Source organism: Scomber scombrus, chromosome 15 (assembly GCF_963691925.1).
Source record: "Scomber scombrus chromosome 15, fScoSco1.1, whole genome shotgun sequence".
Taxonomy (NCBI): Eukaryota; Metazoa; Chordata; class Actinopteri; order Scombriformes; family Scombridae; genus Scomber; species Scomber scombrus.
Genome location: NC_084984.1, coordinates 21,661,767 through 21,805,945, shown reverse-complemented (window position 1 = coordinate 21,805,945; position 144,179 = coordinate 21,661,767). Strand labels below are relative to the sequence as shown.

The 144,179-nt window shown below is 39.6% G+C and overlaps 5 protein-coding genes across 5 annotated transcripts in view; 3 read left to right on the top strand and 2 right to left on the bottom strand.

Moving 5' to 3' along the window:
- Positions 1-1,607, top strand: part of nefla (neurofilament light chain a) — a 2,860-nt gene extending 1,253 nt beyond the window's left edge. Inside the window, exons 2-4 of the mRNA XM_062434185.1 lie at positions 1-102; positions 705-1,153; positions 1,243-1,607. The exon at positions 1-102 is cut by the window's left edge and continues 23 nt beyond it. Coding sequence (XP_062290169.1) covers positions 1-102; positions 705-1,153; positions 1,243-1,607 — 916 coding nt within the window. The remainder of the gene's footprint in view (positions 103-704; positions 1,154-1,242) is intronic.
- Positions 1,608-8,545: 6,938 nt separating this feature from the next.
- On the bottom strand, positions 8,546-13,094 carry nefma (neurofilament medium chain a). The gene is made up of 4 exons (XM_062434596.1): positions 12,036-13,094; positions 11,002-11,126; positions 10,058-10,886; positions 8,546-9,307 (listed from the first exon to the last, which is right to left on the bottom strand). Exons 1-4 carry the CDS (start codon positions 13,092-13,094, stop codon positions 8,654-8,656), a joined length of 2,667 nt encoding a protein of 888 aa, XP_062290580.1. The 3' UTR covers positions 8,546-8,653.
- A 33,187-nt stretch (positions 13,095-46,281) lies between these two features.
- ank1b (ankyrin 1, erythrocytic b) lies at positions 46,282-115,431 on the top strand. The gene is made up of 43 exons (XM_062434909.1): positions 46,282-46,407; positions 76,174-76,269; positions 80,233-80,334; positions 83,180-83,278; positions 84,064-84,162; positions 84,513-84,611; positions 84,842-85,027; positions 85,331-85,429; positions 85,704-85,802; positions 86,059-86,157; positions 86,684-86,881; positions 87,031-87,129; positions 87,566-87,664; positions 88,184-88,282; positions 88,471-88,668; positions 88,867-88,965; positions 89,206-89,304; positions 89,593-89,790; positions 89,927-90,025; positions 90,398-90,496; positions 90,770-90,868; positions 91,658-91,750; positions 91,970-92,042; positions 92,236-92,256; positions 95,032-95,155; positions 95,382-95,445; positions 95,815-95,927; positions 96,906-97,130; positions 97,617-97,771; positions 98,099-98,310; positions 99,900-100,104; positions 100,312-100,408; positions 100,536-100,764; positions 101,288-101,416; positions 102,910-103,029; positions 104,199-104,283; positions 105,418-105,492; positions 105,582-105,713; positions 105,998-106,156; positions 113,351-114,005; positions 114,107-114,377; positions 114,728-114,799; positions 115,363-115,431. Exons 1-43 carry the CDS (start codon positions 46,282-46,284, stop codon positions 115,429-115,431), a joined length of 5,868 nt encoding a protein of 1,955 aa, XP_062290893.1.
- Positions 115,432-121,932: 6,501 nt separating this feature from the next.
- On the top strand, positions 121,933-128,180 carry LOC133995250 (eukaryotic translation initiation factor 4E-binding protein 1-like). Its single transcript, XM_062434586.1, has 3 exons — positions 121,933-122,190; positions 127,451-127,648; positions 127,743-128,180. The coding sequence occupies exons 1-3, from the start codon at positions 122,055-122,057 to the stop codon at positions 127,772-127,774; spliced, it is 366 nt and encodes a 121-aa protein (XP_062290570.1). The 5' UTR covers positions 121,933-122,054; the 3' UTR covers positions 127,775-128,180.
- A 1,151-nt stretch (positions 128,181-129,331) lies between these two features.
- Positions 129,332-131,009, bottom strand: LOC133994940 (nodal homolog 2-A-like). Its single transcript, XM_062434184.1, has 3 exons — positions 130,709-131,009; positions 129,615-130,393; positions 129,332-129,484 (listed from the first exon to the last, which is right to left on the bottom strand). Exons 1-3 carry the CDS (start codon positions 131,007-131,009, stop codon positions 129,332-129,334), a joined length of 1,233 nt encoding a protein of 410 aa, XP_062290168.1.
- Between the last annotated feature and the right edge of the window lie 13,170 nt (positions 131,010-144,179).

The following is a 144,179-nucleotide window of genomic DNA, read 5'->3' as shown; positions in this document are numbered from 1 at the left end:
TGAGCTGAGGGGCACCAAACAGGAAATGGCACGCTACCTGAAGGAGTACCAGGACCTTCTGAATGTCAAGATGGCTCTGGATATCGAGATTGCTGCATACAGGTGAGTGGCAACAAGAAGGAGTCTGAAAAATCCAAACCCAGTTCTGGTTAGTTGTGATTTTATTAGCATATTACAGTGCTGCATAAATCCTTAATTACTGAAAAAGTATAATATAATATAATTTTTAAAAAATAATATAATTAAAGAGTATCATAATAACAATTGTATCTAAAACAAATTAAAAGTCCTTCTATTTCTCATTTTTCTTGGAAATTTTGGATATATCTGCAAAATTTATGACAAAAATATGTGTAAGACTTTTTCATTTATTTGTAAATCATGACGTAGGTAAATTCCAAATTAAACTATGTTTAATTAAGTACTGTCAAATGTGGAAGATGCATGAGAAGGCTGTTATAATAATATAGGAATGTATTAAAAAGAGTGGGAGATAGCTTCAGTTAATCACTTTTATATTCACACATCAGGTAAGCCCATTCTGGCATAAAGAGCCTAATCAGAGCCTTATTCAAGGACATGAGCTTCACTTTTTTTGGGTGAAAATAAATGGACACTAATTGACCATTTTAAAAATTGTGCTGTCAAAAAGAGTTTCCATTTACTGCATGACTCACCACCTGCCTTCTGCCCAACCTGTTTAGGAAGCTCTTGGAAGGGGAGGAGTCTCGCTTCAGTGCGGGAGTGGGTGGAGGAGTGTCCTCTCTATACAGCCACAGTTTTTCAGCGCCCTCCTACACCCGGCCCTTCCTCTCCAGCCTGAGCTCCGGCACCTCCTACCTGGTGACATCACGACTGCTCAGCTCCAGTGTCAGCACCACAGAGGGGATCATCTCTGCGAGCCATGCCCAGCAAGCAGAGGCCAGCCTACCTGCGGAAGAGGAGGAGAAAGAGGAGGAGGAAGAGGAGGTGAAGGAGGAAGAGGAGGAGGAGAAGGAGGAAGAGGGAGGAGAGGAGACAGAGGAGAAAAAAGAGGAGGAGGAAGAAGAAGAAGTAGAGGGAGATAAAGAGAAAGAAGATGAAGAGGAGGCTAAGGAAGAAGATGAAGAGGCTAAAGAAGGAGATGAGGAGGCTAAGGAGGGAGAAGAAGAGGGTTAGTACATCTTTTTGATCATATTTCGTAAGTATTCAGGTCACGCCAACTGATAATAATAATGATAAAAATGTCATCTATTGATACAGGAGGTGATGAAGAGGTGACAGAAACAGCTGAAGAGGAGGGGGAGAAAGAGGAAAAAGGAGAAGGAGAGGAGACTGAAGTGAAAGAAGAAGAAGCACAAGAGGAGGAGAAAACAGAAGGTGCTGACGACAAAGACGAGGACACGAAAGAGGAAGAAAAAAAGGAAGAGGAGGAAGAAGAAAAGAGTGACGAGAAAGACGATAAAACCGATGCCAAGGTAGAAGACAAAGCTGACGATAAAGATGACAAAGCTGCTCCAAAAACAGATGACAAAGCTGACGCCAAAAAGGAGAAAGATGAAGGAAAAGCAGCCAAAGCTGAAGCTGCAGAAGAAAAGAGCAAAGAAGACACAAAGGGTAAGAAGTAAGCCGGTAGCTTCAGCAAACTCCAGCCAAGACTGTCCACATACAAACCTCAGCTCAATAACCAGTAGTGGCATCAGCGCAATTCTCTCGAATCTGCTTGTTAACATGGTGCTCAATGAAAACAGTCCAATAGGCAATTACAGCAACAAATCAAGGTTAACTGCTTGCTTACCAATATCCAGAGCAGTCCATAAAGGTCTGGTGCTTCCTTTATGAGTGTATTATGTGTAATTGCTTAATGCAAATGTGAGTGTGTGAGTGTTTGGTGGCTTAATAAACACTTCTTCAAGCCATGGTGGTCATTTGTTTTTTGAGTTTGTGAAGGTATAAACAAGTGATGAACTTTGACCCCTCAGATGAAAAACATAGATTTACAGCCTTTGTAGGACTTGCATGTATGATTAACAATTAACAATCTTCCATCTCAAATCATTAACATCCTGCCAGCTCAGTATTCATTGTGCAACCTATCATTTCAAGATTTATTTTATAGCATATAAAGTGAGGCTATTTAGGGCTTGGAAAAAATAAATTAAAACTGAATAAAGGGTTATTTACAAGTTTAATAGGCTGATTGTCCTTCATTTGTCTGGTTTTAATAGGTAATTAATTGGTCTGATTCATGTGGCTAATGTGAGTTAACTATTAAACTATTACATTATGTTTTAGCATGTCACAATGGTTTCATCACAAAACTGATAAACTCATTAAACACAATGAACCTCATCAGATGAGCTCTCAGATGACAGCTTAATAATAATTTGAGAATGAAGGGAAATCAAATATGCTATGATGTACTTTCCGCTAATGGCCACAGTGGCTGTTGCTCAGCAAATGCTTGGCCCTGCTTCAAACTATTATTTACCATATATTAAAGTTTGCACGTGTGGAATTAGCTAACACAGGTGATCATTGCAGGAAAAATTAAATGTAGTAAATGTACGAAGTCAGTGAAATGACTCAGTAACGTCAGATACATGACAAAATGTATGTAAAGCTGGCTAACATTATGACATATTATGCTTATGAATCTAAGAGGAAGAATGGGGTTTTATTCTGTCAAGAGTTAAAGTCTTACTTTGAGTAACATGGGTAACTGAAGGGTGAAGGAAAGGTGGAATAAACCAAATATGGGAATTCAAACTAGCCACCTTCTGGGTATCAGGAGGCCAAATAAAAAGTGGCTTTTGTCCAGGTTTTAATGTGCCCAAACAAAATGAGATAAAGGCACACATACTTGCACACAGTTGCTATTACGATGCCATTAGGAACTGTAGTTGCTTGCATGCACCTGTAATAGAAATTATGATGATCACTCCAATGTGAAAGTAATAATACATTTTATTTTATTTTTAAGGCGCCTTTCAGGGCACTCAAGGTTGCCTTACAATACAGATAAAAAACAATTAAAAGAGCCAAAAGGGACACATGTAAGTGCAATAAAAACAAATACAATCAGAAAACTGCAGGGTGGATGATAAATTAAAGTGAGTATGAAAGTTTGAAAAGGTGGGTTTTTAGACGGGATTTGAAAATGGATAGAGAGTTAATGTTCCTGATGTCGGGGGGGAGGGAGTTCCAGAGGCGGGGGGCAGAGCGGCTGAAGGCTCTGGACCCCATGGTGGACAGACGGGCAGAGGGAACAGCGAGGCTGATGGAGGAGGCTGATCTGAGTGCCCGGGAGGGAGTGTTGATGTGGAGGAGGTCAGAGAGGTATGGGGGGGCGAGGTTGTGGATGGCCTTGATAGTGTGAAGCAGGATCTTGAAGTCTATGCGAAATTTGACAGGAAGCCAGTGAAGTTGTTGAAGAACAGGAGTGATATGATTGATGGATGGAGTTCTGGAGAGCTGGACCAGTTGGAGCTTACGGAGGGACTTGTGGGGGAGACCGAAGAGGAGGGAGTTGCAATAGTCTAGGCGGGATGTAACTAGAGTGTGGACCAGGATGGCAGCGCTGTTGGAAGTGAGGGACGGACGGAGGCGGTTGATATTGCGAAGATGGAAGTAGGCTGACTGGGTAACCTTATTAATGTGAGTCTGGAATGACAAAGAGCTGTCAAGGACGACACCCAGGCTCTTAACCTGAGTGGAGGGGGAAACAGAGGAGTTGTCAATGGGGATGGTGAAACTGGAAGTGTTAGTGAGAGAGGATTTTGAACCAACAAGGAGGACTTCAGTTTTATCGCTGTTGAGTTTGAGAAAGTTGGAGGAGAACCAGGATTTGATTTCCTGTAAACAGACACAGAGGGAGGGGGGCGGGAAGGTGGAGGTGGGTTTAGAGGAGAGGTAGAGCTGGGTGTCGTCCGCGTAACAATGGAAATGGATGTTGTATTTTTGGAAAATATGACCAAGAGGAAGGAGATAGATGATAAATAGGATGGGACCGAGGACAGAGCCTTGAGGAACACCAGAGGAGAGGGGAGAAGGTTGGGATGTGAATGTCTTCAGCTGGATGAACTGAGTGCGGCCAGAGAGGTAGGAGATGAACCAGTCCAGAGGTGTGTCAGATAGTCCAATAGATGCTAGCCTGTCGAGGAGGATGGGGTGGGAGATGGTGTCGAAGGCCGCACTCAGATCAAGGAGGATGAGAATGGAAGATAGTCCGGAGTCAGCTGCCATCAGGAGGTCGTCGGTGATTTTAAGGAGAGCAGTCTCTGTGCTATGGCGTGGGCGGAAACCAGACTGGAACTGTTCATATAGGTTATTGTTATGGAGATGAGTATGAACCTGAGATGCCACTGCTTTTTCCAGGATTTTTGAAATAAATGGTAGGTTAGAAATCGGACGAAGGTTATTGAAGTTGTTGGGATCAGAACCGTTTCTTCAGAATAGGTGTTACAGACGCGGATTTGAGAGATGATGGAACAGAGCCAGAGGTTAGGGAGGAGTGAATGATGGCAGTTATCAGGGGCAACAGAGAGGGAAGGCATGCAGTGACTAAAGAGGTCGGCAGTGGGTCGAGCTGGCAGGTGGATGTTTTTGATTTCAGGATGAGGTCAGAAATGACAATGGGAGAGGGGAGTATGAAGCTTGAGAACGGTTGAAAGAGGGGGGCATGAGAAGCCAGAGGAGACGGATTGCAGGATGAGTGAGGGGTCAGTTGCTGGTGGATCTTGCTTATTTTTTCATAAAAAAATGTCATTAAGGAGGTACAGTGTTCTGTGGAGTAGAAATGAGGGGGAAAAGAGACCGGGGGCGTAGTGTTTTGTTCAGTACTGAGAATAAGGCCCTGGAATTCCCATCACCAGCACTGATCAGATCTTTATAATATTGGGATTTGACTGAGGAGAGGGTGTCTTTGTAGTAAGCAATGTGGGAGTGGTACATTTCCTTGTGAACAGATAGTCCAGTTTTTTTGTAGAGCCGTTCAAGTTGACGTCCTTTGGTTTTGAGTTGTCGTAGAAGAGGTGAAAACCAGGGTGCTGAGTGGGTGAATGATACGGTCTGAGTTTTTTTAGGGGCAAGTGAGTTCAACAGAGTGTGGAGATGATCATTGTAGAGGGTAACCAGTTGATCAGGAGGGGAGGAGTAGATGAAACTGGGGAGGCTGTCAATACCTGAGGAGAGAGCTGCTAGGTCAATGTTTTTGATATTACGGAAAGAGATAGAGTGTCTCCTTTTTTGTACCATTCCATATGTAACATAAAAACTACCACTATTTGAAACTAACTGGGCTATATCCTGATATTGGGTGATCTTTGACATAGTGACTTTACTAACGGCCTTCATTTTTAGAGGAAGAAAAACAAATTACTACTTTGACAAAGAAACCAGTAGCAAAGGTTTGCATTCTGTTTCCCAAACTGTAATCTCTGTAATCTCACATATGCACATTATCCTCTGACACCTGGCATGATGAATGAATGAATGAATGAATGAATAGCTTTATTTGTCACTGTACCGAAATACAACGAAATTACAGCAATCATCCCGTCCGTACATATACAACATACAATACATATAATGAGACAGACATAACCGGATGACTGAGCTTTTTTGAAAGAGGAAAAGGAAAGAAACAAGGGGAGAGGAGGAGGAAAAAGGCAGCTCCCAGACTGTGCTCTGTATGGGAGTACAGTTTGGGAACGGTAAAAAAAAAACCAGCAACATGAGCACATATAGGCACATTTTACAACATAGGAACACAAAACAACTTTTGCACGGGGGAGGGGTAAAGGGAGGAGGAGGTGATCCAGCGTCACCCAGCAGCTGCTCTATTATTTGACTCTCATGAGTAGACGTTAACTTTGAACAGTCTGCAGCAGCAGACTTTGTTCATCAGGTAAAACATACAGTCCTCATGGTGAGGGAAAATGTTTCTTTTGATTTTGGTTTGATTGCTGCACAGACTCTCTGCAATAACATCTGCTATCACTCTGCTGTTGATAGCAAACAAAAACATGCCACATATTTAATGTATCTATGCATTTCATTAACATGTCATAATCATCAGTCTATCCTTTTCACCATCAAACCTTATCACAATGGTTTGCCCAACATTAAATTTCCAATAAAAATGATTGATGGCATGAAATTAAAGGAAATTCTAGAGGTTTCTAAATTAGATTAAATCTATGTCACATCCAAGTTACATCCACAGTGGATAACTTCCTTTTTACAAATAACCTTATTGGCAAGACTGTACAATTCATGAGTTTTCAAAGGAGATTATCAGGGAGAGTCATCACACACTGGTGTCAGTAATTTCTTTGATGAGTTTAATTATGATAGTAGACAACATAAACCATGAAGGCCAATTCGACTCAAAAACTATGTTTTCTTTCTTGTTCATTTAGTTGGATGTTTGAGCTTCACTGTGCAAAATGATGTATGTGCAGAGTTTGACTCTAGAAGGCTGTTTTCACATTTATCTGGTGACAGTGAAAAGGTTTTCTGTCATCATTTAAAGTCTGATACACATTTTCCTTTGGGCCTATCAGGGACTTATGAGCTCACCTATGATTTGTGACCTCACAACTAGTCTAGAAGTCAATCTTGGTCCAATATTCAACTTACAAAGTGTGATGTGGATACACTGAGAATGGACTTTACAGTAAAGTAGGAGATATCTTGTGTGCAGCAGTTAAACATTTGAATAATTATAGCCACATAAGATAAATTATAGACTTTAAATATTGCAATCTGATATAATAGCCATGTTATAATGACCATATACTACAGTTATGAAGTTTAATAGACTTTTTACTGTTCTATTCTTAATGATTACTCACATAGCTATCATTAAAATGTGGCCTGCAATCTATAAGGAAGAAAGGGATGATGCTGAACTACACTGACCAATGTCTTTGCAGCACCATGGTGCAAAAGCTTTCAGGTGCAGACTTTGAAGCAAGAGAGATAATGTCTGTGAGGGGATACATATGTGAAAGCTCTCTCTAGAACTTTGGGTTAACAGAGCTCAGTGTCCAGAGAAGATGGAGCAGCATTCTCGCCATGCCAAGGAATGCATCTCCTAACAAAATTATTAAGCCTAAGGTTATTGCAATGTGACTCAAGTGACACTGGAGATTTTTTTCCATGGGTGTACTTAATGGGAACATTCAAATTAATGTGAAAAATGGTTAGATCGCTGACTAGCTTGAACATTAATTTAACAGTTTACCAATGCTGCATAGGAACTGCAGGCAGCAGTGAACTACTCTCTTTAAATGACTATTGTAATTGTTAGTTAAAAAATCCTACAATTCCTATACTGTAAAATTTGATAATCATTTTATATAAGCAATATGTCATGATTGGGTTTGGTATATGGTGATTATATTACAGGGGGTGTTGTTGGCACAATCTGCAAAGTCCCTTATACGGTCCCTTTATATCCAGTCAGGAGATATTGCTTATATATAGTATTTATAGATTCTGGAAGGTTTATTGATGGAGAATGAGTAGATGCCATTTTATGGGTAATAATGTGTTTTTTGTTGTAGTTGTTGTTGATGTTTTTTATGGAAAAACTGTATTGGACAAATGGTATTGTTCCAAGCAGAGTCTGTCTTAGTACATATCTGAAAAGGATATTTAATTAAAGTATATTGGAGGCTGTGTATAAACTTAACTGCAACTACTTTTTTAATAACTATAAATGCAACTGCAAAGCACACACCCTCATACAATAAAATTTTAAAAAAGACAAGAGACAATCTTTCTTTTTAACTTCATTATGACATTTATTGAGCAAATACTGCTGGGAAATTCATGATGATTAAAGTCATGGGATTGCAAACAGTAGCACCTCATTTATTACTGTATTTAAATTCAAGTCCATCCTATGCATACAAGAATGCATGTATGTGTGCGCATTTACAGTTTTTTTTTTATTTGCACTCAGGCAAACATAACAGACACTGATAAAAAGCATGTTTAAGGCTAAGTGTTTCTTCACGTTCATTAAGCTTTATCTGCTTCAGATACTGGATGTATATGTTCATGTGTTCATCATATCACTGCCCCGTCTCTTTCTTCCTGTATTTTGTGTATTTGTTGTGAGATTCTTTTTGGCTCAGTCGTATCTTCACATATCAAGTAAGGCTACTTCAGTAGAGCAGGCGTCTGTGTAGAGGACCCTCCTACCTGACCTGCCAGTCCCCATCCCCCCATCCTCCCACCCCACTTACTTAAACTTAAATAATCTGCTCTACCTGCTCTTTTTATAGTGAATTCCTACCTTACATACAGATAAGAGAGGGAAGTACTCCTCTCCCCTGAGCTAGCATGCAGAGACCCCCGCCCCCCTCCCTCCCTCCCACCCGTGAACTGCAGAAAGAAAGTAAAAGAGGATCAAATGTCTCGATCACTTGCTCCTGACCGCGTCTGCAGCGAAGCCCATTTAAAGCTTTCACTCAACATGCATTTTTGAAGGTTTTAGCATTTAAGTTTTGGCTTCGCTCTATGATGTGTTTTGTATGTTTGAAAGTGGTTATCTTTTTTTTTACATCGCTCTAGCTGTATGATATCTTATTATTTTAGTTCTGGGTTGATTGCTTGTCTTCATGTCCTCTTCTCTGGTCCTCTCCTTTTTCCTGGATCCTGCTCACTCACCCTCTGTCACTTGCTTGACGGACTGGGTGGAGTGCTTCTCCAACTTCTTGGTGGAGACCATCTTCTCCTCCATCGTCTCCTCTACCTCCTTCACCGTCTCGGTCACAGTGACAGACTTGGTGACATGCTTGGATCCGTCTTCTCCGGTGGTGATTGTCTCCACAGTTTTGGTGATCACCACTTTCTGGCTGCCATCCTCCTTGACGGGGCTCTCGTCTACGCCGTTGGCGATCACGTCTTTCTCCTCATCCTTCTCTTTCTCCTCTGGGCTGCTCTTGTCTATGTCGCCATTCATGGCAGCATCGATCTTCTCAGCCTTCTTGTCTTCTGTTGGGTCGCTCTTTTTCTCAGTTTTCTCCTCAGCAGCTTTAGGAGCCTCAGGCTTGGCGGTCTCAGTCTTTGGGGATTCAGCTCTTGGAGATTCGGGTTTCAGGGATTCTGACTTAGGGGACTCAGCTTTTGGGGAGCTAGGTTTTGGGGATCCAGCCTTTGGTGAGCCTTCCTTGGGGGACTCAGACTTGGGAGATGTGGGCTTGGGAGATTCAGATTTAGGAGACTCAGGTTTAGGAGATTCAGACTTGGGTGATGCGGGCCTGGGAGACTCAGGTTTAGGGGATTCAGGCTTGAGTGATGTGGGCCTGGGAGACTCAGATTTAGGAGATTCAGACTTGGGTGATGCGGGCCTGGGAGACTCAGGTTTAGGAGATTCAGACTTGGGTGATGCGGGCCTGGGAGACTCAGGTTTAGGGGATTCAGACTTGGGAGATGCGGGCCTGGGAGATTCAGACTTGGGAGATGCAGGCCTGGGAGACTCAGGTTTAGGAGATTCAGACTTGGGAGATGCGGGCCTGGGAGATTCAGGTTTAGGAGATTCAGACTTGGGAGATGCGGGCCTGGGAGACTCAGGTTTAGGAGATTCAGACTTGGGAGATGCGGGCCTGGGAGATTCAGGTTTAGGAGATTCAGACTTGGGAGATGCGGGCCTGGGAGATTCAGACTTGGGAGATGCGGGCCTTGGAGATTCAGACTTGGGAGATGCGGGCCTGGGAGACTCAGGTTTAGGAGATTCAGACTTGGGAGATGCAGGCCTGGGAGACTGAGGTTTAGGAGATTCAGACTTGGGAGATGCGGGCCTGGGAGATTCAGACTTGGGAGATGCGGGCCTTGGAGATTCAGACTTGGGAGATGCGGGCCTGGGAGACTCAGGTTTAGGAGATTCAGACTTGGGAGATGCAGGCCTGGGAGACAGAGGTTTGGGAGATTCAGACTTGGGGGAGCCAGGCTTTGGTGATTCAGACTTGGGAGATTCAGGTTTTGATGCCTCTGTTTTGGCAGCCTCTTCCTTCTTGTCCTCTGGCTTTGCAGCTTCTGTTTTCACAGCCTCTGTCTGAGCCACAGCTTTTTCTGATTTGTCGTCAGCCTTCTCATCTTTTACTGTCTTCTCATCTTCCTTCTTGCCTTGGTCTGCGTCCTCTTTGTCCTCTTTCTCATCTAAACTTTTGGATGCTTTGTCACTTCCTGCATCGTCATCCTGATCACCACCCTCCTCTTCAGCAGCAGCTTCCTCTGCAGCTTCCTCATCTCCGCTGCCCTCTTTGTCTCCGGCCTTCTCTTTGTCAGGAGAGGCTGTAGATTCTGGAGCTTTGGAGCACAATACAGTTTCCTCAACCTCCTCCTCCTCTCCTCCCTCTTCTCCCTCTCCTTCATCGCCACCCTCTGCATCATCCCCTTTTTCTCCCTCATCCTCTCCCTCACCGTCTTCTTCTTCCTTCTCTCCTTCCTCACCTGCTTCTCCCTCTCCTTCTTCCTCATCTTCACCCTCTTTTCCATCCTCTTCCTCTGCCTCCTTAGTGGGTGCGCTAGCGCTAACTTTGGCATCAGCGGCGACTACAACCTCCTCCACCTCCTCCTCCTCCTCTTCACCCTCGCCTTCTCCCTCATCTCCCTCGCCTTCTGCTGCTTCCTCTCCCTCTCCCTCTTCTCCCTCCTCTTCTTCTCCTCCCTGTTCAAGTTTGGCAGAGAGCTCTAGTGCTATCTCTGCCAGGGCCTCATCAATGTCGGTCTTCTCATCCTCCACCCTTGTCTCCTCGATGATCTCCTCCACAAACTTGTGTTGCACCTTCATCTTGGTACCTTCTGATTTAGGCTTAGAGATTTTGGAGGAGGGGACTGGCTGGCGATAAGGGTAAGTGCTGAAGTGGGTCTCCTCACCCTCTAGGAGTTTCCTGGTGGGACAAAAAATGTGTATATTGCACATTGAAAAAGTAACCATATGGAACGTTTCTGTAGAAATCTTGTAGAATGAATGTAAATGATCATTCTAAGTCATTAGTTTTGTACCTGTATGCAGCAATCTCGATGTCCAAGGCCATCTTGACATTGAGCAGGTCCTGGTACTCGCGTAGGTGACGTGCCATCTCCCACTTGGTGCTCTTGAGCTCATTATCCAGCTGGTGAATCGTCTCCTGGGGAAACACAGAGCAGACACAATGCAGGGCTGATAAGGAACAACAAAACTGTACAGGGCAAAGATATATTCTCTCTATGTTATGCAGTTTTCAAAATCCCTGTGAAGCCCTGTGAGAGGTACTTTCACTGTTTCTGTTGAATTAGTCACTTTCAAAACCTTTTTTTAGCTGCCCACACAGGGGTGAAAAAGAAAGCTTGTTAATTTGTCCCTCTTTTATTGTCTGTGCACATATGGTAAACTGTGTAGACTCTGCGCACCAAAGGCTGCTGCTCTAATATATTCTGACGCAATACAGTATTCTAGAGATGTTGAATGCCTCTTTTTCAAGGGCAGCCTCCACATTTGTTCAATACATCCCCACCCACCCCTCCCCCTCCTCCCAAAATCACTATGGTGTAATGCAAGGACAGCGCCAATGAAGGCATTGACCCATGCCTCTGACTCAGCAAGAGATGGAGAGAGAGAGAGAGTCTGCTGCAGTGTTTCCCTTTAACTGTTTCCTGACACCTGTAAATCTCTCGAGCTCGTAAAGAGAGTCATTGCTGAGTATTTGAAAGTGCAATGATCACGCATTATGCAGCAGAAAATGTTTTAACACAAGCCATGACTTAGACGAGGAAACATATAATCCCCTTTACTGTTTTTAAGAATTTTGACTTTTTTATGTCCTTCAAATAAAAACTGCGTCACAATGATATTAAAATATGAAATATGGACAACATAGAGGCAAAAACAAATGAATGTAATATATTTATCATTGTTATAGCAACATAAACCCCAGATATCGGATTTTAAACACATTTAAACATTTTTTTAAAAACTTAAAACACAAAATAAGTAGTCTGACTTAGGCTTAGCAGCTTTTTACGCATGACTGTGTGTCTGTCTGGAGCTGTTTTCCTACCTGCAGGCTGGACAGGTCGCTGTTGTGGCGGTCCTCGATGTCATTGAGCTGCCTTTCCAGTGAATCTCTCGTCCCGCGGACGGACTCCAACTCCACCGTCTTGGACTGCAGCTGGCGACGGTAGTCGGATATCTCATCACGGGCGGACTTTATGGCGTCTTTGTTCTGCTCCGCAGCCTCTGTGAGCTTGGCGTAGCGGCACATGAACCAGCTCTCCACCTGCTGCAGGTTTTGGTTAGAGTGGCCCTCCAGCTCGCAGCGGATCTCCCGGAGTGCCTCGGTGATGTCTGTCTTCTGGAGGTCTCTCCTCTCGACGGTCACCTGAGACTCTTGAATCTGGGCGATGAGGTCGCTCACCTCTTCCTCGTGGTTGTTGCGGATGAAGGCAATCTCATCCTGCAGTGACTGAACTTTCTTCTCCAACTCAGACTTCACCAACTCCGAGTCACCTGAGTTCTTCTTCAGGACACGGATTATGGCCTCTGTCTCCTCTCGGATGCGGGCTTCTTCGTCAAAGCGATCCCTCAGCCTCTGGATGTCCTCGTCGACGTGGTCGGTGTCGAGCTGAATTTGCGCCTTTTCATGGTGGATTTGCTCCAGCATAGAGCGCAGCTCCTGCAGCTCCTGGTCATAGAGATCGCCCAGCTGGGAGCGAGACACCTGCTTCTGCCGCAGTGCTTGGATCTCCGCCTCGATCTGTTTGTTTTGCTGCTCCAGGTAGTGCACCTTGTCAATGTAAACAACAAACCGGTCATTGAGCCCTTGAAGTTGCTCTTTCTCATTAGATCGCTTGTAGTCTCCGTTCAGGATGGAGTTTTGACTATAATCAACGCTGTCGGCGGAGCTGAGCACCGTAGAGCTGTATGCTCGGGATACAGGCACATTCACGCTCCTCTTGTAAGATGTGGTCATGGTGGAGCCAGGGCTTGCCCGGGACCAAGACTGGGAGCGAAAGCCGCTGGAGGGGGTGCCGACGGAGCGGCTGTAGCCGTAGTTGGTCGTCCTAGAATCCATAACTCTCCTGAAGGGACTCCCTATCGTGTCCACCGGGTAACTCATCCGGTTAGACCGGGGGATGTGTGCAGGAATGAAGTGGGACGGTGCAGGAGGTGGAGGAGTGTTTGTGGGTGTATGTGTGCTATGTGTGTGTGTGTGTGCAGGTGAGGAGTGTATGGCTCGCACAGCGTCAAACAACTGCTCGGTCTGCTCCTTTTATATCCGAGGCTCTGTCTAACAAGCCAAGTCCAAGCAGTTTTTTTCGTCCATTGATGGAAGGGAGGGGAGGGCGCATCACCCTCAGGCCGTCTGCTAATGGTCCGGAGTCCCGTTCAGTCTGAACCACGTGGGCTGGAGAAGCTGCATTCAATGTGGATAGATGGGTTGATAGATCCTTACATTTATGTTGAACTTAATGCACTCTTATACACATGTAACAAATTCTGACTTTAAAGTAAGAATCTGAAATCACAGTTTAAATTCACCTTAATGAATCATACAATCAAGATGATGTGAAGTTATTGGTTTTATGTAGCAATTAGTGCTGCAATGGTCTTTTCATTTCAGAACTATGGACAGCGACCAGCAAAACACTATCAGCCCTGTTTCCAATGTGATGCAATGAAAGCAGTTCTTTTTTTTATTACAGCTTATTGACATTAACTATGAATGCAAAAACTTGAGGCGAGACCAAACAATGACAGTGTCTCTGCTGAATATTATTGATATAAAGTCTTCCAGGGAATGCAACGACTGCTTTGTCTTGAACTTCTCAAACCTGTGTGAGTGTGTGAGTGGTAGTGGAGCCAAGAACCAGCATAATATTTCATAAATAATAGCTATATTTATCAATGATATTAATATTATTATTTTCTCTATTGTGTTGTGGCAGTACAAGTGACAGAACATCAATAAAAGTATTTATATTTATCTTAAATTCGAGTTTGAATTATCTCAAATGAGTTTTACTGTGATTCTGTATATCACATTGAGGCAGGATCATACAGCACTAAACTATTCAGATTAAGTTTTAAATTGGAACTGATTGGCATAACACATTGAACACAAAACTTGAATACAAATTTGAAGTGTAATGTATCGCTGTTAATTGGATCTCATTCATTGATTTCAAAGCTTTTAATCAAGTATGTGCCAATAGGAATAACCTGTGACTTTACTCAACAACAGACTACTAAGGAAAGATTCTTTGTGAAACTTAGCTAACATGTCTGGTGAATTTTCAACCTCATTGCACAGTGTGCTTCAATAATATCATGTCTTAGAAATTCATATGATTGTAATAATTTATTGATTTTAGATCATGTCAGTGCAACAAAAAGGGTAAAATATTTTCCAACAGCAATCAACAGGTATCTAGCTTATACATCCTGATAACTAAACTATTTAAAAAATCATTTGTATAGTATACATGTAGATGTCACCAATATTGTTATAATACTTGGACATTGTTGTCTGTTCCATCCTCTTGTTTGTGGGAACACATAAGCAGTTTGATACATGCATTTTTAAAAACACTTGTCCATTATATATGACTGTTGTATCAATGGTGTATGGTGTACACCACACAGACACGTTCTTTCTGGGAGTTATAAAAGATATAGGGATATAAGTATCCCTATATCTTTGGGTAGGATCCTCACTAGATGCAAAGCCACATGGGATTTTTGGGTTATTCATCCATTTGCTGAGGCATTTGCCCCAAACAGCGAAGCTTCAGGTTGGGCTGCAGGTCTGGTGTATGGACCTCATGGACAGGCTATTGATCTGCTATCAATCTTGATGCTTCACTCTAAGCTCAGGTCACTCCGGTCAATGCAGAACGGTTACTATTTGTTGGAGGTAATGCAGCAAAAACAGCTGCATCAGAGTTTTTTCTTGTGGATCCGTTATTTAATGTATTTAATTCTGTCAAAAGTATGATCACGCTCCTCTGCAAGTGCAGCTACACTATAGGTCCCGCTGACTGAATACACACAGCAACTGATCAAGACACAATTTCATATGTATTGATTATGGCTATTTTATGGCTAATATAAAACCCATAAGATAGTTTTGAATATTTAAGAATTTATTCCAACGTGACACCTTTGACATTTTGCTGGTTGTGTGTCTAGTATGTAAGTAGAAAACATTTGCTTTTTACGACACTGAATTAGGCACTTGCCATGAATCACCTGTCTAAATTTTTGTTGCCCCCCTCATTGGCTGCAAGCTGCAAGCTGCAAGCTTTAGTCAAGCAGAACTAATGCATCAAGCACAGCCAATTTTAGATTACTCCTGAGACAGAAAGGCAGACAGAGAGAGAAATAGAGTGAGAGCTAGACCAAGAGGGAGGAAGAGAGAGACAGTCACAATGACTTTCTCCTACTTTGTGTGCACGTCTGCCTATTTTAAGCACTAATATGTGCTGCAAATGATAATACTCCATGAGCCGCACCCACAATCTCCTTGCATGCTGACGTTACAGTGTCCTTGACCGCTGCTCCATGTGTCTCTCTGTCCAGGCCCTCCTGCTACTGGCAGGATATCAGACACATATATTTAATTGTTGGCCCGTTCAGTCGGAACCTTGATGTGATTTTAGATGTCCTACAAGGGCGGCGGTGGTATGATGTGCATGCTGGACTGAGGGTGTGTGGGCTGGGAAAAAACAGGGGAGTCAGTCAACATAAGTTCTGGGCTCCAGCGCACTGCAGAAGAGTTGGAGTGTTTTCAAATAGCACTGCAGCAGAAGCAGGCTCTAGCAGTCAGACAAGCCCATCCCAAGCAGCCCCAGTCTGTCCCAGCCTCCAGCCTGCAGAGACCAGTCCACACCATTAGAATGTATAAAGAGTGCATTCACCTTTGAATGAGGTCAACACACAAGCATCTTTAGGTGACGGAGTGCAGAGGCATGTTATTAGTGTACGTTGATACAGAGAATACAAGGACATCGTGACCTTTAATTCAGCTGATATACAGCTGAGTTGCACAGATAAGCAACATTCCAATCTTTGATAAAAAAGTATTATTATGACAAATGAAGCTTGCATTCCAAAAGAATTCTTTGATTATCAATCGACTAACAGACGCAAAGGCAGACAGTCAAAATTATCAGGGTCATAACCTGGATTTCAGAAATACAGAGGTTTTTGTTTGAGGTTTTCATAGCATTCTGATAGGAAAAAAAGTTAAATAAGTTCAACAGTCAAATTCAAATGTAATTCAGTAGACAAACTGGAATAAGTCTAATAAGTACCCATTATAAAATGTAAACTCCTGCCATGTTGATAAAACTTGGTTGTATTATTGTATTAATTATTTTATTCTATTATTACAACAAGTAATTAAAAGATAATTGTAAATATTTTATTAAAACAATTTACATGATACCACAAAACTTAGGGTGCATACATTTTGTTGCTAATTGTTAATTACTGACATAAGTAAGGTTTTGCTTGTTTTTTACATGTAAGTATGTATACATTGTGATGTTGCAACTTAAGTAAAAGACCTTAATACTTCCGTCACCACTGCTGTGATGTGTCATGCAAATAACGTAGCAGGTCATTTCTAATTCGTTCATGGGGATAAACGGAAAAAGGTCATGAGCCAGTGGAGAGGAAGAAGGACATTAAGATAGAGAGAGAAGCAAATGCTGGGACACTAATTAAGATTTACATTGAGAATGCTCGGCCCACCGCTGCAGCAGGACCTCACTGAACTACGACTTCTGTATGTGAGCATGTGGAGGTGTGTAAGGCCAGAAGATTAATGATCCATGTTATGGTGATGCCAGTACTGCGATTGTTACACATCGAATGTTGAAGTAGCTGAAATCAAAATAATGTTGTTTTCAATTACAGAATGTACACAAGTATTTGCATTTTCCACAAATCAGATTACTCACGAAGGGCACATGAACTGTAGGAGATAACATAGTCTGATACAAACCTGTTTTTGCACCTCTTTATAATTAACCACATGTCCAAAAATATGCAGACACCCATGATTGTTGGACATCTCATTCCAAAACACATAGGCATTAATATGCTGTTACCAACAGCTTCCAATCTCTACAAGATTTTGGAGTCTGGCTGCAGGAGTTTGCTCCCATTCAGACATGAAAGCATTAGTGAGGTTTGTCACTGACGTTGGGCAATAAGGTCTGGCTTGCAGTCTGCATTCCAATTCATCCCAAAGGTGTTGGATGGGGTTGAAGTCTGTCCAGACCAGTCAAGTTCTTCCATACCAAACTTGGGAAACCATTTATTTGGACTGTTTGGTGTTGAAGCAGCAGAGGGATTTTCTTAAACTGTTGCCTCAAAATCTGATTATATGCTGTAGCATTAACATTTCCCCTAGTTTGGTCTAAAAATATGAAAAACAAACCCAAAATAAAAAAACATAATCATAAAGACAGAAATGTCTATATATTTTCTGGCAATACAGCAGAGTGTATTTTATGAGACTGACTCCATATTAACACACTTTAGTATAGTTACAAGATTCCGCAATTGCACATATATTATCAGATTTAATACTGACAGTGTAGGCTGAAGAAGACATAGAGGACAGTTTTGCGCTAATGCAGGTGGTCCGATAGAGTGACTCGACACACACACACACACATGGCCATGAATACTGAGCTGTTCAGAAGACTGCTGCTGCTGTTGTCTTTCTCCCTGTCATCCAATTTACTATGTCACAATCAAACACTACTTCCCCCTCCATCTGCTCTCAGCTCCCCCCTGACCTCTTTCTTCCCTCCCCCTCAACCACCCACCTCCTCCTGCCTGTCTCTCCCTCCATCACCCTGTCTGGCTTGCACCCTCCCAGTCGCCATAACAGTTGTCTTCCCTTGTTCACCGTGATAATATTATTGCTTTTCCAGTCTGTGACAAAATCCATCTGCTACATGTAGCATCATTTAACTTCAGTTAACCACAAAGCACTTGTCACTGAGGTGTCCTTCACAGGATACAGTACATAAACATGTTGGGTACCAAGGTGGGAACTAATGGCCCCATGCAGTAGTAGACCTGAGGCAGCATAAGGTCCCATTGCTCATCAATTATTAAAGGCATAGTTTGCAATTTAAGTAATTTTAAGTCTTTAATTCATTTGATTTATTCATTCAGTCTCTATAGTCAGTGACACTATTCTAAATGATCTTTTTCTGTCTTTATTTTGGTTTAGACATTTTCATTACAATTAAAACACAACTTCTCTGCAGTACACCATGCTTTTACTTAATAACGGTTTTCACCATCCCACCTTTAACAGGTATATACACACCATTTATTAACATGTTTCATTGTAAAGAAAGTTAAAACATATTCCATGTCATGAAAATAACATCAAATAGTTTACTAAATCAAATACTTTGCCTCAGTGTGCACATGCATTTGAGCAGGTGTGTGCACTTCAGAGCTTTAACTCTGGAGGATTTGGGATTATTGCATTTTCAGCTCCCATTTAAGGTTTGTCGTATATTGAACTTTTTTTTCCCCCCAGAGGTTTTCAGAGCTGCACCGAAGCACATATTGACCAAGAAAAATCTATATGTGGGTTCTGTTTAAGATTGAGAAAAATATATTGTAACATGTAGCACTGAATCTATAGAGACTTTCATTGTGATTGTTGCAATTCATCCTAAAACTTCAGCTGAAACCTCAGTGGCCTGCTCATGGGTCAGTCGTGACAAACTTATGTTGTTCAGCAAATATTGCATACAAATTGCAGATGTTCATTCTAAATTCTAGTGGAATACCTAAAATTTGTGAAGATACCAAACGTGTAAGGCTGAGTCTTTGGAAAATGTGTATAGAGTTATGTTTGAGACATCTAAAATACTTGTAAGAAAGTGCAAACAATTCACATTTAAAAAGAAAAGACCAGGGTTACTGAAATTGTCAGCAGAAATGAGCAATTTGTTAAATGATCCTACATTTGTAACAGAGCTTAATACTTCCAATGTTCTGCAAAGGTCAAAGCCCTATTCATTCTTGAGATGGATGGGTGAGAGGTGTAAGGTTAAGAGCATCAGATGGTGAGCTAAGCAGGGTGTGACAGGCTGTAGATCGCTGTATGAGGTGATGTAAGTGGGAGGTCTGGAGGCAGTGATGATGTCATGTACTGTATGGTGGTAGGGTAAAAATGAGCAACAAGAGTTGGGGGTGGGGGGGATGCAAAGGAGTGTAGAAAGGGAGGGGTTACACTAGGATCTGCAGTTTATCTGCAATGCATCAGTAGCTCTCTCTCTCTCTCTCTCTCTCTCTCTCTCTCTCTCTCTCTTCTAGCATTGCATGTAAATCGGGCAGCAGATGCAGCGTCTTTTCTCAAAGGTGATCCTCTGTGGACAGCTAAGTAGCCACAGAAATAAAACTGATCCACATTCTCCTCAGACAGGGAAAACGCCTGGGAAAAATCCAAGAAAGCGTTGTGTCACCACACACACATTCACAAACATACAAACACACATCCATTATGAAACAATACACACACATATATCACACCATGGTCACTTTGGGATATTACATAGACTTAAATTAATTTCCTGGAGACTTACCCTAACCCAAACCACTACTTGCCTGAGCCTAACCCTTAACCTAACCTTAACCACTGACCCAAAAATCTGTTTTTTCCCAATTGGTGACACAGCTTTCGGTCCCATTTGGAAGCCTCATCTCTAATTAATCTTAACTCTGAAATGTGTCCCTAAAAGTAGCCTATGACAGACTACAAAAATCAACTACCAGTAGATCTGACTTGTTTGGAGCCTATGGATCATTTGTCTTTAGAGTTAGAAATGTGTACACTCACATATAATCAATTCATGCTTGTGAGTAATGGCAGAATAAACAAAATAAGACCTTGAGTGAAGACAGAAACACACCCTTGCTCATCTATTATGTTTTGAGAAGCCACTTGAAAAATAATGTTATATCTTTCACAGCAAGGAAGTCATCAAGCTTTCAATAAAAACATCTGTTTTACCTTTAGTCTGTACATTTTAATGAGGTTATGCATCCAAATATATGATTTCAAAAAAGTGTGGGGTTTGATATAAATCCCTGTGTGAACGCAATAACAATTTTAATCACACACACAAGTGCATGCACACATTTACAGTCCACTAAACTTGTTTCATGGTGTCCCAGTGATGAAAGATAGATAGATACTCATTTTGTGTTGATTAACCAGTGATCGATAATGTTGTTTGCATTTAATGCAGCATTTTCAACTACAGATAAATGATATAAAATCTAGCCTGATAATCAGACTGCTTATGCATAATATACATTATAATAATATCCTCTGACCTCCAATCACAACATCATCAGTTATCCTGAGAGCTTCAAACTACAATACATGCATTCCAGATACTCCACCTTCTACACCTGATCACATAGCAGCTAGCTGTACAGTTAGTATGAAATTGTTTTTAACCTTTGAGTGCTGTACCATCTAAGTGTAGTATATGTCAGCTTAAGAACTAGTTTTTTTCTTCATATTGTAAATGCCTCTATAAATATTTGTTGTCTTTATTATAACAGTTCTACGGAGCCCCCGAGGGGACATGGAGGTCAAGAAAAAAAATCTGTACTTATCTCAGGATCCCGACTTAGCTATCTCGGGATCCCGAGATAACTAAGTCGGGATCCTGACTTAGTTAACTCAGGATCCCGAGATAAGTACAGATTTTTTTTCCCTGCTCTCCGTGTCCCCTCAGGTGCTCCGTAGTGACGTCAATGTTCTTCCGGGTCAGTTTGGTATCATGGAAGACAAGAACAACAACAATGGAGCAGTTCATAGAGTTTTATTTCGAACTTGGCCTCAAATATAAAGATATTAAATCAGTGCTTGACAGAAGGCACGGGTTTCGTATCAGTGAACAACATTTTAAGAGAAAACTCAGCGCAAGGGATCCGGAAGTACATTGACCTCGAAAAGTTATCTCAGGATCCCGAGATAGGTAAGTCGGGATCCCGACCTAGTTATCTCAGGATCCTGAGATAACTGGCCTCTTTTTTTTCCACCTTGTTTTTTTTTTTTTGCCTCATGTCCCCTCAGGGGCTTCGTACAGTTCTCTACCAAGCTGCAATATTCTTACCCTTAGTTATAATGAAAAAAATATTAATGTTATCTACTAATTCTTTGGCTACCATTTTAGTTTTTAAGAACTGAGACTTAGCAGCAAGGAAACACTGATGAACTACAGTATGTTATCTGAAAAACATCTCCACAAGAAAAGTGAGTAAAAATGAACACTGTAGGGAAAAGTTACTTGAATATGGTCATGACCTAAGTTTCAGGTGCTTGAGCAAACTCTCTATGAGAGTTTTTAAAACAGGCTGCGCTCACACCTGCATCAATTACAAAACGGTCCTCATAGAAAGCAAGGAGTCCATTTTTTACTTTCAGGCACCATTTTTACATACATTCACCATTTACCTCATGTTTTGGACCATTTACTATATTTAACATAGACATCCGACATCATAAGTGTGCAAAAATAACAAAACAAAAAAAACAACTACACAAAAAGCATGATATGTCATCTTTATGGTTATTAATTTAGGAACTTTGCATAATGTGGAACATCTGCCTTGCAATCCAAGCACTTCTGCTAAAAATACTCATTCAAGGCACCTACAGTACAATGTCATTTCAATATCCAGTACCTTGAGTTACCTTGCTACCAAGCTACCTAGTTACCTAGCTACCAAGAGTTACCTTGGCAAGATAGTAATGTTTTAACAATGACAACAAAGCTTAAATATTCAGTCTGTACTGTATGGAAAGCTTTTTTCTACTGCCTTCAGCATGTTTGCAGTGTTTTGTTCCTCACAATGTAAGCCCTTGTTGTCCCTGAACCATACGTGTCAGCATGTATTTTGTGGTGGTGTAAGTTTTCCATATGCCCCCACGCCAATGTCATCGAGACAAATTCATTTACACATGTTGTACTTTGCAAATAAAGTGACCTGATGTTTGTCTGAGGGGGAAGATCCTGCTGCTGCTGCTGTTCTTGAGGGTCACTCAGAACAAAATGATCCTGTAGTGTATTGAACATGCAAAATGTTTCATAGCATGTGTCTGTCATACTGTACATGTACACACAACACAAACAGAGCAGAACATCAGAACAATGTCCTTTTCTGTCTTTGTGTCTCTCTCACATGCTGAAAAGGTCTTGCCTCACCATTAGTCTTAAAGTATTTAAAGCTGAAGTCAGCAGCTTTCCTTTTCTTGTTTGGAGGATGAAGTGAATGATCAGCGTAACCCTGGCAGATTTAACTGAATTACCCCACTGAGGGTGACCACTGTGGGACCCCTATTTAATTATTTCAATGGTGTCCTCCCAGTTATCTTCCTCTCCTTTCATAAAACCAGACTGTTCAGAGTGTACCATAGGAGGGTTACTTTTTGAAACAAGTCAAGAAAAACTAAATTCACTGACCTGACTTTTTTTTCAGTATTTTCATAAGAGAGCCGGTAATCATGTGGGTCAGCCCTTCATTCCTTAAGGTTCTGGTGCCCTAGAGAGTGCCAACTACCTGAGTTATGTATATAATCCTGAGATACGACTATATATGAAACCAACCTACTTCATGAGTCAGTTGTTCACTCTGAGATATGCTTCTGTGTGCAAAGATGCTGAAGTATGTCAGTGAATCTGTTTTTGTTTATGCCACTCTTTCAACCTATAATAAACTGACAAACGGACAATTATTGTGTGTTTGCCGGCCTATTAATCTATCCACTAATTCACCTTTCCTTCTTTACTCTTCAAGGCACTTAGCAAAGCAAACATATAACATTTTATTAAAACATATTGTGCATTTGAATCGTTGGTTTGCAGCGTCTTAAGAAACAAGCACCTGTGTTCATTTTCCAGACTTCTACAGTATCTCTCTATCTCCAATATCCTGGAGTATCATAGCGCTCTGGCATCATGTTTTTAATCTGCAGAGTCACTCGTCACCCTCCTTTTCTGCAACCCTCCTCCCTCCTCTGCTGTCTCCACCTACACAGAAGCAGATTGACTGTCCCTCTTTTTATGTCTCCATCCTCCATCATTTTTTAGACACTTTATTGCTATGCCCTCTGTGGATCGTATTTGGTACTCAGCGGCTGTGCTTCAGGAAATTACCTCATTGCGTATTTTCTGTTGCACCAGAGAACTTGTGAAGACATCAGACTAAGAATTAAAATAACTTAAATCACATCTGCAAAAAATCCTATAAATTATGTCTCACTGACAGCTGTGCAGCAACATGTCCGAGTAATCACATGACTTGGAAGACAGTACAAGTCAGTGGGGGCTGCGTCAAGTACTATTTAGAGGCCCAGTCATGAATGATATGCAATTGAAGTGTTTTTGAGAATGCTGTTAGGATAAAAGTGAATTGAACATAATACTACTGGGTTAATATAACTGTGTGAGAGAAAGTGATACTGTTGAAACAATTCAGGTTGTCTCTGTTGGACTTGGGTGACTCATCTGAACTGATATGAGTCATCGGTTGCTGTACATTACCTTTGTGTGTGTGTTACATTTGAATTGTAACACATTAATTACATTCAAAGAAATAGGAGAAATGAAAAAGAAAAGGAAAGAAGAAATGCAATCAGCCAACTCTGAAGAGAATATTATTTGTGTTGCAAGTTTTGAAATGTAATTACCTAGTGCTTTGCAGAATATAAGAACAATAACACATCAGAACAGTGTGACCAATCAACTGAACATACCATATGAAATGATAAATGGGAGATATATGTAAGGGAAACTGAGTTATTCATCTTTAACCAAAGTTGGATATTAATTAAAATCATTTTTAAAAGTTGAATGTAAAAAAAAGGAAATACTTGCTTGATGTTTCTTCTTGCTGGAACAACTCTGGTCTTGTTTATGAAAAATTCAACACTAAATCATAACTAAATCCTTACTTCCGAGAATGCTGAGCTTTGATGGGTGACGCATGCCATTGTTGAACTGAATAAGTATCAGAGATGTCAGGACAAACAGATTTTATGGCTGGATATCATCAGCATTGTGTCTGCAGTTTACTTAATTGATTGGGACCATAATGAGTAAAGAATATAGGAACAAGGATCGAACCTTGTGGTACTCCCATATAGAAGTACCCTGGTGAATGTTACAATTAACTTTCATGAACTGCAAAAACACAGGAACCGCAATGCTATGGCTATGTATATACTATGAATCAGTGCTTACGTGATGTTTACTTTAGTTTGCCTCACCTTGTCTTACCATGTCTCAGATCCTTGCCATTGGAGCCAACTCGTGGTAAAACATAAGCTTTACCTCTGCAGTTATAACATTATATAATACCTGTTACTGAACTGGCGCTGCTAGTCCTGGTTTGAGTTGTGGATCTGCGGGAACCGGACTGTTGATTTGTCTGTCTTTTATGTTTGTGAAACTGGATTGAATTTAACCAAATGGATTGAACCCTGAGATTTTGGAACAAATTACACAATTACACAAGTAACAGAAAATGTATTTTCCCTAGTAACAAATTACTTTTTATATGCAGTAATTCAATTACTTTTTGAAAGAAGTTACTGATAAATGTAACTAATTACTAACTTGCGCAACACTGGTTTACTGAGGTAATAAATCAAGTGGGAAGTAGGGCAATTTTCTTATAGACTTCTATACAATTGGATTTATTTTTGGAGCCAGTGGAGTCACCCCTTGCTGGCCATTAGAGAGAATGCAGGTTTAAGGCAATTCCACATTGTCTTCACTTTTCATAGCTGGAACTAACCACCTGGGCTGTACATTCTTATTTGTCATAATTTTTGGCTTTCTAAAACACAGAAAAAGTTGGGTTCCAGATGATGGCATTTAAACAGAAAATGTCTTCAAAAAATAAGTAGTTAAGAGAAGAGATAAGAGATAAGAAATCTGGTCAAAGAATCAAAGACTAACCTCCATAGGTAACTTAATGTATAAAGCATGTGTAGGGGATCCTGTATCTGAACAAAATTATCAGTATATAATTATCAGTCAGTAAAGCATAGATGTCCAGGGGTTGGTCTTCACTACAGAATTACTGTATTTCTTTTTGGCTAACATACTGCATGCCCATAAATCAGTGGAACACAGTTTTTACTTTGTTTTCTCTGAATCGTGACTTGTGCAGCTCTATGTGAAGAATAAAGACTTTTCCGACAAGAGCCTGAGGGATTACACAGGGACAATGTCTGCATTACACAGACATTGTCCCTGTTTAATGCAGACATTGTCCCTCATTTATGCAGTGCTACGGGATGTTTAGTGTCTTATTTCCTGAAAAGAAATCATGTTAAACAGCAATATGTTGTTTTGTTTAAGGTAGTTAACAGCTAATGACTTCATCAAATACAAATTCAACTCTGTCAGTGCTGTTAAAAGGTATAATATACGGTGTGCTGTCTATGCACGTGCCTAGAGAGGATTCTGAGGTAAAATAAACCTTATGATATAAGAGTGCTTGTGTGTATGAGTGAAAGAGAAGAAGAGGATGTGTGTGTGTGTGTGTGTGTGTGTGTGTGTGTGTGTGTGTGTGTGTGTGTGTGTGTGTGTGTGTGTGTGTGTGTGTGTGTGTGTGTGTGTGTGTGTGTGTGTGTGTGTGTGTGTGTGTGTGTGTGTGTGTGTGTGTGTGTGTGTGTGTGTGCTATATGTCTACCTATAGTTATTTTAAGCCATTCCAGTATTTCTCTTGGACATGTAAGTGAGCTACGGGAGAGGCTGGGGCGCAGAGGAAAGTGGAGTCATGCTGCAGAGGCTGAGCTGCAGAATCATGATACAGCTGAATAAAGGAGTGGAGGGGAGGGGGAGCATGGAAAAGAGAGACAGAGAGAGAGGGAGAGAAAGAGAGAGAGGGAAACAAAGTGATCAAGAACAGAAACATTGTAGTTCAGAAAGGCGGCTGTATTTGTGTGTGTGCTGTGGAGAAATAACCAACCATTCGAAACTCTTTACGTAACTGTATCTGTTGCTGCAGCATGAATAAAATATTGTTGCAGTGAAGGGGGTGGTCTCTGTCTTCACCGTTGAAATCAACAAGTCCTTAGACCACTACAGTACCCCCCAAAGAGACCATTACAAAAATGACTCATAGTAGCATTCTCTCTGCCACTGCCTTGGTTAATGTCTGGTTAGATTTAACAGTGACTTGAAAATCTCATGTCACTGCGGACTTCTTCAGTATTTAACCAAGACCATGATCTGTGCCTCAGCCAAGCACTGTTGGTGTCTTAAAATAGCCATAAAATACTTTTACCATGCTTTAGTTTCAATGTGTGGATATTGTAAGAGCAGATAATGAAGGGGGAAAAAATGAAAAAAGCTAATAGGTTCATCATTTTGCAACTCAGCAGATTCATTCATTAACAGTGTTTCATTATGTTGATGGAAACATCATCTGGGCGTGATTATATTTACATTACAAGATGTTTTTACTTTTGCAAATAAGTAGTATATCATTTATCTTGTTTGTAGCCACCAAACAAATGTAAGTCCAATATTCATGCTCCTTTTTAGCTCTGTATGACTTTCCACCAATCCCTGCATGTAATATCTGCCTCTCCAACCACTAAATGCTCCTGTTTGACTACCAGCTCGTTCCCAATTTTGGTGGTAAGCAGGTAGCGTATAGTTGGTTTTTAGAGGGTATTTGCTTAAAATCACCCTAAAGAGAGCACCTTTTACATTACACGTTGTCATTTGACACACTGCTAATATGACAATATCTTAGTGTAACTGTAGTTTTGCAAATCCTGATAATGTAATAATAATGTAAAAAAAAAAGTTACAAAAGAAGATAATCCATATACTGTGTGTATATGTACTTGTTACAGATGTAGTTATAGTTTATTTTAATACTTTCATAGTATAAAAGCAGAGCGTGTAAGAGGCTCTTATAATATTCAAGACACACGCTTTGAGTTGGCAGCATGTCGCTGCGGTGCAACCATCTTGACAATTTCGACTGCATTATGTGTATTTTGAAGTGACTGTGATTCTGAGAATAGCTGGGGTTGAATCAGGGTAGGTTTATTTACAGACAGTAATAGGTTCAGTAACACAGAACGCCTGTAGCCAATCCTACTAAGTACCACTTAGTATTCTGAGACAGTATGTAATCCCTCAAGTCAGTGTGACTGCCTGCAATAAGATGTATGTGTGTATGTGTGTGTGTGTGTGTTTGTGCAAGTGTGTCAGTTGTGTTGCATACTGTGTGTGAATCAAGTGTGTGTTCTTGTGCTGCTACAGGCAAATACATTCACTAAAAAGCTATTTTGCCTTGCACTTTGAGTCAGTGGACAGACACCAGAAGTGCATTAACATCACACTGCCGGTGCAGAAAATTCAGAAAGATCAAAAGAATCATATGATTTCATTTTTTCTCATTGACAGTTTCTCTGCCTATTCATATTTTAAATTAAATGTTTAGGGGTTAGATGTAGTTGTAATGGTTATAGTAAATGCATAGCAATGCCTTATGTCAGCACAAATCTTACAACATTACAACAATATATACAGTATATGTCTAAATTCTTGGTACCTTGTAAGTTGCTTTGCTCAGACTGCTTTGAGTTTTAGATTTGAGGGTGAGGACATTTTAAGTATTCCTTGCCTCCTCCGAGAGCTGTTTAAGGGCTAAGACCTGGCTTCAGTGGTTAGGGTTTAGGTTTAAATTACAGTGAGGGTTAGAGGTTAGATTTTAGGGTGGGGGGTGCAGTTGTGAAGGTTACCATTAGGGTCAAGTGCTTGGGACTGCATTATGACACTGAGCATCCTCACAAGTACAGATGAACAAGAAGATGTATGCATGTGTTTCATTTCAAGTGTTTTTTTAATGCCGGTGACTGACAGCTTTTCCCATGGTGACTGTGCTAAAAGACGGAGATGAAGGTTGAAGTGGAAAAGCATCTCTCAGTCTGTCTTCTTTTGTCTCCCTGTCTCTGTCTCGCTTTATTCATTATTTCCTACTCTCTCCTCCCCAAACTTCTATTTCTTTTTACCTCTTCCTTTTATGCCTCTCTCAAGGGGCCTCTCGCTTCATATTGTATATAAATGAATTTAGTCGCAACCCTATTTGTAACAGCTGCATCTGTACTATAAATACAGAGCTAAAATGTGTTTTGAAAAAGAAGTAAATAATGCTTCTTCAAAGGTCTTCAAACTCTATCAGTTTTCTGTTGCATTTTTTTCTTACACTTATTCTTTAAACCTGCAGCCCTGCAGAACAACTTTCTTGAGTCTGCTCTTTATATTATATGTGATAAGATATTATTAATGAAAATATGTTTGACTGTTAATGCATACATATCGCTGTCCAGCATGCTTGGTGGAAAAGCTATCATAAGATGCAGAGTAGAGATGTATTAAGGGAAAGGAGGGGTGGAGATGGATAGAAGATGGAGGGGATCAAGGGAGGGTGCTTTCCTAATGGAGATGACTCATAGTTGTTGGAGCCTTACATCAGCTTTGTGCTTCAGTTTTGCTCTCACATGAAAACCCTTCAAGTTAGTGCTTCATATTTTTTATTTGAACAAATTCTGCAGTTGCCCACCTTTTCCCGACAACACAAACATGCATTCCTCTTTCCACTGTGTTAGCTGAACATTGTCTATACTTTCTCCATAAATGGCTTATATAAACTACAGATTTTAATATAATTTATACAGCTCTGTGCGTTGTTGTTCCCTTCAGGCTCTAAATATGATTATGAACACTGTACTCTTGTATAATCCAAGCTGCTTACCGCACCAGCACCCTGACTTATAATGACTGAAAATTTAGAACATGGCTGATTAGTACCACTTGATTTGTGAGAAATAATAGGGATGAGTTTGTTTGCACTAATCTCACCTGAAAGGCAGATTGTTGTCACTTGTTTTCATAAAAAAAGAGATTTAGACGTTTTACTTTATCTTGTTAATGACTTATTAGGTACAGAAAGTTTTCCCCTAAGTCTTTGGCAGGTAAAAAAAGAGGAAAGTACATGACATTATATACTTAATATCTATACCTTATAATAAAAACCTATCCAAATGTTAATTGTTGTAACATACAGTAATTGGCACCATTTGGCACCATCAACATGAAATGATTCCTACAAACACATTCCTACTCACACAATGTCACTTACTGTACACATATATTCTACTGGTTAACAATGCCATGATTTTTTCAGTTTTTATTTTAATTTGAGCCGTTTAAGACTAGTGAATAATCTTTTTAAAATAGTATTAAATTAAGTGGAAACCACGACTGTGGATGTTATCAAAAACTGACGAATTATGTAATGTTTCAGAGTTATATAATTTCAAGGATCAAGTGATGGGTTAACAACTTACAGTTCTTCTGCAGCAATGGAGATAAATTAAGCCTTGAAAGGTGATGCAAACAATTTTGTTAGATGTCCCAACATTAGTTGATTACTTACAAATCATGGAGGATGAGACATGAAGGTCTGGGGCTCCTTTGCTGGATCCAGCATTGGCGACTTGCACAGGAGACACTGGACCAAAAGGGCTACCACAGCATTTTGCAGAGCCATGCAATGCCCTTTGGTCTATATCCAGGCTGTGTTAGAGTTACTTTGAAGAACCAAGACAGGACAATAGGCTTGAGATCATGGAATTGCCAGCACAGTCATAGAGCTGGTTTGGGCTGAAAGTAAAGTGAAACACATTTGCAGGTACCTCTGCAACAGTGTTGGGAAGAGCTTTCCAAACAACATTTGGTTTCCATTGCTAAAAGACTGTGATGAGTCTTTGAAATTTTGTTAAACAAAAAAATTCCATGATATTTTTTTTGTATTTTTTTTTTTTTGTATCCCTAATTGTACAATTCGGCATTAACTTTGCAAATTTCCATATAAACTGGAAATAATTTGGTGTTCTTAAACTTAAATAAAGACATAAACTGGAATATCAATGTAAAATGAAAAAAAATGCAAGGAATGACACTTATATTTCCGTTTTTTCTCTATAATCCACTATCCTCCATTTCCATTCAAACGTTCCTGTAAGTCTGTCACGCTGAACAGAGTTAGAGTAGTATCACAGTTGAATAAGCTGTCTCTTTGGTTTGGGTCAGGCAAAACACAAAGTCACGCAAACCTGCCTGACTGAGCATAATTCTGCATATTTCATGAGACAGACACATGGCTGCAGAAGAAAATTGCTGCACACTGGCAAAGTGTAAGTGTGTAAAACAAGTGTTACAGACCCCTATCCTGTTTATGAGACGATTGCACCTAAAGGGCCAGAAATATCTTCTGATAAAATGAAAAAAAAATCACATTTTCAATAAAAACTGAGCAAATAAAATGTTTGTAAGGTTATATTAACAAAGTTATTTGATTATAAACATATGAAGTGCTTTGAAGACCAACTGAATCCAATATTTAGTACTGTATTAAATTTCTGTTCAGTAACATTTGTATTATTGATCGTATCGCTTACACGCTGTTTGAGCCACTTCTGATCCATTTGTTTATTTATTTCCTACTATCCATTTATTGACTTTTTGTCATTTTTTGGCTTGTAGTAGAGCAGTGAGTGGCTTAGAAATAATTGGATATCAGTAATGTCTGAAGTCCAAAAATACTTCGACTGAAAGCAGCAGGAGAGTACATTGCTTGCAAAAGTTTTGAGGGGTGACTTATTAAAGTTCTACTAATTAAATCAAAAACACTCAACACCTTTCAAACCAAGGGGCACAAGTTCTCACACAAACACAAAAGTTGGAAATCTAAAATCTTAGAAAATAACGGATAAAGTATCAGAAAAAAACAGAACATTTGGACACATCACACTTTTTTTGAGAACATACTTGACAGCATGAAGGAAGACAAGCAAACTCAGGAAAACAACAAAGACTGACAAAGATGAAATATCACAGGCTTCCCCCCGGGTACCCTGACTCACTCTGATGTCTCAGAAAGAGCAGTGCCAAAATGCTGCGTCTTCAGCCATGAGAGACCAGTCAGCCTCATCAGCATATCTCATTTCCCCTGAAAAGAAAAGGGGGAGAAATAGGAGGTGGGGTGAGTGTGCAGGAGTGTTTTGCATTTTGGGTGTGGCAAATGTTCCCCTGTGTATGATGAGCATGAAGTTTCTTCTCTACAGCATCCCAAAAGCCTTTCTTCTTTTTGTAGTTTTTTTCTATTGTTTCTCCTACATATTTTCGCAAAATTAAGAAGTTTGACTACAATGTCTTCGAGGTCTTCATGTGAACTCAGCTTGAACATAAAAATTTAAAATAGTTGAAAATGTACCTTATCATGAATGTGGGTCAGTGTATATGAGTATATGAGTGCAGTCATACTGTATGCATTTGTTTATTTGTATCTGTGGATGTTCATACCTTCTTGTGTCACACTGTATATCCCTCTGTACCTATGTTAATGCTCTCCCCAAGCATATTATAGTAGTCACCTGTATAGCTTAGTGGGTCTGACATTTCATTATAATTCTAACCTGAAGCCACAGTGAGCCTGGGTTTAGCTGGTAGATCTCATCAATATTTGAGAGGCACATTCAGAAGTGAAGCAGGTCTGACGCAGTCAGGCACCAGTGCTGGAGACACTGAATTGTAAATGACTGCATCACAAACACAGAAAAAATGTAACCCTTTTTGTTAAAAATCATGTTTTATAGGAGCAAGTTGTGAGAATATGATAAGTTGTCTGACAAATACAAAGGTTGTTTTTATCCAAGATTAGAGTAACTTTCTTCTTGTCTCTTTGTTTGGCATCACTGACTACAGTGTTGCAGTTCTGCATCACTAAAGGTACAAGAAAACAATCTACACTGATTTGGTGCTACTTTGCATGACAGTGATATTCATTATAGGACTTCGAATCACCACATTGTCAGCCATCAAAAGCAACTCAAGTAAAAATGCGTATACTTTTCCACATTTTAAAAAAATCTGTTAAATTTAACTGCTAAAGTGGATGAACATTAACTTTAGCAAATGTTTACTTAATTGTGAGAAAATACTTAAGTGGGGCAAGCCACTAAGGAAGACATGAGATCAAATGCCAGAGTCCAGAGAGGAGTGTCTCACGCATGGAATCATTAAAAATGTCTAAAATGACACAAGCATCACCTAAAATGGAGGCTGGTCACAAATGCCAATATGACAAAGAAGCTGCTCTCAAATGAAAAAAAAGATGCTAAACAAATCATCTACATGCTAACATCAGAATGACAATATGTTCATAATGACAATATTGATATGTTGATGTTTTTCAGGTATAATATTGACAATGTTCACTATCTTAGCACTACACTAGAGATGTTCAGCACATGTGCATCCTGAAGTAGTCATAATCTGACATCTGTTATAAAGTTGGATGCATTGCTTTTACCAAACTGAGTGGAGTGATACAAATCAGCTAAATGATTTGTGATTGCCACACAGCTCTTTATATTGGAAATAAAGTATACACAAAGTAAAAGCTGAGGCTAATGGGACTGTCATTAGTTTGGTCATGAACCAAAATAGCTAATAGACATATGCAAATTTTAACATGATAATGGTGCAAGAGGGAAAGTAAGGGGATCACAAACGTTAATAATTATTTCACTCAAAACTATAATGTCAATGTCATAGTGGCGCTAGAGGAAAAGTCAGAGGACCACCAACATCTGTGGAATTAATCATCTAGCAACCATGACCGTTTGTACAAAATTTCGTAATAATTCATCCATCAATGTTTGATTTTTCAGTCTGAACCAAAGTGGCGGAACATGGCAAACTGACATTGCCATCCTTTGAGCCAGATCAAGCATGGTGGCTAAATAATGCCATAGGTCTGATATGGCTTTATCCTCTTAACTGTCTCCCTCTTCAGTTTTCTTCAATGAATATCTTCCTTATTATGTCTCTCAGTTAAAAAAAAAAAATGTTGATCCCCCTCTCATTTGCAATCCCCTGTTTCTGTCTAATTTCCTTTAAAAGCAAACACAGCTCTCCTGATAGCAAAAGCAGCACCATTATCAATTACTCCCCGTCTCCTGCACCAAATGACCTCGCTGCAGACACAGCACATTTTCCTGGCGCAGAGAAAGAAAGAAGGAGGGAGAAAGAAAAGTGGAAGGAATGTATATAGAAAGAAAGAAAGATGGGAGAGAGAGAGAGATAGAGAGAGAGAGAAAGAGAGAGAGAGAGGCAGAAGGAACAGGACGGCAGAGGATGGAGAGAAAGGCCAATATAGTGCAGAGGTAAAAAAAAAAAAAAAAGTGCTTACAGCACTAAACATTATACTGCCTTCTTTAAGGTGGGTTGGGTGATAAGGGAGGTACTTGCTAATTACACCTTCATATATTACAATATGACAGCTGGAAAGAAATTTCCTGCCGTATGTGTATGTGCTTGAGTTGCGTCCTCATTTGGCTCAGCCAATACACATACACAGTAGCCTATGAAGTAAGAACAGGAACTAAGGATACATTAGAAATTATCATTAGTGGAAAGAATATGAGCATATGATGAAGTCTATTATCTGATGTTGAGGGATCGTTACTTTATTGAACAAAGAAATAAAAATGGGGCAATAAACACATAATGTGAGCTATTTCAACAGGTGAACATGGATGACAGCACTGCTGAGACTGAGCAGTACATAAATGCAAGTCCTGGTTATTTATTATTGTAAATATTGGTAGTGTCCATACTGAAGTGAAACAGCATGGTAAGGACATAGAAAACCAAAATGTAAAAACTGTCAAATAAAGCTGACATCATGCAGAGATGAAACCTGTTAACTGAATGGCCCCACAAGGAAAATAGAAGGAAACAGTTGCCAACAACTGTCTTACCCTAAGGCTGTATTTCAGCACAGCAGTGCCTTGAGCTAAGTGATAAAGTCAGCATGCTAACATACTCACAATGACAACGATACCATGCTGATGTTTAGCAGGTATAACATTGCCATGGTACTATATAAAAGTACAACTAGGCTGATGGGAATGTCATTCGTTTTGCGACTATACAGTAATAATCCAATGTACTTGACACATTGAAATGATACCATATGAAAATCAGGGTGGCACGAAAGTAATTGTTCATGATCTGAAATTGAAAGCGCTACATTTCATGACAATTCATCAGATAGTTGTTGACATAATAGGCCTATTAGTCTGGACCAAAGAGGTGGAACAGTGACTGACCCCACATACAGATTGACACTTCCATCATCAGAGTTATGCCACCAGCATAGCTAAAAGGAATTTAAAACCAGAATTAATAAATCCCATAAATCCATCTATCTAATAAGCTATAAATATCAATTTGTTATTTAATTACTATAAGGACTGACGATTATTTTTTATTATCTATTTTACCAAAACTTAAGTGGCCATTTGTCAAGAATGGAAATCCAAACTTAGAATCAAAGTGCCACTGATGCATGTGGTTATCATGGGCATGTGATGAATGCAGGCAACATAAGTTCATTATACATGCAAAGACTTTAAGATGTATTCCTCAAAAGCAAACAAACAGAAGAACAAAGAGATCATGGTTCCTGTTGCCTCTCTTGCTCTGTTAAAAAATCCACAGGCCCACCCAGGTGCATGCTGGTCCTACACCTACCTACCTATATACATACCTATACAACCACGATCTAATCAAAATAAAGCAAATATCCAGAATAATCATTAATACTAATAATTTGTGATAGAAACAACAACCAAACTAATAAATAGCACCTACAATATTGTTAGTTTTAACCATGATGCTCCTCTGACAGTTTCCCTTAAGGCTTTAAAGTCAGAAAAATGCATTGTTTGTGCAACTATGATGCAAACATTGCATTTCTTTGCATTTCTTGTCTTTTTTTGTGACCAAACAATTTAAATAGAAATATTCCTGGTGTTTTCTGTTCCCCCCAGTTTATATATTTTATATCTTTTGAAAATCTGAATATCTTGCACATAATTTAATAAAAGTTTGCTGTAGGTTTTCAACAGATTTGAACCAAAATATTTACTCAAGATAAGCCTTAACTCTTCACCTAAACCTTCAGCATACTATCATTTTATAGCTGTAAATGTAACTGAAGCTTTAAACCTTAGTGCTAACCTATAATCCTGAATTAATTCTAGAGTGCTCAAATTGGAGGATATTTTGACCAATAGAGATTTTTTTGTCTAATTCTCCTCACAGCACGTCTAAATCTAATGCACTTCACTTGCCCCTCTCATTCTGTTTCCTTCTCTCCTCTGCCTTTTTCTGCCTCCTTGCTGAGCCAACGCCCAGTTGCTGCAGTGCAGCTTGCTTCCCTGTTTCCAAAATCACTGCCCCCTCCCTCTCCTGATCTCAACACCCTTGCCTCTCTGTCTCTCTCTGCCTCTTTACCTCCATGTCTCTGCAGTGAGGCAGCAAGGGGGCAAAAGGAGAATGGAGTGAGTTCTCGTGCCACTCTCCAACTCTAAACTGCACTGCCCTATAAACAGAAAGGGTGTGTATCTACAATTTATTGTCAGTGATCAGTCAATGTGATCAGTTGAAAGTTCACAGAATAGTTTGGGATTTTTCTTGGACGTTAATGACTTTAATAACTTTAATGGTCCTCTATTCAAGCACTTTGTATTTATTGTCCCAGAAGTGTCAATCTCATGAAAGCAATGTTATGTAAGTGAGTATACGGCATTTCAGAGTAATTTGAAAGTGAGGAAACACACATTTTAGATTGCATCTTCTGAGAAGGATGAGGCCATAAAAGAGTATGGAAGAGAAGTGAAAAGACCAAGGGCTTTAATTGTCTCACAGAGCAAGATAGGTAGCCCAGATAGCATTAGTGTTTCCCTGGCACACGCACCTGATGGTAGAAAGAGGGGAAAGACAGTTGTCTACAGTATTAGACAATTTTGCCTATTTAACTTTGACAAAACCGTCTAAAAGTTGCTACATATCTAAAGCTTCACTTTAGTGGCTCTATCTTGGTAATTCAGTCCCTATTCAGTGCGTTCTCAAGGATTCACGTGTATAGTTGAATGCATGAGGGTGGAGGAAATGCAATGTATTTACCTGGCATCAAGAAAATAATGTGTTTTATGTTGTTTTTTCTGTGTTTTTTGCACACAAAAAAGACTAAAAAAAGACTAGATTGACAATAAATTCCTCAAAATGTTTAAGTTGTCAAATTTTTCCAGATAAACTGTATGACATGTTTGCATTTAAGTTAAATCACTGACTACTTTTGAATTAAAACAAGAAGCAAAAGACAAAATAGTCAATAACTGAGTTTCACAAACCTAACTAGTTCCAAAATTTAAGATAATTTAAGAAACAAAACCTTACCTGACTAAAAACCCTAATTTTATAATTTTACTTAAACTATAAGACTAACTGAAAATGTCTTTATACTGGTTTTATGGCAACTTCCTTATTATTACAAAGTCAGTAGTCATATATAACTTTGACTGGTTTGTGAACTGTCCTTCTCTCAGCATATCACTTGAGGGTTAAGGGTCCCATTCATTTTGTACCCTATGGTGATGGGGTTGTGTCATGTGACTTCCTGTTAAATTATGTCATAATTTGTTCTATCCTATCATATCCAACATGTCTCATTACATCCCATCACATTCCCTTTCCCTTGCCCTTTCCCTTCACATCACATAATGTCATGTCATTTAGTTTCATGTCATGTCATATAATGCTGCAGCATGACGTGAAACTGAAGTTAACACTTACAAAAAACAAAAAGGCACCTGTTTCATCATTTGAACGGGATCAGACATCGATACCTCAGCTGTACCTCCTAATCTATGGAACAAGGTATTTGCCGTTGCAGTTTGTAGAACCGCTGCAAAGCAAACACATTTACTGTAATGTAACTCTTGTATTAAAAAAAATAAGAAGAAGAAGGCACAGTCGATGAGCATTGATCGAGAGCAGCGTGAGTCTTGTCCTCAAGTGCCTCTGAGCTGCTCTGTCAGGCCCTGCCAGGTAATCCAAGCCTCAGAGGTCAGCAAATTTCCCGGAACAAAGAGGGAGGCGAGAGGGAGGCGAGGCTGCAGCTACATGGAGAAAAGGGGATAAAGTGATCTGTGGCTCAATTCAACGAGAGTGGTGAATTTCAAGAGTTAATCAGCACCTCTAAAGATATCTAATAATTTTCCCCACAAACTAACGACAGAAACTTGGATGCTGCTCGGAGGTTGGATTTAAAGCAGAGGGAGAGATCCAATAACCATGTTTAAAAACTGATAAATATGCAAGTAGCACCACCATCAGCTGCTTGCTGAAAGGGCTTTGACAATGAAAAAGGAGACTGTATTATAAAGCAATGCAGAATTGCCTTGTGCGCTAGTCTCCTCATCAGCATTTCAGATGGAAAGACAGAAAGTTTGCATTATTCTTCTCCTTGACAGGAAGCTGGTCTGCAGTATTGTGGCGTCTTGGCTTCCACAGGGGTGACTCTGAGATAATTTCTGGGTGTCAGCCAAATCCTGTTTACCCCTAAGCACTCTGATTCTTATAGAGTGGGATAGCATGCCCAGATCTAGTGATCAATGGTTCACTTATGGAGAATCGGTCATGCACAGCATGAGTTTTAAAAATAACACTGAGATTCTGTGGGAATTCTGAAGACATTTTGTTTGTAGCAAGATAAATCAATTGCTCAAATCAAATTTTTATGATTCATTTAAATGTGCAGAAGTCACACTGAGAATATGTTATCAACTTTAAATGAATTGATCCCATTGACAATGACAGTTTTTCTTCACGTCAACAACAAAAATGAATCAAGGACTTGAACTTGCAGCGGTATCTGATGTTTCAAGAAAATTGCTCACTTAACACAAAAGATTCAGATCATCCCTCCATTTTTAACATCAACATCATGTCGCACAAAGCTAATCAATTGATTTAAAGTTGTCATGATTAACAAATGTAGTTAATGTACACCAGAATGGAAAACTCACCTTCCCATCAGCCTTTGGTGCAGTAGCTTACATTGGTGCATTGGTGCACTTACATAGCCATATGTTATTTCTACCCCACTGAGCACTGCTTAAAAGAGTTGGCAGTACATTTTTTTAAAGGGTTATATTGTGGCTTATTGTTATGCTCGAACTGTTCAATTAGTTCTTAGGTTTGACATTTTGTAATTCTCATAAGGAAATTGCACCACTGTGCACCAACCTTTCTTCTCATCATTTATAAGTAAATTTAGTTGTAATGATGTTGCCACAAAGTAAACATTTGTACACAGAGCACAACCTTTGCATGCACGCACGCACGCACGCACGCACACACACACACGTAATATGTCTGCATGGCTACAGTGTGGTTTTAAATAAATCTGACACAGCATAACATCCCAACAACACAAAAACAGGGGAAGACAGAAAAAGAATTGAGATGGGGGAAGAAAGTAGAGCTATTTATCATGATAAAGGCTAATTTTATATTTTTCTGACAATCTGGTGGTGACTAAAGTGTGAGAGTGTCAGATACTGCGTACTCCTGCATCTAAATGCTCTTTTCCTCCGTGCCCTGTAAGGCAGATTCATATGTTAAAACTTTACTGACACCTACAGCCTAAAGTGTGTAAGTGTGTTAAATTATGTGTGAATACTGGGACTACAACAATTGAACCAGTAGTAGTGATAGTAGAGGGTGTACTGTAGTAGTAGTCCTAGTAGAACCAGTATTGATGCTATTAATAATTTTTTTTATAATTTAGCAAATAAAAAGTAAGCAGAAAAACTCCCTGTTGGGAAACATTAATACATATTAATGTCAAGTGATATTGAACCACTAGAGGGTGCACTGTTCTTTGAATCTCTATGATGTACTTTAATTTACTGTACAGAGTGTATCATCTCATCTCATTACTATATATTGTTAAAATTCAAGTCCTTTATAGATTATTTATTTTTTCTATAGCTAGATTTAGGTCCAAAAACAGGCACAGGGGGATTAGATATGTCTATAACATACAGTACATCCATCTCTCCAAAACACAAACTGCAGATAAACTGTGATAACAGATATTCATTCTCTGAGGTGACCCCATCATTAAACCCTTTATAAATATGAGATGCATCATTTGATGTGCTGGAAAATGTAGTTGATGGTGTCTCTTCCAAGAGCAAGATGCATGGAAACATCACATCAAGGTGAAGTGAAAGCAATGTCCTCTGTTACAGCACTAACAACCTCTATTCTTCTTTCAGAGATGGTCATAGACTTTAGATTGGACGCAGCAGCATTGGCTGAGTCCCAGAACGTTTCTTTTTTTGCTGAGGGAAGTGCAAGTCATCGTCAAGGTCAAAGACCAGTGGATACAGAGTCTGTTTTTGGAGTTAGGCCAGATGGCATGTGACACAACTGGAAAGGCACTGTGAAACAGTACAGGGCATTTCACGGACATTAAAGTCACATACCCATAACATATATTAATAGGTGTACAACAACAACAAAAACAATAATAATAATAATAATAATAATAATAATAATAATAATAATAATAATAATAATAATAATAATAATAATAATAAATATGTACTTTTGTGCAAAGTGCATAAACAAAGAACAAAAGCTAACCGTATAAATAGATAAATATTAAAATAAATATTAAAAACCAAAACATAAATAAATATAAATATTAAAGGCCAACACACTGGATCTGACTATTTAAGGAAAAACAACCACTTTAGAGTTTATATTTAAAATGTATTACATTGTGAGAATTTTCTGTTTAGATACATTCAGAAAACATACAGAAAACTTTTGTTCATGCAGATAATTTATAATAACAATAACCATGATAATTGGTCGCTTTGCCGGGAACAGTTACATATACACAAGCACATACATGTATGTCTGTTTTTTAACATTGCATAAGAAGCATTTAAACTAATAGTATATTGCAACATTAATGTATATTGACTTAAAAATATTATATATTATAACATTTGATAGCTATTATATATAATTTGGTGATTAGCAAATGACAGCAGTTTCATAAATGATCATTTACATTGAAATAAAGACAATAAAGACAAAATGAGAGGTCAAGAATTGTTGCAAAGGCTAAAATATTTTTTTCCTTCATGCCAATTTCCACAATTCCATTAATTAATTCCTTTAATGAGACCAATAGGTTTATAAGGCAATGCTGTGACAAGGGGGGGGAAATGGCCAGTAGTAGCAATAAGAAGCAGCTGCCACCTGATGGCGCTCAGACACAGTGAGCATGAGATGGTCAGAGATGTTGCAGTGCAGCTGAGGCTTTAAATAGCAGTGATGTGCTTGTAAATCTAAGCACTTTAGAATCATGAATCACCATCCACAGGAAACAGTTTAATCTACTCAGGGATGTAGAGCGTGACATGCTGGCAATAAATATTTCACTTTCATACAACACCCTGTGTCGACTGATTAACCATGACTTTACTGTTGCAGCTAAAACTGAAGAGATTACCCATAATTCACTCCTGTTCCAGCCACACTGCACTACTTCCCAGTTTATTTTACATATCATGTTTACAACCCTTTCACTGATTAACTGTTGAACTGTTTAGTCATGGTCATGCATTGTCCTTGGGAATCCTCCACAGCAAGCTAAATATTCCCAAAAGCACTCGGGAGAAAATAGAAGTGGCTTTAATTTGCTTATAAAATATGTAACACCCTGCCCAAACATATAAGAGTGGTGGACACAGAAGTCATTTTAAATGCTGAAAAAATTACAATTTAACAACTCTTCCAGTTCCTAGGAGTCAGTGTATTGCTTTTTGTTTCTTTATTATTGTTTGGTGATTGACATGGAGTGCATATAGTTATACTGTGACACTTCATCACATCCTGGTCAATTCTGAGATGAGAAAATGCATAATGAAGTCCTATTTAAGACCAAGGCAGGCAGTAACAAACCATGAAGGCAGCCGCAGCCATTTACAAATTCAAAGACCAGGATGGAACACATAACCCTTTAATACTGTTCATATTCTGTCCACTCATAGTCTGGAGTGGGTTCAAGTACTACTTTATAATTATTCCCTATACCAAATTCTGAGCCACAAATGTATTTTACATCCATATTTATCTTATAAATCATTAATAAGTGGGTGATTAAGCCTTTATTCATGTTTCAGAGAGCAGATAGTTTTTACTTTAGGTTTGACATTATTCATTTATAGCAAAAATACATTCACAATCACACTATATTATGATCTTGTTTTCTAAAACAGAAGAACAAACCAGCTATAATTATTTCCATGAATTTGATCGAATGTGAAGTTGTGTAAGGGACATTTTTAAAAGGTAGGTTTCATTATAACTATTAAAACCTTTAATTGACACATAAACCACATGCTCTCTTTTTCTGTCAATTTTACATTATCAACACGTTATTCAAACTAACAAAACTGGGGGGAAAAAACTCCTCTTTTGTCGTCATTGGGTTCATTCACCACACAGACCCCTCAAAGTGTTGTTGATGACGTCAGACTTTTTGAGATAACACAGGAAATTTCATTTTTTTTCCTGCTTCATTTTCCATATTTAGCACACCACCTTTGTCTGAGGAGATAATGGAATCAGATCTGACCCAGCACTAGTAGTCTGATTGTTTTCATCAGTGACAGATCCCAGCACCATTTCCTCAAACTATATCCTGTTTATTCTGCATGTGACATCACCACAGATGTCTTCTTCATCACTGCTGTCAGCAAAAGTTCTGCTGTAATGGATTAATTTTGATTGTGACAGAATATTGATTCATATATTGTTGTTTTTCTTTGTGTTCTTGATTAATGTTTCCTGTTTTTCTCCTTTTCTGCCTTATGTGGACCATTAAACCTCCTCCATGTTAAAATTATATGAATTTGTGATGAGCAGTGGCTGCATGACTGTGTATTATCATTGCTAAACTTCACAAAGTGCAGCCTGAGACCACACCTTCACATTGACCTCACAAAAATTGACCTAAACACATAATATCATGTCCATGGTTTTGCTAGAAGATTATGGTAAGCAAGTTAAGAATTAACTTTATTTATCTTTATGTATTACCTCAGCTATTTATATGTTTTGAGGCGTGTATAAAAAAAAAACTTTGAATACTGGTTACATATAATTCTGGTTAAAATCCTTAAAATGACATCTATTCCTTCTCATTAAAACGGCAAAATCTATAAATATTGCAAATATACTTTTGAGAAGTTTAACTGCTGGACACAAGATGGCTCATACTTCACTGTAAAGTCCATTCTCATCTCATAATTACTGGAGGCTTCAAGTTTACAAATCACACTTTTAAAGTTGTGTACTGGCCTGTGATTGGCTTCCAAACTAGTTATGATGCTCGTAGGCTCACCTCTTAAAATCAGATGAGTTCAGAAAAACTTTCCACTTTCAGCAGATGAATGTGAAAACAGCTTTCCACTGTCAAACAGCTTTCAAGTGCACATACATTTTTCTGCACAGTGAACTTCAAGCATTTAACTGAAGTAACAAATATGCAACCTCACGGAAGCTACACAAAATATACAACCGATATCATCATCTTTTCTTAATTCGTTAAAAGCTGGGTAAAAGAAACTTTCTTCAATTTGTTAGTTATCAGATACCGATTAGGTATGGCTATGTTTCACACATTCCAGTATGATATCACATATGTGTCTTTTTGAAAAAGTCATCATATGGAATCATTATTACAGGGATGCAAAGAAGATGTTTTCACCAGTAGTGTGTATTGGAGTGAGATATGGTGAAAACTGATCATTAACTCTTTTTTGTTGCCTTAATAGCATACAGAACCACAACATCTTTGCTTAAGTTCCAGTTGGGATGTTGTATTGAACACTGGTATAGCTGCGTTCAGACCAAAAGCGTCTGACGCGAATTGAGCAGCAAGTCTACATAGAAAATGAATGTAAATGGCGCGATAACACGCGATTTTATATCAGGCGGCGCGAATGAAGCGTCTGGAGCATAGGCTGTGTGGTCTGAAGCGGCGCGAATAAAGTTGGAAAAATTGAACTTTTCAGGCGGCATCGCGCCGCGACATCCAATCAGCGGCGAGTTTCTCCCGACGTCACTATAGTTGGTGTCCAGGTGGGAGATCCTGGCACCGACCCGAGCTAACAGCTGGAACCGGCTGTCACCCAGACGAGCTCCTGGAGGAGACGGTGAAATTCCCCCAGCTCAGTGCGTCTCCGGAGGATGTCATGAACCCAGACACGACGGCGGGTGGTTTTCCGGCGCTTCTGGATCTTGTACAGTAGGTACAGTGCAGCAACGGTGGTTATGTCAGCCATGATGTGAAAAGACAGTGGGTTGAGAAATGAGCGGGCAAACGTTTTTCCACGCGCCGTTTTTTTTTTCGAGCGACAAGCCCAAATGAAGCGATGATCCAAAAATTGACATTTACAGTATGATCAAGTGGCTCGATAGAAGCGATTCAAGCGATTTTTTTTCGTGTCAGACGCTTTTGGTCTGAACATTTGACACACTACTAAATACATTTCGATGGGAAGCTTTCAATGCCCATAGACCAGGATGTAATAATACCCAACTTTACAACTGTACAGGTGTAACTTTTTACATAACTCCTGTTTAAATTTTATTAAGGCTTATGCATAATTAATGGTGTGGCTGCCTAAATTACTACCAAAGCTGCAACCTTCAACAGGTAACATAACCATTCAGGCGTGGCAGTACAAAAGCAGCTCAAGAAAGTAACATTTGGTCACCCTTGGCTGTACTAAAAGACTCTTTAAAGTGTCGGACGTTTAGTTTTTGCTGGTAAGTACATTTTCTTTTCTTTTAAACTTATGCAATGTTTTAAGTTTTTTGCTAGCGAAAATTAGCATTAGCATTAGCACAGTTAACCTTCAATCTAAATGTCCCATGCTAACCAAGTTAGCAGTTATGGTTAGGATCAGTTTCATCCTGTCGTCCAAAATATGGCTCCAAAATTCCAAGGTGGCGAGGGTAAAAATGCAAACTTAAAGGTTCAAAACGGGAGTCCACAAACTTATGGGTCACGTCACAGGCACGTCCATTATTTTTTTTATACATTATTTATTTAAAAAAATGTTTTTACAGGCTATTGTGTATACACATGCATCACCTTGAGGGTCATTTCTGTGTGGTATTTGGAATAAGTAGGCTAAATTTGGTTGTATTGGCAGCTATTCAACAGGGCCATCCAATTCCTCTGCCAAATACAGAGTGTAGTGGATGCTATGGCATTATTTTGTTTTGTTAACCTCCATCTTAATAGATAGACAGATTAGCATAATGCTCAATGAAAATACAAAGCTGTCACTCAAATGAATGACAAAGGAAACATTTAAGCCACACACACACACACACACACACACACACACACACACACACACACACACACACACACACACACACACACACACACAGGGAAAGAGACTGTGTAAGTTAGAGTTCAATAATCGGCAAAGCAAACACATCCTCAAACATATCATTAGAAATACTATCTAATTTTGAATATCCACATATGGCCATAGGATTTTTATGTCATGCCTTTTTGCTTGACAGGATGGGATGGATCTGCTGTTAATCTGTTTGAAGCGGGCATCCAAGAATATGCATCCTTAGTCTTGTCATGTGGTCTCTTTGTTGTAGGCTTTGCTGCACGTTACATTGCAACATTATCCTGCAGAAGGATGATGTTGCAGAGGAGGAATTTGGGGTGGGGGCAATGAATTAGATAGAGAGAAAGACAGTTTGATGTCAGCGCTTCTTCTCTCTGATGTTGAACAGTGGGCGACAGAGAGCACATATGATGTATTGCTCTCTGTAGCCCATGAATAAAGATACAGTGTGGTACAATGGTAAGTAACCTGTTGAGATGGCAACAAAGAGATGAAACTGATATTATTTTTCTTACTGATCACCTGAAGGGTGTGACTCATTACAGTTCCCTCTGACAATATTGACATTTTTTTCTCACGTTATAGTTGCAAGTAACATGCAGTAAAACTATATGTTATCAATAGATTTGGTTTCACAATGGTCTTTTGCATTAGACATTATTAAGAGTTTTTGGTTTTACAAAACTTGGTTCAGACATCAAAACAGAAACCAATCACTGTGTTTCAATCCTACTGTCTGTTCACTCATCTGTCACTGAGTTGCTGCATCAAACATCCATGCATGCCCTCCTGATGATGGAAAGAGGGAAAGTGGTGAAATGGAACAGGAGGAAGTGAACATGCAGTTTTTATGAAGCATTCATGTTGTTGATGTTTTTCTCCCTGTCTGCTCCTGACACTAAAGCATGAGGAAAGTAGGCTGGTGTATATGTTAATGTATTGCACCATGTTTCCATGCTGTCTTCACATCAGCCTTTGGTAGTCAAGAAATGACCAAGCTTTGCAAAGAATAACAGCACAGAAGAATGAGCACTCAGATATTGTATGTTAGATAAAATATGATGATGATCGTTTTCTCTTTTACTAGCTTTCATCTTTCTCATTACTGTTCTTTCTCTCCATCCTTCTCTAGGAGGGAGGTGCCATTGAAAAGCCATGGTCAGAATGAGGGAAGATGCAAGAATTTTTTATTTTTTTTTGGAAGGCATTCTGCAGCTTTGGCGTCCCCCTCTTTTGTACCTCACCCATGCAAGACGCAACAGCAGCTATTGTGAAAGAAAAGCACATGAAAACTGTGGAGAAAGAGGCAGAATGGCAGGAAGAGGAGGACATTTGACAGATAAAAAAGATCCGCAGCAGGATCCCCACCGTGCTGAACACACGACTGCGTGACTGGTCTGTGTAAGCAGAGAGATAGGAAGGGAGGAAGGTAGGAGAGAAAGAAGGGGGAGGGGAGGCAATTCAGCGCAGTGCAAGCTGACTGGATGAGTAGCAGTCGCGGCACAGGCAGCAGCAGCATCAGCACCACTAGCTGTAGCATCTTTCTCCCTGGCTGCTGGAGGCTGTCTTGTGGCTGCAGTAGCATCTACATCATACACACACACACACACACACACACACACACACAAATAATTGGACACAGACGTTCCCATTGCTTGCCTTAAACACACACATGCTGTGGTGGCCACCAAAGAAGACGTAGTAAGTGACGGGGCTTGGGGGACAGAGGGACACAGAAAGACGAATCGGGGACGACTGGTGGTAGTGCAAACGAGAGGAGGGCTGGAGCGACGGTGATAGGAGTAGCAGCAGCAGCAGTAGCAGCGGCACCATGGCGCAAGCCGCCAAGCAGCTCCGCAAAACCAAGGACCTCGCTGAGGCCGCCGCCCAGGAGCAGAGGGAGAAGGAGGAGGAAAAGATAAAAAAGAGGAATCGATCCAGGGACCGCAGGCGCAAGGTATGGCCGGCTGTCTCAGGAGACAGGGGAGGTGACGGTGTTTCTCACACCCATTCAACACCCCCTTCCCTTCCACCTCTCTGTCTTCATCTCTCGAGCATTCTGTCTTTCTCAGCATCTATTGTGCAAGATTGGTGAGGTTTCAGTTACACATGTATAATTACACAGTTGGTCTCGCGGCCTCAGCTGGTGTGTGCGTGCGTGCGTGCGTGCGTGTGTGTGTGTGTGTGTGTGTGTGTGTGTGTGTGTGTGCAGGCTAACCAGTCAAGCACATACGCTCTGGTACAGGTTGTGTTTGCCCGGTCAGATATGTGGCTAATGTGTGTGTGTGTATGTGTGTGTGTGGGGTGGGGGGGACGGGTGGAAAAGCAGGCTGATGATGATTGTTATGCCAGTGGATGTGTGATCATGACAGGCTGTTGACTAAACAGCCTAGCAGGCGATGTCATTTTTTTCTCTTTTCTCATGTAAAGCTTTTTTTGGGGATCTCAGGCTTTTGTTGGCACAGCTCATTCATATTAATACACAGTGTGCAGCCCATACATTTAGCCTACGCATTTTTATGCTGTTAATCACATCAGCATTAAGGTGAATTAACTCCATTCTTTAGTCTTTCCCACAAAGCTGTTGTTGGTCTTACATCTCTTGTCTTCCCCCATATTACTGTTTTTTTTCTTTTTATTGGGGGAGCTATAAAATGGAGGGGAAGATGGAGGTAGCTACACTCTAATAATAGATGCAATTTCAACCCTTCTGTGTACCCTTTTTTGTGACATGCTTGTGCTGCCTTTATTGTTCAATCCAGAAATATATGTTCATGATTGTAGAAAATTCACATTTAAACTAAACTAAACATACAAAACATCCTGTGGGCACGAGAGCTCTCATTCACCCCTCTTCTCACTTCTTCCCTGCACTCTCCAGCTCTGGCTGTGCCTTTAGGTGCAGATTTTATTAGGGTTGTACTACCCTTGCACTCAGACTTGCCAGCACTTAAATGATTTATGAGAATAGATTATAGTATGAATGATGCTTGTTGAATGGATTAAAGAAACTATTATGGATTTTATCTTTTAAAATTTAGAGTATTATGCCTTCTGCAGAGATTGAGTGCTCATTGCAATGCCAGCTCCCAATTGTTCTCTGTTCCTCCTGCAATATTTCTGTGGGCACATATTGATGTGGAGTAGCAGCAGAGGATAGACGGGTCTTTTTATATTAACTCTGGGAGATGTGTGTGTATGTGTGTGTGAGAGAGAGAGAGAGAGAGAGGGAGAGAGAGAATGAGTGTGTGTGAAAGAATGAGAGTGTGTCAGATAGAAAGAAAGAAACACAAAGGAAGAAAGCCAGTCCAAAAAAAATGCATCTGCAGAGAGAGCTGGGATGCTCATGGAGCGTAATCTCTTTTCTCCTCTAATTTATTTATCATTCCTTCGGCGTGTAGCAGATTTTTTTCTCCTTTTTGCAAAGCTGTTTGCCATACAGTTCGGTTTTAGGAGTATTCAGTCTGTTTTGCTGGTTACAAACTAAAAATGTAAAAAAGTGAACTTAGCTGTATAATTTCAGTAAGTTGTAGACTGTTATCCCTTCTTGCAGTCTGCAGTAGTATTTCTTCAAGTATTTTTTTCCAGTATTATTTAATTTTTATCATTATTGTAATATAATCAATTTTAGTTGGTTTTCAGTTTTCAAAATACATTATCAATTTAAGTGATATGGCCTTCACTATTGATTATCTACCACACTAAAAACTAACATAAAATATGGGCTGGCAGACATAAAGATGAAGATGGATATTGTGAGGCTACAGAGATTAGTATTAAGCTGTATACATTTTGCTAAACTGGTTATAGCGAGATAGCTAATAACTTTTAACTGACTGCATTACACTATTGTGGCCAATGTTGCAAAGAGCAGGACTACTTAATGGTGAAATTGTATTTCCAAGATTTTTGCATTATTGTATGTAATCTTGGTTTGTGAAGTACCTTGATCTGTCAGGTATGGAACTTACTGAAGAATAATCATGTATTCATCATGCATATTGACGTTGTATATACATTTAACACGTTATAAAATCATATATAACATAAGATGCTATATATTGAATGAAAGATCTACAAGAGAATACATTTAAATCTTATACATAAAATTGTGTATTAGCTACCCAGTTAATTTGATCATTTGGTGGTTTTAGGTAGTCCATAACTGTTAAAGTCCTTTCTGACAAGCTATTAATAAAATGGTACACATAAATGTCTAAACTTTAGAGTTAAGTGGAAGAGTTTGTCACTTTCACTGATCAAAATATAAAAAAGTGAGCTTAGTGAGCCCATAGTCACTGCAATGCAAACAAAATCTAGATATATTATAGCATTGTAAGTGTTTACTTCATGCTACTGCACTTAGCCATCCACTGATCTTTGTGCTGATAACATTCACTACTTAGCTTGCGTTCATTTTACTGTAAATCTATCAAGATTACATTAATGGTCTTTTGTGGTCAAAACCACTTTCGATGTCAGTTGGCTCAGTACAGTGTGTTTACTTTTGCACCTCAAAAAATATGCAAGCCCAAGTACGATTTATCAGCTCATCAAAAATAAGTATTTAACAGTTTCTCTTAGCTTGTTTGATCCTGTAAGGCAGAATACTTGGTCCAAAGGATTTGCTGTTGCTATGGATAGTTTAATTTTATTGACAAAATATTTCTACGTATATTATTTTTAACGTAATAAGAAATAATTATTCTTGTTAATTCTAAATAAGAAATCACTGAAAAACCTTGCAAGACAGCTGGATATGCAAGATCATGACATCATGAGATCACGACATCATGAGATCACACGAGAATCCATATTGTCAGGCTTCAAATTATGCGCTTGTGTCCAAACCACCAGCGGTTTAGACCAAACGTGGTCCTATGAGGATTCTCGCATGATCTCGTAAATCCAGCTGTCCTGTAAGGTAAGATGGTTGTAGACAGTGATTGACAGATGGTTCATCCAATCAGCTGTCAGATATCATTGAAAGTGTTTGCCTTTCTCCAAAGAGTTTCCAAGGACGACTTCTCAGATGATTCTGTTAAACAAACTATTTGATGCTTTAGGCTAAGATTTCAGTTTAAGGCCCATTTCAAGGAATAGTCAGTCCTCCACTTTCATGTAAAACATTTGGAAATGGTTTTGCTTGGTCTTTTAGAGTTATTTTCGTCAGCAAATGAGAAGCGGTTCGCTTTCTTCATAGTGTTTTTCACCTGAATGTGTGATATGGATACAATGACGTGTCATTTTGGTTATTTTGATCTATGGTTTTGATTAGACGGTCCAGGGAAGGGCGACGATCGGTAGCTTAATTCTCATTATAAAACCGCATTTCCCATAAATCTAGTCACTTTCTGTTTTCGGCACAGGGTTTGTTTTGAGGAGGAGAGGTTGATGAGCCTTGCTAACTGTGAATGAAGAGTTATTTTTGTTGATAAAACAAGTTTTGTGTGGAAATGTTTACTTTGTGCCTTAATACCATCAGCAGAACTCCTGTGAATCCAGTCACACACAATATCAATATAAAATAAAGGATATCGATTTATTGTTGTTATTATTGTTCTCATTACAATGTATAAGCATTACATTTACAATAATATTGATATTAAAAGCTTTCTAGTAATACTATTAACTATGGACAAATCATGTACATTTTGAATCTCTGGTTCACTACTTCTGTTTAAGTGGCCTTTGTCCCTCTTTTTCACCTCAATCTTCAACCTTGGCACTTTATCTCTCTGTCCACTGCGTATCTCTCTCTGAATGTGTCTTTCTTCCTCCAGTAGATTGTGGCTTTGCACGCAGAAGGAGTGAGGAAGCAAGTCAAAGAGACAGAGAGGGAAAGAGGAGGCAGAGGCAGGTCTTAATGTTCTGGAGATGTTAATTAGTTCCATTCGATGTAAATCAAACTCGGCAGCATGGCATCTCTCCTCTCTGCGCCTCCCCTTGCACAAAGGTCATCCACTACAGTGCCTGCAGAGATCCTATCATAACTCTGGATAGACTGGACAGTAATGTAGTTAGGAAATCTGCTAAGAAAGTGCGGGGGCATTCGGCTACCTCTGCGGGATGAGGTGGCTGCCATACAGCTACAAAATCCCAGGTTTAGAATAGATATGACCTTTGTCATACACGCTGACTCTCCTCTATGTCTTTCTTCACATAGCTGAAAATTGAGAAAACATCATCTTTGACAGGAGAACAAGAGCAGAGATGTCACAGAAGTGAACCAGAATATTAAATACTTTCATGTGCTAGGTTTTTAGTTTTATGCATGGGGGTGAGTGGTGCCATGTTGTGTAAAGGAGTCACTGTGATCAGACCTGACATCTTGTTTGCAAATGCATTGTGAGTCAACATTAATATTTTTCTTCTTAGCTTACAAAAAATAGTTACCTTAGTTGCTTATCGAGAAATAAAGTCAGCAGGCGGTCTTAAATGAAGCTAAATCTAATCAGACTCATGTTGACAACAGTGGCGACAGACTGCCCAACAACTCGTACTGTGTCACATGTGGAATTAACTGCAATACAAGGCTTAGCAGGATTATATTTTACTGTCTCTGCCTATAGCCCCAGACTATACCAAGGATCATGATCTATCTGACCATACTGTGGTCAGTACTGTATGTCTCACATTATTGACCACTGCTCTCTGTTTACTGGTCACTAGTCACAACAACCTTATGACTGCCATTGATTTGTGCTACAATTACTAAAACGTCAATTAAAGTAGAATACAATTTCGAAAGACTCAGAAGTAGATTTGGTCTTTTGAATTGCAGCAACAAGTGTGCAAGTTTTTTAATTTCAACTATCAATAATCAATTATTTATGAACAGTTTTACACATAATTATAAGGCTGTGATCAAATAAAAATGGTCACGACATGTGCTAAACCTGGAATAATGCAAATGAGGAAGTTACATGAAAATGCTTGGTCATGTTCAAGTTGTGCTAGTGATTGTTTGGGTGCCTTCTCAGTTCCTTGTAGCCAATGGGATCAAGTAATCCGGGACCTTTTTTTATTGTAGTAGCTCAGCCTGCGAGTCCTCAGGCTTGTACATTTTTCTGTTTCCTCCAGGCGTGCACTTAATACAATGGATCCAAAGATCTACTAATGGATAGTGTGTGCTCTACTCGCTATGAGCTGTGTGTGTGTGTGTATGTGTGTGTGTGTGTGTGTCAAATAGCAAGGCTTCAGGGTATCTCATTCCACTTTTATGTAACCTTATGGATACCCACCCCTATTTAGCCAAAACTCTCCTCTGTTTCTCTGCCTCTTTCTGTTCCTCTGTGTCCAATTTTGTCCTAAATAAAACAGCTCACAGGACGACGGCATCAGAAATCATTTTCTAACTTTGGTAATTAAAAGTTTTATCATCTCCATGAATGAATAATTACAAATATTTTTAGACAGGAGGGAAATTAATCCCCATTTGGTTATTTGAATATTCCAGAGCATTGGATGCAAACTAATTGATCATTTAGGTAATTCATGACATTGCACAGAACAGCTGAAAAACTCTCAACTATGCTTTAGAATAACCATCTTATCATAAGCTGCTTCTCTGAACATTGTGAAATCCACAAACATTTGAACTGATTGACCTCAGTTATAAGAGTATTGTACCGCCTGAGTCACATGACAAATCTCTATGTATTTGGCACGTGACCGCTCTTTAGGATACACATGGCAGCACTGATTAAAGGCATGTATCACTTTTTATTTAGCTGCTGCCTCTTTGTAAACTAGTTGTCAAATCATTGCTGTTCTCCTTGCACTCAGCGAGTCTTACAGTTTAAATACAGCATTGTGTGCTCCAGATTTTGACAAAATAGGTGGCTTGAAAAGAAAAGATACTTTGATTCACTGTATTAGTGCTGGCAAAAAATGTATCAGCAATTCTTCTTTTACTGATACTTTTACGAGTTCGTTTTGTAGTGGGTTTGCTCTGGTATACACTACTTCCAGGAAATTGCCGTATGACATTACAAAAGCTCTGGCCTTCTTCTGCCAACTCTGCTTTTATATGCTACCAAACTAACTACCAGCGATGTACACCAAAGATATGGCTTGGGGGCTTCAGGGCTTGTCAGATTCATTCAATCATGTACCAGAATCAGACAGCAGGCTCAGCGCCTTTTAGCCTGTTAGCATATGAATGCTATTTCTGTGGACAGTGGAGTTTGGTGAGGCTAGCTGCCATTTGGTTGATAGTTAGAACGCTTTTATTGCTTGTTCGTGTTAAAAGTGGTTTAGATGCATTGTCTCCTGTTTCTTTCCTATTTCTGCTACTGTCATAATATAACGTACACATTATTTATTTATGGCTATATGAGAAGTGTAATTTCCATAAGCAACCCTTTCAACACACTTAGTGGATTCAATATTGAAATAAAAAACTAACTAAAATTAGATTTGCATTGCTGTCTGTATTGCTGCTATAAGATAAACACTCACTGAGCACTTTATTAGGAACACCTGTGTAATCTAATGTAATCCATTACAACAGCTCTGCCATACTGTTATGAAGCTTGTAGATTTTCAGTTTAGTTTGCACAGGTTTCCTAATAAATGACTTGGTGAATGTATATATCTCAACATACCTTCATGTTGGATATTTTAAAATGTACTATTGAATAAGATTTCAGGTGGTATACAGGATACAGTGAAAGCCTTTTACAATGGATCTTACAATGGTTCTTGAAAATCTTGCTGTTTAGAGACATGGTATGCATTATTTTTGTAAGGCAACAGTAATAAGCGTAATAGAGTAGACCGGTGCCTATTCAAGCACTTTGAGTAAAGGGAGAGTCGGATGAGCCAAGGTCGAGCAGAGCAAAGCAGCACTCAGCCGAGGCCGAAGCAGCCACAGGCTATATTTACCTGCAAGCCTAGGATTACACTGCATCTGAGACCAGAGCTACCCATCTATCTACACACCACTACTGTGTACTAGCTGAGCACCTGCTCCGATACTGTATCTGATGTTGCCCCGGATCTGTACCTGCTCCCGACAACACAGGAAGATTCCAGAATAGAAGTATGAGGGTCGATATCTATCAGGCCTCTTTGACAGCATATCTTAACTATCTTAACTGTCACATATTTTGATGTGGAGATCAAAGTGATTTTAGTATGCCTCTTCAGACACCATTGATGAATATCAGCAAAGTCATTTTTCTTTATTAATGCAAAACTTTGGTACTCACTGCAGCTGTGTTATTGGAATTATGGTACATTAAAGGTGCAATATACAAAATCCAGCCCCACTAGACGTCAGCAAACAACTTTAGTAATGTAATGGCCTCCTGAGCAGAGAATGAAGTCACACTCCAATCGTGTTTGTTATAATCCGAACTTCTCTCTTTTTTGTTTTGATAGCTGGTCCAGCCTCTCATGCATGCTAGTACATGTGAGTTCCTTTCTGTGCTCTTTGCGTCTGTTTTCAAGATGGCGGTTGGGTCACAAACAATCTCACATTAGAGCTAAACATTTTAGCTAAGAAACAGGTATTGCAGTAACAGAATATTGACCTACAGTATATTTGATTAGCACTGCCTAGTTTGATCTGAGTTTGTGAGCAGTGTGTTCAGATCTCGGATGTATTATAAGAGCTGGATACTGGACCAAAAATTTCCCCCATTCAGTCTATTGGCCTATGGCGCACAGTTTGTGTGTCGTGTTCGCCCACTGAATATACGCAGCCCCACCTGCAAGTTCGGCACAACGAAAGTTTTATAAACACAAAATCTTCATAGATCAAAAATCCATAATAGAAAGAGTCATAATGACCTCGTCTGCTCTTCGAGATGTCCTGTCAAATGTTTTACAGATGTATCTTTTACAGTGATCGTATATAGGGGATATGCTTTTTGGGCTGAAATACTGCAAGTGGCCACTGGGACAAATTGGCTGATGGCTGATGGCTGTGTGGCGACTAACCAGCTCTTATAATACATCGATGGCTCAGATGCCACTTTCTTTTTGTGTGGAACTAGTGGGGCTGAATGATGTTTTATTTTGTGAATTTAAAATGTGTTGACATGTATTAATTATTTTCATATTCTGGAAAAAGTAAAGTGTTGGTACTTTTCAGAGCAATATCGATACATAAGTTCCTTAAATACAGTATACAGTGTAGAAATTGGTCAGTGCTTTTCATATTCTAGGTATGTCATCTTATGGACAGATGAAGTATTGGTGGATACTTTTCAGAGCCATGCCTATAAGTCATTTAAACTCAAAGTCAGTCATACAATGTTATACAATAAAGTAAAACAAAATCTATTAATCTTATATTTTAGTTCTAACAAGACTGTATCAAGGTATTCTAGAAACTCTGAAAAGTCACAAATCTCTTTATTTAGCCCCACTCCATGATCTTACACCTTTTCCCTAGAAAAGCGGACGATTAATTAACTGGGTAAAAATAACTACATTTTGGGAGCACCCTCTTAGTTTAAGATGATGAACTGCAACATCCCCTGTCGTATTCTGGCTAGGGACTTTTTCTCTCCCTTTCTGTCATCTCTGTACTATCTGTGATAAAGGCAGAACCCCCCCCACCCCCCAAATACTGTATTAAATGCTACAGCTTAAATGGTTTGATTTAATAATTTAGTGTTTAATATAATTATGGTTTTGGAGAGTGTTTTTCCTTTTAAGAATCAGTAGCTTGAGTTTGATATCTTTGTTTCACTATCCTGCATAGTTTATATGTGTTATGTTTAGAGTTTCCAAGAATGGCACTGAAATTACTACCTTTTGAACTCAAACCATGAGCCAGCTGTGAAGCAAAAAAAGTCGTAAATGTATTATATTGTAACTTTAGCACTGATTACATTTTTAGTTTTTGCATTGTTTTGCAACACTAGCAACAGTTGTTGAATGTTGATTGGATCAGAGAGTCACTTACCAATGACCCATTAGATTAACACGCAGTCGTCAATATCTTCAAGTTGCAGCTCATCTGCCTGCATCACCATCGTTAGCAAGGCAGACCAGTGTGAATCCCCGGTATGTAGAGGGAGGGGAAAATAACTGTAAATCTTTTTGGAAAAGTTCATCGTGACCCTGGGGTCAGGTGGCAGGTGGTCTGACGTGACTGATGTTACCGTGGTGATAACTGTGTGTCACCTCACGCGTCAGGGTGATGGAGGGATGAGGAGATGGATGAGGACATGCCGTAGTCGGCGATGATGTCTAAGTCGCTGCACAGACCTACAGCTACACACGAAATGCTGCAGGAAAAATTGCTTGTTGCCTAAGCGACACTCTCAAATTGCTTTGTGCTGCTGACTTTCATTTCAACTCAACCTGCTTTACATCAATAAGAGAACATGAGTTTTTTTCTGAGATTTGTATTGCATCCCAAACCAGAACAATTTCACATCAAAAGGGATGTCTAAAATACACAACACTTAAAAAAGCACACATATAATTTCCACAGTTGACCTACATACAGTATATACCTAGATAGTACTAATGATTCATTTGACTCATCACAGGTCATTAGCAAAGTCAGTATGAGTGAGCGCTGTTAATTCCAAAGAATCATTAGAGGGAGAGTGAAAGTGATAGAGACTGGCACCATGCCACACACACTGATAGGCACACAAAGTGCACACCCACACACACACTTAGAGCTGGATCTTGGCATTATGTAATGGAATTAGTGCTCCTCAAGGTCTACATGGATCGTGTGGCCTGCAGGAGCCCACTAATGCACTGAAGCAGCAGCTCTGAGGCACACCCTGACTCCATCACTTTCCTCTGCTGGCCTAAACAGATTTTAGGGTATGTGTGCCGGCTAATGGATGCAGTGTGTGATCAAAAATCAAGGATTTTATGTAGCTACTGGTGGTGCTGTGAGATATTTCCATTATAGTTATGATTCTAGACATATTGAATTACAAACTGAATAATGTGTCACATACAAACTGACTTGAATTTGATTTTGCAGCTTGAACAAAGATTGATTGATAGATATGCATGGACATAGCCACACAATGCAATGCAACTTATTTTCTTTGAAGCTATATAGTTCAGTGTGAGTTAAGACTGGATCTACTGCCTACAATATTATCATTATTATTACTCTTTCAAAAACATTACCCCCCCCCCCCCCCCCCCCCATTGATATTAACCAGGTGAATGCTTTATTAATAGATTTAATTACAGATAGGGATTCTATATTTTATTTAGTTAATCAATATTACAATTGTAAGTGTATCTTACTGGTTGTCTGTGTTGATGGATGGCAACAGTAATGAGTGTATATTCAACTTATAAGCGCATCATTTTCAGATATCCTATATGAATAAAATTATCTCTCTTATTCTCTCCATATGATGAAATTAATTAGTAATCAGTGTGGTTCCTCTCAGACTGCAAACTTAGAAACTCTTTGTCAGGCTCCTCTTAAACTTTTTACCTTGCTGACCAATGCTGCTGCTTCTATGTTCATTTCGGCCCTGCAGTTCGGATGGCCTGGCATTTCGGACGTTGTTTTTTGTTTGTTTGTTTGTTTGTTTGTTTGTTTATTTGTGTTTTTAATGACTGAAAGACTTTTCCAAGGACTGTTCTGATTATTCTAGAGCTCTGGGTCTAGAGACTGGGACTCCTCTCTGCTGTGTGTCCACTACAGCAGCCTCAACTAAGTCTGAGACTGGATTCACGCTCCTGGGAAGCAGTGAACCAAAGCATTTCACTGAACCTGCTGCTCCCATCTCATTCTGGCTGACACTCTGGTGACCTGAGGATCACTGCATCTGCTTTGCCTTGCTCTGCACTTTCGAGAAATGTGTTCATCATTGGCTGTTTATCAGCCCTTCATCTGCCCTTCATCACCACAAAAACTGTAGGAAAAAAACATCTACCATGCTTCAACCTCAGAGTTGATGCAAGACCTAATAAAAATTAGATTTTTATTGACTGTAAACAGAGCCTTGGTCCCTATTTTCTCGATATAATCAATTAATCATTTAGTCACAAAATGTCAGATCATAATGGAAAATGGCTATTAGAATTTTCCACAGCCCAAGATGACATGTTCAGGTGTATTGTTTTGTCTGACTAACAGTCCAAAACCCCAAAATATTAAATGGTCAGTCATTTAAAAACGCAAATATTCACATTTGAGAAGCTGGAACCAGCAAATGTTGGCATTTTTACTGAAAGAATGACTCAAACAATTAATCAGGGAGGCATTCATTCAGTTCACTTACTCTATTCCTTTTTGAAACAACATTTTTCTACTGACTTTAACTTATAAAATTTTAATCATACATATTATTAAAACAGCAGGCTTCAACCCAAACCTAACCTTAACATTCTTTGCCTGTAGACGACATTATACGCTTTCTGTGGAGGGCAATGAGTACTTTGCAAGGCAGAAATGTTTGAGGGAATGCCCAAAACATATATTATTGATCGTGGGGTTAGACTGTTTGTTTGTGGAGTCACCCGCCTAGCAGCAAGTATAGTTTTCTTTTTTGTTAAAAATGATAAATTCTTGATGGACTGAAAATGTCTTCTGATGTATGACCTTTATTTCATCCATTGAAGCATGCACAGGTGTGGATTTAATTGGTTGTGTGTGTGTGTGTGTGTGTGTGTGTGTGTGTGTGTGTGTGTGTGTGTGTGTGTGTGTGTGTGTGCGTGTGCGCTGTCCACCAACATAGATTAGTTATTGAGTGATGAGCTGGAAGCGAGAGGAGTCGTTCCATCTGCAATCAAGCAGCCATCCCTGTGACACATCACACCCCTTCTCATCACGCAGACACACACACACACACACAGGAACAAACACATCCAAATAGAAGAGAGTCAGGTTAAAAAGGAGCATTTATTGTAAACAGTATTGGCTTTCCGGTTGTGAAACTACTGAAAATGACAGAATAAAACATGAGCACTTTCCAAACAATCCTGCCGGTACCAGCTGCCGTTCATTCAGTGATATCACTTTGCACTCTCAGCTTGCATCAGCACTCATTGATGGCACCTTGGGCCGGAAACACAGCAAGAAGAGACGGCGAAAGCAAACTGAAACTGAGTGTTTCTCCTCAGTCGACTCTCAATTGTCGTCCTCCCTCAGCTACTTTTTTTTATTTTTGCATTTCTACTTTTTCCTCCCCCCCGTGTGAGTATGATCGTGTGTTTGCAGCTATGAACCTCTTGTTGCATCCATGACATGTATGTAGCACAAAGACACCAATCGACATCGACAAATATTTCCCTGCACTATCCTCCTCTGTTGTCTAATGTACAGAGGCATCGAGCTGGAAAATCCACACTGCACTTGTATAAATACTTAATTGCTAATTCAATTTTTAAACTCTAGATTGAAGTGGGGGGCGGGAGTGAAACTGTTTCTTCTTCTACTGTGCCCTTAGTGCTTTTCTCCATCAGCTATCTGTCTGTGTCTCTCTGCTTAACCACACTGCTCGGTCTCTCTGCATCCTTCCATCGTCCTCTCCTTTTCCCTTCTCTATGCCCCTCTATCTCTCCTTCTACCAGCCTTTCCTATTAACTGTTTATTTGGGTTCATTGCTCTTCATCCTGCCTATGTGTTCATTGGTAAAAGCAAATGCCTGTTGTGTAGTTTTTGTTGACATGTTTATGATATCTCCAATGCTACATGAAAAAATGGAAGTGTCTCTTAACTCTCGACTACTTAGACTGTAGAGGTCACTGTAGAAAATGATAGTATTGGTATTGATGCTGTACTGTCCATAGTTCATCCTTTGACCAATCAATTTGAAGGACTAAGTCAGGCTTGTTATCTACTATTTTACTCATTTAACTCTGCTGATGAAGGACATGAGATTCAGCTGACAGCCCCACAAAATTTCCAGGAAGCTGACCTCATGTAAAGATTTTTCTACAAAGATCAAGCCCAGATAAGTCAGTAAATATACATAACATACTATATAAATTTAGTTTTTCAGTAGGTGCAGAGCACCATTTTCAAGAACCCTATGTCTGTCCACTCTCTATAGTCCTCCTCCCGGAAGCCTGTCAAATGTCTATATACTCAGGATTCAGAAATGATTAAAAGGCTTTCTGTGTGGAGTCCTCTACATGTTGCTGTCGGCCAAACTGACTCACGTCATGTCAGCGCCACTGTCTACATCATTCAGACAATGTAGTTGAAGTACCAGAGCTAACAGCCAATTCCCCAACAGAGAATCACTGTTAAATCAAAAGCTGGGAAATGAATACACGCAGATGTTTGCCCTCATTCTAAACTCTAAATGTCACACATCATCAAACATATGACACTTAAAAAGTTTGCTAATGTATATGTAACTCCAAACTCTGCATCGGGATTTATTTTCAAATATGGGCAGCATCTGAGCATGTCCCCCCTAAAATAATCAAGTGTGTATGTGTTTGCATGCAAGTGTGTGCATGAGTCTGTGCATGCGGCTGCTGTCTGTGCTGTTATTGACCGGTCGGGATGTGTTGCCTGTGCACCACACCATGGCCAATGTTAATTTACTGCATGGTGTGCAGATTCGGCCTCATTAACTGACATGGAGATTTTCTCTCACCGGAAAACACTGTTGCGCACTGTTTGCCCTTTTCCCCTCTCTTTCCACTTCCCTTCCTCCATCCATTCCTCTATCCACCACTGAGCCTTTCCCCTAATGCCATGATAATATCGACCGCTGCCCATTGATCCAACATTGATACCTGTTATTTGACAAACTAAAAGCGAGCGACAGTAGATAGGGAATAGGTTAAACACATTAAAACATTACACAACATGCAGGTGAATAGTCAGTCTATTTATTTCTCTGTCCCCGTTTGACAGCGATGTGCTCTATCAGCTGTAAGCCATTTGCAAGCTTTAATATGTCTTGTCTATTACAGCAACTCCAGCAATCAAATCATCCATAGGACAAGCATCCATTACCAGCCTAAACACAGTTGGAGGCTGAGTATAATAATAAATGTACCAGTTTTTTTTTCAGGACAACCGGTGAGTCATAAAATGTGATTTTTCTAGCATTTAGATGATGCAGAGTTAGCAGGAACAGATGGGAATGTAATAGTGCTCTGAAGGCAGAGTGGAGAATGTTATCGTGATTTCAACCCTTAAGCTGTTTTCTGAAATAAGTGCCTAACAGAAGAACAAAACAGCAAAAAAAAGGATAATACAAAGTTTAGTGTCCTCCCTAGGGAAATGTCTTGGGCTTGGCATCCTCTGCTCTGTTTTATTCACTTCCTGTTTGTCACAAGTCACAAGAGCACAAAGCACAGCAAGAAATTCTCTCATCAGCACAGTCATTCACAGCAGATTGTATAACAAATCTTATTACTTTAACAAAAACACTAGTTTAATCCAGCTGTAGAGCAGGAGCATGATGATGCAGATGCTGACAGTCTGAAGGCAGGGTTACTGGCTGATTACATCACCAGCAATCACGCTTCAGTTTTGCTTGAAGGACACACATGCATCACTTCAATGCCTGATTTGATTGATTGGTTTAGTGATAGATCGCACGTATGTCTCGAGAATTCCTACACCGCCCCCCCTCTTGTATCAAACACACACACACACACACACACACACACTCTTTGAGTTTTTACACTGTTGTTCTCTCACTGTCGCACATCTATGACTCACAGGAACACACACAAGCTCAAATATTTCCGGAATGTGGCCTGGTTGTAATGAACCAGAGTGACTGACTCAGCTGTTTTTAAGGCGGTGTGACCGACTGACAGGGTGACAGGATGTGTGCTGCTGGCTCTGCACCAGCGGTCCCATGGGGATGGCCAAGGTGAGAGGAAAAACACCCAGACACACGGCCTCTCAAATATGCACACAGCATACATATTACACTTCCCCCCCACCCCCTCATCCTTTAATCCTATAGGTTAACACGCTGAGGCTTCTCCTCCTTCATCACAATTCAAGAGGCCGAGCTCACTGAACCAGCAAAAAGGTGATTGATTACACTATAATTTGCAGCACCCACTAGAAATAGAGATAGAGAGAGCAGCTCTTGCCATTGTGAACACGGCATCTTTATCTCAGTTTACTAATCTGTCTCTGGTTGCTGTATGTTTGAATCCGGCACTAGATAGACACACAGCCTCTGTCATAGAAGATCTGAAATCTCTCTCATGCCAGTTTAACTGCTGAAATAATAAATGAGGTCAGGTGCAGGCATTGGAGCTAGTAATGACCCAGTAAGATGGGAAGTCTTTTCTCTCTCTTGCTACAGATATTACCTCTATCTGATATTTTTACTGTATACAGTATGTATTTCAAAACTATATCCTAGATTAAATATTTGGCACAGCTGATTAATACAGTAACAATGTGCTAATGAGGCGTTTCCCCTTATAGTTCTAACATGGTTTCAGGGGCCTTTTCACTCTGACATATAATATTAATCAGAAGATGAATACTTAATGCATAGATTGTCCTCATTGCCAGGTGGCAGTGTGATATGAAAAGTGTTTGAAATGAAAGGTCGATCTTTTTTAAAGGTGTTATACTGTTCAGTCTTGCAGAAAAAAACAATTAACACCATTACGGATGAGGCTGTCAAAACTTTTTGCGTTTAATTAATGTTCTATTTCCTGTCCGGTTAAGGTGTATGCGGACATTTCTTAGCCTGCAGGTGTACAGCTGTGTGTGTACGAACATCACATGCTTGATACACAGGACAGACAAGAAGCATCAGCAACTGGTGAACGACGAGGATGATTGATGGCGCTCCGAACCAAGTGCAGCTTTCTGCAAAATGCGGCGTGTCAGCTTGTCTGGCCCATATTTTTAGCTCTCCCTGATGCATAAGGTTTATTATAGCATGAGCTTTAGAAAGGGCTCAGTGACTTTTCGCTGTGACATCATGTGACATGTGTCATAGTCATCGTTCACCAGCTCATCTGTTTTCGACTCGATAATGTATTTTAGTGACCTTGTGCATCTCAATCAGTCTGATTTTTACACATTTTTCTACTTGACAAGCATCAGTGTGGTTTATGGTTGGAGAATGGATGCCATGATGCTGTCTTGTTGACTTGTGTTGAGAGATGGATTAATGCAGGCATTTCGGTATGATTCAATGCCCTCGCATCTTTTGAGCGACTCTGTTTGTGTCACTGTAATCATCATAATGCCTGCTTTGGCCCACAGCCCTTTTCCAGTATGTTAATGAGTTTAAATCATTTTTCATGTAGTATTTCATTTTTTCCTCATTTCCCCCCCTCTCTCTCTGTCTGTGACTCATTTCTCTAATCTTGACTTCATGGGAAAATGTATTAGGCAGGCCACTTGCTGCAGCTGTAAATTGATGGGCTGTGTGTTAACCCCTACTGGAGCTCAGGCCTGACCCTGGTATGAGGAGCATGTCCCGCTGATGAATAGCTCCTCGTGGGCTGAAACGCCCCTTGTGAACCCGAGCAGAGTGCTGAATCATAAGGAGCCGGCACTATCGACCAAGCCTCAGGGAGTGGTCACCATCCCCGAGAAATCCATCAGACCAGCGATGGCAATTTGTGGCTGAGGATAATACAGTACCATTATTCTCTAATGATGGCACGTGAGGGGGCTTTGCTATTTTTGTAGCTCTAGTTTTATAAGTGGTTATTATGTTTCTTAATACATGAATGCCAGATTTAATAGCTTGTTTTAAAACATAATGAAAAGGCTTGGGCTCACTGCATTAAGCAGAGCAAGACAGAGCTTGACACCGTTATTGTTCTTGCTATCACTGTTTCATTGTTATGCTTAGAAGCGGCATTGCTTCTGATACTATTAGGTGTGAACTCAGAGTAACAGCTGGATCTAGCCGTGCCCTCTTGCGATCTTTGTCTTCTAGTTCATCTTGCCTTTGTCCTCAGTGACTTTTCCCTCCTTCATCCTCCATCAGCCCCTCTGTGCCCCATCCCTCTCTCAACATGTCGCTTAGTGGTATGACTCAACACCCACTGTGTGATTAGTGATGACCCGCTGTCACCAACACAGACACGCACACTAGGGCGGGCTCACTGCGCACATGTCAGCACACACAGCTGCCTAGTATATGCACAGGCACACACGCGCACACACACACACACACACACACACACACACACACACACACACACACACACCTGCAAACACATTTCATATTCCTAGAGATATTAATAGTTCCTGTTATCTGTGATTAAAAATCTTATAGCAATCATCTAAATGAGTGGTAATATAATAGAGGACAAAGGTTCACACCTCTCTTCAACCCTTTCTTTCATACAGTATGTTATCCAGTCTTGTGAGGCCTACAAGCTTTTCAGATTTTGGGGTCTTTACAGAGCTCCAATTAACAGTGATTTTCATTGTAGACTAATTAGCTGATTGTTTTCTCAATTAATCGATTAAAGTTTTAGCCTACAAGATGTAAAAAACATCGATAAAAATGCAGTGAACTATATCTACCAACAGTCCAAAACTGAAATTTGACATGTTTCCTTGAAAAATAACTGAAATGATTAATCAAATAGTCCAAATAGTTTTACAAATTATTTTTCATCTAACTGTTGCAGCTCTAGTTAGTTTTTCTCTCTCCATTTTCCATGTATTTTTTAATTTAAAGAATTTAAATTTAGTTTTCTGACTGAGTTTTACGTGTTTAACACCACCTGACAAATGAAGACAGAAATAAATGGGCAGATGATCCAACACTTTTATGTGTTAGTCAAATGGTTTGTGATATATGAGTGATATATTTTCACACGTCACGTATATTTGATAGACTCTTTCTTTCTTTTGTGGCATCCTGCTCTGGTTTGCAGCCCATTACTCTCTCATTGTGTATTTGTCCTTCACATGGTCAGAGAAGCGCAGTGAATAATATTGAAGGGATTTCTCATCCAGCGTTGTTGCAAAGGCTTCCAGGAGATTAGATATTAGGGCTTGATGCAGTGTATGTGTGAGTATTAGTTTACATAAACACTGGCGTTTTGAGTAGAAAGGAAGAAGTCATTGCTTATGAACTGAACTCCTTTTAACCATCATTCGGAGGCCCAATGACGTGATTGTGTGTGTTGTGTTCGCCTCACACTGTGAGCTGCGAGCTGACACGTGCATTCTCGGGTGCGTTGGAGTGTTTACATCCTGCAATGAGGAGCATATGTCATCTTCTGTGACCGCCTGTTGGCAGCAGGGCTGAAGATGATGCAACACGTTACGGCATTTGTCCATGCCGACATGTCTGCACATGAACTGAGCCCACAGATACATGTTCATATGTGCATAAAAGTGCATTTATTCAATGTTTAAATCTGTACATCTGGATTTTTTTGGGTGTGTGCACATTCACAGTGCGTCCTGTGTGTGTCAGCGTGCTCGTGTGAGTTAGTATGTGTCATTACCAGATCTCTCCACACTCCTGATTCATGACACGGCTGATTTGATAGCCAGTCAGTCAACGTCAGGATAGAGCAGCAGCTCCTGCCCCCCACACTGAGCCCCCTACGCCTCCCAGCCCATCTATCTCTCCTTCCCAGGCCACGAGCACAGATACTCTGACATCTAACATCCAACTCTGCTTTCAACTACTGAGTCATACTGCAGTAACCTTATAGACACTTCCATGTAGAGTTGTGTGGTTCATTTACAAGCTGGTGTCCAACCCAGTTCTGGTTTTGTTTGTCATATTGAGGCTTTGTTTGTGTATATATTAAATATCTTTCTTTTTATTAAATCCCATGCACACGTTATTTTTTTTTCTCTGGGTTTTTTGTTTTCATTATAAAATTCTCTATTTTATTGTTTAACCTTTTATTATTACTCAGGATTTATTAGCATATTAAAATAAGAGAACATCAATCAAATCCTAAAAATGTCTCAAAGTCTAATTTTTAATCTCGTTGTTTAAATGTTTAAATATCATTAAGTAATCAGAAACAAGCCACACATGCTATAAACAAGTACACATATAATTGTGTGAATAATGAATCAGAGAGCATCATGTTCTGTGTAATTTCTTCGACTTTCACATAGCAATGTTTGCAGAAGTATGTCTGAACAACCATGCTTCTACAAGCATAGTTTTTGCTACCCTCACTCAATTGACACAGTAAAATTTTGGACAAGATTTTGGTATTTGAAGCATCCTAGTTTCCATTTGTTGTCCAAGTAGTATTGGCCAATTGTGTTTGAGAAGAGATGACATTAGAAATGTAGGTGGCAATTTCTGCAGGAACATGCTTTGGTTGCATCCAGGTAAGCAGTCTGTGTGAAGAGTGAAAAGAGGCGGAAGGCATCAGCGTTTGTGCATGTTGTGAAGAAACATTACACTCTTGTAATAAAAGAAAAATAATTGCTGATAAATTACACAGTTGCCTTGAAAAAATGACAGGAGTTAGCATCTCAAGTTGCTAATTGGACTGTAAACAATGACCGGCGCACTGAAGAGGAAGTCTTGGCCCGGATGTCTGGTATAGCCAGCTGCTACACCGGAAACCCCATCCCTCAATCACTGACCGCTGCCCCCAAGAGGCTAAAACTTCATCAGACGATAGCTGACGGGTTCTGAGATTGTTCACATAGTAACACAAGAACATAAATAATAAACACTGTATGAAAAACTAAACACTGAACTCTTTATAAACGTCATACCAAAATTTTACATGCATATTTGTGTTACTATGCTCCATACATTTTTGCCTTGAATCTATTTAAATACAAAAAATTAAATGCAGTAACGTAGTACAAGTTTTTATATGCATAAAATGACCAAATACATTTAGATTCAGCCAACGTATGTCTGTGAAAATGCGTGCTGAAGATTTTGCAGACCTACAGTAAAATATCGTCAGACTGTATGCAGCAAAGCCCCGGGGTGATGGCAGCGACCTCAGACTTGGCCTGAGATCACCTCAGAATGAACAGATGACAGATGGGTGGGGGAGGATGGAGTGATAAACTGACAGTGCTGAAAGGAGAAGTGTTACAACAGTTTGTCATCTACTGGGACAGCAACGCAGCTTTTGTTTCCCATTGATGTGTACATGTGTGTGTTGTGAGAGAAGAAGTTGTTAAGGTGAGCTTTTAATTTTGATTTTATTGATGGCCTTGTTTCTAAATTCCCACCATTTCACCATTTTCAACCCATCGTATCAGAAGTCACTAACCTCGCTCCAGTGCCTTTGAGCTAGACTCTGCATCCCCTCTGCCCTCTCCCTCTGGAAGGAGCACAAGTAAAAAGAAAATCTCCCAGTGGGGATTCCTTTCTCTAATATCTATTTCTCCCATTGCACACATACATATAGGTTGTTTGACACGTGACTTCTTCCCTCACAGCTCACTTTCACCCCTCCTCTTTTCCATCTTCCTCACTTGCACCTGACCTCTACTTCTCTATATCACTGTAAAAGTCATTTCTGCACTAATGCTTTCATTCCTGCTTTGGCCCTCTGGCCATCTTCATCCTCCAAACACAGATCTTTGGTGTTGGAAGTTGAGAGGTTGGAAAACCCTATGAGGATATGAAATAGAGCTTATGTAAAATGCCATGTAGGATGACTCTCTATTTTAAAAATTGTATAGAAGGAGAAACTTGGGAAAAACACATGAAAATGCTTATTTGGACAGAAAGCTGTTGGCATGTTAAAACATTTTCCCTTCCCTCTTCTTCTGTTCTCCTCTCAGCTCCTCATCACTTTCACCATATTGCTTTTTTCCATCTCATTCATCCTCTCATTACCCTTTTATGTCCTTTATCTCTTCCTTTATTTAGTTTCACACTATCAGACCCCACCCCACCTTCTCTTCTGTATGTCCTTGCCGTCGTCTTCTTCCTTTTTTCCTATCCATCACTCACGCTCCTCCCTCTGCTGACTGCTCCCTCCTGTCATGGTGATTGTATATTGGCCTTATGGGAGGTAGTGCAGCCATTGACCATGTGCAGCTGAGTGCCTTACATTAGTTATGCACACCTGACTTTCAGACACAGTGGCTCCGAGCTTCAATGTGTCTCCCCTTCTTCCTTTTTTACCCCATGCAGTTTTTCTCTCTTTGCAGTTTTTTGTATGGCTTTTCATTTATGAGTTGATGGGTTTGCCACAGTCTGCTCCTTTAATAAAAGGGGGCTTAATCTTTACATTTGAAAACCAGTGTCTGTGCAACATTTATTCCCAGTCTAATCTTTATTTTAGCATTGTTCTGATGTTCACCATGATGATGTCCTTCACTTTATGTTTTCAGACAAAATAAAATTACCTACATGAGAGATTTAGGTGTTAGGGTAGTGATGTAATTATCACCAGCAAACCTGTTTTTATAAAAAAAAAAAAACTAAAAAAAAAAACACAAAAAACAACCAGTGAAAACAACAGAAGATATCTGTGAAGAAGATTTCCAAATCCTGGCGCCTGCTTCTTTGTGCCAGCAAGTATTTTGAGGCCAGTCGCATCAGTGCCAGGTGATCAGATGCATCTAAAATAAGCTTCTACATCATGTGGCCTTTCTCTCAAATCTGATTGAGCAATCACAAACGGATTTTCTCCAAGCAAATTTTATTGTTGCTTTGGCCAATCAGCCTCAAGCCTCACACTTACTTCACAGCAAAATTACAAGAAGGACTTCACAAGCGCCTGAAAAATAATCCTCCATCTAATAATGTTCTAGATTACATGCTGTGGTTCATTTAAATATGCTTCTTCAACAAAGATTGATGCAGTGGTGCTGTTAGTGAATTGATTTGGCATAGAACAGCAAGTCTTTTGTGTGCTTTAAAAAACAAAGTCATCAATCTCCCGCTACAAAAGCATGTTTTTGCATTTCAGTTGTCTGTTTTTCATAGCAGACATCTTGGCATGTCGTATAAGCACAGATGTAATCATTGACCGTAATAATAATTATATTCCAATAATGCAATTCAGGTGAGACATTGTTAAAGTTATTAATTATAGACTCAGAGCATAAAAAACAACTGATGCTGCTTGGCCTGAGAAGCGTTGAGTTGCTCCGACCCATTGTGTTTACATGCGCTTTTAAAGTGCCAGTGCTGTGAATGTACACTGGATTTGTTTTAACGCACATACAGAAGGAAGCTAGCGGGACCGTCAGGAGGTATTCACTAAATTTAACAGAAAGTGGATTAGAAAATCTGACTCTACCTTTAAGGCCTGTAATATAAATTAAGCCCAGTCTCTAACAGTCGAACAGTGAACTTTGACAAATAATACAACTCTTCTTCTCCTTGCATGGTCCTCTGCTATGTTGCCACTATGTAATTTTCACAGTAGAAGATCTAGATTATGTCCAATCTCCCTGGTGACCATTGAAATATTGAAAGCAGTGTTATTTTAGGAGCTTTGGATGCAATGACCAACACCTTACATTCATCTACCAAACTCTTAACAATAAAATCTATTATAGGATTTGAATTGAGTCATTTTGTGCACTCAAAACTCACTGAAATAATCACTGAATTCTTAAGTGGCACTTTCTGTGATATTAAAATGATTTTTCAGATGTCAGTTGTGCTGGTGGGGAACTTGACTTTTGTTGGGATAATGAGGCAGGGCAGCATGCCCAGAATGTCAGCACAGAGTGATGACGTCAGGACCAGACTCTGAGCTTTAGCTCTTCCCAGCATGCTTTGCTAGTAGCATTTGTGCAGTACTCATGAATATTGAAAGGTTATGAGAAGAGAGAGAGAGAGGTCGCACAAAGCTGCTAGAGATGAGAGGATGAAGGAGTGAGAGAGAGAGAGGTTGCAGGAGTAATGACAAGGAATGAGTGGATATGATGTGGGGCTGAGCAAATGACAAAGTGCTTGTGAATTCAGGAGTTCAGGGCAGCCTCACCCTGTGTCACATTTCTTTATTGTCCCTCGCTGGCTTTCTCTCTCTCTCTCTCTCTCTTGTGTCTCCCTTCGTTTCTGTGCTGTAGGCTGAAATGCTTAAAGGAGAAATTGCGTTGTAAAGAAGAGGCAGCACCAAGCAGAAAGGCTAGTTAAAAGGGAAAATGTCCAAGCCAAACTCACCTGGTCAGACCTTGTAAAGGCAATGAAATGTTTGGTAGAAACACAAAAAGGGGTCTTTCTTTCTTTGTGCGTGTGTGCTGTGGGATTATATTCAAGAGATAGTAGATTATAAAGATAGGGTTTAGACTGAGAAAGTTAAAAGGGAGAATAATAAATTATAACAGTGCTTCTTTTAGGCTGATTCACAGCTAACCAGCAGAGGTGAGGATTGTCTAAAAGTACTGACTTCAATTTCCTTTTTAGTTGTCCTAATTTAGCAAGTTTTGTAACACATTTCCTATCAGTATGAAAACACACCTCACAGTGATCTGTCAGAGTGTGTGTGTTTCTGTGTCGTGTGAAAAGTAGGACAATTTCAATTTCTTTAGCTTGTGGAATCAATATTGGTGCCAGTAGGTGTCACAATTTTATATGTAACCCTGAATGCCTTCAACATGCAGAAGGCAAGTGGTGCAATATTAATCACGTGCAAATGCTTAGTTTGTGGGTGTGGGCGTGTGCGTGCGCGCGTGTGTGTGTGTGCAGTAGCTGTGTAAGTGCCTCTGTTGCCACCTTCTCTCTTGCTATTTCTTTGTGTGTGTTCTTGTGTGTTATGCATTATGTGTGTGTGTGTGTGTGTGTGTAGGTTGCATTGTCTCAGCAGAATCTGAACCGACATATTACACACAGTAGAGAATGCCCAAATATGAGTGTACATGTGTGTGTGTGTGTGTGTGTGTGTGTGTGTGTGTGTGTGTGTGTGTGTGTGTGTGTGTGTGTGTGTGTGTGTGTGTGTGTGTGGGATGTGCATGCGGTTAGACATGAAGATATATATATATATATAAAGAAAATAAGGAAAAGCATGCTTTGATTGTAATGGGTTGCAGAAGCAGTGGCCTGACATGGGCTATAAATATTTCAGATGCTCTGTTTTAGCACAGGCATAGAGAAGACAACAGGAACATCCTCTTTTTGATGTGTCTCATCATTGTTTCACAAGGAAAAAGGAATTTGGTGCACAGTGAAATATATTCATCTCAACAAATCATTTAATCTTTTATTCAGTCAGTCGTCAACTCTTCTTTTATTATAAGATAAAGTGCAGCAGAGCTTCAGAGTAGCAGCCTTTTGAAGACATGCAGCTGGTCGCACAAGCAGATGTTAGCCTGGTGTGCTGGGAGTGGACCCAGTTATATGTGCTCATACACTACTCTGCTCCCAGCATGTTGGTCATCACAATTAGCCTATATGTCACACATCAGCACTGAACTCAGCGAGAGCAGATAGCATCAATCAAAATGACTTGAACATTAGCTGTTAGCAGTAGCTGTGTAGCTTGTGATCTATATGCACTCACTGTCATTGCTGCTGTGCACTCACCAAAGTCTGGATTATTTCTTGATTGGGAGTGTTTTTGAATGAGCATGATTGACTGATACCTGTGAATACTAGGTTATGTCTCTGTATGATGAGGATTTTGCAGCTTCAATCATCTCTAGATCAATAATATGATGTGTACAGTTTATTAACTTGCATACAAGCTCATTTGACATCTCATTATGTGTCAAACCTAAGTCATAGACAAACAGTCTTTATTTGTGCCATCTGGAGAGCCTTGACACCAAGACAGTTGTCTTAAATACAGAAACAGTTGAGCAGTTCATTTTCAAGATTTTTAAATGGCTGTCTCGGGTTTATGCAGTGTAGCTTTTTGATGCTGCCACTGCATGTTTGGGTGCACATGTGTCTGCATTTGAATGCATTTCCACATCACTTGAATGTGTGTCTATTGTATGAGTGTGTACAGGCTTGTACTCACTGGATTTGTAGGACTGGAGCACCATCTCACTCTCACACACTTCTGCCGTCCATCCATCAATATTGGATCAACTCCCACTCTGTAGAGCCTGTAGGACTCTATTGATTTTTCATTCCCAGTGCTATGACTTCATCTTGCCGGGCACAGACGTGCTCTTGACTTGATCACCACTTTGCTGTGTAGAAATGTACAATTTTGGCACCTCATTCATGAACTGATGCTGCTGATGTAATTTGCGTGTCACATCTCTTTAACACTTGGTTTAGACACTTCAAAGTGTTATAAGTCTGGAAATTTAATGCAATAGCAGCAATGACAATTTGCCCAGCACTTAAAATGACAGCAAAAACCTTCATCAATTATTGAAGACGTTGTTACAACAATACATAACAAACAAGATCATTTATTAACTGGATTCAGCTGTCAAATGCTTCCTGCTTTTATTTATTTATAATCATGTCTGTCACGTGTTTCATTTTACATACCAATTATCAGATTTGAATGAAACTATGGAAAATAACGATTTTTTAACGAAGTTATGAAAGTGATTTGTCATACAAGCGTTTAGCAATCACAGGTCAGAATCAGACGACTTCTATCATAATGACTGCAGTGAGTTTGATTTTGTGGAGGACGACACCCTTCCAGTTCTCATCAGAATTGAGGGTCTCAGGATGCGTTGTGATATCAAAGCAACTGAGAAATAAACTCCAGAATGTCACTTTTAGTCTAGTCCACATGCTTCATTGTGATTATACTGATCAATAGCATTTTTCATTAACTCTGGCAGGTCTTTCTGCCAAGGTAATGTTTAACAGATAGGTTGAAGTTGAGAGAATTGGGGAATGGGCTTGAAAAGTGGATGTGAAAAAGGAGAAACAGTGGCAGTAATAGTAGAAGTGATGAATTGGGTGATTAGGGTGTTTTATTGTGCTGCTCTCGGGACTGACTGTGCCAGGTGTAGAAGTTCCTTCTCTGTGTATTTTGAGTTTGTGAGTTGATGTTTGGCTAGAACATCCTAACATAAAAAATATGAACTCTCCTGGTACTGGAAGATGCTTTGTAAAAAACCCACATGTCATTGTATTGCTTTATGCCTACTTGATTTTGATTGAGAGAATTTTGACACTACTCTATCTCCTGCTGTCAAAGTCTACAAATTATGTGTGTCATAGCTTTGTGTGTAAATCTGCCCTATGTGGATCTCTGCATTGTTAGATTTTCTATCAGCCCCTATTTTTGTTTGTGTGTATGTGTGTGTTTGAGTGTACTTGGTAATATAGCTGTCCTTTGTGGTAGAAATGGGTATTTGTTTAAACCCATGAGGGTTCATTACTGTGATCCATCTCCCTCCCTGTTGGTGCCAACGCTAACATACTGTGGCGTCTATGCAGTTATTTATAGTGCTGGTTTTGCATGCGTGTGTGTGTGTGTGTGTGTGTGTGTGTGTGTGTGTGTGTGTACGTGTGTGTTTTATAGGTAATTTGTCTTCATATACATTTTTTATTTTTATATGAATACGTTTTTTTTTCTTTGTTTATGCTTACAATGACAAACAGACACAATTTTCACATCTTGTAATCTGTGCTTGTCCACCAGTATTGATCATAACACACTTAAAATATGCTGTGTGATTTCATACACTTCATGAGACAGTCATCACTAGTTTGAATCTTTTCCTTGACTGTCTATTCATTCATATCTGATCTAGCTGCATCTGTTTTAAGGAATGGATTAGTGCCTGACAAAAAGATGTTTGTCAAGATGTCTCTATACAATTTCTTTTTTTTCTTGTGTCTGTTTCTGTTCGTCCTAATGCTGTCAAACAATGAAAGAAAAATGTTCCATCCACGTCATTTCCCCTGTTAGCAGTGGTAAAGATTACACTTACTTTTAAACAGATACTCAGGAAAAGGTTTATTAGTTTCAGGTTTCAGTTTACGTATTATAAGTTGATCATGATTTGGTGAAAAAGTCATATTGCGATTATTGTGGAAAATATTGTGATTGCGATATGATAAACAAAATGGTATCATAAGTGTATAATTATTGATGATTTTGAGAATCTAACTTACCAATAACAAAGTGAAGTTTATGTCCTTTGATTAAGGTCCACCGCTTTCACAATGTTAATGCAGTTATCTGTTATGATAGCGACCTGACACTCCTCACACATGCAGCCAATGCCTCTTTCAAGCCCAAGGCTAGGTTGTTGCCGGTGTGATCCTCAGGTCCGCATCATTTTCTTAAATCCCTCTCTGCTAACCGAGTACAGGGGCATCATGTCTTTTGCCAAGCAGTATGTTAAGGAGTAGGTTTGTGTTTTGTTTTGTTTTGTTTACAGGCTGATCATAAGTTGTCTCTTGATTAGCGTTTCACTGCGATGCATTCATATTTTCCTTAGTGCTGTTTAAGCTGCTGGTATAAATTTTTTGTATTGCCACGTGATATAGAGACTTTCATTTGAGATGTTTTACAGAGTACCTCTTTCTGCTCGATGTCACTGAGCTTGAATCCAAAACATCTCGATGTAACAGAGGTCGTGTTGTTTTTGTTTTTTTTTAATTATTGGCCACCAGTTTAGTGTTGTCCTGCTCATTAGCACCCATTAGCACCTGGTCTGTGGTCTGCACATAGGCAAGTCATGTGACCATGCACTGCAAACTTCACTGACTACACAGAGGATGAGTGCAGTCTGTGAAGTATCTCCGCTCATGGTGCATAGACAACCCAATATTTTCACACGCACATTTAAATTGAATTAAATTTAAGGCTGATATCACCATTGCGATTAGATCAATCGTCCAGCACTAATTATATGGTAAATATATATATTTTTTTACTCGAGGTTTGGGATACAAATCTTGTTATATGTGTATTATCCTCATTGTCTGGAGTTATTCAGGTGTAATAGAAGCTAATGTTAGTGAACAACAGTAGTAGTGCTGCACATGTAGTATAATAGTAGAAGGTATTCTACCAGCACCTACCGAGGAACAGTGCAGAGGAGATGAGATGCGTGTTGAACTCAGAAGTCTCAACTTAGTGACACAAGGACTCATTTCCAAATGTGAAGTGACAGGGGCTGTCACTACAATAAGTACACGTGTCCAATGTACTGCCAATGACTTCTGTCAGAGAATAGTACAGAAAACCATCAAATGCTTGCAGGACAAAGAGTTTGTGGTGTTCAGAGATTGAAAATCTTTTCTTTCTGCATGTGTATGGAGTTATGACAATTTTTCTGCAGTATTAACATCTGAAATATCTGCCTCTTCTTTCTTTTGCCATAGCTACAGGTTCAAAAAGGATTCTATTTTAGGCTTAAAACATAAAGTATGAGTCTTTGTTTCACTGTGAGAATATTTAATGAGATCATTTGTATCATTTGTGTGTCTCAGACACACCAGCACATTTAGAGGAAAAGACATTGTTTTTGCTGATGGTCTTCTAAGTGTGATAGATGTACACAACCTTGTGGTATGTCACCTACATTCAATATAGTTCCTTCATATGTGACAGCATGTGAGCTTACAGATGTGAATACAGCTGCCATATGCAGACTGGAATATGAAGTGGTTATTTTTTCATTACATTTATCATATTCACAAATTGGCCGTGCAAGGAAGTAAAGAAGGAAGCCAGAAAGGAAGTGAGGAAATAAGGGAGAAAAGCAGGAAATTAAAGAAGGAAGTAAGTAAGTAATGAAATAAGGAAGAAAGTAAAGCTTGATTTATACTTCTGCGTCACGTCGAAGGCGTAGCTACGTGTAGCCCTCTGCGTCGACGCGGACCCCTACGCCGTAGCCTGAAGTGCACTTCGAAAAAATCCTAACTACGCGTCATGGCAACGCGGACCACAAGGGCTGTGATTGGTCCGCTCAAAACGTCAGTTACGCCCGGCAGTTGCTTTTTCCGTTTTTTTTCTACAGACCACCTCCGCAAAAGTTTTTTCTGTCGCCTGCGCCTCAACATTTGCAATAAAATCATTTGTGCTTCAATATCGATGAGCAACCCCAAACACACCCGCTCTACCTCGGTCGCCATTGTCTACTGTGACCGGAAGATGAACAAGAATACGGATACCACACACACACACACACACACACACAGTCACACCCTTTAGCTGCATGGCGGTGAATTGCAGAGCAACGCGTTCCCTCGACGCAGAACTTTGAAAGGTGCACAACGGCGTCGGGGCACCGGCGTAGCTACGCCGTCTTTCCGACGCAGAAACATACATCAGGCTTACAGAAAGGTAAAGAACAAGGAAGGAAGGAAGAAAAGCAGGAAACAAAAGAAGGAAGTAAAGAAGTAATCAGGGAAGTAAAGCAGGAAGTAACAAAAGAAGGAAGTAAGAAAACATTAAGTAAGAAAGGAATGAAGTAAAGCAGGGAATAAAAGAAGGAAGGAAGGAAAGAAGGAATGAAAGAAGTAAAAAAGGAATTTAAGCAGGAAGTAGGTAATGAAAGAAGGAAGAAAGTAAGTAAGGGGAAATAAAGAAAAGAAGGAATTAGAGATGGAAGTAAGGAACAAAGTTAAAAGGAAATATACTTTTACCCCAACTGAAAATATGACCTGCAAGCAATAAGTAATCACTGATAAAATAGCAGCTTTTAAGGTGAGAGAGTGTGTTTGTGTGTGTGTGTGTGTGTGTGTGTGTGTGTGCACGCTTTTCATGCTTATAAGTCTTTAAAAAATGTTGCTAAATAAACTCAATAAACTTTGAGTACTGACCTGTGAATCAAAATCAGGATGAATTCTGAATCAGTGTTAAATCTGTGAACAATCTGTGAATAATTTCAACAATGACAGCATGTTGGTTCATTTTAACCAGCGTTGCTCTTGTTTTATTTCTGTTTGTTTGCCATTAACTGTCTGGTCTTGTCTTGGTGTTGTCTCGGCTGGTGTGTGTTGTCTTCTAGGCTCATATGGTTCAGCGCGGCCTTGTCCATCAGGTCAGTATTGTGGCTTCTGAGAGGTTGGTGGAAGCCTCAGAAACATGGCTCTTAAATAACAGAGTAAATATGATGTTTGTATACATCCTTGTGAACACTGCATTTATTTCCTCCACTTCACGAGCTGCAGTGGGGTTTCCTAGCTGCAAACAACATCCAACCCTTCTTTGTTAGGAAACCTTCCAGCTACAACATCTAACATCCAGCTTTGACTACTTGTGTCACAGCTGTGTGGGATCTTAATAACTACAATCACAATTTCATCATTCCATGTTCCTACAAGTGAAAAATACATTCATGAATCAGCAAAATTCTTAAATATTTCAGTTTTGATAGGATCAAATGAAATAATAATAATCACATGATAATGATAAAATTACCCCACTGGCAGATTTTCTCCTTTTTGGATAAAGGTCTGACTTTAAAACTTTATATAAAACTAAATATGCCGTTTTTGCACTGTGGTGGTAGTTGTGTGTTGCTTTTGCTTCTTTTCTTGTAACTGTGGTCACCCTGTTGAGGGAAAGTGCTGTGTCGTTGTCGTGTCAAGTTTCTAGTCACGCTCATTCGTGCTTTTCCAGTGCTGTTGTGTGTCTCCTTTCGACTTCCTCTTGTCTGTGTGTTGTCCTGTAGTTCAGACTGGTGGGATGTGCTGTCGGCTGTGAGTCACTTAGGCTTTGTGTGACCTTAGTTTTTCTTCGTGACCAATTTTCATATGAGAGGATCATTAAAAATACTGCATATGGAAGAACCACAAAGTGTTGCTTCTGGTTGATAGGTTTGACTGCTTTGTTTTAAAATGGAAAAGCCAAGCAATAAAAGATGTACCCCCCCCCCCCCCCCCCCCCCCCCTTGAATAAAATCATGAAGTCTGAAGCTGAGATTAAAATGTACTTTAAGACACACATTTGTCCTTTATGAGAATGTAAAATCAGCACAATATCAGCTCATATAGGATCAATGGCTGTGAGCATGATGATGATCAATCAGTGTATCTCCTGTCGTACCAAACATTATTAACACATTATTCTTAATTGTCACCTTAGGCGATACATTACATGAAATACAATGTGCCGGACTCTTCATGTCCATCTAAGAACCCACGTACACAGAATAGCACTTGTGTAATGTTCAAAGCATTCCCTCTGGACACATCTTGTGTTATTGAATTATGTTATTGATTTAGTATTGATCTGTTTGAGTATAGCTAGGAAGAGCAAATCAAGATTCAACTGTGTGCAGTCTCTAAATAGGGTTATTATTACTGATATTTCTGAATTAGAGTGATATGTAACTAAAATGTATTTTAACAATCCTTTCTTTTCTTTTTTACATAGATTAATAAGAAAAGCTGTGAAAAGCAGTAAAGAAACAATCAACAAACTAAGTCGAAAGAATGGTTAAAAAAGAGGAAATACAATACATAATAAAATATTTTTTTTTGTGACAGTAATAACAGTTACTGCCAAACATGTTAGTTCATTAACCATTTCAAATAACCCAAAAAAGCTTGATAGTAATGGAATAAATAATTTGCGGTGATAAAGTAGAATGTATGAGACTGAGAAGGAAGGAAAATGGCAGCAGGACAAAGAAAATCTGATTTATGTTCAGGCCAGGCAGAGAGCATTTGTATAGCAGTGTGATACATAGTGAGAGGTTTCAGTAATCTGATTATTAGGTGTAACTGGAACAGCGATTACATATAAAGTGGACATACAGCTCTCGTCTCACCATACATGAAAGAGGGAGCAAGAGAACAGCAAAAAAGAGAGAGAAGAAACCGCAGAGATGGTAGCGGAGTGAGGAAGAAAATGGATTCCTGTCTGACAGCAAAATGAGCATAAACCAGGCGTAGGAGTTTTTTTGAAGGTGTTGCAAGATTGTTCATTTTCTGCTAAATGTGATTAGTTCATGGCTAATGCAGCGTTACACACACACACACACACAGAAACACACAAAAAATGACCAGCAGACATTAAAAACACACCGGTTCATGAAGTGGTAGAGTCATGGAGTCACAAGGAGGAGGAGGGTGGATGCAGGTGGTGGGTGTAATGAGTAATACAGTACACGTCGTTGCGCAAGAGACGAGACACATAAAAGGAGTAAACTTCTTTTTTAAGTTTTGAAATGGCTTCAGGGTGCAGAATGAAAGTCATAACGTAACTACTTGCAGCTGAACACTCGGCGAATGAAGTGTCACACCAGCTTCAAAAGCCGCTATATGAGGTTGAAAAAAAAACAATAGTGTTGTTCGCCTAGTACTGGAAAAAAACAAGTGAATGGTATCTTCTAAAGCTATCAGTATCTCAGCAAAGTTCTTAAATGTACAGTATAAAAAGTTAGACAACTAACAAGCCGCTGCAGGTTGACTCTTCTTTTCATATGCCAGTTTTTAAATGAGAGAATATTCATAAGGAGCTCTGCATACAACAAACAACTAAAACAAACAGAGTAGCAACACACCAGCTCCTGTCAGTTACATTTACTCCTTGAAGTCAGGCTGAGTGATGTCAGAACTGCCAGCTAACTTTCATGTTGTTGAAAGTAAGAGATGGAGAATGGATCATATTGTTGTTCAGACGCAAGACAAAGAAAAAAAATCATCTCTCTCTTGCATCCAACACACCAAACTATTACACACACTGCATGGTATTTACAATATATTTAAATGTAGGTCAGTTTACTACAAATATCACTTAATTTAAATATCAGCCACAAAGCTTTATGTTTCACTCCAACAGATTTACATCTAAACTGGTTAAACTAGTGGAAGGACAGCTATTTGTGATAGTTAAGTATTAAGTGACTCCAAAAACTACTCCAAGAGTAGACAGACCTACTTTAGTTTCTACAAAAAAATAATATATTAGTATACGTGGCTCACTGTAAAGTCTATTCAAAGTAAGATAATTCACTATATTCTACTTGGTTTGGTTTAAAAGTGCTTCATCACATGCTTGACCCTAATTTCTTTTTTTTTAAAAAGTCAATTTGATATATCAAATAAAAGGTAAGGGAAATGATTACTTAATAGATTCTAACATTGACATTTAATTACGCATATAATGGGAATAAATAGGGTGTTGATTTAGCAAAAATCAAAGGAAAGGGAAAACTGGACTGGAAAGTGGTGAGGGAGGCTGTCAAAAGAGCAAATAATACTATTTGTTTGGGAGATAAAATCTAATCGAGTGCATGGTTCGTAGAAACAAAGAACATTGGCTCCTGATGCGTCAGCACAGATAAGACATACAAGGAGAGAGAGAGAGAGAGCAGTCCAGTATAATTAAACCACTTGAGAACAACGGCTCAAACAGATATATCATTTTGCCGTTGACAGGAGTGGAGAGGAGGGTCAAGAGTACGGCACGTTGGGCAGTATTTCCTCTTCGGGGCGTTGGAAACATCTCATTGTGCAGGTCAGCCGTACTACACTATTGCCTGATGAATGAATTCAGAGGTGGGCGTACAAACACTGGCACGCTCCGAGACACAAACCACAGGAGTCTTCCTCTAAGATCAGACAGGCAGTCGGCAGAGCTCGTGGCGGAGTGCATGTGCTGGGCTATGAACGCCTACCAAACTCGCACTGTGGGCGAAGCTCGACAGTAAGAAGTCTGACATTTTAGCCTCTTATAAAGGGCAGGAGAGCTGATGAGTGTAGTATCACTTTTCCCTCATATAACCTTGTGTCATGCCTTAAAGTGATGGTTTTATTATTATAATGAATTCAGATATATAGCAGACTGGGGCTTTTAGTGTAACTCCATCCTGATATCAAGGACTAGTGGATGACGCTGGAGGAACAGTTGATGCTGAGCATTTATCTTTGTGTATTTATAGCATCTGTGTGTATGTCTTACCTGTGTACGCTGATGTGTGTGTTGTTTTCTTTAGCTTGTAACTTTTGGTGGTGGGTTACATGTGTTGATCTGTATTTACCTACATGCTCTCCCCCTTTCCTCTGCTCATCTCTTCTTCTCCTCTTTTTTTAACAGTACTCCTCTTTATTCATTGCAGGCCGATGCATCCACCAGCTTCCTGCGTGCAGCTCGTTCAGGGAACCTGGACAAAGCTCTGGACCACATGAAGCATGGAATTGACATCAACACATCTAATCAAGTAAGACAGTTTCACTGAAGTTATGAGAGCAGCTGTGTGTGTGTATGCGCGTGTATGCACGTATTGTGTGTCAGTGGGAAAAACTACCACCCACAGATTCCAATTAACAAAACAGTAAATTAAATCATGGCCCATATGAAAATCAATTACAACATTCAGTTAGTGTTCACAGTGATTAACACAAATAGTAGCATGCAAAGGAGTACCTTCTCTAAGCATTTAACTAAATTAAAGTTTTTGTTGCTACATTGCTATATTTGTGTTGGCATTTTAACTTTCATTTGAACTTGCATGGAAACACAGATCAGACTAGATGAGAGGAAAAATCAATTTTGCAGTGAAAGTGAAATAAAAAGTGAAATGTAGATGTAATAGTCTTGAATATTAACAGAGATAAATATCACTCTGCATTAATAGTAATGAGATAGGGCTAGTCTAATAACTATACATCATACAAGGTCTGAGATGAAGTTATCCATCAAAGCAATGACTCCTCAGTGTGTGGGGAAACATGAAAAAGCTAAGCATTTTACGCAATGGCAGCAGACCGAAGCTAGAGAACTTTATTGAATTGAGTTAATGATTCGCAGGAGAAATTTCCACTGGATCATATTTTTTATGTACTGTAGGAGAGTGAAATTCATTACACACCACTTTTCCTCGAAACCACCCTCAAATGCAGTCATTACACGGCCAGGAGTAGCATATTGGAAAAAGTAGTAGAGTTTTGTCTGTTTGCACTAGTCCCCTTGCTCAGTGCCTTCTAGCTATCATTTTCTCAGAGCATAAAATATCACAACATGGCAGTAACCACAGTCTTTGAGATAATATAGTACATGTGGAGACTACCCCATGGTAGCCACACCTTTTGTAAGACCAAGATAAGCACAAAGTCTTGGCTAAAATGCTAAGAGGACCTTTTGAATGCACCACATAACGTCACCATATTATCATTGGACTGCCTTTCTGCAGTATCAGCAGAGGGTGTAAAATAAAGGAACCAAAAAGAAAATTAAAAATTCACGACTCCTAGACCTTCTGATTCTCTATCTTTGTGTAAAGTGGTGTACATCAATAATTAACTACATTAGATTATAGTCCCCTCAATCTTAAATCCCGCTGTCTGCTCTCTTACACCTTGTTGCATCATGATTATAACACAGCAAATACAGGCAATATCAGCAGATGTGCATATGTGAATGTGTTTGGTTTGGACACATACAGTTACTAGCAACACACACACACACACACACACACACACACACACACATACACACACACACCAGAGAGAGAGATGGGGCAAGAAAAAGGGAAGATAGACTATTGAAAGAGGAAAACATGAAATGTACATTTTCAAGGGTCTTTAATATCTACACTTTAAGATTGTGATCAATAAATAATTACCATTGATACAATCTACAATAATTACGTGCCCTGAACACAACAATCAGTTCTCTCATTCAAGACCCTAAATTTTGTGTTTTTATACGATTCATTTTTTCATCCGCCGCTCTGTTTACCATCATATTGATGGCTTTTTACTGAGGACTGAGGCAAGGGCAGAGATGGTATTTTTATAGGTGATTTATGTGATTCTGCAGCAATAACCGTCCTTGCTATAGCTGCAACTCGGCAGGCTCTCGTGCTCTCTCTCGGCCTCTACCACCCTCTCTTTCTCTTTATCTAAATTTACCTAACTACCAACTATTGTCCTGCAATTATCCCTGTGACTCTCTGTGCATAAATGTGCATAATTTGTTTGTGGAATGAGTGTAAACTCGACAGTAGATTTTCACATACTACATTTTAAATATGACAGCAAGTGCATTCAGCACTGATACACTGTCTCCCATCACTGAGCGCATGCTCACATAGAGCGTGTTACCCATTTGAATTGAGTGACACTGCAGTATGGTGGCAAGCCCGAGAACAGTGTGGACCACTGAGACTCCTAGTGGCCAGGTTGGTTATAGCAGGCTGGTTTTGAGCTCAGACTTTTCAGAGACAATGCATTGCCAGCCATCCACAGCTCAGAGACACAATGCTGCTTACTCATCAGACTCACCAGGCTGTGCTTTTTGTCAGAACTGAGTCCCCCTGCTGTCGCTGTGGGTTCTTCGGTTATTTTTAGAGATACAGTAACTAGACGAGTGATACCCTGCACAGCTGGAGAAAATTGGGCATATGTCGCAGAGCTCACAAAGGCACAAGACTGAAGCACAAAGTGTGTTTCCTTTGCTCTTCGTTCCTCCATTTTCATCAGTAAAGAGGGTGTATTTAAAACAGACGGAGTATGAACTTGGGAGTTTGATGATGGTCAAAAGAAGAGGTCATACACACTCTGGTTCCTCAGACCTCAACACCAATAGCAAAGTTTGTCAGTTCTGAAAGGTCATGAGATACTTTGTCAACGGTTGCAGCCAAGATCATAACAGTCAAGCCCAAGGAGAGGACAAGGCCGAAGGTGGTCAACAATGGCCTTGGCATGAATATATAAAGATGTATTAAATAAATCTCGATTCTATCCAGCAAATTCTTTTAGGATGATGCATTGCTCTACATGGGTGTGTATTATTATACAGTACTAACTTGTCAGAGGACAGTCTAATTCATTAAGTTTCCCTGAGAGATGTGGTATTATTTTCCAGTTAATTTGGACTGTGATTATAATAATCCTAATCATTATACTAGAATTACTGTAGCTTTAATATCCAGATAATCCTACATTTAATCAAAGGTTCAACAGTTTCTTACAACAAATCTTTAATGTGGGTTGGTGACAACTCCTTTATGTGTATTCATGTGTGTCTAGTGTGTGACTAAATCCCTCTGTTTTCTCACTAAGAATGGTCTCAACGGGTTACACCTGGCCTCTAAAGAAGGTCATGTCAAAATGGTCCTGGAGCTACTACACTCTGGCATTGAGCTGGAAACTACCACTAAAGTATGTACTTCTCTCTATATGCATGCTGTCTTAAGTATCATTTCATAATGAAATCAATAAAGCATTTAAACTGTCACACCTTCCTAATACCTTTCCTAGCTTTGGCTAAGCCATTTGTAGTTAAGATGAACTGCAGCTGTAGAGACTACAGCAACTAGCAGCCGTAAGTTAAATTAACATTCCTGTATCCACAGCAACCTCAACAGGTAACTAAGATTACCGATAAGCCTCTCAGCAACAATAGCACAATCTTTTAAGTATGTAATATATAAAAGATTGCCTTTACAGTAGCTTTAACTATCTGCAGGTTTTCTGCATTGAATAGGAAGTCAGACCTTGATGGACTGAATTTTCAATCAAGCTTGATGGTACAGTTTAATCTTTAGGAATGTATTTTACTAAATTTCTTTTTTTTCTTAAATGCACTGTATGTGCAGTGTTCGTGCAAAGCCAGTTTGTACCTGGCTTGTGTTACTTAAGTCCCTAAAATGAGCATTTGGACAACACGGTGCTGCCTTCATCATCAAAGTTTTTTATCTCATTTACTTGATGAAAAAATACACAGTTATTATTATTTCAGTTGCATTTTCAGTGTATAGACATAGGTCATTAGGTCACAAATGTGCTCTTATTCACTCTCATTTGCATCTCTCTTCTTCTGTGTGCTTTTGTGTGTGTGTGTGTGTGTGTGTGTGTGTGTGTGTGTGTGTGTGTGTGTGTGTGTGTGTGTGTGTGTGTGTGTGTGTGTGTGTGTGTATGTGTGTGTTTGCGTGTGTGACCTCCAGAAAGGGAACACTGCTCTCCATATTGCAGCGCTGGCGGGGCAGGAGAAAGTGGTGGCCGAGCTCGCCAACTATGGTGCCAACGTTAATGCCCAGTCACTTGTGAGTCACTGCTAGCTGTGAAAAAGGGAAGAGTGTATGAGCTAGTGTGCGAATTCTGTTTGTATGTATTTATTTGTGTGTTTGTCTGTTTGTAATGTACATGTGACACATGTATATATTTATCCACAGCATATTTACAGTTATGTGTACATATGTGTCTTTGTTAAAAAAAAAAACACCTGCTAATTATTTACAGTAATAATCGTAATTATTCATGATTAGCAGAGTCTTAAAGTCTTTTATATATCCAGATAATTGATGATGTCACATCTTGTTAAACGGCTCGAGGCCCAGGTGGGTGTGTTTGTGTGTTGTATCTATGTAACTGTATATAATCTGTACCCAAACAGAAAGGGTTCAGTCCTCTCTACATGGCAGCACAGGAGAATCATTTAGAAGTGGTAAAGTTCCTACTTGAGAACGGTGCCAATCAGAGTCTCCCAACTGAGGTATGTGTCTAAATATCCATCATATGCTCTATATACCACAAATTGAGAAACTAGGTTTCCATGTTAAAATTCACTTCCTCCCTTTTCCTTCCTTCTTCTCCATTCATTTCTCGTTCTTTCCCTTTCCTCCTTTTGTACCATATTCTTAACCACTGCTCAATCCCTCCCTGAACTCTCTTCCTCCTCTCCTTTATCTCTCTATCTCTTTAACTCACTGTCCTCCCCCTCAGGATGGCTTCACTCCTCTGGCAGTGGCCCTCCAGCAGGGCCATGAAAACGTTGTGGCACTGCTCATCAACTATGGCACGAAGGGCAAGGTCCGCCTTCCTGCGCTGCACATTGCTGCACGAAACGATGACACGCGCACCGCTGCAGTGCTTTTACAGAATGACCCAAACGCTGATGTTCTCAGCAAGGTATACACTCACTGAGATTGTGTGTAATGGTTTAGTTAGTGTACTAAAACAATATACAGTAAGCAGCTAAAATGAAAGAAAAAACAACTTTACTATACTCTATCAGTGAAGCGAAAAGGCTGTTCATTACAAAATAATCTTCAAAGCACTCTACAATAAAATCTTTTGTGCTACTCATTTGTCTTTTAGCTTTATATCTCAAACTGTTGATTAATCTGTTTCATGCACTTTGTCCATTTTATATGAGTATAAATAGATAGTTATTATCATAATGTTAACTCTATTCTCACGCTTTCTCTGCAGACTGGTTTCACACCCCTCCATATTGCAGCACACTATGAGAACATGAGTGTTGCACAGCTGCTGCTTAATAGAGGAGCCAATGTAAACTTCACCCCCAAGGTCAGTGTATCTCAGCTGCAATGTCACAAATGGTACCTGAAAGGAATAATGATTGTGGTTGAAACATTGTGTGCTGAGGAAGAATGTTGAGAAATATTAGCTTTTACACTTTTTTATTTTTTTTAATTTTTTTTTTTACACATTTTGTTGTTTTTAACAGAACAGCTTACATTATACTTTTGTCTTGTCATATATAAGTAATATGGAGACTTCATGCAACAATTACAAACTGTGTGTGATAAAACTGACTTATAGTTTGCCTCTCCTTCACTAGAATGGCATCACGCCTCTTCATATAGCCTCCAGGAGAGGCAATGTGATGATGGTCAGACTACTGCTGGACAGAGGGGCACAAATTGATGCCAAAACTAAGGTGCTATACGGTTCTTCTCCACTCTGATGTGTGCTATTTGCTGCTGTGTTCTTGTATGTTTTGTACTGAGCGTTGTTCTGTCTACACTCAAAGACAGCCTGGCGTTTTGTCACTTATATATGCTTAATGCCATCCCAATATTTGCTTCGCCCATCTGTTCTCTTCCCTGCTGATTCGTTCATTTCTGTTTGTTATGCTGTTCTAAACGTTTCTAATGACTCTCCTGATGTCTCTTACGTCACTCATGTCTTTGTAGGATGAGCTGACTCCTCTCCACTGTGCGGCCAGGAATGGTCATGTCCGCATCCTTGAGATCCTGCTTGAACACGGTGCTCCCATCCAGGCTAAAACCAAGGTAGATGAATTTAATGAAACACTGCAGTCACATTGATTGTTTTTAGCCATTATGACCTGTAATCATAACTGATCATCAGATTAACTATCAATTTTGACTTTGTGACTCTGTTATATAACTAATGTTGCTCCCAAGGACATCATAAAATTGGCATTTAGGCCAGATTCATTGAAACTTTGGCACTTGCATCCAACTTGTGCAAATGAGTTACTGTAGAATCAAAACATCTGACTCATGTGTTTGTTAATTGAGCATCTGAGATCTGAGCTTCATACAAGTGCATACTTAGCGGATATTATAGCCACAATATTCCTTGCCAGTTATATAATCTGCAAGTAATTTAACCACAGCGTGTTATGTCTCCTCTGTGAACTCTGCTTTCCCGAACATCCGAAACCGAATGTTATTGACTGACTGCTACGTATAACATTATACATACGCATGACTTCATTTTGGCAGCATCTTCTCTCCTCTGTCTCCTCTTTTCCTTCATCTGTCTATGTCCCCTTTTTCACGTCTCTTGCAGAATGGTCTCTCCCCCATCCACATGTCAGCCCAAGGGGATCACATGGACTGTGTCAGGCAGCTACTGCAATACAATGCCGAGATTGATGATATCACGCTGGACCATTTAACCCCACTTCATGTAGCAGCCCACTGTGGTCACCATCGCATGGCCAAAGTCCTACTGGACAAGGGGGCCAAAGCCAATGCACGTGCTCTGGTGAGTAACTTTTTAACATTTTTTTGATGGAGTTTAAGATCATCGAGTTCAGGACTTAAACACTTGCCAACTTTACAACCTTACTTACAAAAGGTAGGACCACACATTTTGTCTCATCCTGAACTTTTCATCCTGAACTTTGTCTCCAGAATGGCTTCACACCTCTCCATATTGCTTGCAAGAAGAACCACATGCGGTCCATGGACCTGCTGCTTAAGCACTCTGCTTCCTTAGAAGCTGTCACAGAGGTGAGACAATGTGACCACGAGGGAAAGTCTAAAAGTTTACACATTTTCCACTTTTCCGGTGTAAACAGAATTCTCACACAAGAGGCATTCATAAATTGTTCTTTAGCTTTTGTGACAAGCATATGTTTGCATTTTGAGTCTTCATTTACTGCTTCCTACATTCAGATTTAAGGTCAAGTAATGGCAGGATGAGTAGAATTTATGGTTTTGAAATTATGAAAAAGGTTCTACATTTTTGAATTCATTTATATTCTGTCTGATGTCAGTGGCATTTATCTTAAACATTCAAAAAACTGTCATTAGGGGATATCCACTGTCCAAACAACTAGAGCCATTGACACTAATTCACATATGTCTGTCAGTCAGATGTGGATAATGTAGTAGAATGTCTGGCATTGAGCCCTGATGACCTTCTTTATCTTGCTTGTGTGTACAGTCTGGTCTCACTCCTCTTCATGTAGCAGCATTCATGGGCCATCTGAACATAGTGAAGAATCTGCTCCAGAGAGGAGCTTCACCCAATGCTTCCAATGTGGTGAGAACTCCTTTTTCTACACTACAAACCAAATCAAGTCAATTCCTAATTTAATTCTGTTAAATCACTTTCCAGCATTGTTAGATGAATGACATGACACATAGGTCAATAATAAGAGTTACTTGAATAGTTTCATTTTTCAAGATTCATAGTCACTACACTAATTAGGTTTCTATTCCACCAGCAAACAGTAAGTGCTGTCAAGGGTGATATTTCAAAATAAGAATGAATTGTGTTACTAAATTACAAGACTGGTCTGAATCATAGGCCCTGACATACACAAGGTGAATTTAAATGGATTTTTTTTTATGGTCCAGAGGTTCTAAAACTGATCATAAATTAAAATATCAAATCATGTTTCTTTATAGCTAAGAATATGCCCAGGTATACTTGTTTTACCAATATAACAGGTGTGTTTCGTAATTGATGAATGGTTTGAAAACCTTATTTACAAACGTATACAAGTGGTGTACTATTATGTAATTTGAGTGACTGGTTGTCTGTATTTACCCACACCAGAAAGTGGAGACTCCCCTCCACATGGCCTCCAGAGCAGGACACTGTGAAGTTGCTCAGTTCCTGCTGCAGAACGCAGCACAAGTGGACACCAAGGCGAAGGTATGAGCTGTGCAGTCTGGCTTTAGTCATCAGGACCCTCAACATATTGTGTTTGTATGTGTTAACTGTATCTGCCAATCAGTAATAGTTGAGGAGGTACTGTCAGTTTATTTCTCACTACTTCATGGTAACTGATTCTGTGTTTAAGACATGAATTAAACCTTTTTCTTCTTGTTCTCTCTGTTCAGGATGACCAGACACCCCTACACTGTGCGGCCCGTATGGGCCACAAGGAGCTCGTCAAGCTGCTTCTTGAGCACAATGCTAACCCCGACTCATTTACAACTGCAGGCCACACACCCTTACACATCGCTGCACGGGAAGGACACATCCACACAATTCGAATCTTGTTAGATGCTGGAGCACAGCAAGTCAAGATGACAAAGGTAGAGTAGAAGCCATTGCAAAGGAAAACATTTTGTATTATTAGACCCTAGATATGTTAGCAAAGGAAAACATGGGTTATATTATGTTTGTGACCTAACTTGCTTATTTTCCTCCTTCTCCTTGTTCGTTCACACATTTTGACTTTGACTTTGTCTTAAATTGATATTGGTTCTGCTCATTTTGTTTATTTTGAGCAGAAAGGCTTCACTCCCCTCCATGTGGCCTCTAAATATGGAAAGGTGGACGTAGCTGAGCTCCTTCTGGAGCGAGGAGCAAACCCTAACGCAGCTGGGAAGGTGAGACAATATGTGCTCTCTGTAGTTTAGGTCCTTGAAGTACACAAAAACAGTGAAGCACTCTTTGCAAGGCTGTGAAGAACACAGCAACCGCAGAACAGCCTGAAAGCTTGACCTTGATTGATAGATTGATAGATTATCATGGTATGTGTTTCATATGTACATGTTTCTATGTGTTTTTGTGTATGTATTTCTCTGTGGGTTTATATATGTGTACATGTGAATGTGTGTGTTTAACAGAACGGTCTGACACCCCTTCATGTGGCCGTCCATCACAACAACCTGGATGTTGTTAAACTCCTGGTCAGCAAGGGAGGATCTGCACACAGCACTGCTCGAGTAAGATGCTTGTGTGTGTGTGTGCGTGTGTGTGTGTGTGTGCGGCACGCTCATAATCACACAGGCAGGGCCAACACAGCATGCCAACCCGTCGCTGACACACAAACCGAAACAGGTCAAATGAGTGTGTGATGCTTACACATGCAGTAATTCACATGACAGTCTTTGTCTTCTGAAGAACTCTCACAAAAGCATTTTTGATCTAAAATTAGTCCTGAACAGCGTTAAGAAAATCTGAGCCCACTCTATGTCTGTTTCTGTACTGTATGTTCTTGTTTCCCTCCATAGAATGGTTACACTCCCCTGCACATAGCGGCAAAGCAGAACCAGATGGAGGTGGCCAGTTGTCTGCTGCAGAATGGGGCATCTCCCAATTCTGAGTCCCTCCAAGGCATCACGCCCCTGCACCTGGCTTCACAGGAGGGACGGCCTGACATTGTGGCTCTGCTCATCTCTAAACAGGCCAACGTAAATCTGGGAAACAAGGTATTATTAGAGTACATCAAACTTCATCATTTCCAATGTGAAAATTGATTTACGCATCTTCAGAAATTAACATGAAACTATTTGTTAACTACTTTTAAATAAAAATATATTGTTTGCCATTCTTTTTGTCTTTTAGAGTGGATTGACCCCTCTGCATCTTGTGGCTCAGGAGGGTCATGTTGGCATTGCTGACACATTGGTTAAACAGGGAGCCTCTGTTTATGCTGCTTCACGGGTAAGACCTCAGCCTCCACTGGTACAAGAATGTTAAAGTAGGTATTATTGGGTGAGTTTAAAAGATGACACTGGTTGCAGATATACGTCTTAAGCTTTGACTGCAGGTCAGTCAAAAATGAGTCTTTGGGTTCTACAGTATGTTTTCATAGTTTTTGGTCTTCATAATCACTTTGATAGAGGAGTCAAATACTAACAGAAGTGCGGCAGTGAATTAAGAAGTTGATAACGAGCTTATTTTTGCTTCCTTTTTACAATTTTGCATGTTTATGTTTGTAAGAGTTTGCACGTTTAGACAATATCCCAGCCTGTAAATAGGGATTCATGAAGCTACTGAACAACAACCATCTGTCTCTCTCTCCCCATGTCTCAGATGGGCTACACACCCCTTCATGTGGCCTGTCACTATGGCAACATCAAGATGGTGAAGTTCCTTCTGCAGCAACAGGCTCATGTGAATAGCAAGACGAGGGTAAATTATCCATATGGCTTTAGATTACATGTACTGAATATGGGTTTGATTAACTTCATGTTTTTGTGTTTACTTGTTTGATGCTTGCTTTTAGTACTATGAAGCTTTGTCAACACACTTTAACCATCAGCAATTAGCTAACCAGTATGAGCAGATTGGCTGGAGCAACACTGGTATTACCATTAGCTGCCAAAATCTTGGATGGAATCACTGCTTTCTATGTTTATCCATTTATCTGTCTCAGCCATTCTCCCTCTTTTGTGTTTTTTACAGATGGGCTACACCCCTCTGCACCAGGCCGCTCAGCAGGGCCATACTGATATAGTCACCCTGTTGTTGAAACACGGAGCCCAGCCCAATGAGATTACATCGGTGAGACACTTTGTGGAATATCTTATCCTGATATCACCTTTTAGATGATTCCTACTCTCTGGCTTTCCATCTGTTTCAGGAAATGATTAAAATAGTTTAACGGGCATCATTTTTATAAAATCAGTAAAAGACAGAATTCCCAATTAAAGTTACTGGTTAACTGTCAATTCTATCAGAAATGTAACATTTCATAAAGGTAATGGAAAGATGCATAGAGTGTCATTTCAGTTTTTTCAGTTCATTTAAATGTTTTCTATGACATAATTTAAAAGGTGGTTAATCTACTTTTCATTGTAATATTAGTGTAATACTGTATTATCATCCCCTTTGGAAGGTCTTGGAGAACTAAGATTCACCCAGCAGTGGTGATAGTAAAGATAATTAACAGCTAAGAACATCCCCTTGCCTCCATTCACCATTCACCCCATATGCTGATGATACCGTATTATACATTCACAATCATTTTGACCTGTTGGTAACAGATTTATTTTCTGATTAAAGCAACATATTGCTAATTTCACATGGAAAGGAATCACCTTTCCATAACTTTACACTGAACACAAAATAATATGTACTATTTTTTGTTGTTGTTGTTGTATTGCAATATTTACGTCTTTAATTAATTTGTCTATTAGTCCACAGGGGGGCGGAAAAACCCTGGATCATATGAAAATTGAAAGCTATCTGTCATTATTGCATGTCTTGACAATTATCTGGTTTTAATTGTATACTTTTCTACAAAATGAAAAATCTGGACATGTTTTGCATGATTGCGATTTTTCTGTATAGAATGGGACATCTCCCCTTGGCATTGCTAAGCGGCTGGGTTACATCTCTGTCATTGATGTGCTGAAACTGGTCACCGAGGAGTCTGTCTCTGCGGTGAGCAACACATCACACATGGCTCACATGGTTACATCAAAGAAGTAGCCTTGACACACCATGGCTCAGGTGTTCAATAAAATAATTGTCTTGGATAAGTTCAGCTCCCTCATCTGCTTGCAAAATAATGAAACTATTTTCCCCTCTTTCTTTTCCATTTGGCTCCTTCCTCTGTCTCTGCCACATGTCACTTTTACAATCTCTTTCTGCTCCTCACAGATAACTACAGAGAAACATCGGATGAGTTTTCCTGAGACAGTGGATGAGATTTTGGATGTCTCAGAGGATGAAGGTAGGCCATCTGAGATAATTATAGAAAAAGCATCAACTGTACAGTTATGATTATTAATTTTCAGGTCTGATGCGCTATTTTGGTATAAGAAGACTGTATGGGAGGTACACTGACGTATCGAAGTAGCCTACCACCATGATTTATATAAACTGTTTATGACTGTTTATAACACACTTTTCCATTTGTTTTGTAGGGGTTGCCCAGCTAACGTTAGGTAGGATTGTGTCTATATCTGCCTTGTCCGGCCCAGTAACTAGTGAACATGTGCCTTCATTGCAATTGCACTGTCTCATTTTCTATGTGCGTCACTAATTGTCTTTCTAATCAGTTCCTGTGACTCTGCCCTCAACTCCAGCCCTGTTTGTTAGTCTCCATCTCTATCGTATCTGTCCTTATTCTCTCCTCCTTTATCTCTTCTACAGAGATTTATTTGAAAAAAATGTGTCTGTTATTCATCAGCATGTAGTCACGGCATTTTTCCTTTTACCAGCCTTCAATGCACATCTGTCCGTTGACTCATTACTGACAGAACTACAGTATTTCTACATTAAATAGACAAACAGCTCCCTCCAATTCAGAATTGCTGTTACTCCAACCATATTAAAGATGAGTGCTCGTGCCTTTTACAGCCTAATTGATCAATACGCTGATTAGACACACGCTGTTCCACAGCTGTGACACTCTCCTGCAGACAACACACATAGTTACTGTTTATGCAGTCATCTCTTTGATTAGAAGAATCTCAGAATGAAATCAAATCAGTAATTTTTACATCAAATTTTGAAAACATTTTTACACACAAGCTTCATTTTTAATCTATTGTGTTGATGTTGTTGTACGTGTGTAATTGTGTTACTTTTTTCTTCTTTAATGTTCTTTTGTTTTTCTGAACAGCTTGTAATTTTGTGTTTAACCCTCATCCTACCAACATATTTAATATACCACCAACTGGGGTCCCTGGGAGGCCCAAGAACAAACTACTTTAACAACCACATAGCAAAATTTTAACTTATTTCTTCCCAAAACATTATTAGTTATTAAATAAATGTCAATTGATGAAAAAAATATATATTTTAGGAGATTTTCAGATAATTTGCATAAATATAAGTTTATACCTCTCTTTAACCTCTTCCACTCCCTGAGGACAACAGCTGTCTTTCAGAGGCTGTAGCACCCTCACTTTTAAAGCTACAGTGAAGATGCTGATATCATATGAAACTAGAAGGCTTAAGGCATCCATTGTTAGCCTAGCTTGTCAGTAAAAGGGATAAATAACACTAAAAAGCTACGCTACATTTTGGTGAGGGAAAAACTGCCATTGGATCATATGATCTTTCAAATTAAGATATCAGCATGGGAATGGGTTCTATGGATGCATTCAGTTTAAGCTATTTAATTGTTGTGACCCTTTCTTGAAACATGACTGCACTCTATTAAATGACATATTGTGACCTCCAGGATAATCACAACCTCATGAAACTTTACATCCACAAACTAGAGATCTGTGGCATTCAGAGGATGTATGGCGTTCCTATGTATATTGACAATGTGGGTGTCTCTGACTAATTTCCAAAATCAGAAATGCTTGCCATGCAATTGCCAAAAAATGCAATTCTTACAGAAATCTCTAAACGTCAAAAGTTTTTGATATCAAATCACAGCATGATGTCTTTCTATGGTGTTTCTCAAGGTCTTAGTGTTGTTATGTGGTGTTTTGGATGGATTTAGACCATTTTTATCAAATGTTGAGTGGTCAGAAATGTTAAATTTTTCACTAAATCTGTGTAACAAATAGTATCAACCCAAAAAATGCTGCAACAAGTTAAGAGACATAATTGAACATGGGAATGGCCATTAAATCTATAATAATGTTCTAAGCCCTTATACATTCTAAACCCATGAATAGGTGCCCAACCAAAACACATTGTTTATTACAGATTTATGACTAGAAAAACATGACACACAGCCCTGAGCTGCACCTCCAAAAAATGGGTGTATTGGTAAGGGGGCGGGAGTGGAAGAGGTTAATACAAATCATAGCTTTTTTCCAAGTACAGTGCTGACAGAGTTGCCCCACTCTCCCAAAAGTGTGTGATACTTTAAATTATTACTATTTTTAAAAAGCACTAATTAAAACAGAAAACAATGATATCAAGTCATTAGGAGCATTGAAAATTGGAATAATAGAATAAAGCACCTGAGAGATATGACAAAAAATATACCTCTTGGGTCTGCAGGTACCCTAGTCGGTAGGATCAGGTTAATTGTCTTTAAATTTTGAAGTGGTTCGTTGTTTACTGTTGTTGTTCTGATTATTATTTCAATATCATTCCTCCTTAATAATTGAGGTATTTTCTCCTACACAGAAACAACCATCACACATGTGATTTCATCTTTAATGGGCATGCTCACTAAAAAAGCTGTCACAAGGTGCCTTGCAGTCTGCCGTCCATGCAGTGTCCTAAACTGTGTTAATATTCACTGTCTTACCAGTCTTCTTCTTTTACTCCTTTGGTTTCCATTGGCTCTGGTTGTCGGTTTCCATTGCTTCGACTAAAATATCTGAGATTGTTTTGTGGCCATTTTTTTCTGTGGTTTCATGAAGGTGAAGGGACGGGAAGGATGGTGGTGTAACGATTACTACTTACAAACAATTGAATCAAGTGATAAGTATTTTGTTTCAAGTGGAGAGGTCAACCACAGCTCAAGATACTGTCACTCATAAAAATCATAAAAACAAGTCCAAATGCATAGGTGAAAACTGAATACCATTGGCATATTTTTGCCTTGATTAAAGAAAGCTTAACTTAAGACTGAGTGGAAGAACTCAAAAGATGACATCAGCATCATTATGCCCTGTACTCTCCTGGTCTTGTCCATTTCTCTCTTAATTCTGTATGTGCTCTTTGTAACATGTTCTTTACCAGTGTTCATGTTTGTCCTCTTTGCTCCTTTTCCATATTCCTGACTTCTCCGTTTTTGCCAATAGGAGACGAGTTGCTCGGGATGGATGGGGCACGCTATTTGAAGCTGGATGACTTCAAGGACCAGGACGATGACTTCCTCTCCCCAAAGAAGACCCTCAGAGACTTTGAGGGTGGCATTGGTACCACGTAAGTCATTGTATTCTCATGTTTTGCATTTGTGTTGTCTGGTTTGGATTTATTTTCAATACCTTACATAATAAATGTTGTGAGTTACCATCATAGATCTTTGTCTTAAATTATGAGAAGCAACAGCATGAGATAAAATGATTTTTATTAGGATTTCAATTGCAGAATAATAATCATTATTACCATGTTCTCTTGTCTGACATTATTCTCACTTCCTCTCCCACAGGCCATATTCTCCTGCTATTCCCAGGATCCCTTGTGTGTCCCCAGAGACTGTTCTGCTGGATCAGGTAGGCTTAACTCATAATGTTTAGAGGATGCATTACAATTTGCAAGCATTTGTTTCTTTATCCATTTTAAGACAGAGCTTGCCTACACTAGTAATGCATAATGTGACATTTATTTCTTCCTTTCTTTTAGAATTTCTTAGCTTTTTCTGGTTTACTCTCTGCCTGTTTCCACCTGTCATTTGCTCTCTTTTCTCTCACTCCTTTCATTGGGCTGTTTTTGTTTTATCGCCTTCTCCTCTCTCACCTTTTTCTCTATCTATTGTCTGTCATTCCCTCCTACTATGCTCTGTCTTAATCGCTTCTGTCATGGTTATTTTACTGCTGCTCAGTTATTCACTGCCTTTCATTTTTCTCCCTGCATGACCTCAGCACACTCCCATCCCCCTGCCAAAGGAATATGATGAAGACTCTCTTATCCCAAGCAGTCCGGCTACAGAAACCTCAGACAATGTCAGCCCTGTGGCGAGTCCTATTCACACTGGGTGAGATAATGAAACATTTTGCTGCATGTTAATCCTCATTTTCAGTGATGTTCCTTATCAATCTTATTATAAAGACCAGTTTATGAGATTTACAAAGGTGTTTGAAAAGTACACATACAAGGACATCACAACTATCAGTTTCCATAAATGATAATTTAGTAAAAAAAATACAGATATATAAGCCAGGAAGGCATATTCACAATGTCCGTAATCCAAAAATATGGCTCCACAGTTAATGCTGCAGACTCTTCCTTCATTTTTTATGACCACTGATGTTATAATATATTAAATTATACATGTTTGTTACTTAAGGATCATAAACTACTTTGACTGTTTCCATGTTTACACTTCGTTCATATTGCTCATTCATAAATAATGTAATACATTTATTTCCAACAAAGCTCCATAAGGTTAATGCAGCATAATATTAATTTATGAAGTCTGCCTAGTCATAATTTATGCACAGAACTATGAGTCAGGATCTGAAGAGCCGAGTATTAAGTGAGGGTGGTAGGAGGAAAAGATTGACTCCTGAGATCAGAAGAGTCACCCTGCCTGACACACACACACACACACACACACACACCTGTCTGAGCTGCATGTCTAATTTCAGCATCAAACAGCAGGAGGTTCTTTCTGAATATTTTCTGTGTTATTCTCGCTGCACTCACTGGCCACTCCAGATGGCCTGTCCTACCCTGCAATATTGGGACAATGAAATGAAAAGGGCACTCACACAGTGAATTGGTGTCAGAGGTACATGTAACTCTGTATGAAACATAAACAGACAGTTCCCACTACAGAATCATCCATGTCTGTTTTATTAAATTGATCGTTTTCCCCTCACCAATAGGTTGTGGAGTTTCTGACCTATTTGCTGCTCTTTGTCATTACTGATTACAGTGATATAGTTGAAAATGAGTGAAATGCAGTGATCTGAACGTCTCCATTTAATCCATATATTGCTTCGACTCTCAGCTTCCTGGTTAGTTTCATGGTGGATGCTCGAGGAGGCTCCATGCGAGGGAGCAGACACCACGGCCTGCGAGTGATCATCCCTCCTCGAACCTGCGCCGCACCAACACGCATCACCTGCCGCCTGGTCAAACCTCAGAAACTAACCACACCTCCTCCACTGGTGGAGGGGGAGGGGCTTGCTAGCCGCATCATTTCACTGGGGCCTTCCAGTATGCAGTTCCTTGGGTGAGCCAATTAGAACAATTTATTTGTCCAGCTATAAATGTTATAAGTTCTAAGTACATATAGCATGTAACTTAAAGAAAGAAGCCCCAGTTTATAGGGTTTCTGTGTATGCTGTGTGCGTGCGTGCGGGTGTTCTTATTTTCATGAAATAAAAACTGTCTTCCAATTTCAAACAAAAATTAGAAAAAAATTTACTTTGGATTGGTTTTGTTTGTAGCATCTAGTGTAATGTGCAAATAAATCACAAACAATTGATTATTCTGCCATCTAGTGGTTATTGATACTGCAGATCTGGACATCTCAGGGAGGTTATTTCTGGAGTAATCTCAGTTTGAATTTAAGGCAGTAAAATCAATCTTTTGTACCCAATTCATATTATTTCTCACTTATAACTAATTCATGATCCTCTGTGTGCTGAAGAAAAGTAATACACCTAAAAAATGATCCAGACCCAGATTTTTATTCAGCTTTTTGTTTCTTTCACAGGCCAGTAATAGTGGAAATCCCACACTTTGCCTCACTGGGCCGAGGGGACAGAGAGCTTGTGGTCCTCCGCAGTGAAAATGGCTCAGTCTGGAAGGAGCATCGCAATCGCTATGGCGATGAAGTGCTGGAAACTATCTTGAATGGCATGGATGAAGGTCAGTGTGATAGGTATTGGATGTAACCGTCCATGAGACCCTGCATGGTTGCAGATAAGCCTGTCTTAATCTTGATGTATGACCCTGGAGTTAGAAAACAAGAGCACAGGGAGGGGATATTGTTTTTTTAATGGGAAAGTCGTTTCAGTAGCATCACACAAGCGCATTTTCTCTCACCTCACATGTAATTGTAAAGTGGGGTTTGTGAACTAAGTTGTGACTGTGTTTAATTTAACTAGACTTGTGTTAGTGTTCTCTCTGTGTCTCTTGTTACCATTCATGTCCTCTCTTTCCTTTTTCTCCCTCTTCACATCTTCATGTCTGCAGAGCTGGAGAGTCAAGAGGAGCTGGAAAAGAAGAGAATCCGTCGGATCATCTCCACTGACTTCCCCCTCTACTTCGCTGTGGTCTCCCGCATTCAGCAGGAGAGCGATCTGATTGGCCCGGAGGGTGGCCGACTGACCACTAAGCTTGTACCCCACGTTGAGGCCATCTTCCCTGAGACAGCTGTAACCAAGAGAGTGAGACTGGGACTGCAGGTAAGATGAGGATTTGGAATTAGAGAAGAAATAAAGCAGAGGGAACATATTTGTAAAACATGAGATAGATTCTATGCATATCCATACCTTTCATAATTGCTCGGGGTGTTTGATATTTCACTTGTACAACTAATACAATCCGGTGCTCAGAAATGACTAAATGCAGATTTTTTAATTATGACACAGACTTAACTCTCTATACCAGCGTGTTTACCTGTGGACTAAGTAATTGTGCTACATTCAGTGTCTTTTAGTTGAAATTTGACACATTTTACATTGCCAAACTGATGCTCTGTCCATTTGACAAATGAGGCTCGATATGTAAAAGTTGTTGATGCTATCAGTCAGCCAGACTGAATGTGTTTACTTTACTGTTGACTGTAGACAGATGATTCATTTAAGGAAGTTCATGAATTGTCCTGTGACATTTATGAAAAGCAAATCTGTTTTTGATCCAGTATTTTCTATCCAGCATAAGTCCGTATTTTATTGAACTATAGAAAGTTCATGCATGTTTTTTTCAGTTGACTGTCTTTTATCTACGTTATTTTTACACCTGTACGCTTTTATTTACACTTGACATATATATCTTTTACGATTTTTGAAATGTAATTTTCCTGCCTTACATTTCTAATAGTCATTGATTTGCATTTATTTAATTGTGATATAATTTTGCTCATATTTATTCGTGACAGTAGTAAAGGCTTGAAAAAACTCTGATGTGGTCATTTACAATATGAAACTGTAACCTCTTCCTATAACATACTGATTATTTCTTGCTTCTCGTTCATTAAAATACTACATGGTATACAGTTTTAATATACAATGTACAGGATCACCTTGCATATGCTGTTGCCAACTAGGTGGCTTAACACAAGAAACACAAGAAAACCATCTCAGCCATTCTGCCGTTTCAAAATTAGCATTTTGTGTCTGTCCTTACAAACATGAGCTTTTGGCAAGTGTGTGGCTGACTGTCACTCATCCAGACCTCCACAGACACACATATGGGATTTTGGCAAACACTTGTGCTGACTCTCTTTTCACCCAACACCTCAACTTGGCCTTGTTTTCCATGACAGGAAGATTACGGGTTCTACATTTCTGTTGTGTTTCGGTCACTTCACTGTACATTATTTACATTGTCTGTCACAGCACTGATGCTATTTGCGGAAGCTGCATGGGTCTGAGTTTTGCTTTGCCTTATGCTGCTCTGTTTATGTTTTCCTTTTATCCAGCCATTCATCACTCCTCAGTTCCCTGATTTAAATTGTGAGCCACACTGACCGAGCTGATGCACTGATCTGAGTTGGGTCAGGTGTGAAATATGAATTGGTTGCATGCGTGAGTATGGCTGTGAGTTTGACCTTTCAGTCTATTGCACGTGCTGTTCTGCTCCCCGTTTTGTATTGTCGCTATATCTTTCCTACTTTGCCCTATTATCACTTTCCCTTATGTCATCATATTAACTGTTTTTTATCTTTCATGTATCTATACACCCACCCTTCTGTTTAACACCTAATTCTTTATTCTCCCTTTCCTGGCATGTTGTATCTCTATAACCTTTTCCCTTACCACTTCTACCTTAGGCTCAGCCAATTCCTGATGAACTACTGACTCGACAGCTTGGTAACCAGGCAACCTTCAGCCCAGTGATTACCATCGAACCACGCAGACGCAAATTTCACCGTCCAATTGGACTGCGCATCCCATTGCCACCATCCTGGAGGGAGAGTCCCCGGGATGCTGGGGAGGGTGATACCACCAGTTTACGCCTGCTCTGCAGTGTCATTGGTAGGATCCTGTTGGAATTCGATTTTCTTTTTTTAAACAAGATGTTTGCCAAATTTGGTGACATTGCATTGTTTGAGGCTTTTTCAACTGACATGAATTTTTTGGATGTAAAAATCACATAAAATGTTCTGTAAAAGTGAGAATATAGACATCTGTTACCTTGTTTATCGGGGCATGAATGACACAGTGGGGGTTGTTGTGTCTCAGGTGGGACAGCACCAGCTCAGTGGGAGGACATAACAGGAACCACTAAGCTGATGTACGCCCACAACTGTGCCAACTTTACCACCAATGTTTCTGCAAGGTGAGCTCCTTTCAATAACGAAGTTAAATGTATTTCCTGTCAGTGATGCATCCAGAATCTACAGCTGCAATTAAGTGTCTCTTTGTCCCTTGTGTCCTTCCCCTTGTTGTTCTTTTACCTCATCAAGGTTTTGGCTGGCGGACTGTCCACGCACAGCAGAGGCAGTGACCTTTGCCAACTTGCTGTACCGGGAGCTAATGGCCGTTCCATATATGGCCAAGTTTGTTATATTTGCAAAGATGAATGAAGCGCGCGAGGGACGCTTGCGTTGTTATTGCATGACAGATGACAAGATGGACAAAACTTTGGAGCTGCATGAAAACTTCACTGAAGTGGCTCGGAGTCGAGACATTGAGGTCAGCACAGGGGGCAAAGGGAAATGGTTGCCAAGGTCACCAAAAAGTAAAGCTGTTATGGGGAGAAATAGGTGTTGGTACACTCATACGTAACTCCCAGACAATGGAAATCATTTTCATAACATCTGATGTTATTTTAAAGTGCCTATTTTATGCATTTGGTTCTTGTTTTCTAGAGAATGATTATAACAATAAATATTAAATGCTGCTAGTAGCAATGCCAGTTGTCTTTCTTTTCATCATGAAAAGATGCGATTCCTGTCGTTTTTCTCTTCGTAATGAAACGTAAGAAGGCTAATATCGCTGCTGGCATTGTTGGTATTGCTCCCAATGCCTCCTTATCCTGGAGGCGTCGAGCGAGTGCAGCGTTTTCTGCAGCACAGATGAGTAGGAGATTGTGTCAAAGATGTTATGATATCGATCTGCACTCTGGCTGTTTTTACAAGGGTCAAATCCTTCTCACATTCTCTTGGTGCTTTGATTTATCTTGTCACCCTTTAAAATGTTATGGCATTTTCCACAGTTGATGGAGGGCATGCCGCTGCACCTGGAGTGTTCTGGGAACCTGGTGCCCATCAGGAAGGCCACCCAGCAGCCTCGTAGCTTCAGCTTCCAGGCCTTCAAAGATAACAGACTGCCTGTCTCTGTCAAGGTGTGTCTCTACCTAGCTGTTTATATGCCTGCATTTTTATCACCAGCTACATATTCATACAGTATTGGAGTTTCGTTTGTTCAGTTGTTGGGTTCAGTATGTTCACTCGCCAGTTAGTCAGTCTCCGTCCTGTACACCAGCTGACTACCATAACAACCTGTTCATATGGTGTTTTTTGTGTGTGTGTGTGTGTGTGTGTCTGTTTGCTTTTCAGTGTCATATCTGTCAGTGTGTTCACTATTAGCATGTAAAAGTTCAGATAGTAGTGCAGCACCATGTTTCCTTCATTCAGCACCACAGCAACGACAAACCAAGAAAGTTAAACCTGCAGCTGAGAAATAGTTAAATTAGAATTGTAGAATGATAACATTATTACATTCAAACCGTAATATTAACCATCCAATCGTAAGGTTAAAACTATGAATGTCACAAGTCACAAAGTCAGTAAATATTGATAGTTTTTTTAATATATTGATACATTATTTGATCTCTGCAGTCAATTCTTCTTCATGGTTGTCAAATCATTCTTATTTCTAAACTGTTTTTTTACTGTTCTATTTTACTCTCAAATGTATTTATATGAATGTTTATTAATAGACACCTCTCTAATATGTAATGGTATTTTTGTGTATAGATGCGTCACTGTAAACTTGTGGCAATAATTGTCAGTCGTTTGTCTTTTTTTTTTCTTTTGCATTTTTTGTTGTTATAAGTCCTTCTCTTACACAGATGACATGTCTCTGTCGCTGTTTTTACCTGTTTTCATACTCTGCAACTATCTGTACATGCCTATCTTGTGATCATATTTGTCATTTTATATTTTTTATTTCATTTAATTTTTATAATCTATTCGTCTGTCTGAGTTCATATGTGTCTCTGAGCATGACACGCTATTGTACAACCATCAGCCAGATGAAAACTTTGATAAATATCTTTTCATTACGATGTAGCCAAGCAACAAACAACTTACCTATTTACCTTTCGACTCTTCTGGGTAATTGTTTGCATGTCCTGTGACTCCCACACTTTCTTTGCCTGCCTTCCTATCTTGCCGCCTTGCCTGTCTGTATGTGTCTGTCTCACTGTCTCTCTTTCTCTCTCTCACGGTCACTCTGTAACTGTCTGGTCTGACAGACGTCCAGGTAAAATGTGCAGGTAAATCTCTCCCTCTCGCCTGCCTGTGGACTGCTTTCATCCCTGTTTCCCCCTGCTTCTCGTCCCATGTTACTGCGCCACATGCTTGTGACATTATGGAGGGATTTAATACTAGTTTCAATCTGTTTTTCCTTCCTCCTCCTACTCCTCCTCTGTTGCTCTGTTTCATTCTTCTTTTTTCTTGCGCGTTCTATTTCCGCTTTCTGTCTTCACTTACTCCTATTGCTCACTCTTCTCTTTCATTCCTCTGTCTGGTATCTCTTTTTTCCACTATTTTTTCTCTCTCCATATTCTATTTCTTCTCCTCTTGTTCTCCGTCTATCTTATATGTATGTTAGGTCAGAGATAGTAACAAGGATGCCGCTGGGTTTTTGTCCTTTCTGCGGAAGTGTACCAAGTACGAGGACACACAGCATGTACTGTGTAACCTCAACATAACCATGCCACCCTGTGTCAAGGTAAGGACTTGCTTCCAAGCACCGGCACAAGCACACATTGTTTTCTGGCTGACATTCTAGGAAGAAGAAGAAATCAGTTTTTCTACAAAGTATAATATTTACTGAGTTTGATTAGGTGGGATTTAGTTTTTCATTACTTTGTCAGAACTGATTATATTTTATATATATATATATTCCGCTTATAATTTATGGAGAACCTCTTTTAATAATGTGGGTTTGTAAAATGTATTTGAAATAGGGAAAATTTGTCACAGCCTGAAAATTAGCCTGGTACCTATTTTCCTATTTTTTTAAGTGTTTTTTTCCCCCAGTTATGTATACATATATTTTCTGTTAAACGCGCACGTAAATCAAATTTTGCTGGCACAATAGTAAAAAATCAGTAAGCCTATTTAAGTCTTTTAACACCCATCATCCTTTTGCCATTGGTCAACCTAAGTGAAAATATATTGACTCTTTTTGTCACATCATGTGCAAGAAGTGTTACAGGGATACAGGGAAGGACTCAAATGCAGTCTGATGCAGTTCAGTGATTTAATGTACAAAATGGAGGAACAAAGGCTTACAAGATGGTGAGGCAGGCGAGGGCCAAAAGCAGAGATGCAGTCCAAACAGGGAAAAAGAAAAACCAGCAATGAGCAAAAATCAAAGGTCCAAAAGAGGCATTGCAATTTAAAAATCAAGGGAAATGGACCATTGTATGTCGTGAGTGTCTGATGAGGGAATGAGTTGCAGGTAAAGAATGGGCATAGTAGAGAGCAGTTAACTGCAGGGGATGAGAGGAGGGAACATGGAAGAGATGAGGAAAGGAGGAAAGGTCCGAGGGCATCTGGTGGACAGCTTGAGGATGGCAGGTCTGGAGAGTTGGAGGAAAGTACACAGCCTGGGAGAAGTGAGCAGGGGCTGGATACAGAGAGCAATGCAGAGGGATGGGGAGGAGCAGACTTCAACTGCTGCTTTAAAAGCAGGGTGACTCCATATTTTTAAGGCTTCACTTGTATACTCAGCTGCACAATTTTGCATGTACATTATTTTTTAAAAGCACCATTAAATCTTAAAGCTCTACATAATGCATACTATCCATGGACAAAAAAGTTTAAAAAGTGTTACATTCATGACATTTCAGACAGTAATCATAATTAGATTTTGCTCTTTTGATGTGTTTTTAGGTTGTTGGGAGCGAGGAGCGCAGGCGAACATTAACCCCTCTCGCCCTGAGAGAACGCTACAGCGCTCTGAATGAGCCCGGTGTGGGTGAGTCCTTCACTGCCTGACCTTTAGCCCTCTCCTGGTATATTCATAGTGGAGACGGGCACTGAATGTTGCACTGCCCCTTTACCCACAACCCTTTGCTTCCCACTCCGCCCTCTCTATTTACCTGTATCTGTCTCGCGTGCACGCATGGCACAAAGACCGAACCTTGGATGCAATGCGCTGCTCTAAAGTATGCCCCAGGGTTCTTTGCAGTGCAGTTAGAGGAAATGATATTGAATGTGCGCCAAAAGATGAATAGCAGTCCCCAATATGACCCTAAATGGCTCCATGGCACCTGGCAAATTAGCCATTTCTTTCCTGAGTGTCCTGGAAGCTATTACAAGTGAGGAATGACTTCTGTGATTGGTTTGCATGGCGCTGATGTCTCCACTGCGATTTCCAATGGCATGGCAGCAGATGATCAGCATTGTAGCTTAGCAATGAATGGGCAGGACCTCGCAGTGGAGCTAGACAGAGGAGCCCTTATACTGGCCTGCTGTAAATGAACAATATGGCCGTTCTTGTTGGTTAAAACGAGTGGGAGGAGGAGCGAGGGTGAAGGGGCAAGGTCTTTTCTGTCTATCAAGTACACAGCGCTGCTACGTTGCACTTTGGTCCCTCTGTAATGGTTACTGAATGCTACTATGATTGGTGGGACAAGCACCTGAATGAACCCCAAAATCTAACCTCTCCCGCCCATATGGTGTTCTAACTCTGAGGATTATTTGGACAAAAACAATGTTGTGGGTTTTGCTTATTTCCTTCAACAGAGTAATGGCTTTGTCAAGGTAAGTATTGCTATTAACAATTTTAATAGCAACTCAAGCCAACGTCACGTCTCTTAGGACACAAAAGATTAATCAAATAAACCAAATAGGGAAACGATAAATAGAAACTGTCTGTAGTATTTACAGTCAGTAACACACTTTTGGATAGTCCAAAGCTGATATGATCTATCTCCCAACATTGATCCGAACACTTGAATATCAGCTGGACTGTCCAAATGAAGTTCCCTTTACAATTTTAAAGAAATATTTGGAAAAATTGGTTTAAAGTTCAACAAACACGAATACACCATTTTCCTTTGTGTTGTCTTTTTTGTTTCTAAACTGGTTGTTTTTATCTTCTCTTCAGCCACAGTGAACGCCATGGAGAGGACAGAGATCAAGATCAACATCATATCTGAGCAGCTGGGTTTGAGCTGGGCAGGTCAGTCATTTAAAATATCTTAAGATCTCTTTTTCTACTGTATCTTCTTTTGTACCAAATGTTTATCAACTTGGCTGTCCTCCTTTCAGAGTTAGCACGAGAGCTCCAGTTTGGTGTGGACGACATCAACAGGATTCGTGTGGAGAATCCCAACTCTCTGCTGGACCAGAGCTCTGCGCTGCTCAACCTGTGGGCCAGCAGAGAGGGCAAACGGGCCAAGAGTACGTCCAATATTACTGTTTACCTCTTACATATTACCTGATAGCTAAAAACAGCGCAAAATATTGTGGCTACACTTGCAAACAAAGCACAAAAGTAGAATCAGGTGCACAAAATCAAATTATTTATCTACTCTATTTACTTTGACTTCTCACTTTTCCTGACTCTCCAAATGTTTCTCTTTTCCTTTATCCCTCTTTTGTTTCATTGTACACATACAATTCTTCCTCCGTTGGTCTCCCTCTCTTTTTTTTCTTTCTTCCTGCTCCATCTGTGTGTCTCTCAGTGGAGAGCCTTTATATCGCTCTGAGGAACATTGACCGTGCAGACATTGTGAGCTCTCTAGAGGGTCAGGCTACGCAGCCAGCACCCGGCTTTTTAGAAGAGGGCGCCTGTCGACTCAGCGACCGCGACTCCACCCTGTTGTCCCCCAGTGTCATCAATGGTAAGACACACAAGCATATTAAACACCACACACAAAAGCCGTATTTAAATCAGTGTGTATTACAGCAAAAATATTATCTATTTAATAAATGATTGGATCCAAGATTAAGCTGTGATATTTTTTTAATTTGTTTTAAATTATTTCAACCAATATGTAAAGATTTTGTACCAAATTTAAGAGATGTGATTTGTTTTAAACAAAAAGCCCAAAAGTTTTGATTACTACTTAATAGGGGTGTGACGAGATCTCGTGAGACTAAAACGTGACGATATTTTTCATTGAAGTGAATGTTGTCTCGCAAAGCTATAATTAAGGGGCGCACCAAAACAAAAACACAGACGATCGGTTTTCTATCGATCATTGGCATGTCATGTCTTCTTTTTTCATTTCACGAGTGGATCATTAACCTTGTTACAGTGGGTGTCCTCGTTCTAGTTGGTGAACTAACAGCTTCTACCTGCTGTCAATAGTAGGAGAGGAGAGGAGCGGGTTAACCTCAGGTCTCTATACTGAAAGCCTGAAGTAGGAGGAGCCGAGGAATCTAGCGCAGCTATGGAAGCCTAATGATGCAAAAAGTAAAATGAGTCATACTACCAAATTATAACACAATTTATAAGTATGTTGTACTACTTGTATGTTTATGTGATACAGGATTTGTGTGTTTTTTTATTAGCAATATGTTATAATTTGTGATAATTGGATTCTTTATTTAATTTATATTTTTATATTAGAATTGTTTCTACTCTTCATAATTTACTTTTTAGTATTTGTGATTGTTTCTAACGTTTGTTTATGGTTGTTATTTCCATAAAAACCAAAATGATCCATCTATAAAATATCTATATGGGGAAACCTTTTACAGTGCTGCATACTGCATATGATAATTATATATTTAGAAAGTAGAACTAAAGTGATTCATTACAAAATGATTAGTTAAAACATTTCAAAATGCACCTGCATTATTTCCATTTTGTGAATTTCAAATAAAAGAAAAGTCATATATTTCCTAATTGAAGTTTTCTTAAATATAGAGTTAAAATCTCGTCTTGTCTCGTCTCGATCTCGTGAACCCAATATCGTGTCTCGTCTCGTGAGCTGAGTGTATCGTCACACCCCTACTACTTAAGTTTTTGAGTGTGAATACCAATACATGTGGAAGCTCCTTGTTTGATGATCTGTACATCAGATATAGTTTACTCTAATTTTCTGCTCAAGCATTTGCACCGATATAAATTCAGAACATGTACAAATTCACAGGACATGCTGGTACATAATAGGTGTAATATTTGTACATAAAAGTATGAATTCTATGCTTATTGCACCACTGTTAATCCAGGATTCATGTATAAATTTATTGTTCAAAAAGCCAGTGTAGTCAGCAATTCTAAAGACTTTCTTCAGCACCATAAGGTGGGCTACTGATCTTATTTACCTTCCTCCTCTGACCTGCCTCCCTTGAGTCTGGGTAACAGCCGTTTTACCTTGTCTTTGTTGCTCCACAAGAGGTCACGGAGACAAGGCTATCGCGCCTAGTGCACAAGCCACGAGTTATTAGACCCCCGTTTTTCAGAAGGGGTAAGTTGAAGGGAGCACGGGCTGCATGGTGGTTTGCTGCTCATGAACATGATGATGATGATGATGATGATGATGAATCTCAAATGAAATTTTTGAGGTCTGAGGAATGGTGTCATTCTCCCACCATGAACCCAGCCTTTTGCAGCATGCACTACCTCCGCCTCTGTGCATTCCTCACTGGGGCATAAATCATTTTTTTTTCAGTTACAGTTTTTTCACACCTCATACTTGAGCCCTAAACATGATGGTTCGTCCTCTTCTTACTTAATATGAGAAACGAGGATAACTCTCTCACTTTTACTGACAGGAATTTAAGAGTAGCTAAAACAATTTTAAACCCGAACCAGCTTAACACATTTTTAACTCCGGATTTTTAAATATGAATGTTTGAGATTTCTTTAGATTACATGTGTGTGAGTGTGGCTGTGTGAGTGTGTGCACACATACACATGTGTGTGCATACATTCATGCGTGTGTGTGTGTGTGTGTGTGTGTGTGTGTGTGTGTGTGTGTGTGTGTGTGTGTGTGTGTGTGTGTGTGTGTGTGTGTGTGTGTGTGTTTGTGTGTGTGTGTGTGTGTGAGTGTGTGTGTGTGCGTCTGGGATGAATACACTAGTCAAAAGTGGCGCTAGTACACAGATAGTGTGCTCTGGGCCTTCATACCTTGTTTCTATTCCTCCCTCTTTCTTTCTGTCTGTCTTTCTTTCTTTCTTTCTTTCTTTCTTTCTCCCTGAGAACAAGACAGAATTTCACCTGTGTTTTTATGCTGGATTGACAGCAGACGTTCTAACAGGTTTTGAAATTCCCGTCTTTTGCTCAGGACGATTTCTCTCCGTCCAGCTTTCAGTCTTTTTCTCTAAACATGTCATATCTGCTGCCCAGCCGCCCCACTCCTCCTCCACTTCCTCCTCCTCCCCTCTTCTCCTGCTCTTCTTCCTCACAGCTCTTCCTGTCCGACCTCTGACCTCATATGACCTCATGTTGACCTCTGGGCCTCCTCTTCTCTTGTCATCTTATTTTCCCGTGCTCCTCCCTCGTTCAGTCGAGCGGGGACCCTCTCCTCCTCTCTCAATCCAGCTCTGTGTGTGTACTACAGTTTGTGCATGTGCATGCTGCATGCTTTGCTGTTACAGTATGTGTTTGTATGTGCGTGTGTGTGTGTGTGTGTGTGAGTGAGTGGGTTTTCAGACCTGGGCTTCAGTAAATAACAGCTGAATTTCTTATTTAAAGAAAGTCAAAAATTACTTGATTTAGGTCAGCTTTCAAGAAATTCTGTGTGTGAATATGAATATTTGTTTGAAGGACGTTATATTTTTTATTGCAATGCTTTGCAAAATAAACTACGCTCAGTTTAATACTTATGATACATAAAATTTTAAAATATTTTTTTGCCCAGGTTTATCAAGATGATTTTTATGTGTACAGTAATAGGGATGTTTGAGTGAGCAGTTTCTTGATCGAAATAAAGTTTGCTGTTTTTGATCCTAACGTCTTTATATGCATGGCATGCTTTCAATGTATGGAGTTTTCTTCACAGTGTACAATGTTTTATCTGTTCAATGGATGTACAGTATTTCAGTCTTGTTTTTAATGCTATATTAACAAACAAATGTTTTTCTTTTCTTTTTCTGTAAAATAAATGGTGTGTCTTTTAAATTCTACGCTTTAAGAAGTGATCAGCTGCTGAACACATAATGTTCAACATCGTTGTTTCGTTGACATGTCGTCTTTCATTCATGGGCAAAAATACTTACTGTTAAGAGTGTGTGACTCGGTATGTTTAAAAAATGATCAGCACAAGTTTGCATAACTTTGAAAGGAATTTGAAGGAAAAATGTGATTGCATAAATATGTTGTGCAATGAATATGTGTGTAAAAAAAAAAGTAATGTTAAATTAGCACCAAATTTAACATAAACCTACAGATATATATAACATATTATAAATGTACATAATATGTATATATATTTAATAAACTATGTTTTGCCCAAGTCTGATGACAGAGTCACTGTGAACATTGTCTGAACGTTATCTGCCAGCAGGGATATTAGTGTGAGTGGTGGGTGTATCTTGGTTTTAGTGTGTGTGACTATTTCTGTATATTCAAGCCTCACCTGTGAGCCAGAAGTGTGTCCTCATCTGTTTTTGTATTGTGTGTTTGTGTGTGTGTGTGTGTGTGTGTGTGTGTGTGTGTGTGTGTGTGTGTGTGTGTGTGTCCTTGTGTGTGTGTATGTATGTACTGTATATACAGTGGAAAAGTAAGTGAGTGGTGTGCTGTGCTGTGCTGTGCAGTGCGTTGTGTAGTTTTTTGTTGTTTTCAATCTTTGTGGAGTTAATTTGTGCTTCACCACATCCTGTGCCTTCGACACTTGTGTGTGCGTGTTTGTGTTTAAATAGCAGGAGTGAAGGGAAAGGCTAACCCAGATTCATCTAACTCATTCTAACTCTCATTCTGACTCATTCCTCCCTGTTCACCTCATTCTGAAGCCACCTCTCATCATCCCTGCCCTGTACCATCCCAGAAATACACACACACACACACACACACACACACACACACACACACACTCACTCACACTACACTATCGTGCATTAGCACTAAAACTTTTAAAGACAATTACTTATACAGTCAAGAGGTATTTCAACCATAATACATAGTATTTTTTACTGCTGTAGAGTTGCCATGGATTCAGTCAGAAGAAGTCTTAGTTTTTAGCACTCAATCTAAGTTGCAGTGTGATTATATTTTTGGTCAAATTCAAATGACCTCCACTGAATATTCTGACCTGGAGGTTTTTAAGATGTTTTACACTCAAGCAAAGTAGACTTTGCTATATTATAGCCACTTTCCTATGTAAAGACTTACTGAATATTTATGTAATAGATAGTAAATGAAAAAAACAGTTGGGAAAAGGGTTAGCGTTGCTTTTTTTTTTTTTTTAAACAACGTTGTACCAACTACACTTAGTGAAATTAGTTATGTGTGCAATACTTTTATGTTAATCATGGACAGTATATTATTAGAGGAACCTAAATATATATTGAGTGTTAAAGCTCATTATCACGTTTTTTTTAAATGTTTTTGAAAAGAATGTGATTGTCAAGTATAGTTGTTGATGCACTGCCTCAAAGAGACAAACAGTCATTGCAAGTCAGTAAAGCTAGAGGCTAGTAGAGGGATCTGAAAGGGATAAGGACAGGAAATACTAAACATGTTATAATTATTATAGTTTATTGCAAGGGGAAATTTTCAATATTATGAGAAAGATTTTGACACGATCAGTTCATAAAAAGCTTAAAGTTGTGCTCACACTGTATCTTGAGTTTCTCTCTCAAAGCTTCATCCCAGCCACGTTGCTATAAAGTCTCTGCTCTGTAAACATTTGTGTTGTTGTAACCTGTCAGCTTGATACTGAATTAGTTCTTAGGGCTGCACCCGAAGTGGAAGCTCTGAAGCAGAGCAGTGTAAACAGATGCTAAGTTTGATTTTGGGTGAAGTACTCCTTTACTGTTCAATTTCACTTTATTCCATTCATCTGACCTCATTGATGCAACAATTTATCAGTATTACAGTCTTGAAGTATCACCAAAGACAACATTAAGATACACTTTAAGCTATAAGCTTCAGTCACATAACATTTCCAAAGTATATTATTTTAAATGTGGAATATGTATTTATATTTCTTATAGGACGTTGAAAGTGATGTTCATATCCAATAAATTAAATTAATAAATCAAATGAATTGTTCAAAATGCCACTTTTTAATGCCAGTGTTAAGAGATATACAATGAGATAAACATAGTTATAATATGAATGTAAAATACATCATTAATAACATTTTTTTTTACCCTTAAGTTAATATTATATACCAAATAATTTGTTTTAAATGATCACTGAATGTAATGAGTGTCTGTGTGTCTTGTGTATTTTACTAGTGTTGTTGCAGTGAATGATGTCTTGGTAATAGAACCAAACAATGTCTAAAATATGTTCTGTGTATACATTATTAAATTCAAGAGTTATTCTGCATTAAAACGTTTAAAAAAAAATATATATTCAATAATGTTTGAAATTCCAAGAATATAATCTATTAACTTATATTCTATTTATCAACTACGGCGTCCTGAATCTTGTTAAGAGACTTAACAGAATTGCACAAAATAATTCACGCTGCAATTAGGTGATATATTATATGTTTAATTTTAAAAGTCTGTCAGTTTAACATACAAATCAATGTGTAGGACTGTAAATTGCCTTCATTAACAGGCATAAATCAATTATAAGATCATCTTAAAATATAATAGTTTTGTCTGATGTGTGTGTGTGTGTGTGTGTGTGTGTGTGTGTGTGTGTGTGTGTGTGTGTGTGTGTGTGTGTGTGTGTGCGCGCGCGCATATGTATATGTGTGAGTGTGTGTGTACAATGACCTGTATCTGGATGCTTGGGATGCAGACATATAAATGCATGACGGTGCAACTACAAGAGAATGCAAGAGCAACAGTAACTTGCATTTTCCCCTGCAGAATCTGCAAGATGCTGCTGACTCCCACCACAGGACATGTTACAAGGGTTGGAACGATAATAAGACAAAAACATTTGTTTCATAGCTGCTGAGACATCATGGAAAAATTGTATTGTAAAGCACCCAGCTGCTGCCTTGTCGCTAATCAGGCATGCATGTAGACCAATTGATTACAAATTTACAGTATGGCCTTTAAATATTGCATTATCAATCGTAAAAAAGCGAAGCATATGTTAAACAAATCTGTCTTTTAGGGAATGGCTGTCTATCAATTCTTCAGTTTATGGGCCTTTTTTAATCTTTAAATTTCCTCAAGATCTCCACCTGCAATCAGGGCTCTAAAATCCAACTGGAAATCTTCTCATAGATGTTGTTGCTGAGATGATATTAGAAGAAAAGATACCAAAAACTCCCAGCACCACTTCTATGATGAGTGAATATCGTGCCAACCCCACACTCAACATCTAACTCTAGACTTTTTTTCTCTTAGCAAGAAACACTGTCTGTTCTGCAGATTCACTTTCTTACATGCTAGCTAAGAGCCTTGCACCACTCACTTCATACAAAACAGATGATACACCAAACTCCCTTAGTCCCTCACCTCACTTGAAGATGCTGTGTCCCAATGACAGAAACCTGAAGTGCTTCCTTTGGATCAAATCTGGCAGAAAATTAGTCCAAATGTTTATATGTGAATTAGACGAATCAACAGAAGATTGATAAAGGAAGCTGATTTTAGAGCGAAAGACAATGTTTTACTGCTTCCAGTGCTGCTCTTGTGTTTTGCCTTTTAAACTGAAAGTAGTGTAAAACATGTTGACTGGAATTTATTGAGTCTTGGAGTCAGATTGCTGGTTCAGGATCAATATGTCTTTCTTATCACGAGTGAAATGAATTGAAGGATATTTGAATCCTAAATGAGTGGTCTAAACTCTAAGTGCTTGATAAAGAGTCTTTCCTGGTATATTGGGACAGGGCTGAGCCCCACTGTTTCACTTATAGGTTGAAGAAACAGTTGACCCACCACCTCCCCATTCTCCCCCTGGCTGTGCCTGCGTGGTGTTAGTCTTTCTCTTGTCGCCCCTGTCTTCCCTCCAGGTTATGGGCTGGTGCAGGAGGAGCTGCTGTCCCCGGCCTCCATGCAGTACAGTTTGCCCTCTCCACTGGGGGCGGAGCCCTACTGGCAGGAAGTCTCAAGCCTCGAGTGCGCCCCCATCGCTACCACCGAGGAAGACACGTTAATGGAGATGTCGGACGTTCAAGTGTGGCCAGCAGGGGTCAGCCCCTCGCTGGTAACGGTGGAGGACTATTCACTTGAGGGCAGCAGTCGGGCTGATGATTCAGAGGGCGCCACGCTCTCTCTTCCCTGCAGCTTGGGTCGCCCCAGCAGCTGCGCCAGTGGGGCCAGTGGCTCCATTATGGAGCTGGAGGAGGAGGAGGAGGAGGAGGAGGAAGGGGAGGTTGAGGATGAGGAGGCGCCACAGGAGCTAGCGAGTGTGCTGGCAGAAAGGGACAGGGTGAGAGCCAGTGGCGCTGTCCCCAAGGTCAACCTAAACGGCCAGCTGGGAGGTCAGAGGTCGGATGGGAGGAGAGGGGAGGCTGGTACAACAGGAGGAGGAGCAAAAGGAGGAGGTGGAGGTGTAGAGCTGGGTTCAGTGGAAGGGATTTCTGTTGTTGCAGGCCAGCAGGCGTACGCCCAGCTGTGTGAGATGTCGGGACTGAGTCGAGCTGCGGAGCACAACGGAGACAACCGGTACACCTGCTTTACTTAAGTCAATCTGACTATATTGTGTGTTTTTTTCCACTGGTTTCCACTTCCATTTCTCTCTCCTCTTTTTGCATTTGGGTTTCCAGGTTGGTGGGAGGTGGAGCATTTCAACCTTACTTACCTGACAAGGATTCCCTGCAGGGCTGGGTGGGCTCAGTATCATCAGGCCGTGACGGCAGCGTGCCAGGCCTGCGCGTGGCCCAGGAAGCTCTGCTGACTCCGGTGTGTGACACGGGTTACTCTCATGTGCTGCGTGGGTGCCTCCTGCAAGGCACGCAGCCCTTTGACAAGGGGCTGGGCTTCTCCCACCAGGAGGCGGGGCCACATGCTTGGGAACAGGAGCAGAGGCGGGGCCAGGTCAGGTTGCTAACGCCGACCACCCGTCGCTTCCTGCGCCTGGAGGGGGAACATCTTGTCCATGCCTTTTTATCTTTTTTGAATTATACAATGAGAAGACAAGTCATTCAGTTTTATTTTTTGTTAAGTCTCACTTAACAACTTAACAATAATCATCAAAATTGATCATTTTGATGATGTCACAGAGCTTGACCAGAAAAATGTGTTGCGTGGTGCAACACATGGGAAAAATCTGCCATGTCAGATACTTAATTTATTTTTTACATTTCTAACAGACAAATGATTTATTATTCTACAAAAGTGAATGTCATGAATTGATATTTATATTTAAATGCCTTATCTTTATACAGAGAGAGGAGAGAGAGGACTATGCTGCTGAGGCGCAGTTTGCAGATGAACACGGAAAGATGCTGGCCAGAAAAGTAAGTCAGTTGTGTTTTCACCATTTCCACCGAGTCATATTCACACACAAAAGACTGTCAGCACAAGCCAACAGCATTTTACTGTGAATCAGTCAGATAGACTGGCACAAAGGGAGGGAAATTAACAGCAGCCACCAGCCAAATGTTAAAAGCATATTGTCCCCATCAGCAGACATGACAACAAACCAACCATGATTCAGAGATAATTCTGATTCTAGAAATGAACACTTGCATTAAAACGTTTAAATTCACCCAAATATTAAAAACTGCAATACCTATTTGTACAAAAGTGAAATTAACATATTTCATCATCATTGTCATCCATGGAAAAATGCTTGCACTTAAAAGTGATATGTTGAACAATGTGCTTCAGGTAGTCAAGTGTTTGGGAGATCTGATTGGCTGACGGCTCACTCATGGTAACAAAGTGACAGCTGGTGAATTTTGGGGCTGCAGCTGGTGGAGAGACAAGTTAGTTTCCTGCTCTGGTTACATGTAGAAGCATCAGCAGTTAACTGGTCAGAGTGTTGTCTCCTTCCCTCCTCCCTCCCTCCTTGCTCCAGGTGGGGGTGGATGTGAGAAGGGGTGCTCAGTCAGTGCAGCGCACCAGTCTGCGGAGAGTTAAACACTGAAATACACATACTACCCAGTGCTCAAGGTACGGCTAACAACAAGCACTTGTGCATCCCAGTGCTTGGATAGATGCAGCTATGGCAACATACTGTTAGAGCCTAATAATCTCTCACATGCTGTTCTGTTCCATTTATGTTCAAAATTAGAGTCCTTAGGTTTGGTATCCAGTAGACGATGATAATAATAATTTTATGTTTTTGTTCTCTTTGGAGGGACGAAGTAATTTAGCTGTGTTTTGAACGTTAATGTTGTCTCTCTCTGTTTTGTAGGACAGGAAAGCCACTGCCAAATCATCCTCCACAAAAACACAACCAGACCGCAGAGGAAAGTGAGCAAGGGAGGAGAGGAAGACAAAAACTACAAAGTGCAAACTACAACGTAACAAACACAGAATCATCCTCAACGTGTGACCATGGAGCAATCCACAGAAGAAAAGAGAATGAGAAAAAAAAGAGCTCAACTTGTAGTTTTATAACATTTGTAAAGAAAAATATCAACTAAACCAAGGCATGATGATCCCCCTTTTTCTTTTCTTTTTTTTACAAAAAACAAAACAAAAACAAACATAAATGTCAGTAAAACTACCAAGAAAAAAAAAAGCAAACAAAAAGTGCTTCCTGTGAACTGTAATCGCATGATGACTGCTGGTGCATGCCCTTTGACCTTTTGAACTGTCATTATCTACAAACTGAAGGGGTACAAGGTACGGGGTGGGGTGGGTAGGGGGGGTCGCTGGCCCACGCTTGGGTCACAGGCCATTTCAAGGACCTTATTCCCCCAAACTGGAGTGGTTCATGTCAGCGAGTTGAGTCCAATAACACTACAGCCAAAAAAAAAAGTCTTTTTCCCTCAATGGAATTTTGTGTACTGCTGAGCCCACCGACGCTTCTTTCACCGGACCCTTTGCCCTGTTACTCTCAATGTGATATATGCACTCTATGCTATGTGGACATGTGTCGGTGTGTGTGTATGTGTGCGTATGTGTGCGTGTATTCTGCTACCGCTTGTGTTTTTTGCTTCTGGCTTGGCGCTGAGCCCTGCCCCATGATTGGCTAATAGCCCCTGTGATGTCACGGCAGGCTCAGTGCTGGAATGAGAAAGTCGCTGTGTTCCCCCGCTCGTGAGTGTCCTGTCTGCGTGCGCTGACGTCTCTTCCTTTGTGGATGAAGCTCGCTTCTTGTGTTTGTTTCTTTGGGACGTGTCCAACTTGGTTTTTAAGCATCGTTCTGACTTCAGTAGGGAACTCAGTATCTTTACCCCCTCGTGTTTTCAGGGGAAATGTGCTTTTCAGACATTGGGAATGTTTTCTTCGGAAAAATGAGTCAGTTGCTTGATCGCATTGTGCAGCAGCTCTACAACACAAGAACTGACTTCCCCCCCCCCTTCCTCATCACCTTTTCTAACCTTCTTCCGTCATTTCTCCCTGTAGCGCGTCATCTCAACCCACAGTTTTTCTCAGTAGCCTCAGTCGATATGCAGTAAAATCACAGGCCTCTCCATCGGCATTTATAGCTCCTCCATCCAGTGTTAAAAAAAAACGTGTGCTCCCTCAATCTGTTTGCAACGGCTGTAGCGCCTCACTCTCGCATTTTGGTTCGTTCATTTGAAACAAAGTGAATTAAGTGGGGACAAAGTGGAGGATCTGATTCACGTGAGAATATAGCGATTTGGAAGATTTCTAATCTAGCATGTGAAAAATAGCGTTACGCTACTACGACATGTGATTGTGAAAGGAACTGTGCAGCGAGGACAGACAGGTAGCACTGTGATTGTCTTATTCTCACTGACCCCAGACCCGTGAACTGTGAAGACACACACATATAACAGACAAAAGCACACCCAAACACATGCATATACAGTACCCACACACACACATCCAGAAAACATATACATCACATGATTAAATAATTATCGCCTGGTCAGAGTGTCAGATAGGTTTTAAGTTTGCCACAGCAATAATACCTAACAACAAGAACGCAGAAGACGGAAGGATTTGATACAGAAAGGTGTAAAAGACTGAACTCCTCAGTGAAGACAGGAACTCCATCTGGATGAATAGCTGTGCTTTTTCTGACTGCTTCCAGCGACCTTGAAGAGAATGAGTCAGAGAGAACACACTGATGCAGCATCAGATGACTCAGCTGTAGCCATGTGGGACTGCAGAGGCCTGGGAAGGACTGTTTGTTTCTCAGCACTTAACGTAGCAAAATATAAACCAGGATATGTTAATACACTGATACCTAATATGGAGTCTGCTGCTGCCATAAGGTGGACACCATCTCCATTTTCTTTTCTGATCTTTTTTTCTGAGTAATTTAAGTAAAATGTACATCTTTAATGGTTTTAGTGTATCACACGTTTCAGAAACACACTGACATCACTGTAAACCTCTTGTTGTTCTCTTCATCTCTGAAACACATTTTTTATGCAGAAACCTGACGGCAGCACTATGAAGAGGTCATATCATAGTAGCACACATTTCCTGGAAATCAAAACACAATATTAATCCCATAAGTACTGTAAATGCTACTGTAGCCTGAATGAGTGAGACACTGAATGAATGAATGAACATTAGTTGCACATCACACAAATGCACATATTTTCCATGCCCGGTCCGTGCAAATGAGAGCCTCATCGGATATAGCACATGTTTATTACATATCACATGTTTTCCACTGTTTATTCCACTCAGGTTTTCAGTTCTGCTCTGTCAGAAACAAAATGTTCTTTTTTTGTTTTTTGTTATTTAGAGTCCTACTCTTAAAGATGAATGCAGGACACAAAGTGAGTGCATCAGAACTTGACTTTGGTGTTGCGGCAGTTTGGGGTGGGATGGGGATGCTCTGGGTGTTTTGAGGGACGTATGAAGCAGGGTGGTGTGTGTGTGTGTGTGGGTGGGTGTGTTGGGGAGTTCTTTGATTAAAATAAGACCAAAAAGATACAGGATATTTAGTGTGTGGTCAGTAACCATGCACCTCTTTGCCCTGTATATGCAACTTTGTGTGGAGAACTTCAGCTGGTCGTGTTTATCCTAATTCATTTCCATCATATGAATTTAGACATTTAAAAGAAAATAAATGTACTCAATCCTGTGTTCAAGTTATAATTAGGATTTTAAGTACATCAAACAGCAGTTTTGATATTGTTTGGCATTTTGAGTCACAGACACCATTCAATAGAATTCTGTAATTGCCTTTCTATAGTATTTGTTGTTACTGGTGTCTTCCCAGCACTAAATTTAAATTGTACAAACAACAGAAAAGATTTGAAGAAAAGGATACAGGTATTTACTAGACATGACGCAGAAGACAAAGGCTGGTGTATCTGTACATTTCACATAATGCTGAAGACACCATTTAATCAGTGTGATTGAGTCAGATGACTCCGTGCACTGTCTTCTTTAGTCCTCACTATGAATCTTTTGAGCCTACAATTTGTTTAGATTTGCTTTAAACAGATACACAAGAGGCTATTCTTCTGTCTCATTTCTGATAGAGTATCCGACAGGGCATAGCTACTACTAAAAATGTAGAAGCAGAAGGCTTTGACATGAATTTAAATCAAGCAAGACTGAAGTTTTAATTATCCTAACCCTTGTATAACTTAAAGTTAAACACACCGATATTGATCATATTTTAAACCACGAGTATTTGAATTTGCCATCAGTCTGACTTGAGAAACTTGACTCCACCAATTGTGTGTGTGTGTGTGTGTGCGTGCGTGCGTGTGTGATGATGCTTGGTTCCAAACCTAGTTGGATCAGGGGGGAAGAAGAAGAGAGAAAGTTTTTACCAGGCATGTGACTTGAGAGGACGTGTAACCTACAACGATGTATTTTAAAGAGTATTGTAAAATTTTAACTGTCGCGAAGAATAGAGATCACCTATACTCCTTTAGAATGGATACATGACAATGTAAACGCAATATCATATTACTCTATCCTAAGGAATGCAACTGCGCACATGCACAAAAAAAATATGTTTTTATGAAAATATATGTATAAATATATGACAAAATATATTTAATTAGAATGCTATGCACCCTCATAGAGTTGTTATGGATGTTCTTCAAGCATTATCTAGACTAGGCCAATGCCCACATCATGGGGAATGTAGAGGCTTTGTAGCTATGACCACTTGTTTTCTTTTCTTTTGTATTGTCCTGGAGAGAGGATAAACAAACGTGAATATGTATACAAGCCTTTCAATCAGAATCATTCTGACATGAAGATATGTATAGATCATCTTACCCTGTACACCAGCTCAAACCATTTACAAGAATTAATAAACAAAGATGTGACATAAACAATGCGTCTTGTTTTCTTAAAGCGAAATGAGTGCAGCCATTTTTCTATATTTACTATAACATTCCTACATTGACTATTTATTTTCAAGCATGTGTTGATTTCTTGAGGAATTACCTGGAAAGAATGATTCCATGTACATAGTAACACAGCTGTAATACTACACTGCAAAAAGATGTTACAAATGACACATTTTAACGTGGCGAGGGTGCTCACGGACTACACGTTTTAAATGTAACACAATCTGTGTGAGCCATTTTAACACATAAATTGTGTCAGCTAAATTTACACTCAAATGTGTTATTTTAACATATTAGGTGTTGAGTATGTGTAACTGAAAATGATCAGAAATTACTAATGTGTTATTACAACTTATTATGCTAAACATTACCAGGCATTTGTAATTCTTAAAATTCGAAAACAAAACAAAAAAACATTGAAGGGTGAAACAGACAAAAAATGTTACCCATTTAATCAGTTGTCAATGTTGACAAGACAAAACAATACATGAGTAACTGAGTTAACAAGCGTTACCAACAATTATACTTACATATGCAGTTTACTGAAACATGACATCACACAGTTAGTACTTGTTGATATTGTGTTACAAGAAATAACGGTAATGTCACAACAATAAAAGAAATCCGATAGTTTTGAATTCATGTTCAAAGATAAAACTTTTTAGATCACACACAAACAAATCTACACATCTTGTTACCGCTGTGCAAGCCCTCCGACTGCCACAGCCTGACATGCATGGAGTGCGAGGGCCCATTCTGCTTGCAGCTTTCATTTCTTTTCCTGGTACACACACTAAAATGTATTTTGCGCCCGTCTGTTGTTTTTTGACACATATGTGTTTTTGCAATGTATGTGAGAAGTTATAACTACTGACAAATACTTGACATTATGGAAGTATATTGCATTCACTTAAAAAAAGTGTGATGTACTCCTACACTTTCTCTGTATACCACGGTGTCACACATCATCATAGCATACCCTCTATCTAATGTGATTATTTTCCTTCAGCTGTTAGAAGTAAGGCTTCATGTTTGGGTTGAGTCAAGACAAGATTCTGCTGTTATTGACCACAGTGGATGATACTGTGATAGGTATGTTTACACTGAGAGGGATTTAAAAATGCATGGGGCTGTAAACGGTGGACTCATCCTTTTGTGTACAACTGGATGAATGAGTCCGACCCTCTTATGGTAGGGTCATTCATTCATTGAGTCCACAAACACTAACACACATGTTAAGGAGCGCACAGATTGTAGTCTGACTCCTTTTAAGGTGCACGAAGACAGATCACTCTCCTTAGCCTTCATGGTAAGATGAAATGGCGGCAGCATGTTTTAATCTGTGCCCCTCACCACACACTAGAAGCAGAAAAGAAGAACAGAAAAGAAGAACAGAAAAGAAATTACTCAGAAAAACAGAAACAATATTTTTTTTTTTTCAAGTGAATGCAATACGCTTCTGTAGGACACTGTTAAACACTTCAAAAAGTTGTTAGGTCTGCTTTAAGGCTACCTACATTACTGTTATAACCCAATGTGTGTGTGCTGCTTATGAATGTTAAATAGGGGGATTTGACGTAAAGTGTCACTGAAAAGGGTGGAAATGCAGACTAACTATATTCTAAAGCTCAAGATCTTTAGTTGACTCACATTAAAGAATGTCAGGAAATAATTATGAAGCTGGAAAGAAAGCATATTAGGAGAATAACGTAAACAACGTAAAGTTGCCAATCATTTTTCTTTGGGTTGACCATTTTTGTTTCAGCTGTAGTTGAGTTTACAGGCAGATTTTCCTTTAAAGAACTTCTCTTTTTAAACTCAAGCGAATATTCATTTTATGATTATTATTATGAGAAACTATTCTTCATTTTGAATTATATGGTTGTGTGATGTGTACTGAGTAAAGGTCTTGGGCTTACAGTAGCAGTGCTCTCCCTTTTAAGTAGCTAGTAAAATATAATATATATATATATATATATAATAATATAATAATTATTATTATTGAACTGATTACACAATTATATTTTTCCTTCGATAACTACAAAGTATGTCTTATTTGAACTATTTTCAACCTGCAGCTATTTTCAACCTGCAGAACTACAGCTTCCGCTGTTTGTGACGCCCCCTGTTTTCAGCCAATCACAGCTCTCCTTCCTACATGTTGTTTGGGAGGAAGTCGTCGGGTTGTTTTGGAGTGGTGCAGAGCACGTGGAGGCACAGGTTAACTTTACTGCAGTCAGACAGAGTCCTCCACACTGCAGGTGACACAGAAAGCACGAAAGCCAGCCGATTGTGAGAGATGTCAGCGGGAGGTCAGACCACCAGCAGCCGGGATATCCCCGCAGTGAGAAGGGTCGCCGTTCACGATGCTGCCCACATGCCCCAGGATTACTCCAGCACTCCCGGGGGGACACTGTTCAGTACCACGCCAGGAGGTAATGATGTCAGTGTGAGGAAAAGTATAATGATAATTTAAAACAACTTTCATCTCAAACGGAGTTGACAGCATGAAAACAAGATAAACGTCCTTAATATGAAGATTTAAAGGGACACTTAAAGGGAAAATTTAAAAAATGGGATTTTCTAGATTACCGTGGAGACAGGCTGTGTAGTTAAAATAAGTAATTCTCACCTAGAAAAGCCATGAAACAGCCTATTATATCACTGATATCACACCCTGCAGGACCTCCATTGCACAATGTTTCTCTCCTATCCCTTAGGTCATAAATGTAGGTGGATGCGTTGGAAAATTAAAGATTATAACTTGATAGGCCTATGGGTTTTTTTTTTTATGAAAAACTAACACAATAATGAACAGTTGCTGTCTGTTGTGGCAGCCTGAAATGAACCTCTTTAGAGAGCCAAGCTATAAGTCCTGCCTGCAGTCCTGTTAATGATTGACAGCATTAGTGTTCCATGAAGGCTACCAGTTAACAATGTTAAAGAAAGTTATTGCAACACCCAAATCATGCAGTGTGTACATTGCACAGTGCTTTTACTGTACATAAGTTTGTTTTCCCACATGCACTGACTTTCATATTTCTTATAAAATGACTTTTTTGCTTGCATATTATTTCTTTGAACAAACAAACTTGAAGCATGTCACCGTCTGACTGATGGTTAAGTGGAATGTTTGCAGTATCAAACAATCAGTATTTAATCTCCAATGTGTTCTAGTGAAGTTTTATTGTACAGGTGTGGTAGAAAGTTAAATTAGTGCAAAATCACTTGTGGTTTTCATTTTACTATAATGTTATCTGTATCAAATGATGTGTTTACTTCCTTCTGTAACTTACAGAACTCTGAACTTGTTATTTAATTGTTTTGAAATCAATCAGTTATCAATATCAGATGTACAAATTCAGCATGTAGTAACCAGAGAAGTGTAGATGTAGTAGATTAACCTCACAATCAACGACTATGTATGTATGGTCAAATATAGGCCCCGAGCCAGTCATATCCTATTTATAGGTGTACTTCTAGTAGTGACAGCTAGCTGCTGTGGAGCTGCAGCAACATGTTTACTAGGTGTGGTTGACGCTTTGTTACACTGGTTATATGTAATATGGAGAAAGAGAGCTAATAGTTACCTCATATTACAGCTTCAGCACAGTTTTCTGTAGATGATTTTTTTTTTCAAAAGTGATACTCACTACCATTTTAGCTTTGTGCAGAAAAAATGACAAAAGATCTTTTTTGATGAAACAAAGAAAACATGAAATTTGACATCATAAAATTGAATCAACACTCAGAACAGCCACAGGTTTCTGGAAAGCCAGCCTCAATCTCTCATCAACAACACATCGAGTTGTTTGACCCACTTATTCAACCTTTTACTCAAACATCGCCGAGTTTGAGACCTTGGAAAATGTCCAGCATGGTGATAAAGGTGAAAAAGAAAATGTTTTCCCTCCACAGTTGTGAGAAAGTTGGTGCAGAGAGCACATGTACGTTTAACCGATACAGAGTTCTGCAACATTAACAAGTGGGACAGAGTTACACAGATAAAACAGAGCTGGCTCAACAACAAGTGTGTGAGCCTCAGTGATATGGATGTCATTCGGACATGTATGGGCATACAGTAAAGACACCAGTCACACTCAGCCCATTATAGAAAAAGTAGGTCTCTATACTGTTGAGGTGGTATATATTATATATTTATTTTATTGTTTTATTTCATTTCATATTGTTATTTCAGCTTTTTCAACTGTTTATAAGTGTTTAATTGCAAGGTTAGCTTGTAGAGTTTTATTTTTTTCTCAAATAAAAAATATAAAAAGTATTAAAGATGAAGGTAAAAAGTGGATTATTATTCATTATAAAGGTGTGCTTTTTCAAATTGTCACAATAATTTAAAATATTGCCCTTACGTCTGCTAAATATAAAGCCAGCAGAGGGTTAGCTTAGCTTAGCATAATGAATGAATGAAACAGGGGAAACAGCTATTCTGGCTCTGTACAAAGGTAACAAAAGCACCAGCATCTCTTAAAAGTTCATGAATTAACACGTTAATCATCATTTTGAACATAGGCACTAACTTTATGGAGTCTCTTCTGGTTGCCTGGCAGGTGTATACACCCTCATTTTTAACCCTTTATCAGGCACTCATTGAAATTCAAAATTTCAACTCTAGAGTGTCATTGCAGGACACAAAAAGACTGTTTTACTTTTGTGACATCTTTAATAATATTTCATTTTGATATTGAAAATCAAGATCAATGAAGTTACCATATATGGTTCCTTGCCCGTCTAGGGTAAAACATTTTCTAAAAGGTGTATATATAAAAAAGAAAAGAAAAACACTGCTGTATATATACATAGAAATATACATGAATAAAACATATATACAGTCCAGTCCAGTCATTTATACAGCTGATTCATGGAAATCAATGAAGCAGTTATGCTCAGCATTGAGGCACAGGTGGACCTTGCACACCCTGCAGACCACATTTGATCTCTTTATGTTCCCCTTCCTGCTGCATTGCTTGCAGGTCTGACGGGGGCATGGAATTGGGACAGATCGAACCCAAACCGCACAGAATCAGCCGGGGGTTTGGCTGCGGTGTCCCCGGACAGGCTTGGGGACATCAACAGAGGTGCTGAGGTCTGCTGAGCTCCTTCGGGGGCGAGACGTGACTGGCTTCTGGCCGCTGGCATCCTTGAGCCTGGAGTTCTTTAGTGACAGGCCAGCCACATCAAGAGCCTGTAGATGACCCAGGCATTCGTGAGGCTGACATCAATTGCATATGCAAACAACCGCATGTACCACCTCTTGGATTTCAAGGGGGTACGGTAGAGGTGGACCAGCATGCCGCTCTTGTCAGTGCCCCCCATGTTTGCATTGTAGCTTTTGATGACAGCAGGGCAGCTCACTTGCTCCTTTCTCTTGGTGTCACTGCCGTACCGGTGGACTATGGACATGGGCTCCACCCCCATGTCTGTTGACAGCAGAGTGACGACCTTGTTGTCCTTCCACCTGAGGGCCAGGATCCCATCATCGCTGGTTACATAGTCCAACGTACCTTGAGGGACAGCCTTCTTCTCCATCTCCTTGAAGGACTTGAGCGGAAGCTGGCCTACTCTGTTGTCCCTGGCTGTCCCTGTGTACCTGTAGTTCTTGTCCTTGAGGTACCGCACCAACTCCAGACTGGTGAAGAAGTTATCTGCAAAGATGGCTGTGGTGGTGGGGGAGGAAAAGGTGCTGAACAGGAAGGAGACTATCTGGCAGGTGGCACCCATGGCTTGTTGTTAAGGCGTCAGGGGGACACCGTGGGCCTCCAGCGTAGTCTTCCCCTGGTATAGCCCCATATCATGAATGAAGCCATCCTCAGAAGCCCTGGCAAACAACTTGAATCCCCATTTGTACGGCTTGTTCTTGATGTACTGCTTCAGGTTACCAGCTGTCTTGCCTTTGTAGGCAACCATGACCTCATCTACAGACTGCCTGGGAGTCTGTGGCTCACTCCTGAAGGCAGTATTCAGGAGGCTGAACAGTGGCCGGATCTTGAAGAATTGGTCGTACGATCAAATATGGTCTCACCATTTCAACCAACTTCAAAGGGAAGTTAGAAATGCTCTGGGTCGCTGCTGATTGGTCCGATGACGTGATGTCACTATCTGTGATGTAGCCTAATCTTCGCTGATTGCTTGAGAGAAGTCACGTGGTTCTCCTACCTCACTTGTCCGCATAGCAGCACTATTTTGGATGTCTGCGGAAGTTACCATATATAGTTCCTTGCCCGATAGAGCTATATATGATATTCATCCTTACTAAATGGCAGCAAACGATTTGCTATGTAAACATATAGTGGAGTTATGGTGTCCTGAGCAGAGAATGAAGTCACTCTCCCTCTGAGTGTGTTGTAATGACTAGTTGACAGTTTGTACTGAGTTTCGTGAGCTGTCAGTTGGAGGCCAATTTCACATCTTGTGGGGCTGAATGTTGTATCTCACCCTTTTTTAACTTTATTTTATGTACACATTACTAGATATTACATGTCAATCAGTTTTAATTAGTTACATATTTTTGTTTTGTTTTAATTGAATGACCTTTGCACAGAGCCGGGGCAGTGTTTCACAAAAACGAGCACATCTCACATGCAGATTGTAAAAGTCTAATCAAAACTGTTGCCTTGAAAATAGCAGATACATTCTTATGGGGCTTTTGCATGTCTGTGCATGAGCTAAAGGTATCGTTTCAGGAGGTATCAGGAAAATGTGTCATAATTACAGTGAGAAAATAAATTATTGTAATTTGTATGGTTCATATTTGGTGAAACTGGCCCTGGGCTAGTTGTTTCCAGTTGTTGTTGTTTTCTTGTCTGAATGTTAAGCTAAGCTAATCATCTTCTGGCTGTACCGCTATATTTAACAGAAAGGCATGAAAGTGGTATTGTTTGTATCATCTACCTTTAATCAAAAAGTGTGTACTTACCAAAATGTCAATGTTTTCCTTTAAGATACTGCTTATTTAGCCGCTGTAGTAACGTAGCGTAGGGAGAGGTTGGGTTGTGTCAACTTTAATGTCCAACTTGAATACACCTGCTGTCAAATATTGATCACATGCAATTTCACCATGTTGTGACATTGGTTTGACATGGCAAAATATTGAGAAACAATTAAAAAGGATTTATTCAGAATCAGAAAAACTTGGAAATTCATCTTTGACGTGGTGCTCAATTTATGTAGTATAAAAACACACAAGTAAAAGAAGACACACAAGACAGCACAGAAGAAGATTAACCGTAACCGTAATTCTCAAGATAAAAACATTGTTAAAAAAATATCATGACTTATTGATGATGTTGATGGCAGTTGAGATGAATGATTTTTTAACTGTTTGTTTTTGCTGGAGGGATTGTTTTGTTTGGATAATTTGACCATAATGTTGCTCTGTTACGTAAGAATATAAAAAATGAAATGTTTGACAAATGTTAGATTTTTTGATTTTTGGGCATTTTTTTTGCCTTTATTACTTGGCATAGAGAGTAAAAGGAAACAGGGAAAGAAAGAGGGTAATGACCTGCAGCAAAGGTACCTTGCCGGAATCGAAGCAGGGACGCTGCCATTATGTGGCATGCGCGGTTACCACTCAACTACCAAGGCACTCCAAGTTTGACAAATGTTTGCTTTTTGTTTACATGTTTATTTGACATCTGAATCCTACTGAATTCAAGTTTACTTTATCCCCCGCAGGCACAAGAATAATCTATGAGAGGAAGTTCCTCCTGCAGTGTCGGACGTCTCCTCTAGCTCGTACGCCTCCCAACTTGCCTGACATCCCCGGAGTCACAAGGCCACTCAAACCTGACTCCTCCTCGTCCGACACAAACCAGCCAGAAAAGACGGCCAGCAGTAACGCCAAACACAGCTTGCATAAACAGGAGAGCACAGGTATGTAAAGCAGAGATGAGCTGCAGCCCATCTTTTGTTTTTTATAACGGTGTACTTCCCCTCCTTCAACTGCATCGTCTTCTTTTTTTTCTAGGAGATGAGTCCCAGTTTGAAATGGACATTTGAAGAGTCGGCCATAAGGATGAAAATAATTCCCAACATGTTCATTGTTTTTATTTACTGTTGAGAAAAAACTGATAAATGCTAAAAAATAAATAAATAAATAAAGAATTCAGTTGAAATGAGATGTCTTACAGTTCTGAAAACAAAACTGTATTTTTTTTGTAATGATTACTATGTGAAAATGTTGTACTCTTATAAAATAATACAATTGTAGCTTTGCCTTAATGGCCGCTTGACTTTGTATTATCTGTAACATATTTGACAAGGAGGTCAAAGCCTTATTGAAGTTAATACATTAATATGTTATGTGATTTATGTTTGATGAGTTTGAAAACATGCTTTTAAACTATTCAATTGAAATTAAAGTAGTGAATCTACATTGTATAAAGTACAGTTCAATAAATAAATTCAAATAAATAAGATGTCTTTGTTTCTATTTTATATTCTCCTACTCAGTTTATGTTTGTCATCTTCCACATAGCAGCCCACCCAGCTGACTGTCATCATTGCCATCACATATTTGATTTTTTAAATTTTGTTTTTGGGTTGTCTGTCCAAAGTTTTACACAAATGTCTAGCTTCATAAACTGATGATATTTTATGCCCAAAAGGCCAAAGGTCAACTTCATGTTGACATGTTCTGCAAAAAAAAATAATTTCTGGCCATTCTTAAACACCATAACTCAGGAACAGAAGGAGAGATTGTGACTTTCACATTTAGTCTGATATTGAAATGATGACACTAATCTTTACAATCACCTTGAAACTGTGGTGGTTGTACAGATCTTCTGTGCTGCCGGGTGTGAAGCATCTACGTTGTAGACTTTGTAGCTTTTTTGCAGCAACATCCATATCTGAAGTAGTGTGTACTGTCATTGCTACAACTCTGTTTTTAATCAGTTTTAATGGCCAAGCATTTAAACACATGCATGAACGCTGTAATAAATACAACTGGAGGCTTTGTTCAAGATTAAAAAAATAATTTATTGTTTTACTGTACATAGGAAACATACAAACTGGTCAATGTGACCCAAACATTTCAATAAAGTCAAAGCGCTTACACCATTCTAACATTTGTATTTGTCATTTCAATGGCATTCAAAATTTTACCCTTCAAGCATAAAAAAAGTTTGCACATTATTACCTTTCATGTACAACTGTTCCTTTTTAAATCTGATATAGTGCTTCAGTCTGTGACCATGTTGTGCTTTTATCTAGATGTTTGTTTTCAATCTATTCAGTCCTTGCAAACGTGCAAAGTATTTGTCTAAGGCACAACTTAGATCAACTAATCTCCTGCAGAAAGTACCAACAATTTTTAACTTAATTTTTAAAATCAGTAATTTAGAGAGCAATGTCCAGCATATATAGTAGTTCCCTTCTTTCTGGTCCTGCATCACAGCAACAGCCTTTGTCCCAGTGTCAAACTGGATGTCTCTTTAAAGTGCCTGTGTCCACTTTGTGCCTCTGAGTAGCTCAGTTTTGTGGTTGTAAGATTATTCTGCACCAATTTGCAACAGTTTCTTGAACTTTTAACCAGATGATGTTTAGGTGTTTTGCTCAGTGGCAGCCGCACTCCTCCACCACCATGTTCTGGTGATGCCTCATGACCATCTTCCCATTCTCAAAGTACAACATGGAAAGTGGTGCTAGGCGTGTGGGCACACAGGACAGACATGGCACCTTGTGTGGGTGGTGAAGTTTCAGTAGGCTCTGGAGAGAGAAGGAGAAAATGATTGATTAGAACAAACTTGTTAAAAAAGGACATGAAGGTATTACAGGGTATATATTCTTGCAGAAAATCATGTACAAGAAAAGTCTTGGTGATTAAACTCAGTCTTACCTGCATGTATGCATGGTTGGTCGGGGTGAAGGTCTCATCTACTGGTGTAGGACATCTCCCCTCACAGCGATAGGCATTGTACCTTTTGGGATAGACAATCCACTCACTCCAGCCGATCTTCTCAAAGTCAACCCACATGTCCACCTTTCTACACAGAGGACCCTTCTCCTCCTCTGTGAACATGCTGGCTGGAGCAGCTCCTGCCACTCTCTGGCTCTGCTGCTGGTTGTGGTGGTGTCTTTTGGCTCTGCGGCTCCTAGACCTGGAGGCAGACCCACCCATCACTCGCTCCCTGTCCAGGCTGACGTACTTGGAGTGCTCCGCCGTGCGGATAAGTGTCGGCATTCTCTGGCTGTTGGGGTTCTGCCTGGAGAACACCACCATCATGACCTGGTTAGCTGTAGGATGTTGGATTCCCTCCTGCTGCTCCTCCTCATCCTCCTCTCTCACCTCATGCTCAACCTCCTCAGACCTCTGTGTGGACTGTTCCTGCTGCAGCCAGCGACTGAGCATCTCTGTCATGTTGAACACCTTCCAGGAGGAGGGCGAGACCATGGAACTGGGATGAGCTCTCAGGTGGCCCAGGAACAACCTGCTGTCTGGACAGTGCATGTCTGAGCACTGGTTCCTCTGGGAGTGGTAGATGTCCACGGAAGCTTGAGAAGACTCAGTGAATGCAGGCAGGCGGATACGAAGTTCAGCCAGTTGGACATTGTCACTTGCAGACATGGAAGACATGTCAAAGGTGACGGACCACCTCATGCCAATCTGCTGGCAGTCTGAAAAAAATTAGAATACAAAAAACCAGTTAGCATTATCATTGCTTGTGTTAGAGAAGCTGAACTGTCTAGACACTTAATTGCTGACACATTTGTCTTCCTCAGTTTGGACTTGCAAAGACCAGTTTCTCGTTTATCTGTAAACTTTGGATGACCATACAACCTAACAGCTTTTTTTTTCAATAAGGAGTTGCACAACTGCTAAAATACATTAATCAAGCAAACCCTGATTAAACAAATGATTAAATTAAGGTGAAATAAATCAACACACATCCACTTTCTTTGTATTTTTTAAATTGAATGTTGAATACTTACTTTTAGCGACAAGGCTGATCACAGAGTCGGAGTCATGCAGGCCGGGGTTGTCCTCGGTCTGGCTCACGGTGGCAGCAGGAATCCGGGGCCGGTCCTCAGACAGCATGGTCCGGTAGAGCTGCATCATGTAAAGGGGCAGCCTGCTGGTCTTGTGCCGTTGCACTGTGCGTCTGGAGCCGCCGTTCATCCCACTGAGCAGTGCGTCAGGGCGCATGCCAGGGAAGGGCTGTGCGGCGAGAGCCACAACCAAATCCACCAGGAGAAGAAGAGCAAAAGACAAATCCACAGCAAATCCCTTCATTATTCCCAAGTGTGTTGTTGCTGCTGTAGATTCCAAATGATCCAGGTGAGATGCTGAGGCTGGCATTTATAGTCACAACCCTCTATTCTGACGTCCTTTGAAGAGATCTGTCAATCTTCAGATGGCTGAAGGGCGTGTGTGATCCACGGGAGGCGCTCAAAGACTCAAATGTGACAAGGTCATTATGTATCGAAACCAATTGGTGTTTGTAGTGGATGAGGTGTGAAAACTGTAAAAGCCCACTACTCTGATTGTTGTTGTTTTGTATATTAGAGATGGCTTTGATAAGGCATGACAATAATATTAGTTAAGGAGATTACGAGCTGCACAACGGCGCAGTGATTAATGGGAAAGAAACACGGGAGTTAATCAGAAATCACTTTCTGTAGCGCAGGTTGTGACCTGTGTGGAGTCTGTTAGGACACATAACGAGGAAAGATAATACAGTGAGGGCAAGTTAAGGTCAATATTTGACTTCATGTTTAATTATTGACTTGATGTCTTGTTTCTTGTTTTGTTGTTGTTTTTTTGTTGTAATAGATGCTGCAATAGTGATATGATGACAATCTAATCAAGCGTCCTTAGTTAAATAGTCTTAGTGCTAATTTAATGAACACAATATTTATAAATAGTGAACATGTGACAATATAGTTATCATAGCTGATATGAGTTGTCTGTATGACTCAAAATAATATAAAAAATACCAACAGCTTAAAAAGTAAGACAATGAATTGTACAAATTGTGAACATAATAAATTATCAATAACTCTGCCTAAAGGTCAAGTAAATTGTCAATTATAAAAACAGAATAGCTTCAATGAATACGTAAGTAAATAATGGCCACGTAAGATATGTAACTTAAAAAAATCAACATTTTAATCATTTGATAGACTGGACATACATTTTAACAACTTTCTTGATGAAAAAACACATTTTTGAATGAAATGGCAGTAATAGAGTCATGGTTTATTCGTATGTATAGGTGTTAACTCTACAATTAAATATCCATGTGAGTTGTATGAATTCATAATTTAGGACACCCTGGAATGAAAAGCGTTCTTAAAACAATAACACAACCAAAGTCTAAACACTGTCACGATAATTGGCAGCAGCATTAAAGGGACATTCATGGGGGTAGAAACGCTGGCTAATCGATGCCCATTCATAAGACAAACTGCACACTTGACCTCAAAAGAAGGCAGAACCAGCTGATGGCAAACTACAAAGCTTTGATTCCTTTCTGATGAGCATGACTTTCCTTTTTTTAATGTGCAATTGATTTTGAATTGGTCTTGTTCTTTGAAAGTTCTTTATTGTGACTACATCAAATAAACTTTTGGTTTTGAACTATAATTTGGTCCAACTTTGGGGCTTTGTCGTGAAATGAAAGTTTAAAAGAAACAACCTTAACCAAACAGACAGGATTCACCGGTCAGATTATTAAATATATTTTAACACTTTATGGTGAATTGATTAAACGAAGAAGCATTACAGATTTAATGTCATGGGTACTGATTGTATATTTTAAATGGTAGCATAATATAGGCCTACTTATTGAAAATAAGTCATCATGTTACCACAGTCACATAACTGTAAAACAAAAAGGAACACAAGCTAAAAATATATATTCATCAGGTGAGTTAAGTTGTACCGCTATCTCTTCACATATCCCTGGAAGGAGCTACTTAGTCGTGTACTTTGTTGTTTGTTTGTTTTTTAACTTTTGGACATGGTTATTTTTTGGAGGAACGACACCAATTCGTCTAGTAGTGCGTAAAAGCGCACAACGTCTCCGGATGCACGGCCCTGCGCGAGCTGCACCTCAGACAAATGCAGAGTGAGCAAGATCCAAAGGTGACTGAAAGCCTAAATAAACGTAAACACAGTAAATAAAACACAATAGTGCAATTTTAAAATGATCAGAAATCATTATAGGCATTATTATTATCATTTCTTAATTATCTTTATGATTCTTGTATTTTCTGACTTGACCGGAAGCCGTCTATAATCGCACGTGCAGCAGTGGAGGCTGATAAAGCGTTTCCTCTCAGCTGTGGCTGTTTGTCCCAATGAGCCGCGCAGCCGAGATGGACTTACACCAGTTCATTTGGTTGATTTTTCTGGCAAGTCTAAAAAGTTCCAGAGGTAACCACATTTTTAAGTTATTTGTGGGACTTCATCCAAAGTCTAGTCGTGTGTTCATGTTTAAACACGTTTATATTCACGTAAATACCATTCAGGGTGGTTTACAGGCTATATTTTGCTTAGAACTTACGATGAATAGGTAATATGGCGTTTCCTCTTGGATTTTGTGGCTGCAGGTATATATCTTTATTGGACATTTAATGCAAGACAGTCAGCCAATGCTGACAAAAAATAGCCTTCCATGGAGTTTTAACAACCTAAATTAAACCTGTCTATGAATATGCTTATGTTCTGTTCTGTTCTGTTCTAATGATTCGGTTTTGTAGTTAAACTAGATCATTTTAGATGGGAAACATGGCATAGGCACCAGAGCTTCTGTTGCTTGCTTTTGAGGTTTAATGTGACCTTTTCAAAGAAAGCTTTTTGTTTACAAAGAAATCTGGTCTTACCACACTTGTTGAAATATCTGACTCAGACTTGTGGTAACTTTATTCAATCACTTGTCCGTTTACTGTTGTGAAATATTGCTCCTATACTATGTGGCCCTAGCTTACAGCATACAATGCAAACAAATCACTAACAAAATAGTGAATGCACCCAGAATATGTGATGTGTTGGTGTCCTTTTCTTCTCTGTTGCATTTCCTATCTTTTTTTCTACTGGTCTCTCTGAATTGTTGAAAGGTTCATAAATCATTAAAACTGCCAGCGGGTAAAATGTCAGTACAATTCAGCTTGGATGAAGAAATCAACTTCTTCGATCTAAAAAGAGATATCTCATTTTAGACAAATACAACAGTGCGTCCAGTTGGTGAGTCAGACTATTCTAGTTTGTGCTCCTACAGTATCTCTCTCTCTCTCTCTGTATGTTTTAGGCCAGATTTTAGGATGCCATCAAGACCAGTGGCAGTGTGATGATGGAAACTGCATCCCTGATATCTGGAGATGTGATGGAGATGGAGACTGCTTAGATGGATCTGATGAGATGGACTGCAGTGGTTGGTTACTTCCTGTTCTTCACAAAGAAACATGTTTGACACTAATACAAATCTTATCAAATAGTCAGCAGCAGTTGTCACAGATGAGTTTAACATTGTATTAAACATTTTATTTATGTATGTATTTGCTTTACAATACATAGAACTGTTTGCATTTGATTTAAGTCTTCTCATTTGAGCATTTCCTTTCATGGTGTCTTGTTTTATTCCCTCCAGGATCCCCAGGCTCTCCTCGATGTCCGCCTGGTCAGTTTCCATGTGTGGACTCCATCGGCTGCGTCGACACATCGGCCCGCTGTGACGGACGAAACCAGTGTCCCACCGGCTCTGATGAGGAGGGCTGCCCAGCCACAGAGGGCTGCTTGGACTCTGACTGGACCTGTCAAAACCGCATCTGTATCCCCAAAGAGCTGCGCTGCGACGGACGGAACGACTGCATGGACAACTCTGAAGAAGAGGACTGTGGTGAGAAAGATGGGCTGGCTCAATGCAGTGTCTCATTAGGCTGAATATTCACTTTAATGTTGACTGCATGATGATATAATTGTGATAAAACTAGTAACTATATGACATTATTATTTTAATTTATAAACCCAATATGAATATGCAACTTCGTATACATGCAAATAAGGATTTCCGTGATGCAAGTGTTGAGAATTGTACCCATGTATCATTGTTTTAAGGTACAAAACATAATATATCACCTTGAACAGTGTAGATATGAGAAATGAGATGGAAGATGGAAGATGTGAAATAAAAAGGTAAAATACTGGTTCTCTCCTTCTTTTATCTCCCCTTTTCTTTACAGGCCAATGTGGTGAGGACAGCATACGGTGTCCTGAGGGGACATGTCTGTCAGCTGAAGAAAAGTGTGACGGGAAAATTCACTGCTCAGATGGCAGCGATGAGCCCATAACCTGCGGTAAGCTTGGGACACATTAATTGAGTTCCAATGATGGAAAACGTGGGCGCAAACTGTGACACCTCACCACAGAAGCATAAGGCTTTACATACATACATGTCCAAAACTTGTGTTTATCTATGTCAAAGTAATGTGATGTAGTTAAAAGCTTGTGTGTGAATTTCTGTAACACTGAGGTGAGTTGATGCTTCATATCGCTCCTCCTGCAGGTCGTATCTGCTCTATGAACAACGGCGGCTGCAGCCACGTGTGTGTTGATGAACCTTGGGGAGCTCTGTGTGACTGCCCTGTTGGATATAAGCTCTCTCCAAACGGAGGAGTCTGTGAAGGTGTGGGAAACAATGATAATGACACTTTTTCTGAGGGTTGAGTATAGTGGATTATTTTTGCAGCTGTATAATTGTCTAAAACCTTGGGTAATCTGTTTTTGATGTGCAGCTCATACTTCTGAAGCTAAAACTCTCTCTCCTCAGATGTAGATGAGTGTGCCCAATCTTTTGCTCCCTGCATGCATCACTGCACTAACACTGCTGGATCCTACTATTGTCACTGCAGAGATGACTTCAAACTAAATGGAAGCTCCACATGTCTAGCTTCAGGTAATCATACAGGATTTTCCACATATGCATCTCATCATGGTCCTTCAGTACCCTCTCAGCCTCATCTTGACTCAAGGAAAACATTGAGTAACAAGAAACAGGATGTTTTTCACACATTGACCCACATGCTAGTACAAATCTAATGCTGGTAAGTGTTGGTGGGCAAGTCATCAGCTTAATTGTACAGTGTGTGAACCTTCTCTGGATTTAGTTTCATTGCCTCAAAAGATTAAACCCATCAGCAAACACTGACATGTAATTGATATGTTAATTAGCTACTTTGATGCGGCCGAGCTGATGACAAAAGCAAGAAAAAAGTTCAGTAAGATCAAAGATGGAGCAATTTACATCAAAATAGTGATTGTCACGTGATCTTGGTAATGGAATGATGTTCAAATTCATAAATATTCAATGAGATACACAAAGAATTGCATGGTCATTGATTTTGTACTTAAAGTTTTACCTTTATAACTTTCTACACTTGTCTGTCTACTTAAAGCATTTATATTGGAATGATTTCTGAAATCATTCATAATGGCAATCATGTAGGAAGTAAAACTGACACCAATCTCAGTAAATTCTCTTGAGTTATTGTTGCAAAAACGTATTATATCTCCAAAATATTCACACAACTTTACCCTTCTTTGTGACTATACACGTGTCCAGGTAATGCTACCAGACTGCTGACGATGCAGAGGAAATCTATCGGCCTTTTGAGCGTGAAGTCTCAACAGTTTGCAGTTGTCCAGACTCCACCGTCAGAGCCCGTCGCCTTGACGTTTGACATCGCCCGAGGCTGGTATTACTGGGCCAACAGCAGTGGCAGCATTTACAAAAGTGATGGGTGGCAGAGCTGGACGATCTTTACCGGTAGGTTGACACTGGTGGTGTTTATAATTATTTTTAAGGTATTACTGAGACATGACTGTAATAGGTTTTAGACATGTTGTATGAGGTAACAAAGCAGGAACGCATGAAAAACAGTTGCCTAGATGCAGTCATCATTGATTAACTTGGCTTTAACACGAGCTCTAGAAATGATATATCTTTTTGCTTATTGCTCATTTCTACATGCGTTTGCTAACCTTCATATTTAGGACAAATGCTAAATACATAATCTGTAATTGGAGGATAATATAACTTTGGCTATGATGCAAATTTGCTGGGTTATCAGGGAACTGTAGAAGCTCAAATTCCTATTTTTGAGCACTTCACACCCATGTTGGTTTAACAATTAAGATGGAAAGTCCACCTTGTTTTTGGTGTATTTATTTTATTAATTTACCAACTATATATCAATCCACATCCTACACCCTTCGCAAACACAACAGAAACATACCATCTTAACAATAACACCACAACATATACATGAAATAATAAAGAACACCCAAAACAGCTCAGCCTCATTGTCTTGATATCTTTACTTGATGTGCTGTACATGAAATATGAGTCTTTGTTCATTATTGACTGCACTGTCATTTCCAAGATCAACATGAACTTTCAACCTCAACTATTTCCTACTAATATTCAAACAGGAGAGCCTGGAATCAAAGGTTTAGCTTGTGATTGGCTGAATGGAAACCTGTTCTGGACTAATCAGAGGACAGAGTCAATCTACGCGCAGGGAGATGATGGGAAAAGTTACACTACTGTACTGAGCAAAAACATCAGTCCGTCAGAGTTGGTACTTGTACCAGTGAAAAGGTATGATTAGCTAAGGAAAAGAGGAAAATGAGCACTTTGTCTTCTATCTTTTAAAATTTTACTTTTGCAGTAGTATTAAAATGAGCTGTTTAATGTTATGTAATCTGCACATATGAATGCACCAAAAGAGATGATGATGATGCATAAACACAACTGGGGAGTCAGGTTAGTATTTATTTAAACTTTTTGGTCTCCGTCTTTTAGTTTGATGTTCTGGGTCAACACTGGTCCCGGAGACAGGGTGACAATAGAGAAGTCATGGATGGATGGCTCAGAAAGAAGCTCTCTGACGTTGCTCACTGCTCAGTCTGCCCACAGCCTCACTGCTGACGTGGCTGCCAGGAGGCTGTACTGGATCAGTGACTTCAAGAAAGTAAGTTAATAAAAGAAACAGACGGTAGAAGTAGACAGAGTACATCAAACACATTGTACATCAGTTAAATGTATTATAATGTTGGATTTTAATATTTAATAAATCCTTTTTACAGCAGTTTTTTTTTTTAACTTCTCATAGTAGGAAAAACACACGTGTTACTAATAACATTAATAAAGAGTCATAAGCCAGCATGCAGACTAGCAGGACCCTCAAACTAGAGCAGATAAATAATAAAATGAATAGATATATTTTTTGGGGCCCTGGATGGAAAAATGTAAAGGATAATAGAAATGTGAATAGACAATAATGGCAACGCAACTATTTCAGAGTAGTTGCAGATAAACAACACTGTAAAAGCTTGTAATAGCCAAAACAAAATTGATAAGAAAGCTTCAGACATGTAAGAATTGTATTCCCAGCGATGTGGAGTTTTATTTCCTACTTTATTTTGGGAGGAAATACAACCTACAGACTAATAATTATAATAATAATAATAGTAGTAAATTGGATAAATACAATATTAAGAATTCAAATAATAATAATAGTAGTAAATTGGATAAATACAATATTAAGAATCCAAATAATGCATTTTGTAGTGAAGAATGTTTGTATTTGGTCAAAGTTTTTTGGGGTGGGGTTAGGGGTTTGGGGGGGTCTTAGACTCGATGGCCTCAGTATTAGAAAAAATCCTCCCTCTGGCCTTTCTTTGATTAATGCCATCAATAAATAGTGTGGCGGACTCACTACACACTCACTACACTTCAGTTGACTTGCTTTTCTATTCTATTATTAATGACTTGAAATTGACTACAAAGAATCACCTGTGAAGCAGCTTTGTTTCTGAGAAATATAATCAGTAAACTACAATCTATATATCTCCATCTATACATCTATCTATATAATGGTAAGATATGAAGTCAACATATTCTAAGTCATAACCTAAACTCTTGGTTATTGACTGTCAGTCTTTTAGGAAATCAATGTTTCATCCTCCATACAGTGAACATGAATTTCTTTCACTCAGTCTATAGAGACAGTGAAGTTGGATGGGACGGGCCGTTACTCCTTCACAGGACTGTTCAACAGAAGACCAGCTCTGGGACTGGCTGTGTTTGAGAGTTTGTTCTATTGGGTTGATGACAAAGGACTGTGGCAGTCTCCACAGAACCAACCAAGCCAGAGGAAATTCATCTGGAAAGCCACACTGCCATTATTAACAGTTTATCATGAGCTACAGCAACCTCAAGGTATGCAGTGTGTTTCACATAAACTGTAGAAAACGGGTCTTACTAAGACTTTACGTCAATGAAAGCTTTTCTTCACATCACAGTTGTGTCTGTGTTAACTTATCTTAATTACATTTTAAGAAAGTCCTGTCATCAATCAGGTACATCTGCATGTGTCAAGACTAGATGCCACCTCTGTTTACTGAGTAAAAGCAACCCGGCCGGATTCACCTGCACCTGTCCAAACTCCCAAGTCCTGTTGCCTGACGGGACGTGTGCATGTAGGTTTATCATAGCTATAAATGGTCTTTCTCACAAATGTCCAAACATAAGTATTTTATATCTTTTTTTGAGTCTCTAGTTGAAGACGAGTAATGTACAATTAATCTGATCGTGCTAATCTGAAATTGAGACCGAAGAAGCAAAATCTGTAAGTTTGGCTTTAAAATCATTGTGTAGGAAATGTATAAATTGATTTTCTTTAATTATGACAGAGATTGTCTCATCATTATGTAGTTGTCGGTGTCATTAAAATGTCTTATCTTTGTATGCTCCAACAGTTCCACGGTTTGTATATGCTACCGTTACTGACATCAACCTGTTGGAGTTTAAAGGCAGAGAGTCCACTGAAGCCCAGCTGTTTACCACTGATGACGGCATCCAGTCATTTGAAGTGGACTGGTACAGAAACTGGCTGTACTGGGCGAACCAAACAGGCCATATCCAACGCACCAGTCTGACACAGGACAAGACTGAGGTGGTCCCAATACCATTACCAGGTTAATGGTTTGAGTATTCTTTGTCGTGTACAGACCGATAGTTGATGTTGCTATTAGGGTGAAATTTAGTAGGCAGTATTCTCAGTATTGTATCACTTGAAGCTTATATTCTAGAGATGCGTTATTCACTTGATATTGTTTAATTAATTTATAAAGGCAGAAATGAGACACAGCTCCTCAAATGTGACCATTTTCAGATTACATCTTTGCACTGTAAATGAAATGTCTGGGGTTTTTGACATTTGGTTGGACAAAACAACTAATTTGAAGATGCAAATATGGGTTATTAAAATTACTTTCACCATAAATGATACATGTGTTAATTGAAAAGTAATTGATGAAAATTAATGAAAGGAATCATTTCAGTTGGGCACTGGACTGTCAGCACATTATGTTTTGACTTTTATCTTTGTGTCTTTTTAGTTTGTCTGATAAAAGTAGACCAGAGGAGTGGGAACCTGTATTGGGTGTCATGTGATCTAACTAGCATCGGCACCATAACGGCAGGCAGTCGTTACCCACAGCAGCTGTACAAGACCACAAAGGAGATTCGAGACTTGTATCTGGATTGGTTGAGGGGTGTGATCATCTGGCTGGAAGAGGAGCGAATCTTCACCATGAGCATGAGGGGGGGCAAAGCCAAAGAACTGCTGCAGCTGGCAGCAGGAGGAGTCAGGGGGTCCATCGCATTCGACCTCAGGGCCAACAGTCTGTTGTGGAACTCAAAAAGGGCAGGTCAGAGTGAAAACATTTGTTAATTTCCTGTGTTTAAAAGTGATCCATAGCTGTGACTCACCAGTGATATAGCAATAAGCTTTTGCAAATATTAATTTTGTTTCAGTAAAGGCAAAAACATTGGAATTTAAAATGGAGGGATCACCAATGAAGCACAAATTGGTATTCAAGTTTTCATCTAGTTTCATCATGTCAAATTTTCAGCCTCAGCTGTACTTTGAGTTTAGTGCTAATTAGAAAATGTTGGCATGCAAACTAATTAAACTATGATGCTAAACATCAGCATGTTAGATTGTGAGCATCCTGATGTGAGCACTTAGGTCAAAAGGCTGCTGTACCTATAAGTACTACCTCACAAAGCCGCTGGCTATAGTTTCTCAGTCATAAAACCTTGAACAAAGCACTGCTGGGACTCTCTCAATCCAGTCTAATCCGTTAGTAGTTTGGCAGCCAGTTTTCCTGCCGTTCACTCCTGTTGAGTTTTGCCTCTCGCTGCCCTCACAGGCCTGACAACAATGAGTTTGATGCAGGAGAGAAGCCATCAAGCTGGCAGAAGATGGAAAATTTCAGGCTCAGTTGTGGGCGCCTTTGAGCCCTTCCTGTTGTCCCTTTCCAATGATGTCATGACTCTGTGGGATCGGCGTGATGGGAGCCCCATCCAACATGTGACTGTGACAGGTCGTGTGCTCAGTGTGACTGCTGAACTCAGAGACCTGCCCACAGGTCAGCTAAAAGTGAATCTATTACAAAATACACTCATTTATTCTGATGTATGCTGTTAATTGTATTAATCCAACATTATTTTGCTTTTATCTCAACTGGGTTTTGATTTGTATTGATTTTTTTTCCTTGGATTTTCTTTTTAATGTTTGATTTATAGTCCTTTTTATCCTAAAACTGGATCCAGATAATACAGTGTGGCTTTAAAAGCAAACCAATTAAAGCTGGATTTCTACTGGCTTATAGAGGATATTTATATGAAAGCCACACATTTTTGTTACCCTGACATGCTTCTTATTTTTTCATTCATTCTATTATAATAACTTTCCATAGTGTCCAGTACTCCAGTCTGCACTGAACCATCCGTGCTGTGCCGCGGCACATCAATATGCCTCCCTCAAACCCAGCTGTGTGATGGGAAAAAGGACTGTCCTGATGGGGATGATGAGGGTTTTTGTTTTACAAAATGTCCATCTCAAGGTAAAGTTTAACTTTGAATTTCCCTGTCGCTATAATCCTTTGTTAACATTTTCTTCATTGAGTTTCCCAGTAATCAGATTCATTTGTAACTATAATCTCCTCTTTTTTTTGTCTTAAGATTTCCTGTGCAAAGACCGTAGGAGTTGTATCTCCAGGACTCTTGTTTGTGATGGACGCTCTCATTGCCACGATGGATCTGATGAAGTCGACTGCCAGAGTGTAGCTGCTCCTGCACCTCGGGCAAACGTTCTGAAGTGTCGCATGGGCTCCAGACTGTGTGGGGATGGGACAGAGTGTGTCCTCTATAGTCATGTTTGTGACGGAGAGAGAGACTGTCCGGATGGATCAGATGAAGAAGGATGTGGTGAGTTTTTCCACATCAAGAGTCTAATTTATTAATATCTATGAATTAATAACTAAAATTGAGTTTGTACTTACCAACTTTTTCCCTTTTTTTTTAAAACTTTTTTTTTTATTTGTACCAAATTGCACATTATTTTTCACATTAGAAAGTCATTATCACTATAATTTTGAGAGCCAGGCTGTCCCTACAAATTAAAATGGAGATACTGTATGCCACTATGCTACCAGTCATGAAGACTACTAGAAATCTTGAATATAGACGTGTTCTTATTATAACTACAACTTCAACTTGGGTTTATCAATTTTAGAGGCTGCAGAGACTGCAACTACCACAACTGGGGAGAATCTCCCCTTAAATGCTCCACCGTCACCTGTCAAAGCCTTTAATCAGCCTCCCACCAAGCCGTCCTGTACCAGCCCTTCACTTCTGTGTCCAGATTCTTCTTTATGTATCAATCCAACACAGCTATGTGATGGAAAGAAAGACTGCCCTGATGGATCTGATGAGAACTGTGTGAAAAAATGCCCTTATAATAGTAAGTAGTGATATTATCGAGACACTTTTACTCTGATCTCAACCACAGTAAAAAAAAGTCAACCGTACAAATGTTGTTACGTTGCTTTTGCATTATATTTGATATATTGAATGTCCTCTATAGCTGACTTTCTCTGCAAGGATCAAAGGAGCTGTGTCTCCAAGAGTCTGGTGTGCGACGGCAGCTCTCATTGCAACGATGGCTCAGATGAGGTTAACTGTCCCAGTGTAGCTACTCCTGCAGCTCAGGCAAACATCATTAAGTGCCGTGTGGGCTCAAAGCCGTGTAAAGATGGCAGAGAGTGTGTTTTATACAGCCATTTGTGTGACGGAGAGTACGACTGTAAGGATGGCTCGGATGAACAGGGATGTGGTGAGTTTCCTAAAACATAATCTAACTTGTATCAATCAGTTACCTTTTCTTTGGTGATTTAAAAAAAAAAAAAAAAGTTTTTAAAGTTTTAACTCAAATTTAAATTAATATTGTCATTCATTTTAAGCACACTTTAAATGGAGATGTTATAAATGGGGAACATATAAGGGCAGGGTGTTTTGTGCTGAAACTGAAAGTATCTGTATAATTTAAGAAGATTAAGTGATTTGTTTGAGCGTTCAATATTTAAACTGTGCTGTAAATCTGTTGTAGGCTTAAAAGTTAGCAGAATGGTGATTTTTTTTTTTCCAATACAAAGTTTAACTTCTGTGTGATTCATATTGTCTAGATGCCCCAGAACAGACCAGAACTCCAGCCAAACTAACCATCGATCCATCAAACCAAACACCACCTACTACAACACCTCCTGCTCCGACTCTGCCAGCCTGCAACAGCCCTTCTATGCTCTGTCCTCAGTCTTCTCTTCACATCTGCATTTCTCCAAACCAGTTTTGCAACGGGCGCAAAGACTGTCCCGACGGCTTCGACGAAAAGAACTGTGTTAAAAGATGTCCCTCTCAAAGTAAGCCACAAATCAGGAATGTGCGTTTTCTTTCAATCCAAATATCTGAAAAGTGATCCTGAAAATCAACCGATTCTTCGATTATTCTGGAGTTTCAAAATGTGGTGAGCTTCATTTATCTTTTCATTTTATCATAGACGATTTCCGCTGCAAGGACCGTCGGAGCTGCGTCTCAAAGACTCTGGTTTGTGATGGACGCTCTCATTGCCACGATGGATCTGATGAAGTCGACTGTCAGAGTGTAGCTGCTCCTGCACCTCGGGCAAACGTTCTGAAGTGTCGTATGGGCTCCAGACTGTGTGGGGATGGGACAGAGTGTGTTCTCTACAGTCATGTTTGTGATGGAGAGAGAGACTGTCGAGATGGGTCAGATGAAGAAGGATGTGGTGAGTTTAATGGCATATTTTTCCACTTAAGTATTTTAATTCATTTGAATGAATGTTATATTTGTTGGGTTGTAGTTTCATGTGTATTTCTTTTTTACCAACATTTTTTCAAAGATTTCCTAAAAGTAATCCTGTGACAGTTCATTATTGGGATATTTCTCAAACAAGGTTATGTAATTCAATGGTATACGGGAAATCAATTCTTACATGCTAATACAAACTATTTTCTGTCAGTTAAAGAACTATC

What these genes read in the sequence shown, in the direction of transcription:
- ank1b (XM_062434909.1), top strand. Translation starts at nt 46,282, where the DNA reads ATGGCGCAAGCCGCCAAGCAGCTCCGCAAAACCAAGGACCTCGCTGAG. An exon ending in ACATCAACACATCTAATCAA is followed by an intron (nt 80,335 to 83,179) that starts GTAAGACAGTTT and finishes TTTCTCACTAAG; the next exon opens with AATGGTCTCAACGGGTTACA. An exon ending in GAGCACAACGGAGACAACCG is followed by an intron (nt 114,006 to 114,106) that starts GTACACCTGCTT and finishes TTGGGTTTCCAG; the next exon opens with GTTGGTGGGAGGTGGAGCAT.
- LOC133994940 (XM_062434184.1), bottom strand. Translation starts at nt 131,009, where the DNA reads ATGAAGGGATTTGCTGTGGATTTGTCTTTTGCTCTTCTTCTCCTGGTG. An exon ending in GATCAGCCTTGTCGCTAAAA is followed by an intron (nt 130,394 to 130,708) that starts GTAAGTATTCAA and finishes AATTTTTTTCAG; the next exon opens with ACTGCCAGCAGATTGGCATG. An exon ending in CCAACCATGCATACATGCAG is followed by an intron (nt 129,485 to 129,614) that starts GTAAGACTGAGT and finishes TTCTCTCTCCAG; the next exon opens with AGCCTACTGAAACTTCACCA.
- nefma (XM_062434596.1), bottom strand. Translation starts at nt 13,094, where the DNA reads ATGAGTTACCCGGTGGACACGATAGGGAGTCCCTTCAGGAGAGTTATG. An exon ending in ATCGAGATTGCTGCATACAG is followed by an intron (nt 10,887 to 11,001) that starts GTACAAAACTAA and finishes TTGTCCCACCAG; the next exon opens with GAAACTCCTAGAGGGTGAGG. An exon ending in ACGACAAATCAGAAAAAGCT is followed by an intron (nt 9,308 to 10,057) that starts GTGGCTCAGACA and finishes CCTAAATCTGAG; the next exon opens with TCTCCCAGGCCCACATCACT.
- LOC133995250 (XM_062434586.1), top strand. Translation starts at nt 122,055, where the DNA reads ATGTCAGCGGGAGGTCAGACCACCAGCAGCCGGGATATCCCCGCAGTG. An exon ending in GTTCAGTACCACGCCAGGAG is followed by an intron (nt 122,191 to 127,450) that starts GTAATGATGTCA and finishes TATCCCCCGCAG; the next exon opens with GCACAAGAATAATCTATGAG. An exon ending in GCATAAACAGGAGAGCACAG is followed by an intron (nt 127,649 to 127,742) that starts GTATGTAAAGCA and finishes TTTTTTTTCTAG; the next exon opens with GAGATGAGTCCCAGTTTGAA.